This window comes from Cupressus sempervirens, chromosome 10 (assembly GCF_028749045.1).
Source record: "Cupressus sempervirens isolate cs-2001-9-10 chromosome 10, ASM2874904v1, whole genome shotgun sequence".
NCBI lineage: Eukaryota > Viridiplantae > Streptophyta > Pinopsida > Cupressales > Cupressaceae > Cupressus > Cupressus sempervirens.
This window is the reverse complement of record NC_143127.1, coordinates 491946603-492090781: the sequence shown is the minus strand read 5'-3', so window position 1 is coordinate 492090781 and position 144179 is coordinate 491946603. Positions and strand designations below refer to the sequence as shown.

Below are 144179 nucleotides of genomic sequence, written 5' to 3'. Positions count from 1 at the left end.
AATTTACCAATTAAAGCAGTTTGCCGAAGTAGCCCAATGGAGTTTTGTAGCATATGACTAGGAAGTATGATCATTAGCCTAATGCTAGCATGTGTGTCTTTTGAGATGGATTCGACCACATCTTGCTTCTTTCTCCATATTTTTTGTTTCTTGGCTAGTATAAAGGGAGCCCTGGGGGGATCCTGCATCTCTATATGAGGTAGATTAGTCAAAAATTCTTGATCTGAATCCTTATCCTAAATTGAATCAAGCCATGAGTGAAAAGTTGGTTCTAAAGGAAAACCTTGACAAATATCAAAGATTGGTTGTTTGTGATGAGATCCAATCTTTTGGTTTTTCTTTGAATGCTTCTTAGCCATGTTCTCATTTCGTGAGAGCTAAGTTTGTTTTGTACCTACTTCGACGGCTTGATCTTGGATCTGTTTGATGCTAGTTGAATTTGGATTCGTTTTAAAGCTTGCTTGTTCTTGGAACCATCTAGCACTAATTGTTGTTGTAGCCATTTTGAGGCCTCCATTGAAGTTTCTCCCTTTTAAAAGCTCAATCCATGACCAAAATGTAATTTTTCCCCTAAATCTTGCTGACAAGCATCATGAAATCGAGGGTTCATGAAAAAAGGTTTAGCTGGTTGAACCACTACTTTCCCTCAGAATATAATAGATGGGTTTCTTGGTAATGGAAACCTTAGAACTGTAGAGAATTGTGCTCCTTTATTGTTGGCTGCACAATAGGATTTGAAGAAAAAATGTTGTAAAGGGCATCAAGACATGAAACCCTAGGTTGGTTTTGACCTTTAAAACCTAATTGAGAACCTGGGCCTATTTGTATGCTCGAAACTTTGTCTATACAGGCTTTACCTATGCCTGGGATTTTCTCTCCTACACCTACACCTACATCTGTGCCTGCTCCTGCACTTGACCCTATAACTACACATGCCATCATTTTTATTTGGTGGATTTTATATTAAAAAAATTCTTATATATAATATTAAATATATATTATTAAATATAATATTATAATATATATTTTAGCATAGTATTTGAAATTATTACATATAATTATATAGTTTATTAAATTACAATATGTCCCAAGGTGTCCTATGACCCCCTTCAACCCTTAAGATTGATTACAATATGTCCCTGGGGATCCTAGGACCCCTAGAGACACATTCGGTGATGAAATGGGTTGAAGGGGGTTGTAGGTTAGCCTATGACCCCCCATTCGACCCATATGATTGATTACAATAATGTCCCTAGGGATCCTAGGACCATAGGGACACATGTCATGATGAAATGGGTCGAAGGGGGTTGTAGGTTAGCCTATGACTCTCTTTGACTCATATCATCAGCTACCATATGTCCCTAGGGGTCCAAGGACCCCTAAGGACACATGTTAGGATGAAATGGGTCGAAGGGGGTTATAGGTTAGCCTACCACCCCATCCAACCCATATGATCAGTTACAATATGTCCCTATGGGTTGTACAGGACATGTCGTGATGAAATATGTTGAAGGGGGTTGTAGGTTATCCTATGATCCCATTCCACCCATATGATCGATTACAATATGATCCTAGCAATCCTAGGACCCCTAGAGATACATATCATGATGAAATGGGTCAAAGGGAGCCGTAGGTTAGACTATGACCCCACTCAACCCATATGATTGATTAAAATATGTTCATAGAGGTTCTAGGACACCTAGGGACATAGGTCACAATGAAATGGGTCAAAGGGTGACGTAGGTTAGCTTACAACCCCTTTCAACCCTTAAGATTGATTACAATATGTCCTTAGGGCACCTAGGACCCTACAGACACATGTTGTGATGAAACATGTCAAAGGGGGTCGTAAGTTAGCCTATGACCCTATTTAACCCATATGATCGATTATGATATGTCAATAAGGGTCTTAGGACCCCTACAAACACATGTTGCAATGAAATGGGTCAAATAGCCTACGACCCATATCATCAATTACCATATGTCCCCAGGGACACATGTCATGATGTTTAAGGATGCCTACAAAAGGGTAGCCCAATGTGAAAAATGAAAATTGTTTGCTGGAAACCTCAATTGGTTTCCTTTCCTCTAAAACTAGTAGTCACAGAAGGCCCCTTTCAATAGTGGAGAATTAATTTTATTGGCCCAATTGATCCTTCCTCTTCTACTAGACATTTATATATTATTACTATTATAGACTACTTTAATAAGTGGGTGGAAGCAAAGCTTGCTAAGAGAACCACCTCCGAAGTTGTTTGCGAATCCATGAAATAAAATATCCTTGTACAATTTGGTTTCCCACTAAAGTTGGTAATGGAAAATGATACATATTTATCTTTAGAAAAAAATTTTGAGTTTTGCTATGATAACAATATCCACCTTAATCACTCTTCATATTATTTCCCTCAAGGAAATGGTCAAGCAGAATCAAGCAACAAGAATTTAGTCAATATCATGAGAATCTTGTCTCTGACAACTAGAATAATTGGCATAAGAAGCTACATGAAGCTCTTTGGGAAGATAGGGTAACACTTAAGAGGGAAATTGGTATTTCCCCATTTGAGCTATTATATGGAGTTGATGCTAGTATTCCCCTTCTATTGGGGCTATCAGTCTACAAGTTGCAACATACAATTAAGGACCTTGTATTTCATAGTGGTCTAGAAAAGTGAATAATGTACCTAACCAAGTTGGAAGAGGAGCATGAAGATTTGTTGACCATAGAAAAGAGCATCAGAAACATGTGAAGATCTTCTTTGACAAAAGAGCAAGGACAAGAAAATTTATAAAATATTATCTAGTATTACTATGGGATAAGAGACGTGAGCCCAAAGGTATGCACAATAAATTTAATTCTCTTTGGAAAGGTCCCTTCAAAATTGTGCAAGTGAATTAGAATAATTCTTTCATACTTTCCTATCCCACTAGTGAAGTTCTTCCATTTTCCTACAATGGCCAAGACATGAAATTGTATCAGTTATACAATTGAAAGTAGGTAACACTTGTAGTTAGAGTTATTTTGGGTAGTTTTCCTTCTTTCTAAGTGCTTTAGTTTAGCTTCCTATTTTCCTAGTTTTGTTTTTTTTTTTTTTTTTATTGTGTGTTTACTTTAGTTGTTGTCCTTTGAAGTTTGTTGTTCTAGCTATGTGAAACTAGAGATGCTAAGTCCCTTCTTAGGCATTTGCATGTCTAAGTCCCCAATCAAAGCCAATTGGTGCTAGACTTTTAGTCCATCCTAGAGAATTAGTTGAATTCTTGAGTTTCAACCATTTTTTTCCCCTATTTCTCTAAGGTAGGAAACATTTCACTAGATAAAACCCTAGTTTACTGTGTTATGACTTTTTTGTTTTCTCTAGTTAGGGTTTTATCCCCTTTTACACTTTTTAATTATTATGAAAAGCTACAAGTCCTTTAGTCAAAGCAACATAGTGACATTGTGACATGTGTCTAGTGGGACCCGAAAAGTACAATGGTGCTCAAAATCAATTTCAACCATAGATTAACCTCAAGATCAATGGTCATCATTATGCCATTATAGAAAGTTGCAAATATTTTAGTTATAGCAACATAAAAATAATGCACCACATGTCCCACTTAGTGTTGGAAGGTTTTAAATGATAGTTTATGCATAAGGATTTTCTACAGCTAGGATTCAACCTTGAAAAAATCATAGTCGCCCATCAACTCATTAGAAGATTAGAAGATCAATGACTCCAAATGAATTTGAGGCCAATTTTGGGCAACAATCATCTTGTATTGGCATATTCTCTAGAAAGAAGACATGTGGAATATTTGGCATAACATCTATTATAGCATCAACATCCTCAACAAGTATTACACATTGTTCGATCAACAAAGATTGAATGGGCCTAGTCATGTTTCTAGCCTAAATGTTGAAGGACAAAAAGTTTTGGAGAAAGTCTCAAGAATAATGACACTTTTCTACACTCAAATCCATTTCAGGCCAAAAAATTAAAAGGATCAAAATTGATTTGAAAAGTCATATAAGGATATGATCAAGGCTACACATGTCAAAATCTTGTGCAACCACGAGCCATAGTTGTCAAAGGTGAAAAGCAATGAGATGAGGCCATGTTGCAATGACATGACAAAGCACCTAGGTGTAATATGATAAAGTTGGCGATAAGGATTAGTCAACCAATCATAGAAAGCTACATGTCAAGAAGAGTCAACCAAGGTTGACTAAACTTAGAAAGGGCCTATTTTTTATTCAAATATATAAGTATTGTATGCCAATGGTAAAAATAAAGATGAGATTTCAAGTGGACACTTGTCATGTGTACAGATCAGATTCAAGATTCATCATTCTTCTGTATGTTTCACATATTTCTCATTGTATGGGGGTTGGTTCTAGTATATTGAGAAGTGCTGACAATATCCTCATTCTAAGTGTCATGGAGCTAAAAATTGTAATTGATGCAATGATGGCCTATACAGCTAAATTCGTAACTCCAAAGAAGAACTAATGCTCTATCAAAAGTGTTACATTCTCCCTGCATTATGTGACAAGTGTCACCCCTTCTTCCTCTATCTTTTTATGATATTTTGGCCATATTTGGCATTCTCCTCACAAGCTAAGGCTTTGTAATGAATGACTAATCAGCCAATCCTATTCTTAGAACATGTCTATATTGTATGGTGTAATCATGAAATGTAACTAGCTAGTTCTAAAGGTCCTATAAATTTGTAACATTTTGAGAAGTAAATAAGATTGACAAAATTTCTATGTGGGAAAACCTCTGTAGTTGGGACTACTGTGTGAGACTCTACATCTACATTTTGATTTTATCATTCATGTTAGGTTAGTTTTAGCTCTTGCATGGTCTTTGGAATGAAATGTTTTGTTAATAGAAACTATGGGATTCAAGACAAACTGGGTTTTCTTTCTTTCTTTTTAGTGGTTATATGACTTCTCACCATTATTCACAATATTTTCTTGTTTCCTTTGTTCCATGCAAGTTAGTTTCATGTGCACTTTCATGGATGTATAATTTTTTTTGGATTTGGTTAATATTAGGTATTGGGTAGAAAGAAAGTAGTTGTTGTGGAATCTCAATAAATTGGGCAATCTAGGTATTGTTTAGTTAATCACACTTTCTCTTCTTATGTAGTGTGCATCAGTAGCTAGTCTTGCATTTTGGTATCTCTCCTTCAACATATAGAATAGACTAAATTTTAGGTATTAGAAGAGCTTAGAATTGACTAATATTCATTCATATCTATGGAGGTTGTGAGTCATCATCGGAAATATGCCTGGATTGCTTGAACTGTTAGACAATCTGGTCATACCTCTTATGCTCTCTGGTCAAGAGCATACCCCTAGATATTGCTGATCTACTAAGACCAATATTCCTAGAAAATATTTGCATAGAAGGGAGCTATACCTTTCAATTCAAGGTCCCTTTATAGAACACCTACATTGACCCATTCTATTGCTAACTACTTTATATTTCACTACATTGGGCACATTAAGAGTCAAGGTATAAACCAAAATTCAAGGAAGACAAACTGTTAACCAACATAGCCTCATGCCAATACTTTTATATCCACAAAAATATGCTCAACGAAAGAGAAATTGATAATTTGAACTAGTTCATCAAGAAGCTAAGTATTGAAGATATATTTTTTGATACAAATAGAGAACATCATGATCAAGCAATACCGAGACATACAGACTAGTTATGTTTAGGTATCCTAATGGAAAATGGGATTAGTTCGTATGTTAATGTTTTAATGCCTTATGATTCAAGACTTACTGCATTGTTTAATTAGTTAAACATTTATTTGTACTAACAATGCTATGAGATGTTTCACCTTATGATGATGATGTTAATTATGGCACCTCTATGATTAGGTTATATGCATTCAAATAGTTTAGTAGGCTCTATTGATGATGTTTATGATGTTTTGGGTATACTTATGTAGTATGATGATTATTTTAGTATTTTAATTTGAATTGATGAATATGATATGGTATTTCAAGTATGCAATAAATTATGTGTTATCAGATATAGAATTGGAAAAGTTTATTAAAATGAGAATGTAGAATGTTCAGTCAATTGATTACATAATTTGATTATGTATACATATGATTTTATTGAGCTATTAATGTTCAAATTAAGTGTGCAAGAAATTAACATGGAATTTTTTGGAGAACCAATAACCAACCATATGTACAAATTGTAAAAAGCCAAGGTTGAATCTAGTGATCAGTGAGTAAGAATGGTATTAGTTACTACTAAGTTACTTTCCTCACCAAGTGAGGCCAGGTCACACACTCTATCAAGCGAGGTTAGGAGTAACGAAACTCTACATAGTTACTGAGTAAAGAAAGACGCTACCAAGTAATAAATGCAAGTGAAGTGGATGATAGTCTATCAACATGATGTCAACTAATCTACCTTCATACTAAGTATTAATGGCGACATTTTGTTAAAAAGAATGAAATTGAAGTTATTTTTATTGTGAAATTTTCAAGAGCTATTGTGAAGTGCGATCTTTAGAGCATTCAAGTGATTTGAGCCAATTTCCAGCAAAAGATTTCAAATTTTCTCAAATCCAACCGAGTGAAGATGGTAGCTAGCAATAGCAAGGTTCAGACATGCTAGTTCGTGGTGTTGAGTGGAAGGCATCGGATTTCAAGCTTACTCTTGCAATCGATGAAAATCTAGATCCAAGCAGACCATAGTCTCAAATCCCCCAAAGGTATTGTTGATCAATGACATTCGAACTCATTTAAAATGTGTTATTCAAGAGATTAGTACTTTAGAAATGGATGATACCTTAGATAAACTATGTGTTAATGGGGTTTTGAAACCCGAGCACAACATCTAGAAACCAAAGGGTTGACACACATCCCTCACATGCCCATGAATTTCAAGTGACATGGATTAGGTTTATCCTTATTCAAGTGCATAATGGGAAATTGTGGCTAGAGAAACTAGTTTTGATAAAAAATAAGATGATCCATTATATTACTGGTCTCCCCATGTTGGCCAAAGCAAAGACAACCAAAACCCTAGGTCGGGCAAAACTTGAAAAGAAAACCCTAGTAGAATGGGATGATAGAGGCATGAAAATTAGTAGTGTCTTTGATGTAGAATTAAAGTTTGGGATCCATATTATTGCTCATAATATTTAGAGCTCGGGTAGATTAAATAGCGTGTCATGCGAAGCAGTTGACCTTGTATACAAGGTAGCAAAGAACAACCTATCCTTTGACCTTGTCTAGCTACTGCTGAAACATTTCAACAAGAACATGGAGAGCATAAGGACATCAAAGAATAACCTATGTAAGTTTGGGTCATTTTTAACATGTCTATTTTTTTATGTGCAAAAATTCTTTCCTTCAAAAGGCATTGTTGTGTGGAGAAAAGATGTATCTGTGCTTTATCAGATCAATGAGTTTATTACTGAGATGGGTGAGAACTATAACAACATTATGGATAACTATTTTGATGCTTTCAAAGAGAAGATAATAACATATACCGAATTCCCAAGAAACTTGTTGAGGATTATAAGGATGATGTATGCTTCATGATGGACAGTGACAAGGTATACATTCAAGTAGTTAGGCCTAGAATTGCATGGGTAAAACCTCTTGGATATTAGGTTAATATTGATGAAACAAAAGATATCATTGAGGCACTTGTCAATGAACCAGTTGATCCCAAGGCTACATATTTTGGGACTTATGATGAAGCAAAAGCCAAGATAGAACTGGAGATAAAGCTCCCTCAGGCGGTTAACAAAGGCAAAAGAAGGATTGCCAAATTGAAAACTAGTTCCACCCTCTTGTTGACTAAGGGTAAAGGTGAGGATGTGGAAGAAGCAGAGAATGAAGAAGAATCTGAAAAAGAGGAGCCTCTGAAGAAAAAAGGGCAATGTGATCATCACCAAGCCAGAAAAGCCATCCACTATTGTGTTTAATAGGAGATCAAGGAAGAAGGTTAACAAGGAAGAAAAAGATATTATATTCAGCAGACATCAACCCACCTTTCAAGATAGGCTAAAAGAATTGGAAGTTAGAGTAGGGATAACAAACTTTAAGGCATTAAAATATGAAACTAGGACTAAGATTGAGCAGAAACAAATAGAAGATTTGGTCATGGATAAAATGGGTAAGTGGAAATACTCACCTAACCAACTTATATCTCAGATTCGTAATGTCTTAATGAAGAAAATCAAGCCAAGATGGGAATTTGCCATGCAAACTATCAAGGCCATCTATGGGAAAACCCTAAGGCAACTTATACTGAGCATATTAGATGCAGAGGTAAAAGAGTCACTAAAGAAGAATGAAGAAAAATTCACTCTTAAGTTCAATAATTGCCTAATTTTGATGAAGGATATTGAACATGTTGTAAGGAATGCAACAAACACTTCAAAGAATTTTTATCATCTTCATAAACCAAGTGATTTTCCCATTGATGTAAAAGATGATGATAATGATGATGATGAAGACAACGATGAAGAGGATGATGAAGGATCAACACATTTTATTATAGTTGATTATGAAGAGTACAAGGAGCAAGAGGCTACCAAGGAAACAACTCAAGATGATGAGGAGATTGACCCAGTCAAGATAGTTGTTGCAGTCATTGCCTCACTTCCTCACTCCCCAAGCAAACTAGTGACTACATCAAGCATGGAGATAGCCTTAGTAGGATTGACTGTGACTACCAATGATAATACAAACATCCAATCACTCTTTGCTCTGATTTAGCTCAACACATCATTGATTGAAGTGACTTCCACTTCATCTACCAAGATGTAGAATCCTACCTCTTCTACTGAGTTGGAAACATCAATTGTGGATACATTAGTTTTGAGCACTATAATTTTGGCTACATCAATTTTGAGTTCTTCAAGTATTTCTGTCAGTATTCCTTCAGTAAGTACAATATTAGTTTTTCAGCTAACCCTAGTATTTCAACTACTATTTCCATTCTAAGCACACAAGCAATAAGTGCAATGATAGTTGAGACCAAGCCTCAACCAAGCACAAATTTTTTGGGAAAAGGAAAGGAGATGGAGGAAGAAATAAATTTAGATGAGGAAATTGTAATCCCTAACTGGGACATTTCCAAGCTTAATCCAGACCACATGCAGACATTTGGTGAACTTCTCCAGAAGAAAGCCAAACAACACAGATTAAGAGAGGAAAGGGATAAAGAATTTAAGATCATTGAAGATGAAAATAATATTTTGGCAAATGCTATAGGTGTAGATATTGATTCTTCACAACCAATTTTGTATCAACTAGCAGAGGTAGTTCAAAGATTCAATGAAGATATTGATGGGCAAGATAAGCTAGTGCAGAAGGCAGAGAAGAAATTTGAAAATAAAGTGTTGGAGCACATTGCCCAACAAATTGTTATCTATCAAGTAGAATTTTCTACAATTTTGGGTTCTCTAGAAACATCTTGTACAAATGTAACATTACTTTTTGGAAAATTGTGTGATGTTTCTAGTTTTTCTAAGGAAATAAAGGACACGTTGTCCAAATTGGATGAAGACCTCAAGGCTAGTGCTCAGCAATTGCAGCTTGACCCTAGTTCAAGCTCTGCTCATTATAAGAAGATAAGGTTTTTGATAAATATGAAAGTATAATTACTTAGAGAAGAAGCAAGGATAAGATCTACACTAGTAGATATACAACATATGATTCTTCCCAACATGGATGCTATGCAGAAACACATTGCACACTCCAAAACTCTCATCCATGACAATAACTTCTCCATAGTAGACCATATGATAAAATTGTCTATAGAAGTACAAATTGTACTACACAAGAGTAAGGTCTTACAAGAGGACCAAGGCAAGACCTTGGCAATAATACTCAAGGTACATTCAGATTTTCTATCTCATTTTGGCATATAGAATAAATCTTTGGCATTAATGTCAAAAAGGGGGAGAAAAATATATGTATAGGGGGAGAGAGAGATATGTGGAGATAGATGTATAAAGATGTAAAAAAATTATGGGCGAGCACCTGTAATATGTTGTAAACTTAATGGGGGAGAAAGATATGTACAGTCAGCACATATTGTATATAGCAAGGAGATGTATAGTATACTTATAAAACCAATTTTGAAAAATCTCAAAAACAGTATACTCTACCAAGCTAGCATCACAAGGTGATGAGTAATGGTATTTAGGAAACCTTTTTGAACTCAATTTTTGCTGATAAATGTTTTTGTCACTAATGACAAAGGGGGAGATTGTTGACATATCAATCAAGTTTGTTATTAGTGACATATACTTATTCAGACTATAAACATCTGTTGAGCTCATTGTATAATTAATAGGGTTTACCAAGCATTTTAGTTTCCACTGAGTAATTTGGACAATTTCAAGTGCATGCCGAGCAATTTCAGTTTGTGTGAAGTTCAATAGCATAAACCAAGCATTCCAGTGTATGTTGAGTTTACAAGTGTAAACTGAGTAGTGCAGTACTTACCAAGTTCGTTGTAACACCCTGCCAAGGGATCCAAAAGAAATAACCTAAAGTTTTACTAAGTTTGCTAAACATTTTTTAAAAAAATAGGAAAGAATGATTGTATACACATAGAACATATAGTAGTAGAAGCAATAACATACAATCAACTATAAGTATACATAACATGTTACATTCCTTAAGGATCCCAAGACATTGAATCACATTTAAATTTATTTAATACTAAGCTCATCAAATACTACATCCATATGAAAGAATAATTATAAAGTCCAATGTCCAATTAAATAATATACATTTGCTCTGAATGCCTCTTGGCAAATAAAATTTGGAATGCTCAATCATCCATTGTATATGTCATAGGGTATGAAAGGCTAAAAGAATATACATATGTAGAAATAGAAATACATCCTCCTCGGATCCATGATACAATTTTTTTAAAAATAGATGAAACCATCCACCATACATGATATATCCATTCATCATAAAATATATAAACATCCATCATAATGATACATAGATAGAATGAAAGGAAATGTAGACAAGGAATGCTCCAGTCACAGTGACTACGGACAGATCTCAATGGTAAGAGTAAAAAGAACTACCAGCCGACCGAATGGAACCTAAATGGCCCACTCCCACAATGTTGAGGAGATAGTCTCAAGTCCCAAACAAGATATCAAACCACATATCAAAAGTACTCTCTAAGTCCAAGAAATCTTAAAAGTAATCTAACTCAAAGGTTCCAAGATAAATCAACATCTAATTTCTAGAGGCACACAAAGACATGTAAGAAACCTACTATGCAAGCAGGCAAGTGTCATTGCATGAATCACGCTAGAGTTACCCTGGTAGTCTCTCAGGACCCTGACCCCCTAATGATCCTTATGCGGCCACTAGTATCCTCTCATACTAACAAGGCATACAACAGATGCAAGCTCCCAACCAAGCATTCTCTCCACTCCCGTCCTAGTCTATACTAGCACTTGAGGCATGGGCGAGAACATACAAAGACTCTTATTAGGTTCATTTTATTCCCATTTAATGTAGTTTTTTCACTTATTAAACAACTTACAATGGGTTACCCTAGGAACCACTTAGGGCCCCAGCCCCCATTGCAAGCCACTTCCTGACATTACATGTAGATTCCTACCCTAAGCTCATGAAATCACAAACCAAAGAATCATAATAAAATCACCTCAGTCCTATACAAGTGACTGGAAAGCATCAAAATATAATTCACAATAATCACATCAGTTCTCTATGAGCAACTGGAAAGCATCCAAAAAATAATACTGATTGAAGACTCATAATGGTTAAGTCAAACATGTCACGACATGAAATCACCAAGACAATTCATACCAAACACCTCAATCCTATAAAAGTGACTGGAAAGCAATCCAAATATGACTGATCGAGGACTAAAAATGGTTAAGTCAAATAAGTCATATATTCACCTCAGTGTCACACAAGAACATTGGAAAGCAATAACAAATAGTAGATCAACACATATCATAAAGTATACTAGACACATTACCATGGTTGGGTAGAAATAATCAAGATCGAGTCAGCATGATACCACACTCACAAAACTCTCGACCCTCTTGTAGACGTCCTAGGACTGGTCAACAATCTAGTCAACCCCAAACCCCAAACACAGACAACATACAAATACAAAGTGTAAGTTTCATGTATTTGGTTTATTTTGAAAACACATGGTTGGGTTAAATGTAAGGTTTCAGTTTCCTATTTAATATATGTTCCAATTACATACAATTCATCATTTACCCCCTATCATTTAACCCATCTTAATATTTGAATAGGAAACAAAAAATACCCCTATTTGACTTTAAGGTTATTTCCAAAATATTCCAAGGATAAGCATTTATTTAAAATATTAAAATATACTTATTGATTTTAAATAGAATAACTTATAATTTATTAAAAATCAGAGTTATTAATAATAAATAAATAAACTTTGCAACTATATTACATAACCTCCATTATTAAATAGACTTAATTAAATTTAATTAAATTAATTAATAACTCTATAATACTAATTACATTGTCATTCATTAATAATCTATTCAAATTAATAATTATTAATAAATAAAAATTCATTGTTAAAGTTAACAATTACAATTAAAAAATCTTATATTAAAACTTATTAAATATTAATAAATTATATCATTAATAAACTTATTAATAAATAATAATTTAATTAAATATATTTTATTTTTAATAAAATTAAATTATATTAAAAAAATCATTAAAATTTTAACAAAAGACAAACATATTTTTATGGCTCGCTGGCCCTCACACAAGAAACGGCTATGGTCGTTAGAAACTACAGCAACCCTGTCGTAGTAGGCTGCTACAGCAGGTGCCCACCAAGACAGGTAAGGGGGGGGGGGGGGGGGGGGGGGGGGGGTACGAGTTTAATCCTGCCCTTCCCCAAATAAATATTATTATATATATTTTTTAAAATCTCTCCTTTTAAACAAACGTTTTAATATTAATTATTATTATTTTATTTATGTTTTAAATTTTATAAATATAAAATTAATTAAAACATCTTTCTTTTATATTTATTATTATTATTATTATTACAAAATTCCCAGCTTTGATCTAATAGAGGTAGCACGACCAATCGGTGGAATTTTTAAATGAAATCTTCAAATTTATTGCAAAACCCTACCCCGTTCTTATTTTTTCAAATTTAAAATCTATGGAGAGAAATATTATATTAATCATATAAAATGTCCCATGCACAGAAGGATTAACATGTACTAGAAAATCATAACATGATAAAATTTGTCACAAGAATTATCTAGACAACCATTTAACAGACACAATGAAGATAGGAAAGAAATGACCATATTAAAATATGTAAAAATCACAAGCATTTACCTAGACACTAATGCTAATCGCTACGCCCTAGAAAAACCGTAGACAAAATTCCTCCTCTCAGAACCTTCTCCTTTTTGAAAATTTCTCCAAAATTAGTCATCCCTCAAAAATGAACCCCCTAATTGTGATAAGGAGTTCTCTCCTAAAATCAAGGCACTAGTTGTGTGTTCACCCGAGAGAACTCCTTGCTCACTAGACTTCAACTCTAAATTAACTTTTCTTTCTCTTTCTTTTATCTTTTCCATGCACGTTAATTGCATTATAAATTAACATTATTTAATTTTCCACTTGACTTTGCTTTTCAATTAATTAATTAAATTTTAATCTCATGCACGCATCATGCAATCTAACAACTTTTAATAGATTAATTTCTCTTTACTTCTTAATTTATTTTTGAACCTTTAATTTGATAAACTATTTATTAACTTAAATAATAATATTATTTAGCATTTATTAAAAAATGAACTCTAAATATATTATTATTAAATTAAATAAATATTATCATGTTCTAAATTTATTCTTATAACTTTTATCTCCAAATTTAATTCTTTTTATTTAATTAATTTATCAATTAATTAAATATAAAATATCATAGTAATTTTCCATTAAATTAAATCATTAATATAATCTTTTAATTAGACTTAATTAATAGAAAATTCACCAAAGACTCATAAAACAAAATACGAAAACCCATCATAGCAAAACACATACAAAATCCAACTAAAGGGTTATAATCATGAATTAATGTCATTCAACACATTCAGAAGGTAGTCAACTCAGATACTTGTCCTAATTTTCTAGGACAAATGGCTTCAAGGTTTAGGATTTAGACTTAAGAATTTATCTCCCCTCTCTTACCATTGAGATAGGGTATGCTCATCTTGGCAATTCAAGGAAGTCAATACCCAGTACCTATAACCTACATGAAATCCACGCATGTACAAACACAAATATTCTAAGCTAAATAGGCAATGAAAGGAAGTGGTGCATCATGTAGATCTCGACTAAAAGGTGACTATGACTCCCTTCCTTAACCACATCAAAAATGCCATACATAAAGAAAACATACACATGCACCATACACATGCAGTATGGGGTAAGTATCCATAAGAAAACACATATAATAAACTATCTAACTAATCATCATCAATAACTGAAAACACTATAATAATCATCATGCATACATGTAGTATAGAGTACCAAGTAATCTCATCATAAATCATCTAATCCAAAATAATACTTATAATCTTAAAACAATGCTACTAATCATAAACATAAAACTAGCCTAAAAGAGTTTGGCAATAATAGCAAAAAATGTAAACTAGAGGTAGGCACTACATCCACACCCCCTAGAATTAAGCTTACTCCTAGAAGCCTATAAACAAGTAGTAAAACTAAGGAACTCACTGTGCACGTCCAATCGAACCCTTTCCCCCTGTAGGAGGATATGACTCTACTGAGAATATTACAGCAATAATATCTAAGATAACAAGGTTCTATAATAACCACACAACATACTACTTTCAATCACTTAGAGCAAGATGATTCTAGTTTAATAGTAAACCGAAAATCACATTGATCCAACATTCATTCTTTTAAAAAATACTGAAATAGATCCCCTAAACACTCTAAACAAGAATAACATAATGCTCACAAAGACAAACAAGGGCATACTACCTTAAAGCATATATAAAAGACACATGTTTTGCAAAAATAATAAGTTTCAATTTTTAGTTTTGCCTATATTTAGGTTTACGTAAAATTTCTATTTTGAAGTATATAATTAAAAGTTTAAGTTTTAAGTTTCAGTTCAACTAGTTCAAGTTTCAATTTTAAAAAGATGTACATAGCAATTTTCAATTTCGTTTTTATTCAACTAGTTAACACTAGTAGCATTCCAATATACCCAGAGCTCCCAATGTAGAAACTCAGGCTCTAATACCAGATGTAATGCCCCATCAAGTGATCCAAAAGAAATAATCTAAAGTTTTACTAAGTTTTCTAAACTTTTTTTTTTTTAACAAGAAAGAATGATTGCATACACATCAGACATATAGTAGTGGAAACAATAACATACAATCAACTATAAGTATACATAACAGGGTAAATTCCTTAAGGATCCCAAGATGTTGAATCACATTTAAATTTAATGAATACTAAGTTCATCAAATACCACATCCATATGAAAGAATAATTATAAAGTCCAATGCCCAATTAAATAATATACATTTTTTCTAAATGCCTCTTGGAAAATAAAATGTGGAATGCTCAATCATCCATTGTACATGTCAGAGGGCATGAAAGGCTAAAAGAATATATATATATATATATATATATATATATATATATATATATATATATATATATATATATATATATATATATATATGTAGAAATAGAAATACATCCTCCTCGGATCTGTGATACAAATTACAATAAAATAGATGAAACCATCCACCATACATGATATATCCATCCATCATAAAAGACATAAACATCCATCATAAAATATAACCATCCATCATAATGATGCATAGATAGAATGAAAGGAAATGCAAACAAGGAATGCTCCAACCACGATGACTACAGATGGATCTTAATGGTAAGAGTAAAAAGCACTACCACCCGACTACATGGAACCTAAATGGCCCACTCCTACCACGCTGAGGAGATAGTCTCAAGTCCCAAATAGTATATCAAACCACATACCAAAAATACTCTCTAAGTCCAAGAAATCCTGAAAGTAATCTAACTCAAAGGTTCCAAGATAAATCGAAATCTATTCCCAGAGGCACACAAAGACACATAGGAAACCTACTATGTAAGTAGGCAAGTGTCATCGCACAAATCACACTAGAGTTACTCTGGAAGTCTCTCAGAACCTTGGCCCCCTAGTGATCCCTATGTGGCCACTAGTATCCTCTTGTACTGACAAGGCATACTACGGATGCAAGGTCGCAACCAAGCATTCTCTCTACTCCCATGCTAGTATATACTAGCACTCAAGGCATGGGAAAGAACATACAAAGACTCTTATTAGGTTCATTTTATTCCCATTTAATGTAGTGTTTTCACTTATTAAACAACTCAAGTCCCAAATAGTATATCAAACCACATACCAAAAATACTCTCTAAGTCCAAGAAATCCTGAAAGTAATCTAACTCAAAGGTTCCAAGATAAATCGAAATCTATTCCCAGAGGCACACAAAGACACATAGGAAACCTACTATGTAAGTAGGCAAGTGTCATCGCACAAATCACACTAGAGTTACTCTGGAAGTCTCTCAGAACCTTGGCCCCCTAGTGATCCCTATGTGGCCACTAGTATCCTCTTGTACTGACAAGGCATACTACGGATGCAAGGTCGCAACCAAGCATTCTCTCTACTCCCATGCTAGTATATACTAGCACTCAAGGCATGGGAAAGAACATACAAAGACTCTTATTAGGTTCATTTTATTCCCATTTAATGTAGTGTTTTCACTTATTAAACAACTTACAATGGGTTACCTTGGGAATCACTTAGGACCCTGGCCCCCATTGCAAGCCACTTCCTGACATTACATGTAGATTCCTACCCTAAGCTCATGAAATAACAAACCAAAGAATCATAATAAAATCACCTCAGTCCTATACAAGTGACTAGACAGCATCAAAATATAATTCATAATAATCACATCAGTTCTCTACGAGCAACTAGAAAGCATCCCAAAAATAATATTGATCAAAGACTCATAATGGCTAAGTCAAACATGTCACAACATGACAACATCTAGACAATTCATACCAAACACCTTAGTCCTATAAAAGTGATTGGAAAGCAATCCAAATATGACTTATCAAGGACTAAAAATGGTTAAGTCAAATAAGTCATACATTCACCTCAGCATCACACAAGAACACTAGAAAGCAATAACAAACAATAGATCAACACATATCATAAAGCATACCAGATACATTACCATGGTTGGGTAGAAATAATCAAGATCGAGTCAGCATGATACCATACTCACAAAACTTCGAGCCTCTAGTAGACGTCCTAGGACTGGTCAACAATCTAGTCAACCCCAAACACAAACAACATACAGATACAAAGTGTAAGTTTCATGTATTTGGTTTATTTTGAAAATACATGGTTGGGTTAAATGTAAGGTTTTAGTTTCCTATTTAATATATGTTCCAATTACATACAATTCACCATTTATCCCTATCATTTAACCCATCTTAATATTCAAATAGAAAACAAAAGTTACCCCTATTTGATTTTAAGGTAATTTCCAAAATATTCCAAGGATAAACATTTAATTAAATTATTAAAATATACTTATTAATTTTAAATAGAATAACTTATAATTTATTAAAAATTGAAGTTATTAATAATAAATAAATAAATTTTACCATTATATTACATAACCTCCATTATTAAATAGACTTAATTTAATTTAATTTAATTAATTAATAACTATAACTAATTATATTGTCATTCATTAATAATCTATTAAAATTAATAAGTATTAAAAAATAAAAATTCATTATTAAAGTTAACAATTACAATTAAACAATCTTATATTAAAACTTATTAAATATTAATAAATTATATCATTAATAAACTTATTAATAAATAATAATTTAATTAAATATATTTTATTTTATTTTATATTTTATTTTTATCGATAAATGGCCTAAGCCTTATTATATTTTATTAATGAAAAAAATGTATTACAAGAGTTCCTCCGTTTTAACGGGCACTGGTAAGAAAGAATAGAGAAAGAAAACCTCCAGTCTTGCCCGAGACAATAGTCCTATATTATACATTTATAAAAGGGGCATACCCCAATCTCAATAAATCTTACATCTTCTCCCAATTTTGACATCAATATTACTTCAGACATCTCTATAATCAATTGGTTTTTTTGCGGCTAAGAACCTGTTAATGAAACACCACATAATAAAACAACAAGAAGTGTTAGGGGTTAGTGAAATAAAGTGTTTTATCTTAATCTTTTTTTTAAAAATTCGGAGGGAGCAAATTCCAACAAAAGGCAAATACATGTGATCTTTGAATGCACTTGTAAATGATGGTGATAATAGGGAAATCATAAAAAGGTACGTAGGCATAAATTAATTGATTGATTTCATAGATTTCCCACATTTTAATATGATTATTCAAAATACTATGTTGATTTCACAAATTGTGGAGAGACCGAAGAGACCAATCATTAAGCAACAAAAACCCAAGATTAATGACAGAGTGACTATCACATCCAAATACAGATACTCAAAACAAGATTGAACAACTGAACTGTATATTCATATTATCTTCATATATGCTAATTTAAGTATATACATTTCAAAATATACATGTTGCTATTCAATATGAGATAAGGGCTTCTTTGGAAATGTGCCCTTGTTATCAGCTAATCAAGATATAAACCTATTTAACTGATTGATAACCAAAATATGGTTCCTATACTTATTATAGATACTATTTCCTTTACTATATGATTCATTTTTAACTATCAAAATAGCCTAGATACTACATTTGTCAAATGTTTTTCTTAAATACCATGATTATCTTTGAAGCCTCCTACAAATTAGTGGCATTTGCACTAGGCAAAAATTTATAGGTTATCCTTCCTCTGCTTTACCAGTTGTAATTAGGTAAGTAGAACTCCTCATTTTCCAAATTGGTGAGGTTTGCATCTGGATGGATATATGCGTTGAAGGCCCTTAGGTAATTTAAGAGCCAGTTTGTACCAGGGTCTTCAATAATTCCTCTCCACCTGAGCAGGAAGTTTATACTTGCTTCCATTTTAGGCCACTCGTTAAAAAATTGTATGTTGTCCCTTATCACCAAACATGGTCGTCTCGGGCTTCTTGCAAGTTCTAGACTATCCAACTCAAGCTCCATGTAAGCCTCTAGGAGCAAAATTCAAAGCCTAGTGTCTATGTCGGCTACTACAATTTCCAACCCTACTAGCTAGCTAGGATCAAAGACATTATGGGTTAACCTAATGATATCCTATTTCTCCACCCTCGCCCTCGCTAAACATTCTACCTAGAGCCCTATGACATCGTTGTTGGTCCTCCATGAGTAGTCATAGTTAAATGCCCCTTCTCCCAATACTCGATTGATGACAACACGACTCATGTCATCAATAGGCTTGAACAGCCGATTCCACCTTTCTTGCTTTATCCGACCACAGAAAGCCATAGTTCAACTTTTGAAAGCATGAAAGAGACATATGTTGGTGTCCATGGAGTCAGAATAATAGACCTCTAATTGAAAACTAAGATGAGGAGAAATTACCTTAGTAGATATAAATAGATGTGAATCAGAAAGATCTAGATGTCTGAATTATGACAAGGACGCCTAGATGTGTGCGAATTTTCCTCTCAAAATCATAATAGCGAAAATATGTAACACAAGTGAATGGTATGCCTTAATACGGTGTAGAGCTAGTTAAAGTTTAATGATTACTAATAGGAGGGAATACTATGGGATACATATACTTTGATCATATATTAATGAATTTTCCCCATCTATTCCTTTATTAGCTAGTTTATCTGCTTCCTTGTTGCCTTCTCTGTATATGTGCGAGAATCTTACTTCTTCGAAATATTTTTAATAGATTGATAATTGTTTCAAGTTTATTATTCAGTATCCAATTTGGAGTTTCTCCTTTTCTCAGGGCATTAATTATAATCTAAGAGTCCCCTTCAATCATGATCATTTTGATGTTGAGGCTAGTACATAGCTTAATTCCTTCTTCTATTGCTTCGAGTTTTGCTACGTTGTTAGTTGATATTCCTAATGATTTTGATCTCTTAGCTACCCAATTTCTAGATTCATCCCTTATAATACATCCTATGCCTGCCTTGCCAAGATTTCCTCTTGAAGTCCCATTGAAATTCAATTTCTTCCATCCGGGCAGTGGGGGTTCCCACTTACAAGTTTGCCTAGCTAGATTGTTTTGCTTTTTATAATATGGAGTGGAATTAATTAGCAATGGCCATGATTTTTTTTATCTCTGCATCTCATTCTGAAAATGTTCCTTCTTCTCTGGGTCTCTTCCTCAGGTCACTATTCATAACTTCTAGGATGGCTACTTCTAATTTTGGAAAGAAAGCTTGCTCATCTAGACTTTGGTTTTGAAAGATAGGGCAATTTCTTTCTTTCCATATTTCTCATGCTAAAATTGTTGGGGAAATATTCCACAATCTTCCATATACATTATTTGATGTATCTTTAGGCCAACCCAATAGGTGGTCTAACCATTTGCCAGCCAAAGTGCAGGCCATTTCAGTTTGCATTGGATCCACTTCCAGCATTCTTGAGAAAATTTACATTCATACAAGAGATGCTCTACATTTTTTTCACTGTCTTTGCATAATATGCATCTTGTCAGTCCTTCAACTCCCATTTTCTTAATTCTATCTGTAGTTAGAATTCTCTTTTGCATGGTAGCCCATAGGAAGATCCCAGCTTTGGGGAGTCTTGCTGGGTCCCAACATAGTTTTAATGGAAGTGTGTTGACTTCCCATCTCTAGGAATTTGTAATCATTTTATAGCCTTCTTTGACTTTGTAAATTTTGTCTTTAGAGGTTGCCCAAATTAGTCTGTCTTCCCTATTTTTGACTGAGATTGGTCAGCTTTTTAAGATGTTTTCCAAATTTTCTTTATCCATTTTATTTAGCCCACAATTAGCAATTGTTTTCCATTTCCATATCTTACCTAATTCAGATTCAAATTCCTCTATGTAGTTTTCCACTTCAGTTTCCCATGTTTCCTTGAGGAGAGAAATTGCTTCAAGGTTTGTGTCAGAATTGATAAGTGGGGGATATTCATTCCAAGAGTCTTCCCAAAATAAAGCTTTATCACCTTCCCTATGTCCCATGAAGGGTATTTTGAGATCAAATTCCAGCTTTGGATTTGGAAGTTCCAACACCCAGAACCTTTGGGAGGTTCTTTTATTCTGAATAACGATGTGCTATCTGAGGGGTTGAGATATTTATTAAATATGATTCTGGCCCATTTCCTATCCCTTTCATGATACAATCTCCAGACTTGTTTGGCTCCTAATGCTTCATTCTGCCATTCTAGATTCTTGATTCCTAGACCCCCATTTTCTTTAGGTTTGCAAATGTTACTCCAGCTGATTAAGGTTGTTTTTTTCTTGTCCTCTAGTCCATTCTAGAAAAAATCATGAAGTTTCTTTTCTATTTTGAGGTTGATATTCTTGGGTAATTATGAGTAGGAGAGTTGATAGGTTGGAGTTGCTGATAAAACAGCCTTGATTTTTGTAGTTTTCCTGGCCTTGGTCAGCCATCTTCCTTTCCATGATTTTGTTTGATTATCTATTTTCCTGAGAGTTTTTTTCCATCCGAGATTAGTTTTGTTACTTTTATCCAAGTACATTCCTAGATACTTAAATGGTAGGGTCCCTTTTTTGAACCCAAACTTATTGCAGATTTGATCCTCTAGTTCTTTGGAAGTGTTTAAGAAAAAGATTTCTAATTTCTCAACATTAATGACTTGCCCTGAAGCCTTGGTATATGTTTCTAAGATATGCTTCATTTGATCTGCCTCATCCAAAGTACATGTTCTTGCTAGCATAGTATCATCAGCAAATTGTCTCTACATCTTTAGTTACTTTAACTCCCTTGATTTTGTTTTCTGCTTGCACTGCTTTGACTGCCCTTCCAAATGTTTCTGCCATAATGATGAATAAGAATGGTGAGATTGGATCACCTTGTTTGATGCATCTAGAGGTATTGAAGAACCCTTTCGGGGTACCATTGATAAGAAGTGAAAATTTAGGAGTAGATATACATTGAAAGATGATATTTATCCATTGTTTTGAGAAGCCAAATGCTTCCAAGGTTTTACATAAAAATCTCCAATCTACTTTATTATATGTTTTTTGAATATCAAGTTTAAGAAACATGCAGGCTTCGTTATTTTTAATTGCAGAGTGTATAGTTTCTTTGATAATAGATATTCCATCTAGTATAGATCTTCCTAGGACAAAGCTTATTTGTTCTTCTGATATGAGCTTTGGGAGAAATCTTTTAAGGTGATTTGCCAAGATTTTTGAGAAAAAATTATAAATAGTTTTGCATAGGGCAATTGGTCTGAAATCCCTAGGTGCTAAACTTTAATTTTTTTGGGAATAAGTGTTAAAAACATATGATTGATTTATATTAGTATTGACTCACCATTCCGAGTATATGATTGATTTCTATTAGTATTGACTCACCATTCCGAGTAGCTTCCAGAGCTTTCCATAATTCTTCTCCTATTATGTCCTAGCATTGTTGGAAGAAGAAAGCTTGGAAGTTGTCGGGTCTTGGTGATTTATCTGGATTAGTATTAAAGAGAAGAGTTTTAACTTCTTGGAGAGTGAAAAGTTTGTTTAAGATTTTATTATCCTCTTCTGTTATCAGCTTAGGAATATACTTCAACATGTCTTCTTGAGCACTTTTATTTGATGAGTCGTAATTGTTAAAAGTTTCCTTGTAATATTGGACAAAGATATCTGTTATCTTTTCTAGGTTTTCAATTTGCTCCCCCTCCAAATTCTTAAACTTGGATATATTAATATGGTTTCTATTTAAAATAGTAGTGTTATGAAAGAATTTTGTATTACAATCTCCTTCTTGTAACCATTTTTCCCTGGATTTTTGTCTCCAAAATATTTCTTCTTTAGCTAGTATTTATTCTTGTTTTAATAAGTATTCTTTTTCTAGTTGATAAGCTTCATTATTCATACCTTTCATAATGATTTCTTTGTTAAGGTTACTAATTTTTTCTTCAATGTGTAGTTTTTCTTTAAAAATATTTTTGAAATGAGTTTTGTTCCATTTTAAGATTTTTTCTTTCACACTTTTTAATTTAGATACAAAGCAATACATTTTGGATCCCTCAAACTGTTCCTCTTGGCATCATCCTTTTATCTGCTCCATAAAAGACTTATCCATGAACCACATTTTCTCACATTTGAAGGGGTTCCTACTTGGTTTTTGCTGCTCTTTGATTTCCAATTTTACTGGGAAATGGTCTGAACCTGCCACTGGAAGTATTTCTGCACTTACTGCACTGTCCATTGAACTGAACTCACCTTTTATAAGAAATCTATCCAAACATTCTGCTATAAAACAAAATCCTTTCCTTCTGTTATTCCATGTATATACTCTATTTTTGGTGGGGATATCCATGAGGGAGTCCTTCTGGATCCAATTTTTAAAATCTCTCGTGGCTTTGGATACTGTAGTACATCCTCTAAATTTTTCCTCCTTTTTTAATACTGTGTTGAAATCTCCCCCTAGGATGAAAATCTCTTGGGATTTAGAACTAATGAAAGTATTGATGTCATTCCAAACCGCTACTTTATCTAATAACTGGATAGGTCCATAGACATTTATTAGGATTGGCTATAAGTTTGTCTTATTACTGACAGCTCTACATCCCATCTAGTTAGTTTTGGTGGTTATTATATCAATATTTGTTTGTCATGGATTCCATATAACCCCAAGCCCTCCTGATGCACCCTGAGACTGATAGAATTATGACTTCCATTTCTCCAATTTCTGACTCATTTTTATTCCTTCTTCTTTATTTAATTTAGTTTTGTGAATTAGCATTATATCATAATCAAACAAGGTGAGATTGCACTTTAGTAAGTGCTTCTTGCTAGGAGCATTTAGGCCCCTAGCATTCCAAGTTGTGATTCTCATTATTCCTTGGGAAGGCTCTTCCCCTTCCCATTTTTTAGAATATCGAGAATCTTAGTTTGTTCCTTAACCTATCCTGCTGCCTCTCTAAGTTCTTTCAATGATTTCCTTCCTCATTTCTATTTTATTTTTCCACAATTTGGAGTCTTCATTCCTTCCTAATTCACTGAGATGCCTATTCTTTCCAAGTTTTGGTCATTTATTACTTTTTCTGATATCTCTGAATCCTCTCTTTCTTGTTTATCTTCTGTAACAATTTCTTTGATAATTAGTTTATTAATATGATATTCCTTACTTACCAGTTCTTGATCTTTTCTCATATCTCTATCCTCTGTGTTATTTTCTCCTCAATAGGGTTGTCCTATGATTCATTCCACATAGTTTTTTCTTCAGTTAATATATTTGTCCATTCTGTGGATGCTTCTCTTCTTTCTAATTTTGGTTCTAATCCTTGTTTATTTAGTGCAAACATATCCTTTCCATCTTTAGGAGTTTGCCAGAATTTGTAACTTTTCTTTTTTTCTTTTTTTCTAATGGTTATGTTGCTCCAATGTGTTGAATCTGCCAGTGGGATAATAGCCTCCTATACTGTGTTTTCTTTTTTATATTGTTTTCCTTCTAAACTTTAAGATATCTGCTCCCTTCCTTTAACTGTTCTTGGTTTTGTGTTTTCTTCTTACTTTCTAGCCTGATCTTTCCTGAGATCCTCTATCTGTTGATTTCCTTTATCTGATGGTTCCCCTATTTCTATAATTACTATTCTTTTCCCTTTATGTTCCTTGTGAGATTCTTCCGTCAATAAGCTTTGATCAATTAGATCATTTTGAATCAATAGGATTTTATGGGATAGCTTCCATTTCTTCTATTGTTTCTTTTTTTGATTGACAATCCCTCCATTTTTTGAATTTATTGAGAGAATGTTGGTAGCTTATATTGTACATTCCATCTTTCCCCATCAAACCATCTAAATCCATTTCCTCTTGTTTTCTTGCTTTACCATTTTCAAGATTTCCATCTTCATTGCTTTTGATCTCTTCTTCTCCTCTTTGACCCTCTCTGTTATTCCTCGATACTACATTAATCTCTTCTTCCTGTGTTTTCTTTTTCCCCTTTGTTCTTTCTTGAACTTATGTTGTCCTTAATGTTATTTTTGATATGTGATTTAGTTGAGTTTGGATTCTTAATTTTATCTATGATTCCTAAATATTCTTTAAATGATAAATTGTAAATTGATCTGTTAGTGATGATTTTTCTACTGACTACATTGCTCAGATCCGATTTTACCAATATTTTTATTATGTTTGTTTTATTTGTATTATCTTCAAAACCTATCAATGATCCTATTGATTCACCAATTTTCTTTATGATATTATTTTCCATTAATTCTGATGGAATTTTTTAACTTTCCATCCATTTGATTGATTTTATGTTTTTAATGTGGTTTTTATTAAAGTTTGGCTTCCAAGCTAAAAAATAAATATGATGTCCTTTGTAGAATAAGTTATTAGATTTTAGAATTTCTTCTTTATCTTTAGGGTTCTGACATAGAATAAAACAAATTTTATCTACAAAGAGGGTTAGGTTACTTACCTACTTGCTCCATTTTTTGGATATGATGCGTGACAACTTATTTCTTTTATTCGGCGGACTGTTCCAATACATGTATATTCCTTTTTCTTCACAATCCTTCCATCTTCCTTTGCTATGTGGATTGTTGATTATTATTTCTTTGCTATCTAGGTTCTTAATTGAAATTCTTTGTTTAGGGTTTCTAATTTTCTCTTGATTTGTTGTTACTTGTTAATTCTTTTGATGTGGCAGAATGCAAAGTTCTTTTGCTTGGTAGGGTAATTCCTTGTCGAGGTTTGAAACCATGGGTAATCTTCCATGAATTAGTGGACCGCTTTTTTTGGGGCATGCTCTCTGGTGTAGGCCCTAATTGAACACAATTAGCTTCTAAAGTTATTTTTGGCTTTTCTACTTGCTTGCTCTGCGTCAAAATTGTACCCTTCTTTGAACTATGGTTCCACTCTGGCAATAGAGCATACTTTGTTTTCTAGAAGAAATCCTTTTGGAATTGTAATTTATCTGAGCTTTCGTTTTGTAAAGGTTGAGTTCGTTTTTTTCTTTTTTGCACAATTTGCCACCCTTTTTCGTCTCCACAATTTTGCTTTTCAAGAATTTCCACCTGTTGTTGTTTGTGTTACCTAGCCATATTTTTGAATTTGTTGGTTCCTATATTTTCCTTTTTTACTTGCCCTCTGCTTGGAGATGACAAGGCTTTGAGTTGGTTACTTGTCTTCAAGAAAGTTTGTGATTTCTTTTGTTGGGTCACAAAGTGGTTTGCTTTGTGATGATTAGATGTTGCGTACATTTTTTATTTTTTCACCATATTCGCAGAGTAGAGCTAAAATTTTATACCTATTTTATTAAGATAGAGATGACTTAATAAATATACTTTGTTTTTAATAACATTAAATTATATTAAAAAAATTATACAAAATTTAAAAAAAGACAAGCATATTTTTATGGCTCACCGGGCCTCACACAAAAAATGGCTACGGCCGTTAGAAACAACGGCAACCTTGCCATAGTAAGCTGCTGCAGTAGTACCTATTGTGTTAGTGACAACAAAGACTGCCGAGACAGGTAAAGGGGGATACAGTTTTAATCCCGCCCTTCCCCAAATATATATATATATATATACATATATATATATATATGTATATATATATATATGTATATATATATATATATGTATATATATATATATATACATATATATATACATATATATATATATATATATATATATGTATATATATATATATACATATATATACATACATATATATACATATATATACATATATATACATACATATATATATATATATATATATATATATGTATATATATATATATATATATATACATACATATATACATATATATACATACATATATACATATATATATATACATATATATATATACATATATATATATATATTAAAAAAAATTCTCTACTTCTTTTAAACAAACGTTTTAATATTAATTATTATTATTTTATTTTATTTTATTTATGTTTTAAATTTTATAAATACAGAATTAATTAAAATGTCTCTCTTTTATATTTTTTATTATTATTTTTTTTTTACAAAATTCCCAACTTTGATCTGATAGAGATAGCACGACTAGTTGGTCAAATTTTCAAATGAAATCTTCAAATTTATTGCAAAACCCTACCCCGTTCTTTTTTTTTCAAATTTAAAATCTATGGAGGGAAATATTACATTAATCATTTAAAACTTCACGTGCACAGAAGGATTAACACATGTACCAAAAAATCATAACATGGTAAAATCTATCACAAAAATTATCCAGACAACCATTTAACAGACACGATGAAGACAGGAAAGAAATGAGCGTATTAAAATATGCGAAAATCACAAGCATCTACTTGGACATTGATGCTAATCGCTACGCCCCAGAAAAATTGTAGAGAAAATTCCTCCTCTCAGAACCTTCTCCTTTTTGAAAATTTCTCCAAAATTCACCATCCCTCCAAAATGAACCCCCAAATTGTGATAAGGAGTTCTCTCCTAAAATTGGGTACTAATTGTGAGTTCACCCGAGAGAACTCCTTGCTCACTAGACTTCAACTCTAAATTAACTTTTCTTTTTCTTTCTTTTATCGTTTCCATGCACGTTAATTGCATTATATATTAACTTTATTTAGTTTTCCACTTGACTTCTCTTTTCAATTAATTCGTTAAATTTTAATCTCATGCACGCATCATGCAATCTAAAAACTTTTAATAAATTAATTTCTCTTTACTTCTTAATCTATTTTCGAATGTTTAATTTGGTAAACTATTTATTAGCCTAAATAATATTATTATTTAGCATTTATTTAAAAATAAACTTTAAATATATTATTATTAAATTAAATAAATATTATCATGTTCTAAATTTATTCTTATAACTTTTATCTCCAAATTTAATTTTTTTATTTAATTAATTTCTCAATTAATTAATTATAATTAAATATTAAAATATCATAGTAATTTTTCATTAAATTAAATCATTAATATAATCTTTTAATTAGACTTAATTAATAGAAAATTCATGAAAGACTCATAAAACAAAATACGAAAACCCATCATAGCAAAAGACTTACAAAATCAAACTAAAGGGTTATAATCACGAATTAACATCATTCAACACATTTGGAAGGTAGTCAACTCAGATACTTGTCATAATTTTCTAGGACAAATGGCTTAAAGGTTTAGGATTTGGACTTGAGAATTTATCTTCCCTCTCTTACCATTGAGATAATGCGATAGGGTACGCTCATCTTAGTAATTCAGGGAGGTTGATACTCGGTACCTACAACCTACATAAAATCCACACATGTACAAACACAATATTCTAAGCTAAATAGGCAATGGCAGGAAGTGGTGCATCATGTAGATCCCACCTAGTAGGTGACTATGACTTCCTTCCTTAACCACATCAGAAATGCCATACATAAAGAAAACATACACACACACCATACACATGCAGTATGGGGTAAGTATCCATAAGAAAACACATAATAAACCATCTAACTAATCATCATCAATAACTAAAAACACTATAATAATCATCATGCATACATGCAATATAAAGTATCAAGTAATCTCATCATAAATCATCTGAATTTGAAATAATACTGATAATCACAAAACAATGCTACTAATCATAAACATAAAACTGGCCTAAAAGAGTTTGGCAATTATAGCAAAAAATGTAAAGTAGGGGCAGGCACTACATCCGCTCCCCCTAGAATTAGGCTTATTCTTGGAAGCCTATAAACAAGTAGTAAAACTAAGGAACTCATTGTGCAGGTCCGATTGAAGCCTTTCCCCTTGTAGGAAGATATGACTCTACTAAGAATACTACAACAATAATATCTGAGATAACAACGTACTATAATAACCACAAAACATACTACTTTCAATCACTTAGAGCAATATGATTCTGGTTTAATAGTAAACTGAAAATCACATTGATCCAACATTCATTCTTTTAACAAATACTGAAATAGATCCCCTAAACACTCTAAACAAGAACAACATAATGCTCACAAAGATAAACAAGGGCGTACTACCTTAAAGCATATATAAAAGACACATGTTATGCAAATAGAATAAGTTTCAATTTTCAGTTTTGCCCATATTTAGGTTTACGTAAAATTTCAGTTTTGAAGTCTAAGTGTTCAAGTTTGAAGTATACAACTAAAAGTTTAAGTTTTACGTTTCAGTTCAACTAGTTCAAGTTTCAGTTTAAAAAAAGATGTACATAATAGTTTTCAGTTTCATTTTTGTTCAACTAGTTAACACTAGTGATGTTCCAATATACCCAAAGCTCCCAATGTAGAAAATCAGGCTTTGATACTAGATGTAACGCCCCACCAAGGGATCCAAAAGAAATAACCTAAAGTTTTACTAATTTTGCTAAACATTTTTTTTTTAAACAAGAAAGAATGATTGCATACACATCAGACATATAGTAGCAGAAGCAATAACATACAATCAACTATAAGTATACATAATAGGTTACATTCCTTAAGGATCCCAAGACGTTGAATCACATTTAAATTTAATTAATACTAAGTTCATAAAATACCACATCCATATGAAAGAATAATTATAAAGTCCAATTTTCAATTAAATAATATACATTTGTTCTGAATGCCTCTTGACAAATAAAATTTGAAATGCTCAATCATCCACTGTACATGTCAGACGGTATGAAAGGTTAAAAGAATATACATATGTAGAAATATAAATACATCCTCCTTAGATCCATGATACAAATTACAATAAAATAGATGAAACCATCCACCATACATGATATATTCATCCATCATAAAAGATATAAACATCATTCATAAAATATAACCATCCATCATAATGATACATAGATAGAATGAAAGGAAATGCAAACAAGGAAAGCTCCAGCCACGGTGACTATGGACGAATCTCAATGGTAAGAGTAAAAAGCACTACCACCCAACCACGTGGAACCTAAATGTCCCACTCCCATTGCGCTAAGGAGGTAGTCTCAAGTCCCAAATAAGATATCAAACCACATATCAAAAGTACTCTCTAAGTCCAGGAAATCCTAAAAGTAATCTAGCTCAAAAGTTCTAAGATAAATCGAAATATATTCCTAGAGGCACAGAAAGACACGTAAGAAACCTACTATGTAAGCGAGCAAGTGTCATTGCACGAATCATGTTAGAGTTACCCTAGCAGTCTCTTAGGACCCCAACCCCCTAGTGATCCCTATGCTGCCACTAGTGTCCTCTCGTACTGACAAGGCATACTACGGATGCAAGGTCATAACCAAGCATTCTCTCTACTCTCATCCTAGTTTGTACTAGCACTCGAGGCATGGGTGACAACATACAAAGACTCTTATTAGGTTCATTTTACTCCCATTTAGTCTAGTGTTTTCACTTATTAAACAACTTACAATGTGTTACCTTAGGAACCACTTAGGGCCATAGCCCCCATTGCAAGCCACTTCCTGACATTACATGTAGATTCCTACCCTAAGCTCATGAAATCACAAACCAAAGAATCATAATAAAATCACCTCAGTCCTATACAAGTGACTGGAAAGCATCAAAATATAATTCATAATAATCACATCAGTTCTCTATGAGCAACTGGAAAGCATCCCAAAAAAATATTGATCGAAGACTCATAATGATTAAGTCAAACATGTCACAACATGACATCACCAAGACAATTCATACCAAACACCTCAGTCCTATAAAAGCGACTAGAAAGCAATCCAAATATGATTGATCGAGGACTAAAAATGGTTAAGTCAAATAAGCCATACATTCACCTTAGTCTCACACAAGAACACTGGAAAGCAATAACAAATAGTAGATCAACACATCATAAATCATACCAGACACATTACCATGGTTGGGTAGAAATAATCAAGATCGAGTCAACATGATACCACACTCACAAAACTCTTGAGCCTTTGGTAACGTCCTAGGACTGGTCAACAATCTAATCAACCCCAAACATAGACAACATACATATACAAAGTGTAAGTTTCATGTTTTTGGTTTATTTTGAAAATACATGGTTGGGTTAAATGTAAGGTTTTAGTTTCCTATTTAATATATGTTCCAATTAGATACAATTCACTATTTACCCCTATCATTTAACCCATCTTAATATTTGAATAGAAAACAAAAATTACCCCAATTTGATTTTAAGGTAATTTCCAAAATATTCCAAGGATAAACATTTATTTAAATTATTAAAATATACTTATTGATCTTAAATAGAATAACTTATAATTTATTAAAAATTGAAGTTATTAATAATAATTAAATAAATTTCACAACTATATTACATAACCTCCATTATCAAGTAGACTTAATTAAATTTAATTAAATCAATTAATAACTATACAAAACTAATTATATTGCCATTCATTAATAATCTATTAAAATTAATAATTATTAGTAAATAAAATTGTATTATTTAAGTTAACAATTACAATTAAACAATCTTATATTAAAACTTATTAAATATTAATAAATTATATCATTAATAAACTTATTAATAAATAATAATATAATTAAATATATTTTATTTTTAATAAAATTATATTATATTAAAAAAATTATGCAATTTTTTTTAAAAAAAGACAAGCGTATTTTTAGGCCTGCTTGCCCTCACACAAGAAACGACTATAGCCGTTAGAAACTATGGCAACCCTGCCATAGTAGGTTGCTGCAGCAACGGCAACAAAGGTCGTCGAGATAGGTAAGGGGTCATACGGGTTTAATCCCACCCTTCCCCAAAAAAAATATTATTATATTTTAAAAAAATCTCTCATTTTAAACAAACGTTTTAATATTAATTATTATAATTTTATTTATTTAATTTATGTTTTAAATTTTATAAATACATAATTAATTAAAACGTCTCTCTTTTATATTTATTATTATTATTATTTTTTACAAAATTCCCAGCTTTGATCTGATAGAGGTAGCATGACCAATCGGTCGAATTTTCAAATGAAATGTTCAAATTTATTGCAAAACCCTACCCTATTTTTTTTTTCTTTCAATTTTAAAATCTATGGAGAGAAATATGATATTAATAATTTAAAACTTCCCATGCATAGAAGGATTAACCCACATACCAAAAAATCATAACATAATAAAATTTGTCACAAGAATTATCTAGACAACCATTTAACAGACACGATAAAGATAAGAAAGAAATGAGCATATTAAAATATGTGAAAATCACAAGCGTCTACCTAGACACTGATGCTAATCGCTACACCCCAAAAAATTGAAGAGAAAATTCCTCCTCTTAGAACCTTCTCCTTTCCAAAAATTTCTCCAAAATTCACCGTCCCTCGAAAATGAACCCCTAAATTATGATAATGAGTTCTCTCCTAAAATCGGGGCACTAATTGTGCGTTCCCCCGAGAGAACTCCTTGCTCACTAGACTTCAACCCTAAATCAACTTTTCTTTTTCTTTCTTTTATCTTTTCCATGCATGTTAATTGCATTATAAATTAACTTTATTTAATTTTTCACTTGACTTCACTTTTCAATTAATTAATTAAATTTTAATCTCATGCACGCATCATTCAATCTAACAACTTTTAATAAATTAATTTCTCTTTACTTCTTAATTTATTTCAAACGTTTAATTTGACAAACTATTTATTAACCTAAACAATAATATTATTTAGTATTTTTTTAAAAATGAACTCTAAATATATTATTATTAAATTAAATAAATATTATCACGTTCTAAATTTATTCTTATAAATTTTATCTCCAAATTTAATTCTTTTTATTTAATTAATTAAATATTAAAATATCACAGTAATTTTTTATTAAATTAAATCATTAATATAATCTTTTAATTAGACTTAATTAATAGAAAATTCACCAAAGACTCATAAAACAAAATACAAAAACACATCATAGAAAAACACATACAAAATCAAACTAAAGGATTATAATCACGAATTAATGTCATTCGACGCATTCAAAAGGTAGTCAACTCAGATACTTGTCCTAATTTTCTAGGACAAATGGCTTAAAGGTTTAGGATTTGAACTTAAAAATTTATCTCCCCTCTCTTACCATTGAGATAATGCAATAGGGTACGCTCATCTTGGTAATTTAGGGAAGTTGATACCCTGTACTTACAACCTACATAAAATCCACACATGTACAAACACAATATTCTAAGCTAAACAGGTAATGGCAGGAAGTGGTGCATCGTGTAGATCTCAACTAGCAGGTGATTATGACTCCCTTCCTTAACCACATCAGAAACACCATACATAAAGAAAAAATACACACGCACCATACACATGCAGTATGGGGTAAGTATCCATAAGAAAACACATATAATAAACCATCTAACTAATCATCATCAATAACTGAAAACACTGTAATAATCATCATGCATACACACAGTATAGAGTACCAAGTAATCTCATCATAAATTATCTAAATCAGAAATAATACTGATAATCTCAAGACAATGCTACTAATCATAAACATAAAACTGGCCTAAAAGAGTTCAACAATGATAGCAAAAAATGTAAACTAGGGGTAGGCACTACATTCACAGTTTATATGATGCAAGTCCAATGTTAACCAAGCTACTCTATGTTAACCAAATGATTTAGTTTATTCTGAGCTCATAGAGAAAGAGTTGACTGAGTAACTCAGTATGAATCAAGCGATTCAGTTTATATGTTGAGTTGCACAATATCTGTCGAGTCACTAGTGCAGACCAAGTTCAAGACTACTTTGAAGTGATCAGTATGGACCAGTCTTCTACATCTACTGAGTGTATGACAATGTTGAGCAATGACAATGGATGTCGAGTATCAAAAGCTCACCGAGTCAGTCTTCAGAACTTGAGTGTCTTCATTTTAGCCAACTTTGTAATATTTGTGTAAACTTGTATTCTGGCCGACTTTGTAATTATGTAATTGGATTGGTATATATGTAACGTATTATATCACATCCAAAGATGAATGAATATGTGTGAAAAGTGCAATGTAACCGAATGCAATTAAAGAAGAGTAGAAAAGAGAAAATTACAAAGGCTATAACAATATAAGGAGCAACAAAGACACATCTATCACAACAAGGTGATTTGTACACAAATTAATCTCATTCAGCGAACCAAGTTGCAGATCAGAGATCAACTATTGCTTCATCCTAATAGGTGGATCAGTCAAATACTTTAACAAGGTAGACTTGACAGTCTTTTGCAAATCTCTTTACCTAGTGCATACTTCATTATATGTTTGTAAATCCTTTAACAAGGTGGACCTAGCAATCCTTATTGCTCCTAACAGGGCAGATCATCAGAAGTGATCAATGTAAGCCTTAACAGGCCAACTTTATGCTGTAGTACTAAAGTTTGTGGGTATCATCCCCACTCTAATTTTACTTTCTATTTGGAAGGTTGCTGGGTAACCAAAATTATGTGTCAAGTGTTATGAATGCTTTCATGTTTTTAGTTTCTTATGCATGCTTCTAGATCAAATTAAGTGGGACAGATTTAATTGGATATCTCATGTCAAAAGTTTTATAAGGTTACTGATTCACACCTCCCCTCTCAATAACCTAGCCTTCTGAATATTTCCAACACCATGATCCTCTTTATATTGTCACACAGGTTAATGGACTTCATTCTTGTGGCATCCTTATTGGTCATGCATACATTGTGGATGTGATAACTGAAGAACATTATTTTATTAGCCAATTATAATGTGATAGTTGTGGTAAATGTGATGATTGATCCAAACTTGTAACAATTTCTTTTATCCTTCCCATAATCCTATTTTATTTCCTATTGAAGGGACAAAGGTTTATATGTTACCTTCACTATCACTCTAGATTTTGGTCAATTTTAGTCAAACTTAGTCTTCCTTTTTTTAATCCATAAATGTCTTAAATTTCCTCATAATAAAGAAATAACAACCATTAACCATACTCTTTATCAATCTTCAATGCCTTGAGAGTATGTTGACCTTGATTGGTTTAACCTTCTATGCCTCAACCAACCCAAACATGCATTATCTTCTAATCCTATCAAGCCTATAATATCCAAAAGATTTGTGATCTTAATAAACCCATGGATGTTCCTTCTCCTTGTCGTGAACCTAGAATTGTTCCTATACCACCTAAAACTCCTCTATATACTTATGTTCTACAACCTATATCTTATACACATTCTCCTAATGTCATATTTCAACCTAGTGTAGTTCCTTTGTTCTTTCTCCTAAAGAAGAAAATGATATGATGGTGATTGATCCCAATCCCAACATAATTACAAGAAAAAATAAATGTGACCATCATGCTTTTATTCACTATTGCAAATATTGTTCTAGAGCTCATTAACACGCTTCCAAAGATATTGCTTCACCTAAAAAGACCATTTCATTCTCTCTATAATTCCATTTGACCAACCTATGATTGAACTAAAGGCATAGGCTAACTTTAAAAATAAAAAATTGCACAAACATGATAATTATATTTGTAACTTAAATTATATTACAATCAATTTGGGTAAAGAAGATAATATTGATGCTAACAATTATATACATGCTAGTAATTTTGATGACATATATAAGCATATTGATGTTAATGATGATTTTTTTATTATGTTTCCAAAATATTATCTATCATTTCTAGTGACAAACAAAGTGCACCATATTCTTATTACTGTCCTTCTTTGGATATGCTTATTTTTCCATCTATTTTACTTGATGTTATTCCTATGGCAAGTTTCTCACCTTCACTAAACACTATAAAGCAAGGTAAGTGTGGGGTGGGGGTGGGTAGATGACACACATGACTATCTCCTCTTGTATGATAGATTTTATTTGTTTGCCTTTTGTAACATGTTTCCCCCGTAATGTCTTGCATGTTATATAATTTTCTAGGTTTCACTGAATAACCCCTTTTACCTATTGGTGCAAGGTGATAAAAGAATTATTTTTTTGGAAATATTCCTCTATTTGTATCTCAGATAGTTTCAAGTACTCCTTCTCCATGTTGGATCACAATGATTCAAGACTCAACAAGACCCTCTACTTATACCCAACTAAACCACAAGTTAGCCTAGAAAATTACAAATTAAATAAAGCCTTACATTAAATACATACTTAAGCTACAAGTCCACTTGTAACATAAATTAAATACAAAATTCCTTAGTCAGCTTACAACACCCATTAAATGTATCTAGGAAAAATAAACAAGACCCAAATAGACCCACACAAACTCACACAATCACTACATGACACAATCACACTCCTTACACATCAAATACATCAAGTTGATTGATCAAATCCACAAGAACTATGTTTGGCAAGCCCAAACTACCGAGCGTCAACAAAAACCACAAGCATGACTGAACTCCCACAAGCTTTACCGAGCAATATAGTATATGCCAAGCAACAATATATGTTGAGCTCCTTCAACAATTGAGCACCTTGGCCAACACTAAACCCACTGACTAGCGAGCACCACTCTTTCTATGATCAAGTTCTCCAACTCCAAGGTCCAACAACTTCACCATGCAAGGTTGTGAACTACCCTAGGATGCTTCTACATCAAACACCCCAGGTGTAAAAAGATGTTCTTAGTAGCTCGAAGAACATATTCTGGGATTCAATATATAAATCCCAAACTGGTTCTTCACATACATATCCTCCAAGTTTTCAACTTGTATGCTCTTTCCCTTGTTCCACTTCTACCAATCCTTTCTGGAAACATAGAATTATTTCCTCTACTTCTTCACATCCATCCTTGATGTTCCATAGGTTTTCTTTCCATAATGATCTCGAATGCTCTTAGAATCCTTCAAGTCAACTTGGCTACCAATACTTAGGTTCCCCCTACTAAGTTCTTCATTTTACAAATAAATCAGGGAATGCTTCCTACCATCTTTCTCCATAGTAATCACATTCTTGACATAATCATGCATAGCCCTACAATCATATTTCCAAGGTCTACCAAGTAATATGTGACAACTATTCATGCCCACAATATCACACAACACTTGATCCTTATACCGTTGAAACTAAAAATCGACAAAACATTGCTCCCTCACTTCCAAAGCATGTTCATCTTGCAGCCAACCAATCCTATAAGGACAAGGATGTTCCATTCTCTTCAAACCAAGTTTCTAAACCATCTCCTCATCAACAAGGTTATCCATACTACCACTATCATAATCACATTCCAGATTTTACCACCAGACTTACAATGAGTCCTGAACAAATTATGCCTTTGACAAGGTTCCAATATCTTCTTACCAATTAGTATTCACCAAGCCAACACATTCTCCCCTTCCTTCTCAGGTTCATTTATATAGCCTTTAACTTTATTTACCAGAGCAACTCTCCTATCACCAACCTCTTGTGAACATTCAAAAGCTCCATGTCATTATCCCCCACAACAAAAACAATTTCCTTTTAATTCACCTTTACTTGTCTTCGTCCTTTGATTAACAGGATTTGGGTCACCTTCTACACTCGATTTATCCTTTACCGAGTGATCCTAGTTTTGTTTCCCATGAGAATTACCTTGATTTATTCTCTTCAACTTCTCTTGTGCCCATAGAGAATATTGATAAGCATCCTCAACATAAGCAATATTCAACATACCAATCTCAACCTGAATATAAAATCTCAAGTCATTAATGTACCGAGCCACCTTCTCCTTATAAAGCTCTCCATGCCCAGACTAAATAGTAAACTTGTAGAACTCCTTGGTATAATCTTTCACAGATAAATATTTCTATGTTAGATTTTGTAACCTCTTAAATAATTCAATTTCATAATCAACAGGAATGAACTTAGCCTTCAACTTTGTCACCATCAATCTCCAATGAGTGATCTTCATTTCACTTTCCTCTTCTCTATCTCTTTGTAATTATTTCCACCAAAGAGAAACATGTCCTTTCAACTTAGTTTGTGCCAACATCACTTTGAGAGGATCGCCAATATGCTCTAACTCAAACTAGTTTTCCATCTCACCAATCTAATAAATTAGGTCTTTAGGATTCAAAGTACCCGATAAATTAGAAACATCCATCTTATGCTTCAGCTTCAATCAAGTGTCACATCTATCTGGCCAACTAACTCTATCTTCCATAGATCCCTCCGCACGATTGGTTCTATCTTCACCGCTTGATCCAACAACCTTGAAGTCTTCAACAACTTCCTCATAATCATCTTTAGTATCCACATATCGAGGTACACTATCTATAGCCCTCACGATCCCATTCTTCATCAAATCCATCTTAGATATGAAATTTGATCTAATCTTCTTTGAAATCCTTACTTCCACAACATCATATATATCTTCAATTTCCCTAGGGTCCAATATTATCATAAGCATCTTCCAAGATCTTTGCAAACCCTCTGCAAAAAATCCACAAGATTAACCAAATCCAATCTTTTCTCTGATAATCTTCACCCCAGGTCCTTGTGCAAACTGCCTCAACTTCTACAATCTATCTACACGATTATGAAAATTGACTCTAATACCACCTGATGCAGTATAGGGTAGAACCACACAATGAAATACAAACACTAACATAGAGATAAAGATCCACAACAATGCTAATTCTCATAATAGAATCATAAGATTTTCATCCAACATGCCCGACTGTAAAGCCTTCTGAGTTACAACCAAATACAAAGAAGTTTCAATAGTAATTCTACAAGACCTAGCAAGATCCAATCTCCTAGCTAGTCCAGATCCATGCTCTGGTAGAAAGTCCCCAAAGAATCTAAACTTGTTCTTGTAGGCCACTGAGCAATCTCCTTATTTCCCAAGCCAAAGCTACTAGCTCTGCTCAAACTTTGCTCCTCTCAGTTACTCCTTCTTCTCCATTTTGGATCATAATGACTCATGACTCCACAAGATCGTCAACTTATACCCAAATAAGCCACAAGTTGGCCTAGAAAGTTACAAATTAAATAAACCCTTACATTAAATACATATTTAAGCCATAAGTTGACCTGTAATAGAAATTAAATACAAAATGCCTTTATCAGCTTACAATGCCCATTAAATGCACCTAGGACAAATAAATAAGACCCAAATAGGCCCACACAAACTCCCATGATTGCTCCACAACACAATCACACTCCTCATGCATTAAATGCAACAAGTTGATTGATCAAATCCAAAGAACTCTGTTCGGCTAGCCCAGACTATCGAGCGTAAAAAAAAAACCACAAGAATGACCAAGCTCCCACAAACATTACCAAGCAACATAGTATACATCAAGAAACAATATACGCTAAGCTCCCTCAACAACTGAGCACCTCGGCCAACACTACACTTAGTAACGAATGAGCACTACTCCTTCTATGATCGAGTTCTCCAACTCCAAGGTCCAACCACTTCACCATGCAAGATTGACAACTATCCTAGGATGCTCTTGCATAATTTTGTCACATGTCTATTTATCTTGATTTGTCCTTTCTTGGGGACATCTAATAGTTGAAAATTTCATGTGGGTACATGTATGTATGCTTCATTAAAACCATTGCTCTTGTTAAGATGTCTGCAACCACTTTAATGCGGTGGCATACACCTCGCTATGTGATTAATATTTTGCACACACATAATAATTTGAAGCAATATTTCCTGTGGATGACCAAGGAGAAAATGCTTTCCTTGTGTTTATCCATTTCATTGGATCCATTAATGGAGGCAAGGCTTTCCTTAAGGATTGATCCTTTTTATTTTTAATCCCTAAGGAGACAATGCTTTGCTTAGCCCTTGTCCCTTTTCTGGATCCCTAAGGAGGTGATTCTTTCCCTTGGCTTGACTGATCCTTTGCTAGATACAAATAATGAAGATAATGATTTCCTTAATGTTTGACCCTTTCTGATGAATTGACTAACATAACATAGTTTACCAGATATTTTATTTTGATGCCATCTTTTGTTATACTTTCCTTTTGTGTGGTCCATAACAATATCTTGCCAGGCTAGTGGCCACGCTCTCTCCTCCTCTCATTCTCTTATCTTGGTTTCATATTTGATGAAGACTTGAGTCACTTAGGGGTTTGATGTTTCTTTATCTCCTTTCCTCTTATGCATTGATCTACTTTACTATGAGTAGGAGTACATATCATATTCCCACTAAAGAGAGGGTTAAATGTACTGTCTTATAAAGTTATCACCCATAATTCAATACTCTATGACCTATTAGGCCTCATTTTGGCATTTTCAAGGTTTGAATGTTTGTTGTTCTTGATTACAATAGCCTGTATTTACCCCTGCCTCCCCTGCTTCTTTTCACATCCACTAACATCCCATGAAAGTTGAGCTTATTTTTCCCTAAAGTTTTGGGCTCAAATTTTGCATAGGGCTTGATGGTAGGGTTTTCCTCTGAGATTTAGATTTTTTGTCAGCTTTGATCAAATTTGAATCATGAAATGAATGAATTTAATTATAAAAGAACATAATCTCCCCTTATTTGGAATCATCCATCCATGTACAAGTAATAAAACGAAATCATAATCAAGTGCAAGCTATCCAACAAGCAATCAATCAATTAAGTTGTGCAATTGAGGTTTTGGATTCAAGAAATGAAGGCAAGCATCCAACTCAAGATCTTCCAACACCTATTTTTGTTAAGATTAATTAAATCAAAGTTAATGTTTTCCAATCAAGCAATTTCTCTCCCATGATGACCAAGTAGAGGAATTCTTGATCAAGCAAGATGATTCATCCACCTATTTTTCTCTCTTCTTCTTCACATGTGGTTATCAAGCATATCTACATTGAAGATCCTGGAATATCAATAATAGATCTATGAATTTATGAAGGCACTCTTGATTCTACATCTCGTTTAAAGGTCAAATCTTTGGTTTCCAAGAATATTCAAGCATCTTCGTGGATTTGAGTGATTACTACACCTGTTCATGAAGTTCTCATAGAAGGTGAATCAATAATTTACCTATTTATATTAAATTTCCTTTATGAAATTTATATCATATTTCAAGGTTGATTCTTAAATAGGGCCTAACCAAGGAAAATCACTTCTCCCATTTTTTTTCCCATTTTAAAGTGTGTAGAAATTGGTTTCAAAGTTGAAATTTTGGGTTTGGGAAGTATATGTGCATTTGCAAGATCCATAAAATTTTTAGTAGAATTTATGCGGGACAAGTTGCCATTGGCTTCTTGTCCCTAGAAAGTTGACTTGTTCCCCAAAAGTTGACTTATTCCTAAATATTTTCAGTGATCATTTTAGAGAAGAATGATACATGTCCCTGATTCCCAGATCTACAATTACATCTCATTTAGAGAACTTAACAATGAGGAAATTTAATTTGAAAGTATCATTTTCTCCATCTCATTTCTACTCTCTCTCTCTCTCTCTCTCTCTCACCCTCTCACCAACACCCCTCCCCAACCTAGAGAGAGAGAGAGAGAGAGAGAGAGAGAGAGAGAGAGAGAGAGAGAGAGAGAGATCATTTACTTCATTACATCATAATCTATTAGAAATCACACAAAAAACCCTACAAGGCCTATACCTTGCATTGACACTCTTACTTGGTTGCACTAGTTAGATTTTCTTTCTAGGGGGTTTTGTATTCTAATTTATGCTGGATGCTGCAAGTAAGACCATAATAACATTGCTTACTATTTTCCCCCATTGCATACACAGACAATCAAAATCACATAAAATGGTCTAGCTTAGATCAAAATCAACAAAGATTAAATACCACCAAGAGAGACGCTAAGTTGTAATTATAAATAAACACACACATAATAATAGTTACACACACACACATCATTTATATAAATATAGTTTATTAACATTATTAATAACTATAATATATTAATTAAGAATAATTTTGGTCTATTTTTTCTTTCACTGTTAGTACATAAGGTTGAAATTGGTAGGTCATTTATCATATGATGATGTTTCATTTCCATCTCCATCTCTATTTTTCTCTTGCTCTCTATCCCTCTCCCATACCCATATCTCTATCTCCATAACTCTCTTTGCATCTCTTACTCATCGCACTCTATCTTTCACATTATATCTCTAAATCTCTCCCTCATTCTATCCGTATATTCCCATCCCTCCATCTCTCATATTGCTCCATCTATATATCTCTCTCTACCTCACCTCTATCTCTTTCTACTTAAGCTCCACACTTTCTACATGTCTCCTCAACTCACATACATACTCTTCTTATTTCTCCCTCCTTATTTATATCTTTATATCTCTATCATTCATACCAATACACACTCCTATTTTTCCCTCCCTATCACTATCCATATCTCTATCACCTCCTTTATCTCCTCTCATCTCTTTAACTATTTCTCTCCCTCCCTCACTATCTATTTGTACATATTTATGTAACATACCCCTACCTTATTTATATCTCTATATCTTCTCCCCTTTAACTCTCTTTCTATTATTCATATTTGACACCTTTTTTTTTCTCATTATTTCCACCATTGTCTTCTCCTCTCCCCCTCAATCTCTAGACATGTCTCTTTATCCCTGTCTTTCCATCCATTACTCCCTCTTTACCCACCATACACCATAGTGCCCTACCCGTTCCATTACAAACATAACATGAATATGATTGTCTTCCAACTTAAAAGTTATATTTCAATCGGATGTAGAGCTTGTATTACACAAACAATTGACTTCATATGCTGCTCAAATGTTTAAATATAAATAGGCTAAATTTCCCGTAATAAAACTTCCGCAACGTTTCCATTCTGCAGCAAGGTGCGATTCGTACGGCTAATACAGTGGGTCGAAAATGCAAAATTTACAAATACGCCCCGAATATCACTGAATTCTACGTAACTGTTTCAAGTAAAATGGAGGAAGAAGGGAATCAGGAGGACAAGCGAGAGACATGGGTATGGAGTTGGGGAGCAGGCACAGATGGGCAGCTGGGCACAGGAAGGGAGCAGGATGAGTGGATTCCTCAATTTGTGCCCTCCTTGGCCAACCTTGCCATTTCGTCCATTTCGTGTGGGGGTGCTCATGCTCTCGCCCTTCTCAGTATGTTTTCTTCCTTCCTAACCTGTTATGCTTTTCTCTTTTCCTGTACTCACTATGGAGAGTTAGTCTCAGATTTTAGTCCCGTCTATAGATAATCATCGGAGTTTTATAATGAATTGCGGTCAAACTTCACGAAGGATTTCCAATCCGTTTTATCGAGCCAGAAAGTTTTTAACACTTGCCACATATTTTCAATTAGAACTTATTTAACTCTCACATAGCGTTACCAATAAACTTACAGATATGGTGAACACTCACTTTGCACAATAAAACTGGTATATGTTTAGGGTCGATGCTTAGCTTTAAGCTCGCTCAGCAGTTCAAGTAAGTTTATAGGAAAAGGAAGGGATTTCTAGACCACGATGGCTAGCACTATGTACGCTGCCTGTGCGTAAACTCCAAGACAACTTGAACCGTATGAAACCAACTGGGGCCTCTGATTGAGCAGACTGCATACCCTGCCCCTCTTAATATTTGGATTTTTGCCTCCTTAATTGAACCAAAAAGGTTCTCACCATTGGGCTTATTCCAGGGCATAGCAGTAGGAGTCCATGAAGTTTCCAATGTGTTGCGATCTCACAATTTAAGATTTGCCCCATTTATATTTTGAATTTGCGTGCTTAAAAGACCCCACTTTGAGTCTGTCGACCATTTGTTTTCTGAGTACATATTTAACGTTTTGTCTTTTGTTGGAAAACACATGAATCAGGCATCATATTTCTATATATAGCAAAAAAAATTATGGCATATTGAGATGCTATGTTCATTGAAATTGTGTCCGGCAGATCTGCATGGACCAAAATATCAGAGTAAGTAATACATTCAGGATAAAACAATAATATTGCTCAATCAAATTTTTATAGGAAAATATACATGTGCCAATATTAAAGATATCAAAGAAGTCACAGTTTATCGTTTTAATAATAAAAAGATGCTGAAGTTTGTGATACCACAATTGTCATGACAAAATCTCATGCAGCTGTATCTGCATCTGATGATCAGTCGTTATTGCCGTCGACTGTCTTGAGCTCCTTCTTGGGTTTGTAAGGTAGTAGAATAATATCAACATATCTTGTATGCATTGTTAGCATCACAGAAGCAAAAACAAAACAGCAGGGACTACATTAGTTGAAATGTAAAAAATGTTAAACGATGAATTTAGACTGTAGAAGTTTTATATAAAACATCGAGCTATAAAATGTCTGGTAGAGGAAAGTGTAATAGCTTCATTATTCTATCACACAAAAACAAAAAATTAAAATAATAAATTAAACATAAAAATTGGAGTCAAACACGCTGTGACAGAACCAAGTTCAATCAAAATGTGTTGTTCATTCAACTTGTACCAATTGTTTACAAATATTTGAACATCTCAGAGTAAACAAAAACAAAAATGAATAAATAAAAACTAAATGAGCTTGTTACATACTTACAACTGAAATATAACTAAGTAATGAAAATTTTATTGATTTCACGTTTACATGCCTCTCTCTTTTTTCAGTTTTACATTTTGCTTTCAAACATATATTGTAACAATAAAAATGTCAAATGATGAGAATAGAAAATTGAATGTATGTTCAGAGGGTTGTGTTGTTGGGGGGAGTGTGCTTTAGTTTTATTCTTGTTTTAATTTTGATGTGGATACATCTTGATGTTCTTAAGAGATCAAAGTCTCATAGGGATATTACCTGTCTTTACAGGGTTCATAACAAAAAGGAACTTCCCAAGAAATACCCCCCACTTATGGAGATGTCTCTGATTTTTTTGTTATTAGGAAGGCATGCACATCCTTCTAGGGGAGGTCTTGGAGAGCTCTACCCATATCTAACATCTCATGTGGATCCTTCTAGTGAGTCCAAATCTTTGTAGCAGTCTTGCTAGTTGATACTTATGGATGCATCTCATATATGACAGATGAGCTGAGCAATTCAACCGATTTATGATTATGCTCGTCAAACTTGTCCTGGTCTTTACTTGTGGATGTGGGACTAGTAGATTTGTCAAGAACAAGCTGATCAAGACACCGATACTTGAAAACAGCGACCATCCATTGTTTCCAGTTATTATGATTATTGCCATTGTTCGATTGCCTTCCAACATGATGTTGGGTAACAGACCATCCCTCCCATTATCAAGAGACATGGAAAACAAGTTACAATATCTGCTTCTCAAACTAGCAAAGACCTGCTAATGTCAAACTCTAGGTCTGAAACCCTAAGTGATCTTGAAGAACCTACAACCCTAGTTGCAAAAAGCACAATTTAATTCGTTATACCCACGACTTTGCTAAACAAGTTGTAAAAACACTTGCTGAAGCAAAACCCAGGTCTGAAAAAAATCATAAAATTGGTGAAACCTTTGTTTACCCTAGAAATTCTAGGCGTATGAAGCAGCAGGAGAAAAAAAAATTGCTGGTTGAAAACAAAACCCTTCACATGAACAAAGAAGCTGAGCTGTTGCAAAAAGCCCTAGAAACCTAGGCGTGAGCTTGAAGAAACCACAATAAAAATAGATAATGTCAAAAATAGCATGAAAGCAGGTTATATAAATGAAACATTGTGTGGGCTCAGGAAACTCTTGTTGTTGCAGAAAACGCCATGCAAACGAACACACAAATCATGGCACAGAGAGCCCTTGAATTTCTAAATGTGTGGGCTTAAAAAATGTATGAACCCTAGCTGTGAATAAAAGCTCATGCAAGCAGTCTGAGAATGACATGATTTGATGAAAAACAGAGCCTCCCAAACCTTCCCGTGGTCTATAAATGAATCACAAGCCAGAAGAATCCACGAACTAGTTTGAGAAAATGATACAAAAACCCTTTGAAATTCTTTAGAACAAAACCCTTGATGGCGTCGAAATCCTTCACATGATTTGTCTAGATTAAAAAATACCTTGATTTTGTCAAAACAACTGATTAAAAAATCTAAGATTTTCTGAAAATGAAAACCCATGATTTTTCTTATCAAAAACAATTCTGTCAAAAAATGTTTGAATTTTTTCTGTAATGTCTAGGTAAAGACTACGAATTTTAGTACTAATTTTTTTTGGCAAAATATGAACCTATGCTTTGATATCATGAAATGAATCAATTGTATTAAGCAAAGGAGAAGAATACTCTTTGTATAGACAAATACGGAGAATCTTTTCGTAATGGAAACGATTGAGAATTAAAGACATTATATAAAGTTACCAAAAATTGACTAAATGAATTATAAGACCATTATATGCTAAATATAACAATATTGTTTTAATAGTTTATAGCATTCCCTTGATTTACAATACGAATTAGCCTTGGCCCATAAAAATGGTAACATGGTTCATAAAATTCACAAAGACATCTATTTACTCTAGATGGCTTGTCATTTTGTTATTTGCACAACAATTGAATAAAGCTGATCTAAAATAATGTGCCATTACATAGCATCTGCCGAGTAGGAGTGCCTTTGCAAGACTTGCTTGTGTCTGAGTATTATGTTTTGAGATTGAAATACCATTTGTAGTTCTCAACAAAAATGTGGGATTGATAATGAAGTAATGTACTCAAGCATGATTTTACTTGGTTCAACGAGCTTGATTGAGTGCCTTTTCTTTTGAGTCTCACACACACACAAACAAGATTTACAAAACATGGGGATGAGAAAGACAAAAACCCCATGGATTCAACAAATGTATTTTAAGACCAAAGTAGCCCTTAACTATCACCGACCCTGCTAGATCTGGGGTCAAATTAGAGGCTTCATGATAGAAGAAAGAGACCCCCTTAACAACAATACACATAACTGCTCTGTTAGACAAGGACTAAATCTTTACAAACATCTTCATACAGTTAGCAAAAACTACCAGCTTTCTCATAGTCATTGCCAAGAGAAGATTAAGTGAACCTGCATATACCTGCTTTAGCAGCTTCTAAATGGGAAGAAGAACTGCCACCAGAGTCTCCCAAATTCGCACAAGTTTTTTGGCATCAATAAATAAAGGTGCCATTTCCTTGTTCTTATCCTTTGCCCCTGCCATATATTTTGGGAGTGGCTAGAACAAATCACTAACTGGCACAAAGTCTTTGTTCAGAAGAGAATTCCTTCTTACAGTCTTCAAAACATATTTGATACTGTGAATATCATTGAACTTCTCATCAACCCTGATACACTGAAGCAGAGTTCTTAGAGATGTAAGATTAAAATTCTTTATGAAATTTTCGATTCCAAATGCTAGAAACAGATGAATCCTCTGCGACAACCGATAATTGAAACTAGTATTGTTAAATCCTATAATTCCTTGTATAGCATGCATGCATGGTGAGGTAAATCCTATAATTCTCATTTGAGTTATTTAAGACTCCTAAGGCATTATTTGGTTTTTGTTGCAATTTGCAACCAAATAAAAAGACTATCAATAATTATAGTAACACGAGGATTTCCCTTTTGTTTTTCTTACTTTAGGTTGCACAAGGTGAAGAAACCAGGGATTCCTAGAATCAAAATCCTATTCAACTTAATTTAATTGTCAATATGTTTATGGAAATAAACAACAACTTGATGAGATTTTTTTTATTAAGTTTGCACTTTGATTAAGAATTTTGAAAATAAGATGAATGATCAACTAGCATTAGGAATATACCTCAAGGAGTTGGCGTTGGTCTTCTTCCCTATTTTTGTTCCTCTTTTGCTTTGGAAATTGGGAAAGGGCATGGTAGGGCATCCTTGGATGTACCCTTCGAAGGGGAACATCCCCTTGTTGGGACTCAAATGCTGAAGATGGCGGGGGATGTTTGGTCCTCATCTATTGCCCCACATGAATCATCCTGAAGTGGAATAGAATATATCTTTTTTGAGCATTGTAGTTCTATTGCCTATCTTTCTTTCCTTTTGTCTAGGTATGCATGTAGTACATAATATCATTGCTATTTGCAATGTTTACAGACTTGATGAGTATTTGCCGAGTTTGTGAGTGCTTGGAGTTTTTTGACCTAGCCAGTAACTCTCTCCTCTTACCACCAAAAAGCTTGCCCTTAAAACTCACAATAAACCCTGCAAGAAATCACTGCAAACCTGCCTTAACTCACAAAAATCCTTGGAAAGAAAGTGCCTGTAAGTCATACTGGCCTATTTGTGCGCAAAACACACTGTTAATGCAGCTTTAGGGCATTTTCAATGTAGGTTTTCCTTAAAAACTCTAGATGTAGTGTGGCAAGCCTAACATACTTGAAACAAAAATATGAATTTTGACAGTGTAGCAACATGTTAGAAATTTATAGAAGATTATTGAATCAATAGGTTTATTATGCCTGTATATGTATATGTTAATTATTTGTAATTTCGTTATGATTTTCAATTTACTATTAATTTGTCAGATTTGTATTTTGTTTGGATAGATAATAGGTCGTGGCCTTAAGAAATTTTAAATAACTGTTAAATCTTTACAGCTTGGTCATGTGTAGGCACTGGGGGAAAGAGAACAGGGAAAGAAAACCCCAGTACAACCCATGACTTATATAGTCTGGAAACAATGTATACATATCAATTTGACCACCCTGTACCAACAGCAATATGGAAGACCTTTTCAGCTTTCATTTACATGTCAAATTGTGAGATAGCTATTGCTTTGATGCGAGCAAAAAATATACTAATTATAAGGATATATTAAAGCTTAGAAATTTTAGTGCTTTTAAAGTTGCAGAGTGCTTTCTGAGTCTGGTTATGTGATCTATGGCTATTTGTGAATGTATTTGCTCTCTAGAATCCTTTAGTTTTGCATGTGAACAATATTTATACTTGAGCAACATTGTCCACATCATTTTTGAATCTTACTGTGCTTAAGATTTGCTTGTTATTCATGTTGTCCATTATGCACCATCCAATTCTTATGTCAATTGTTGTCGGCAAAAGTGTGTTATGCGATCGGGAATAGTAAAACATGTGTTAAGGGTGTGTGTTAGTAACCAAATGGCATTTTGTTATGATGCAACGGTTGGGTTGCACCCCTTCTAGATTTTTATGTACACTCTTCGTTGGGAGATAGGATTCATTCGGTGTTAGTAATTGCTATCTATCTTGTGTATTGCCATATGCTGTACTTGAAGCATTAATGAAATATATATATCTGGTTCCTGAAGTATTACATGTATTTCCATGTTATGTCTTATATCTTGTTGCTGTCGTATGCATTAACCTAGTTTACCTTAGGCGGTAAACATTTGGCGTTGTTGCCAACTGAATCTGAGAAGGGCAACATAGCGAATGGCATATGTAGAATAAATGGGAATATTGGTATTGGAGAATGTTAGAACTAATGTAGACAGAGTGGTCGAGATGTTCGAAGGCAAGCATACTCTCATGGAAAACTTCAAAATACTATTTCAAGCAATGATTGAAACATTCGTACAAAGAGAAGCCATACATGCAGAAGTTCTTGAGGACACCGTTTGTGATGCCTTGAATGCAAGTCTCGTCGCAAACAGACTCTTGCACTAATTCCCTCGACTGGTTGTGCAAGCATTCCTTGCATAGGCAAGGCGAAGGGAGGAAATTAAGAGGAAGCAATGCCGACAACAAACCCTAAGAATATTTGCCAAACGCAACTGTCGGGAAGAAGAGGAACGAGATGAGATCTGACAGAGGTTTAACCCACGAGCCTTGGGCCTTGGGAGTGTTGAAGGACAAGAGCACTTGTAACTTTGTAATGGTCGCAGAGACGATCTGTGATGTATGCAGATTATAGATAATAAAAGTGTTCTTTGTTAATTATGATGTTTTCTTGGAATTGATGCCAAACCAATTAAATAAGGATAGAAATGGAGAAGTGCAAAATGGTGTTGTACATGCCACACATTAGGCTTTAATCCTCACACAACAAGCCGAACAAAGGCAAAGGCTCAAGCAACTCGTCGAAGGGGACCACAGTGGTGTCAGAGTGTGCCCATGGTGCCATGGGAGGTGCAGTGACCGATGGGGAACACAGTTCACCTAATTGTTGGCAGGTGAGAAGTAGTGAGGACTTGATAGAAGAAATATGACAATGATTAAATTGGATTGAGGAAATGATGGAGGAGTTCATAAATTTGTCTTGCACACCATGGGTGGAGAATCAGTGCAAGAGTGAAGAGGGAACTAACTCGGCTAGAGGTGCCAAAGCAGCATGATTGCAGGTTAACTGAGACATTCAGTTTGTTCCGCACACACCGAATTAGCGAGTATAGTTTCGTAACCGAACACTATTAATAGAACCTACGACATCACAGTGCAACACAGGTGTGCAGGTGCGAGCGCAAATACAGACCCTGCATGGGGTACACCAAACACAACCGATACTGCCAACACAACCAATTGTAAGGATGCAGCAAGCACTAGCCATGGAAAGATAGAAGGAAATTTTGCCTAAATTCATGGTTGATGGTGCAAAAGACCTTGTGTGACATTGTAAAACATGTGAGACTATATGGATGACCAACGACATAACAAACCAAGATGATTGGGTGCGATGATTCTCGACCACTAAGGGGAGTAGCGATTGATTGGTTCTTTGATATCAATGGGGCGAAGGTAGCCACATGGCTGAACCTGAAGAAAGAGTTTTAGGAAGAGTTTTGGCTACTAAGAGATAATAATGAAATCGTAGCAGAAATCTATAACACCAAACACGCATAGGATGAGACCATCTATGGCTATGAGTAGAAACTGAAGGAAGTTGGGGAAGATGGAAAGCCTACTAGTTGACAACTTGAAGAAATGCTGGTTCATCAAAGGATTAAAGTCCGCACTTCGGAGAAAAATGAAAATAGTATGACCAACGTCAGCTTATAACAGAGTAAACAATTTGATTAGGAAGATGATTCTTGCGAAGAGAGCAATGATGGAGAATCAAACAAGAATATCTAGGCACTACAAAAAGACATATTGTGTATGATGAAGGAATTTAAGAACATGAAGACTAACCCTGGCCAAAGCACTGAAGGGGACTTATAGTGTATTGATTGTAAAGAGGAAGGCCACATGAAGGGCTCTTGCCTCAAAAATCAGTTCTGCGACATCTAGTAGTTGGCCGAGCATTCCACTAAAGAATGTCCATTCAACATGAAAACAAGAGGCCACTAACAAGTTCTAATGATACAAGAAGTATATGCCTCAGGAGCTGCGGGAACTGGGAATGCAAACACTAGCACAACATTGTTGGGGGGATATAGGAACAACCGACGAGGAAGAGGTGCAAACAAAAACAACAATAACAATAAAGGTCATAGTTGTATACAGTATGCCCCAAGTGGGAGGCCGATGATATGATGCCGTGCCTGTAATCAATGGGGCCACTTTGCCAGAGACTGTACGAAGAGTGAAGCACAACAATTTTTGTGCAAATAGTGTGGTCCTGGAGACCATGACAAGTAAAAATGCTCGAAGCTAGGGGTGAACCTACTAAACTTCTAAGGGAATGGTAAAAAAGTGTTAGTGGTCACCCGAGCACAAGGGAAGAAAGCCATTGTACCCAAATCCTAAAGAGGAAAAAAAGATGAGGGAAGCAAAAGTCAAAATAGAGAAGGAAATGATGGCAGACAGAAGGGAAATGAATGATATAGTGAATACCTCAATGAAGACTCAGGTGGACCAAAACATCATAAGGCAGGTGATGCAAGCTGAAAACTCCATAAAACTAAATTACCTTCTTGCAATGCCACAATTGAGAACAATGATATTAAACATAACACCATCCCCGAAGGCATCGGATGGGCCAGCGAAGAGTACTTACGATGAAAGGGAAAACTCCATCGGGAAGAACATCCCTCTCGGGACAAAGAAGGATCCGATGTTACTTGCGGTGAATACGGGAAGGCACTTCGTAGTGGTGGAGATGTGCATTCGTGGGACCATCCTCACAGACATCATTGTAGATGGAGGTTTTGGTGTTAACGTATTGCCAGAGGAAACATGGAGGAAATTAGGGCAACCAACGCTGTGCCCACTGACATTTCAACTGGTAGGCGGCGACCAACACGGTATTTAACCTATTGGGACTCTAATGGCATAGAGAGATGATTGGAATGCAACCCTTCGTCCTGGACTTTGTAGTTGATCCCATAGAAGAGGAAAGGATATGACGTGATCTCGAGAAGGGGTTGGTTGGTGTAAGCAAAAGTGAATCATGATTTGAAGAGGAATACTCTTTCGATGGAGAGAGGGGGTCCCAAGTTCACAATTGACCTATGAACGCAGATGGTGAGTGAAGATTTGGCGTCCCTGTCTGATTCCGAAGTCGAAGTAGAAGATGATGAAGGGAAGAGAAGCATGGAACGTGAATAAAGAGGGAATCCTGGAACTGGAGGGATGTTTTGATGATGACTTGGATTCATTAAATCGACTCTTCCATTGGCAAATGGAAGACTATGAGCTGTTTCCAAGTTGCAACATGCGAGGGGTGGATGAAGGGGATGAAAAGAACTTGTTTCCAATGGAATATGGGGAATATAAAAAAGGGAAGGCACAGATGGACAAAACACCAACACATGCATTTGACAAGGAAAAACCCTTCAAATACGAAGAATCTTCGATGAAGGCAATGAAGCTAGGGGATGATGCTAATCCAAAGAAATTTTTTGTTAGTGATGACTAGAATCCCGTGTTGAAAGCAGGGACATTCAAGATATTTATGGAATACAAGGATGTATTCGCCTAGACTTATAAGGATCTAAAAGGGGTCCCACCTGAATTGTGCGTTTATTGGATTCCACTTATGCAAGAGACTGTACCTATGTGGAAGCAACTGTACCGAATGGACAAAAATAATGCGGCATGGGTCAATGACGAGTTGCAAGAATGTTTGATGCGAGCATCATATTTTGTGTACACACAAGTGAACGAGTGTCTTAGATAGTAATTTAGTTGAAGGAGGCCAACCAAATAAGGATATGTGTGGACTTCTATTGTCTGAGCGCAGTAACCATTAAGGATCCATTCCCAAAACCGTTCACAGATAGTATTCTAGAGGAAGTTGCTGGACATGAGATCTATTCATTCATGGATGATTTTTTTGGTTACAACCATCTATCCATCACAGAAGAAGACAAGTTAAAAATGAATTTTGTGGTAGAAGACTGGAGTCTATGTGTGTAATTGGACGCCCTTCGAACCATACAACGCTCCAAAGAATCATTTTGCACATCTTGGATAGATGTTGGTTGGGAACTTTCGGGCTTTCCTTGATGATTGGTCAATATTTAACACGGAGGACACACACCAAGTAGCCCTTGGGGAGTGTATGGAGATATGTCGACGGGTAAGGTTAGCACTGAACCCTAAAAAGTGTAGATTAATGGTGCCTTAGTGTAAACTACTGGGACACATTTTGTGCAAAATGGGCTTGAAGATGGACCCAGATAAGGTTCGAGTAATTGTGGAGATGCACCCTCCTACAGATGTGATCGGAGTGAAGTCATTTTTGGGACACATTAGGTAATCTAGAAGATTTATTATTAAAAAATTCGCTCTAGTGTCCCACTCACTGGACAGGCTAACTCGAAAGGGGCAACCCTACACGCGGAGAACGAAGCAAGATAAGGCATTTGGAGAACTGAAGATGAGATTGGTAGGAGCACCTATCCTTGCATACCCGAACTAGGACAAGGAGTTTCATGTGCACATGAATGCATCAAACTTTGCAAACAGGGCAACACTAGCATAGATGGGTGACCATAAATTAGATCACCTTGTTTATTTTGCAAGTAGACTATCAAAAGTTGAAAAGAACTATAGTACAACGAAGAGGGAAATGCTTAGAATGGTGTATGCTGTACAAAAGTTTTGGCATTACTTACGGGCGACTTTGTTTGTGTTCTATGTGGATCACCAGGCTTTGATGTACCTAGTGAATAATTTGATTATTCAAGGGTGAGTGAGTATATGGTTGCTCCTACAAGAGTTTACATTTAGTATTGTTGTACGTCTCAGAAAGAGTCACGTGAGTGCAAACCACCTGTCAAGGATCAAGTTAGGGGAACCACTTGAAGCAGCAAATAACTACTTACCAGATGCACACTTGTTTTGGATTGCCGTATTCCCATCCTGGTATACAATTATTGGAGAATACCTTTCAATAGAGCAGTTCCTGAAGGAAATGCAACCGAATGAAAGGAGGAAACTCGTGCTGAGTAGCCGAACATTTCAGTTGATTAACGGGTTGTTGTATAAGATGGGACCTGACCAAGTCCTTTGATGATGTGTCATGGAAGAGGAAGTATCGAGTGTATTGAGAGAAGCACATAAAGGTCTCGTAGGCGGACACAACAACATAGAAGATACTTCTAGCAGGGCTGTGGTGGCCTACCTTGTATAATGATGCTAGGGAATAGGTCGTGAGCTACAATACTTGCTAGAGGGTGGGAAAGCCACTAAAGAGAGACTTTATGCAGCTTAACGCTTCACACACGGAAGAAATCTTTGAATGATGAGGGCTAGACTTTGTTGGACCCCTAAAGGTAAGCAAAGCTCGAAGGTGTCATCGTGTCGTTGTAGCGTCAACATATCTCACGAAGTGGGTAGAGGCACGTGCTCTAGAATACAACTCAACAATAAGTACAACAAGGTTTATCTATGAATAAATCATTACTAGGTATGGCATTCTGATCTAGTAAACCAGTGACCGGGGAGGACACTTTGTAAATAATATCATCCGATTGCTTACAAGGAAGTTCAAAATCTGTCATTCCTTTTTGAACCTGTACTACTCGAGAGTGAATGGGTAGGTTGAATCAATGAATAAGATATCAGTGGTCTATAAGTCTTGTAGAGTCGAAGGAGAGGATTGGGAGGAAAAACTATGGGGATGCTGCACCACTTATAAGGTTACGATGGGACAAACTACATTCCAATTGATGTACGATTAGGAGGCTGTGCTACCGGTCGAGTTCATGGTGCCGAGCTTGAGGATAGCAATCAAGAATAGGTTGGGTGACCTGGAGAGTCTTAGAGAGGCTGTACAATCTGAACAAGCTTGACAAATGAAGATTAATGGCAAAGTGGGCCACCGAAGCATTTCAACTCAGGCATAAGGCATGGCATGATAAACAACTGAAGCTAACTAAATTCACACCAGGTCAACTCGTGCTGAAGTATAATCAGTGTAATGAGATTAAACCAGGCAAGTTCTAGGTAAAGTGGGTTGGATAGTACAAGGTACGCAAAGTCAGCGATAATGTAGCAATCAATTTGTGGACCTTGGATGCAAAAGAGATAGCCGACTCAGTCAGTGGTTTGAAGTTGGAGATCTACCATTAGAGGAATGAAGACCAAAGAAATATTGTTGTCGGCCCAGAAGGGTAGAGGGAAAAAAATTTAGAATATAGTAATAATAATACAGAGATAAAACAAAATAATAAATTTGCAAGTAAACGAAGGCTGTACATAAGAACACCGTATGACAATGGCAAAATGGGAGACATAAACAAAGACCGCATGATACTATGGGAAAGTGCATGCAAAGTACTTAGCCCATATGACATTCACGAACACGAAAGCAAAGGCATCACACGTAGCACAACAACATTGGAGGCACATTGCGGGCACCGTACGACAATCTCTTGGTGTGAGTGGGATGATATTATACGATATCTATGAGATTGAAGTATAAGTCACCATACTGAGGCACTAAGAAGGTAATCTAAGTTGCTATATGACCATTGCAGGAAAGAAGAGCTGTGATCAATGAAGCAAAATTGTGCAACAAGACTAAAATACTCCAAGGGGATCACACAACATAAAGACACCACTATTTGGCAATCAAAAGACACTAGTACCGTACGACGTCCGAGCGAGCAAGACATCCAAGGAAATACAACTGTACATCATTGAAGGAGGCAAGTACAAACACTAAGGGAAATGTCATATTGCGCACGACATCCACAAGGCTACTGTATGACCCTATGCAATTGAAAGAACTCCTAGAAGCATCGTACAATGCCATGAGGTTGTGTAATCTGTGTACGGGCTCTCAAGGTTACCAAAGGCAATCAATGACTTTTGACAAAAGCTGGAGTCTTGAGTATGATTACTGTACGGTTCCCACAAAGCGACATGATGCACCAATAAAGCCATTGTACAACAAGGAGCTCAATATTGGCCGTATGACACACAAGGATACCATATTACGTCGAGGACCAATTGCTATTCGCAAGTGTAACATCGTATGGCATAGGGGATTGAGTACAAAACATAGGGGGCTATTCATGTCAAACGACAAGTATTGCTTACATTGTGTGAACACTCTGGAAGGGCAATGAAGGGCGATTGCCTAACATGACAAAGTAGTTGCACTCCAAGTCACACCATACGGGGCATGATGGAAGCAAACTGGACACATTGTAGGACACGACGATAAGGGATGACACCCAATTTTTTTTAAATGGCTATCTCACATACCAAGAATGGTAGATGGGGTTCTAATAGCTACTTTCTTTAGTGGCGAGTAAGAGGAACAACACAAGGTTTCAAGGCAGACAAGCCATAGAGGAGACTTGTACTACCGTAGGCATAGCTAAGAGTTGCAATCATACAAGGTAAACCCTAATCGTTTCTCTTTTGAGTGCAAAAGACAAATCAGGAAATCATTATGGACAAGCGACCGTTGAAAGCAAAACTGTAGACACAGGCCAGCGGTTCAAGTTCGAGCAACATGTCCAAGAATGCCCAAGTACTACCTTTAGGAGTGAAAGTTGCAGGACAGATAGACACATGGAAAAAGAAAGTACAACCAAAAGTACACATGCTTGCAAGGGTTGAATGGCTTAGAGTGCCGCCGGAAGTGGTGGTAGGAATCCCTAGATGATGATTTGGTGAAGGGTAGCATAAGGAAAGTACAAGTCAAGTGGGCAATACAAATGCCAGTTTTTTGCATTAAAGATTTTGAGGGTTCCTTGAGGATAATGATAGATACCTATGACAGGCTCTCGAAAGTGAGTACCCTTTCTTATCCAGACCATGATGTAGAAATCTCCTTCAAGGCAGAAGATTTTACCAGAGTATTCGGCATACTTGGATATGCGAAGGAGGGAAAAAGATTGATTTAAAAGCAAAGAAAATGAAACAAGTGGTAAAGGAGATACTCGTAAACATGGTGTGCAGAGATCTATCTGACATAGATAAATGAGCTTTGACGAGGACTTGTAGAGGAAGAGGGCTAAAGAAATTGGACATTAGAGAGGGACCGTGGCACTGCATTATGGACTTGGTAAAGAGTAGACTTACAGGGTCCAACCATGCTTCAGACATCTCTTTCATGCATGTGGCATTGATGAATGGGATTATGACGGGAAGGGTATATGATTGGGCAATGTTGCTTTCAGAACATATGTATGAATTTATGACGTTGCAACATAAAACATTTTATATGCCACACTATGCTATTGGATGGTTTCTTGATGCGACAACAAGGTTGATCCTAGCTGATAGGCTTGAGATCAAGCCAAGACCCTTAGCTTTAGGAGAACCTCCCATTATGCATTGGCGCCATTTGGACACATAAGGCAGACAAGAGACCATGTCAGGGCACAAACGACACAGACAAGAGGTGTACTTAGGATCTGAGGGCGGGAACACAGAAAGTGGCAGACATGACACCTCATCCGAAAGTGCCAGTGATACAAATGAGGGGGACAACATATAGATGGAGGAGGGGGAGGTCAAGATAATCACGGTGACACCACTGTTGTTCCCACGACCTCCTCTCTAGGACAACTCATTTTACCATTGTGAGTACACACATTCTTGCTTTCAGACAGATTAGGAGACCTATCAACATGACTACGACTGTAGTAGTGGCAGAGAGGGCACCCACGATGATTCTTGAGCCAAGAACCGATCTTGAGGCAGTAACTATACCTGAGACCATTCTTGTACCAGAGACAGAGTCCCACACCTCACCAGCTAGGGCTTTGTCAGAAGTGGTGATGGAGGTACTTGAGTAGGAGCTAACAGATGATAGCCAGGAGGAGCTACATGTTCGATTAGATGTGATTGGTTCAAATGCCATTGTCACAGTAGACACTGCATTGCTAGTCAACCCAGTCAAAGAGGATACAGGTCAGACGGATGTAACACAAGATTTAAGTGCTTATTGGGCTAGAGATTCAAGAAAAGACCAATGACATGAACATCTAGCATTCTCTCACCTATGAGGGAGCTACCTGAGGTTGAGGCTTGGGAACTTATTGTATCTCTTACAGTTCTTCAAAATGGAGAGAGCCACCCCACCCTTGTGGATGAGCAACCACCTCCAGTATATAGTACTCAGATGATGTTGGAAGCAGTAGACATGGCGATGGGCACGTAAGAGTAGCTGACGTCATGGTCGTTTGGGGACATGGGAGAGTACGTTGAGGCCTACTTAGCAGATGTAGTGACTCGGGGTCGCCAGATGGTGATCTCAAAGGGGTAGTTTAGGAGTTGAGCATGTTCTCTCGCTTATGAGAGTAGGTTGTTCGACTGCATTCGCCGCATGCTTCAAGGCACGAGGATGGCTTGATATAGAGACTCCCAAGATGAGACAAGATTGGATTGCTCAAGAAACGGTAGTGGAAAGCCAAGTGGAGACCCTTACTTGTGAGATAGTGCAGGTGTACCGAGACACCTACTAGTGAGGCATATCAGGTAGCAGTAGAGAGGGCTCGAGAGGAGATGACTACTTGATTAGTTGCAATAGAAGGGAACTTGACTACACAACAGTCAACTTGGGAGTCGGAATGAGCAACACTCGTCACTCAACTCGAGGCAGTCAAATAGAAGAAAGAATCAGAGAGGACAACGTTCATAGCCCAGCTCGAGATAGTGAAGCACAAGAAAAGTCTGCTAGAGGAGGCAGAACTTGGGAACATTGCAGAGATGGTGAAGACAACATTAGAGATCCAAATGCAGGTTGAGGAGGATTTAAAGAAGAAGATCCAACAGGTGCATGAGTTGCGGGCACACTTGCAGCCTTAGACATCAACACCTCTAGAGATGCACCCTTATTCCTCCCAGCTTATGTTTTGATGTATTGTATATATTAATATCATTACCATTTTCTGTATGTCATTTGGAGACAACTTTCTTTTTAGGGGTAATGACGTTGTCAACAAAAGTGTGTTATGCCATGGGGAATAGTAAAACATTTGTTAAGGGCGTTAGTAACCGAAGGGCATTTTGTTATGACATGACGGTTGGGTTGCACCCCTTCAGGATCTTTATGTACACTCTCCATTGGGAGATAGGATTCATTCAATGTTAGTCATTGCTATCTATCTTGTGTATTAATATATGATGTACTTGAAGCATTGAAGCATTAATGAAATATATATCTGGTTCTTGAAGCATTACATGTATTTCCATGTTATGTCTTATATCTTGTTACTGTAGTATTCACTAACCCGATTAACATAGGCGGTAAACACCAATTATGTTAGTGTTTGGATGGTAATCATAACTAATAAAGATTCTAAGCTTTGCAGTTTTAAATCTGTAGAGGGAGTTGTCTGATTAAGGGGATACGAGCTGTTTATCTGATTTTGTTTGTTGTGACAACTTTAGAGCTCCTTCAATTGTGATATCAGCTTATATGAATTCAAACTAAATTTTTTCAGATGAAAAAGATCTATGATCTCAATAACATCAAATATTATAGCCTGAAAATACTTTGTGGAGAGATACCTTAGTTACCGGATTTGTGCTCGGGAGGCCAGATTTGGGTCCAGGTCCAATCCGGATTTGGATTTGTGCCCATATTTGTGCCGATTTGGGGGGATCCATCTGCATCCGTGGGCCTTCAAATTTGGATAGATCCACATTGCAAAACATGGACCATGTTCGGATCAACATGAATCCCCAAGGATCCAACCCGAATCCATGGGAAGGCTATGTTTTAAAGTGGGTCCACTCTAATTAAATATGACTTTTAATTATTATTTTTTGCTTCCTAACCCTGAAATGACCCTTCTATTCAACATCCAAATACATTTCACCTCACATTTGCTCTCTATTTTGCTCTCATTGATGCAAGTTTTAAGTGAAGTGATTGGATTTGGAGGAGATCGATTGTGGAGCTGTGAATACCCTGCATGAAGTGATTAAGGTTATGCATTTCAACCATTTTCTTTAGTTCTTTCATAGTTTATTCATTTATTTCAAGTTTTTCAAAAATTATAAATTTTTTTCAAGTTTTTGTGTTAGTGTTGAAGCATGGTTTTCTTTCATTGTTTTCTAGTTTGCAACAATCATATAATGAGTAGTCAAGGTTGAGTGGGTGGGGAGGGATCAAAAAAATTCAAAATTGATAAGGGGTCTCCTTTATGGAGATATATGACAAATAATTGCACAATGTCTTGGGGGTGGGGTATACATATGGAAGTGTAATTATTGCCATGTACAATATAGAAGCTCCTATTCCTAAGTGAAACTACATTTTTTGGGTCCTTGGGGTCAAGGATTAAACACGTGTGAGGGTAGTGGGGAAGATAAGAAGGGATTGCCAGCTGCACAAATAGCAGCTTTAGCAAAAGAGTAAGAAGATGCAGATAGAGCACTTGGAAAAGTAAAACATAGTGCTTATAGCAAACAACAAAAAAAAACCAACACCACCCAATCAACCAAACACTAGAACACATTCTTTCTTGCCTATGCCATCTTCGGATGATGAAGTTGTAGAACAAACTCCACTCACTCGCAAGAGTGGCCCATTAGATAGAGCATTCCCAAATGAATTGAGAGATATTGCTGCTCATATAGTTGGACATTATCTATTTACAAATGGTGTTCCATTCAATCTAGTGAGATCACCTTATTGGAGGGAGCTGGTGCAAGCAATAAAGGCAACACCTTTTGGTTACCGAGCACTTAGCTATGAAATGTTGCACAACACCATATTACTTGATGAGAGAAAAAATGTAGAGGCCCAACTTAAACCATTAAGAGATTCTTGAGTTCAAACGGGTGTGTAATGTCCCCTTTTTGGGACATCATATATAATGTTAAAATTGACTAGGAGAGAGTAGACTCAAATTATAAAAAGGTCAATTTAATGTTTTAAAGAGGGCAAAAGGTCAAGGAGGAATAAGACGAAAAGCCAGAGCGAAGTTGAAGAGTCACAAGGGAATAGGATGAAAGCCAGAGGGGAGTCGAAGGGTCTTAGTTTGTGTATTAAAAAGGGAAAGAGGTTCATTCCTGGGTATGCTTGTTTTATTATTTCAGATTTCCATTCTCTCTTGTGAGAGTATTTGGAAAGCTTAAGCTTTTAGCTAGTATGAGGACGTAGCCCCTCGTGCGGGCAGACAATGGATGTAAACCCATTGTCCAGGGAGACATCAGTTTAGGTGTTTCATATGCGCTTACAGGTTCTTATTCTAGTATTCCAATCTGACTGTTAATCTGTATTTAAGATTGGGTTTGTTAGTGCTGGTTATTGTATTGATGTTGTATAATGCAATATTTTAAAGAGTTATAAGTGTTTGCTGGTTTTTATCTTACCGGTTTGTAACGCATTGTTATATGTGATGGAGCCCAAAATTCTGGCCTCCATTTATGAAATAATAATCATAGATGTCAAAGGCAAAGATGTAAAATACATACACAGTTAACAACCCAAACAGCAGGGGCATTGAAAACCCTCTCTTTTTATGTTTGCTCAAGTGAGCATAGACCTTTTGGCATTACCTATGGTACACTAAGAGCAGGATAAACAAAAAAATCAGATAAGAACACTGTGCTCATATAGATCAAAGGCAGCTTTTAAACAGTGATAGTCACATCTGCAAGTGTTCAAATTCAAAATCCAAAACAGTAACATAGATTCAAGCAAATGTTTGCAAGGGTGGCAAGATAGATAGGTCTGCTGCTATGATAGCGTGTTTTCAAGCCTTGCTTCTAATAGGAAAAATCAGAATGAAGTAGCAGAAGCTGGAGATTTTTCAGAGCAAAAATCAGTCAGAGGCCATACACCTGATCTCGTCACCTACAGCATCCTCATTAACGGATTTTGCAGAGGACAGCTAGTGAAGGCTTTTGACTGCCAAATGGAATGCCGATTAGTGATTATGGTCCAAATGTATTAACATTTAAATACAGCGATATATTGCTTTTGCAAGGTAAGCAGAAGGTATATCACCATTAAACTTGAAACAAATGATTGAAAGAGGCTTCTTCTAAATAACAGATGCAAAATCAAGCTCTTGCAAGCAAGCATGAACAATATGTGATGGGAAACGATGCACTACTCTGATAGTTATGATTGTATAGCCAATACTTGAAGATTAACGGCAGTGATGCATAGTAATTTGAACCCAAAGGACATACAGCTGCGTCAAACTCTAACCAGTAAATAGAATAAATATTAATCAGCTTTCATGACAAAATCCCGCTAAATATACAGAAGGCTGTAAAAATGTTTTGATGGTCTGTGGAAAATGATTGCAATGAACAGTGATTCTTGACAAAGTATATGAGCATGCAGGAAAAGTCTAAGCAATAACAGCAACTCCAATAAAGAAAGTATGGAGAGTCACAGTGAAGTAGAAACCCCATAACAATAACAATTAAAGTGCCGTTATTTTATAGCAACTAGTACTCTGGAATTTGTGACAAAAGTGTTCTGTATAAGTATGTGAGGATATGGCATAAAGACCAAAGAAAGTGGAGACATGGACGGAAATCATCTATAGGTGCACACGCGAATTACCATCACAAAGAAGAGTTGTAGCATATGATCACCTGTTTTAATTTGCACGATGAAGATATAAGGAGCGGAATTATATATCAATGGTAACTTGGTAGATGTTGAGCGGTAATCCTTCCTATATGTTGTCATCGGGAGCTTGGAAATTGAATAACTCGCAACAAACAAATAAGTATCAACTGCAAGGAAGGCATCAGTACAAGCATGTGAGTTGTTTCTAGAGTTGGATGGTGGAATCCAAAACTGGAGCCTCACAAGCAAGGATTTTGAATTACGTATTACTAATCGGTATTTGATAATTAGCATCTAATGTTATTGCATATTTATTGCAGGTGGAAGGATTCCACACGGATCTGGAATCTAGAGATTACAAGCGCAATGCAACAACTATCATAAGGTGCAGAGAGGAAGGAATCTATGTGTATGAAAATCCCAATATGCTCGTTAATGGAAACCTTTGTACCTGTATCTCATAAGAGTGAGGAATGATTAAAATCAATTCATTCATGGATTCTGATGGCAGATGCGTCCATGAACAATGAATAGTTCGTGATGATGTTTGAAGGCCCGCAGGACAGAGACTTATAAACGATAAAAACTCCTTCCGCATGTTAGAAGAAATATATCAGGGAATGTGGTGGATTGTTCTAGAACGATTTAAGTCACCCGATAATCCCAGGAGCTATTGTTTTAGAACAAATGCAAAATTTAAATAAGGATAACTAGTGCAGTTATAGTTATTACGCTAGGATTAGTTTTTTATAATGAAAAGGTGTGGTGCTTGAGAAGCAACCGACACTCTTCTGCCCTCTATAAATATATGACATGTAAAATCAAACAGCTCATCGTTCTTATCTCTTAAAAATGCTCTGCAACTCCCGAAACTTATATGATATTTAAATTCCTTGAAAAGATTAAAGTTGAATTAAGCTCTTGGATAGTGAACGATTGGGCATATATTTCGATATTGTATGAGATAAAATTGTGTTGAGTGGAGCATCAACATTTCAGTGTCTTCAATACGAATTTCTCTACAATATAATCAGTAAGATTTTTTATTTGCTTTAGAGTTAGATCATTCTATAGTGCTTCCTTTGTGATCATTTTTATTTTCTATTAATAATTTGTTATTAGGATAAGCGGATCAAATTGTTCATTGTTATTTAAACCTGACAAATACAAATATTGTGAAATATTGTAAGTGTTTCCTTATTTGTATCTATTTTGTCTCTATAAGGGTTAAAACATTATAGACTAGTTCAAACATGCATAAATATGAAGTGATTTGACGCATCCTGATAATTGAATTGTTAATAGATTTAATATAAATAATATCATAGAGTTGATGTGAAAACATATAGTTTTGACTCTATCACCCTTTTAAATCTTAGCACTGATCAGTAACTCGCTCATATTTCTCAATTTGTATGCCGGCAATATTCTAATCTTTTTCTTTTAAGGGTATGATATCTATTTGTTTTAATAATTCACTTTTAATCTTATTTCAGCATTCATGAATTTATTGAAGTAATCATATTTTCAGAGATTAATACTTACTATTAGCAATCCAGAAGTTTCCTTAACCCCTTGCTATTTTGGGAAACTGATTTTTGTATTGAATCTATCTGCTATAAACGTCTTGGATCCAAGTTTGTTATCGAGGATTAGGTGCATCGGCCTTGGTTTCGCAGAGCCAAAAGCGCAGAGGATCTAGATCGAATTGATTGATCCTATCAAGTTGGTCACAACCGATTAGATATCCCAGCATCGAGTAGGCAAGGCTTGTAGGATTATAATCTACGGTTTTGGGAACCAACAGATTGGCAACTCTACTAGGGAGAGTTGCTCACAATAGATCATTGTGAAGTTACCTAGAGTATCAAATTTTGGAGACCAGAATCAGAAAACAGTTGTAATAGTTTGATTGGAAGCGTACTCTGCTGGAAGTGAGAACTCAAAAGATCAACGCATTCCTCGAAAGAGGTGGCAACTCTATTAAATGAAGTTTCAGTTGGTAACTCTGCTGAGGGAAAGGATTGAGAAGGAAGTGATTTGATCGTGTACTATGGAGAATACATACTATGATCAGGAAGCGGGTCTATGTTACACAATGGAGGAAGTAGACATACACCCCCTGGATACCTTTTTCAATCTAGAAAGATACGAAGGCGAGACATCGACACATTTGTTTATAAGGATGTTGAATATTTTTCAAGAGGTACTTTCAGACATTATGCCTTCATGCAAGGAACTCATAAGGAAATTTCGTCAATTGGGAATCTCACCAGATGATCCTAATTTGAAGCTTCTCGTCCAAATATTGGATGAAAGTTCAAGTTATATATCTCCTTTGGATGCATTTTGGAACTTAGAAAAGCAAAAAGATGAATTTGCAACATAATTCTTTATGAGGATGTTTAATGCTTATAAAGAAATACCTTCGGAACATAGACCTCCATCATTTGATCTTCTCAACAGGATGCGGGAACTAGGCCTCTTATATGATCATCAGTTTCTTAACTTTCTCAAACTTACGGATAATGAACTAGTTACAGAGGAAAATGAATGCGAGACTAAAGTAACATGAATCAATTGAAGTTTCAGATTTAAACGGAGATGAAAATTTTGAATATTCTGAAGGAGAATCAGCCCATAATGATACTTATATTGTTATAGATGATGGTGAATGTGAAAATGAGGAAGAGGATTCTCTTAACGTGGAGGAGATTTCAGCCTTGTTAGATCTAGAATATCAGAAACATATTGAAGAAATGGTCCAATTTTTTTTCTCAATTCACCGTGGTGAGCAAGTTGATGGATCAGTGCATTCTCAAGAGGTATTGGTGATCATTCACCAAAATCAAATTATGAAGATGAAATAGAACAACATATGGTGTATAAACAAGAGGAAATTTCAAAAGATAACGTTGATGAGGATATTAGTCTTGTTGATGACACATTTGATAATCCAAATGAAAGCTCTCATGAAGATGTGTCTGAATTCTCCATGTTTGTAAATCCATTGTTTGAAGAGGAAATAAAAGAAGATATGGCTGAGTACGCTATGTTTTTGAATCCACTATTTGAAGAAGATTTCGTATGCAATAAAGTTCGTCAACGTCATAATGAAGGTAGTAGGCCTAATGCTAAATTTGAAGGTAATGAAACTCATATGCATTCAGAAGATGAGATGTCTTTTAATTCATCCTATGAGCAGGAAGCACAACAAATATGTAAGGACGAGATGGAATCAGCCATGCATAATGGGGAGAATGTGTTGAAGAATAGCTCTTAAAATTGTTCAGATATCCTTAAATGTGAGTTGTCTTCGAAGAATTGTTGTGAAGAGAAACAATATTTGAAGTATGGGGCAGATTGTGTAGAGAAGGGCGTTCAAGAAGATGTTTGTGCAATTGATCAAATACATAACTATGGGGATCTTCTATTCAGCAAAGACCACATTGCACCTCATAATCTCTCAAAGGCAAGTAAGATGGATACCAAAGATTTCATTGTTGAAATGGAGCCAATGAATATTCTTCATGAGGATGGCGCACCTACTACAAGTTTGATGTTTGGGCAGAAAATTGAAATGATCAAATGAAAGCATATCATGATCAGAGGAAAGAAGGTGTTACATGATTAGAATCGGGTGTTCGATAGAGGAAAGACACAGTGTTCACTTTTGGGGGGCCCTGGGGCCACCCAATCGCACCTTACATCATGTAAAGCATGGATGCTCGGTTTGCTCCTCCAAAGATAGCTGGAATCTCATTGTGCTCACAAGGGGCATATGTCCCCAACAACCCAATTTTTTTTTGAAAAATTTGGGGGTTCCATTTATATTGGAGATGATGATGAAACCTCACAACATTAAGGATTTGGAGTATAAGAGATCTCAAGTAAACACTATCATTAAAGAAAGAAATCATAAGGGAGAGCATGAACCTTTTGTTGAATCATGTAGCAGCAATACAGATCCTCATTCATTTAGTTTCTGTGCCTATATATCTGATGATAGTTGTTTTCATGTTTCATGGATCCATTAAGGCAGAATTTATGGCAATCACTGAGGTGATTCGTTCTCTATGATTATAGATGAAAATGCAAAAGGTCTATCACAAAGTATTGCTGTCCAGATTGTGATCGTTAGATGAGTCCAAAAAGTATTACAAGATACCCAGCTCTCAGACAAGCAAGCGGACATGTGTGAAGTGAAAATTATCGGGATGACTACAAGATTGAAAAATATGCATGTTGACCATCTTCTCATTCTCATGAAACACAATCAATCATAGGAGATTTGTAAATAAAGACTTTCCTAATATCACCCGAAATCATGGATAGACCTACTACAGGAATACAAAGATTTTTCTCAGTATCTTTGCTCCACTAACATCCAAGGGTAATAATGGCCCTATTTGATTGCTATTAAAGTCGCATGCATTCGAAGGCCACAAAGGAAGTAATTTCGGCTGTAGAATAACTAGCAAAAGTAAGCTTTATTGTCTCAGGTCTTGGGAATACTCTAAGGAATCTACAGCGGTGACAAAAAAGACATTATGTGTGTGTAAGTTCGGTAATTCTAACAGTTGCATCAGGTGTTCAGGATGATTAGGGAAAGTATCGTGACTTCCAAAAGATCACCGTAACATTCAGACATGGGCATCCTATGCAATTGCAGTGCTAAGTAGTTTGCATGTTGGTTTAGAAACATACACAAATATGAAGATTTGCATTCGATGCCTAAAGAGGAAGGTAATAGACAAACGACAAAACCTTTATTAAAAGATCAAATTAAAATCAGTAAAAGTCATTAACTACGATTATGTTGGAGGAGGATTATTTAAATGAAATGGTGCGAGCATGATTAAAAGTGCATTTAACATTAAAATAATATGTTGAATAGGCATGAGACATCTCTTTTTCAAGAGATGTGACTCTTTGGTTATATATATAAATATGAAATAGCAAAAAAGAAAAATTAAATATTCAAAAAAAAATTCATATTCTGAAGAAGTATTTGCTTTCTACTTGTATGGAGGAATAAGGGCTATAATATGACTTTGTAATATATATTCAATTTTTTTAGTTATATAATAAAATAAAATGTCTTTTGTTTATTATTTAAATGGCATGGAGATTCAAACTGCAGATGAATTGTCCTTTGTAATTATTTAATGAAATTCAGTAGACAATTTTAATGTTGGATAAGTGGATATGGTCATTTGGCATTTTAAACTCGATCATCATAGATATTGTGAGATATCAAATTGTTTCCGTATCTATGTCGAGTTTGTCTCCCTACCAGAGGAGTTAAAGTTCAATCTGGGCTAATTTAAGATTGCATAAATATTTGATCTGCCGCATCTTGATTATTTAATTGTTGGTAGTATAAGTGCATAGAACATTATAAAGTTGTACGTAAAAATTCACTGAAGTTGACTCTATTGCTTGGATGAGCAAAGGCACTGGTCTTTCTATTATTGAAGTCAAAAAATCTATATATTCCTTCCTATAAGCATCAAATTCATTATTAGCAAACCTTATACAAATCATTCAACTATTTCAAACAATAAACATTCAGTTTCAATTTCACCGAGTTTAAGGACCTTGCTAGCCAAAGAACTCCAAAGCTTGATTTCGCTTTAGAAAAACTTTGAACCAAATGATTAGATTCGAAGAGAAGGTCTACCCGCCTAGGTGTAGCAGAGCCTGAAGTGCAGGGGAATCAAGGTGATTCTCGTTCGCTGGCCAGAACTGATCGCGGAATCCTATTGGAGAAGTGGTAGGCTCTTGGATTTCCAGTCTGCAGTTTTGGGAACCAACAATATGCTCGAATCTTGAATGTTATTTTGGAAATAATGGGTTGTTATCTTGTGGAGAATCTTCTAGTTTTATTGTTGTATCGTATTACATTTGCCTATATTTGAGTTTGAATGTTACATTCAAAATGCTAGTCAAATATCTGTGGGGATTTCTACTGGTTTCGATTGTGTTTGTAATACATCTGAAATGTTCAGTCTTGAATAAACTGTTAAAAAGAAAACGAGTAAATATCTGATTTGGGATATTTTAGTGGTATTAGAGCTAAAGGTCTTGCTAGCCTGTGAGGTTTAATAACACTAGAGTGTATAGCTGCTTGGGTAGAATTTTGGAAAAATCGGTGGACAACACTTTTGTTTCAAGGCAAGATTCTTATGCTAGCCGTGAGGCATTCTAGAGGAAGTAGCTGCACATTAACAGGGGAGAACTCGCAGGACTAGGGGTCACGTGATGTACAAGAAAGTGGAGAATGAGGTATTAGTCATGACCCAATAACCCTGATTTGCATATGTGTTTTGCAGTATAGTGAGAAGGGAGGTTCAGCTACAGGAAAATGACACTTACATTTCTAGAGCAGTCTTACCCCAGGAAGTAAAGGTGAAGTTGAAGTTTGGTAGAGGTGTCTGCTTGAACTGTAGATATTGTGAGCAGGAATAGATATAGTCTCGTGAATAGGAAGCACGTGCAACTCCAGCTAGCAGAAGTGATCCTGTCGGGTGTTCAGTCTTCCATCACTCATGCCAAGCTTGTTTCGGATGCTAATTCATCACCGCTTGCAAGCAAAGTAATGAACTGGAGATTGCATAGGCCGTAGAGCTATTGGCAGTGATATTCATTAGTTACTCATCCCTAGAGGAAAGACAAGTCTGCAAATGATAATAGGGTGGATGAGACAAGAGCACCATTAAGGACAGTCTGCATATAGCGAGATCATTCATCATGACATCCACCATTGTTGAAAACGATAAGTAATACTGGTTGGTGCATGTCTCAAAATTTGCCATCCTGCAAATTAACAAGAGCCTTGTGGAGTCAATATGGCATTACGAGAACGATATTACCTTTGCGATTAAATTATTTGAATTCATTGTTCTTTTAACAAGAGAATCCAGTGAAAACACAGATAGGTGTAGAGGCAGAACTCGATAGTGAAACCGACTATCTATATGGAAAATTTGGGAATTTGCGTATGAAAGTTGTCGAAATTATTAAAAGTGTCATTCGAAACTAGGCTTTTGTGTAGTCGCTATAGTTGCATAGAATGTGAGCCTTTGAGATTAATGTCCCTGACCAATATCTTTGCAAGACACTTATTTCAGGCACGGTTTCTACATCTGTTGTGTACACCACTTCTATAACGGTAGGGCAAATGTTACCAGATTTTTCATGTGTTAGTAATGACAGTCTCTTAAGTATTTTTGTTGGATCTTGGATACCTTGTCGGGAACCAGGAAATACGTGGCAGTATCAACATTCATGACTCTTCAACATGGAATTGTTAACTCTACCAATACACCACCTGTGCAATACCACATATTGCCGGTGTGTTACTTTTAACATGGAAGTCACGGAGTTAGGATAGTTTTGGTAATCCAGGTGCCTTTAACCTCTAAGTGTAACGCTTGAGGGAATTGATATATATCAAGTTCAATAGAAGATGGTTAAGACTTATGTTTTATGACCGATATTATCCTAATCAATGGCACAGATGCTTATGAGGTCTGTTTAGATGAGGAATTATAGCATGATGCACCCTTTGATATATGTAGCTGCTAGTTTTCTTTGCACTACACTTGGTCAATAGAGGAACATGCACAGTGAGCATTGTTAAATGTGTCTACATTGCTTCATCCTGGAGGCACTTTGTTGGTGTTATGCCAGATGCAAATATGATTGTTAGAAAGCTACGTAAAGCTGATGGACTAAAGTTTGGGATAGCATTTATTGGATATCTTTTGAGGAGACATATGCTCAGAAGAAGTTCAAGTCATCAAATCCTTACGGTATTTAGTATACATTTCACCTTGAGGATGGAGTTGATTGCCCAGAATGCCTTGTACCCTTTCATAACTTCAAAGAACTAGTAGAAGAGTATGATCTGGAGCTTGTTTTCAGGAAGACTTCACATGAATTTGTGCATGAATACTTTTAAGAAAACTAGAGTTTGCAGAACTGATGCAAAGTTATTGTAATTCTAGATTGGTGGAATGAGAAGTCTATTATAAAAGATGCTTGCTCATAAGCAATGGCTTGCCACATCCATTTATTGACGAGAAATGTCTGAAGGAACCCCAACCTTCGACATGTTTTGATTTTGACCACATGTCGTGTCTCTTAGAAGGGAGATTCAGATTTTATTAGTGTTGAATGTACGACAGGTAGGGCCTTGTGGATTTTGCTAGTTGTAGAATATTTCCTAAGGAAATATTCAAAGCACATGTGAAGATCTTCAAATATTCATCTGATTAATGAGCCGTGAGTTGTTGTTTGAAGATAATATTGTAATTGGTGCTGAAAATACTTCCAGATGATTTCCAGGTAGACAGTATTCCATTTGGCAATGTATGCAAATCATGAATTCTTGATATCAAAAAAATATGTAACAGTGGTAAACTTTTAGTAAAGGCAGTAACACCGTATTCAAAGCAGTGAACACATTTTAAAAAGGTAGATCATGTTTTTGAATAGTGGCAAGCATCTTCAAATGGTCTCAACGTATAGAAACATCTACTTCCAAGTATGGATCATGAAACTTATGACAATGCATTCATAACTGTTAATATATGTAGTGGATCAACATAGATCACAAACTTATTAAGGATCCAATCTACAACAACAAATGTACATCTGATTAAGAACACGATGCGTCAGATCTTATACAACATGCATATTTCAAGGTAGGATGTAGTTGTTTGTCAGGCTTATAGTAACATGATAAGGAGTTCAGCAATGGGAAAAGATTGGGATAAAATCAGGAAGGGTAATATGCAGCCAAAGAGGAGTTAGCCCAGAGTTTCGAATCCAATATAAGAGAAGAAATACTCGACATTTATGGGGAGTATAGAGAACTTCCTACCCGAATTCAGAATGACTTACTGTTCAGCGATTACTTGCACCTTAATCTAGAGCAGCAAAATAAGACAGAAATGGCAAAAAGAAAGTACTTTGAATTGGTTCAGGATGTCCTTGAAAAAGGCCAGTGCAAAAATTTGTATGAAAAATTTCCATCAGGCCAAAATCATTTAATGAAGGATCTTGAAAAAGAAGAATAGTCAACCACCATTGATTTGCAGCCTTTTCATGATCATGCAAAAGTTGTTACACAGTGTGTAAGTTTCTTCATTGGTGAATTGGAGGTTAGCTTTGACAGACAGATTGATGAGATAGGTTACACTCAAGGTAATAATAGGTTGGGGTCCTTATATGATGAGCCCTTATATGCAAATGATAACATGGAAACACTTTGGCCTTTGCATACAAATCAAGAGAACAAGGGGAAGAATACCTTTGATTTTGAGAGAGGTGATGAACCATATTTCTTATATTGATGACGTGAATTTAGAGGAACAATCTAAGATGTCACTACAAGACGATGAACTACTTCAATAGGACAGCAATGAAATGCATACCTTAAAGAATTAGTTGAAGGTTAGTATTGACATGGTTGTGGCATCGTTGGTACATTATGACAACACTCACAAGATGGTGGAAGATCTCTATAGAAAGGTTCAAAAGGGAGTGGAAGCAGATTGACTTGTCTCTGATTTGCAAGTGATCAAAACAGCTCTTGAAACTGTGAAATTAGATTATTTGTATTTTCTTTTCGACAGGGATAACATTCTTAAGGTTGCTGAAACACATTTTGATCAGCTGAATAAAAAAAGAATGAGATAAAGGAGCTCAATAGAGAGCTTAAGGAAACCTAGGAGGCACTAAATGATGCTCGGATTTCCCTTTAGGAAGCATAAAATTAGATTAGGATCACGAATCACTCTCAGGAACAAGAGGATAAAGAGAGGCAAGAATTTTTCCTAGAGGTAATTGATGAACTTGATAGTTTTCGACAGACGTATGCTTTGGATAGTTGCCCCAAGTGATCAAGTTCCAAAACCTAATAACACATTCAGCCTATAGACAACCCTCTGTGTGAGGTAGATGCTGTTTGGATTTCCGATAACCCACTTTTTAAGGTAGAAGAGAGAGTTCCTCTTGGATTCCAGGTAGAGGATGATCTTGATTTAAGAGATTTGGATCAAGCTACAATTCTTAATAGCAAAACCAGGTCACAGGATGAGAGTGGTTGGTTGTGTATCATTGGATCGGTCCACATAAGGTTCTTGATTTCACACTATATAGGAGTTGGTTGGATTATATACATCAGCCTTTGGATAGTTTTTGGTGTAGTATTAAGGAGATTTATGTGTCGATCATAGGGAATGCTCTTTTAGCTTCATTTTTATTCATAGTACCGATGTACTCAGAGATTCTCTAGATTGAAGATGACAGTTTGGTATTTGTTGCACCTAGGGTGTTACACTCAGTTTTTGAGTGGCTTGTTTATTATATCATCTATTTAGGTCGGGTTGTCATCATCTATTGGGTTATACATAGTTCACTGATACATTTCTATCTAATCATATTGACTGGTTATGACAACAGGGTTTGGGATCCAGGTGTTGATCATATGTATTTATGGCTTGTTGAGGACCTTCTTGTAATTCTATTCAGTTTGAGGTTGGATACAGTGATGATCAGAGTTGTACAGCTTACAGGTGCAACATTATTTCATAGAGTTATATGGGATCCAGGGATCCGATTGTCGGATGGATTGCAGAGTGACACATTACTTCGCATGATGGCTAGATTTGTTTTCCGATTGGGCTACAGGGCTACACGCAAACTCATATGGGATCTTAGTACTGATTGCTTGAGGACAAGCAATTTTAAGGAGGGGAGATTCGTAATGTCCCCTTTTTGGGACATTAGAAATATTGAAGTCTTATTATATATAATGTTAAAATTGACTAGGAGAGAGTAGACTCAAATTATAAAAAGGTCAATTTAATCTTATAAAGAGGGCAAAAGGTCAAGGAGGAATAAGATGAAAGCCAGAGGGAAGTTGAAGAGTTACAAGGGAATATGATGAAAGCCAAAGGGGAGTCGAAGAGTCTTAGTTTGTGTATTAAAAAGAGAGAGGTTCATTACTGGGTATGCTTGTTTTATTATTTCAGATTTTCGTTCTCTCTTGCGAGAGTATTTGGAAAGCTTCAGCTTTCAACTAGTATGAGGATGTAGCCGACAGACAGTGAACGCAAACCCATTGTCTAGGGAGACATCAGTTCAGATGTTTCATATGTGCTTATAGGTTCTTATTCTAGTATTCCAATCTGATTGTTAATCTGTATTTAAGATTGGATTTGTTAGTGCTGGTTATTATATTGCTGTTGTATAATGCATTAACATATTTTAAAGAGTTATAAGAGTTTTCTGGTTTATATTACTGGTTTGTAATGCATTGTTATATGCTCGAATCTTTAATGTTATTTTGGAAATAACGAGTTATTATCTTGTGGAGAATCTTCTAGTTTTATTGTTGTATCGTATTACATTTGCCTATATCTGAGTTTGAATGTTATATTCAAGAAGAAGCTAGTCATATATTTGTGGGGATTTCTACTGGTTTCAATTGTGTTCGTAATACACCTGAAATGTTCAATCCTGAATATACTGTTAAAAAGAAAATGAGTAAATATCCGGTTTGGGATATTTTAGTGTCTCTATAATTTCTAATAAATGAAAAAGATTGTAAAAACCATCCATTAATCAATCTTATTGTTGTATGCCCCAAGGGGGCAATGTTCTTGAAGGTGGTTGATTGTGAAGGGAAAGTAAAAAATGCATAATTTATTTCCCACATTCTCATTGATGCCATAGAGTCAGTGGGTGTTGATAATGTTGTCCAAGTGGTCGGGAACAATGCAAAAGTATGCAGGGTTATTGGTAGAGTTTAGATATGATCATATCTTTTGGACGTCGTGCACCATCTACTCTCTCAATTTGGTGATGAAAGCAATTGGATATGAGGAGGCAAAAGAGATTCAAATGTTTGTGACAAATCATCACGTCACAAACAATTTTTAGGATTTTCTCGAACATCGAAGTATTGAAGGTAACTTTGTAATTTTAAAATTGAACTTATATATTATTGAATTACATAATATTATTTTTTGTATTGTTTACGTTAACATATTTTAAATGTGTTACTAACTTAAGTTTTAACATGTTCTTAAGTGGTTGAAACCCGCTTTGCCTTGTACACAATTGTCTTGAGAGGACTTGTGAGGGTAAAGGATGCATTGGCACAAATGGTCATTAGCCTTCAATGGGGCATTTGGAAGAATTCCTATACAACAAGGGCTGAAAAAGTGAAAGCAATGATACTAGATGATGATTGGTGGGGTTGTGTGGATTATTTGTTGGAATTCATTGATCCAATCATGGCAATGCTTCTCTTTGTGGACACTGATGAGCTACGCCTTGGTGATATTTATGATTCGATGGGCACTATGTTGGAAAAGATTAAAATGGTAAGTTCTACTTTCCTCTACCATTGTTTATTTGAGAGATATCCAAATTCTAAAATTTAAATTGACATAATCACTAATGATATTTATTATTCATATCTCATATCCTAGGTGATATAGAAGAGAGAATGATCCTCAAGACACCTTTTACAAAAAAGGTGGAAGTAATTGTGTTCTTTTAATTTCTCTCTAAGTTGCGAGCTCTTCTGTGGCTGAGCGGAATTGGAGTACTTACTCCCTTATCCACTTAGTCAAACGCAACCGGTTGGCTGCAAAAAAAGCAGAAGACCTTGTGTTCACTCTCAACAATTTGCGCCTGTTGTCACAAAGGGATCCCAAGTACAAGAAGGGGCACGAGAAGCTTTCGGATGTACAGCTTGGAACTCTTGATTTACATATGACCATCGGGGATCTTGCTAGAGCCACTTTGGCAGATGTGGATGATGATGAGGAGGATTATGAGTTCACAATCCCCTCTACCACTAGTGAAACTGGTTTGGGTTTCTCTAATGATGTAGATATGGCACTTGCAGCTCATCAGTATCCGTCCAATGCAAATTTTGTTGAAAATTCATTTGATGATTGAAATTAAAAACTTTTAGTCTTGGCTCTTTTATGAGTTAATCATGTTACAAACTTTAAAGCCTAATGATCAATATTTTGAATTTTCACAATTAAATTTTGTAATTTAGTAATTCAATATGAATGTGTTTATTTTTTTATAATTGTGAAAATAGATCAATGATCAAGTATACTAGATTCATAGATCCATACTAGAATCAAAGATACATACTGTGAAATGATTTAGTTTTAGAATTGTATATATATTTGCATACACACACACACACATCACAAATCATGATGGGAATTTTTTTTCCATGAATCCACAGATCCTATTCGCGTCACAACTAAGAGAGATACTTATATCACACCTGGTTCACTTTCAACTAGTTATGTTGCTTAGTACATAAGAGAAACAACCACAGAAACCTTTGGATATGCATCTCTGTATTATTATTTGCCTTGTACCATAATATGCCTGTTAGTATGCAATCTAGAGCATTTCATTACTGTAATAGTGGCATAGAAGGAGATGAGCAGTTTCTTACACACCTATAAAATGTATGTCTATATACAATGGCCTGAATTAGAATTGAAGCAAAACTGTAAATCTTTCCCACTTGAATTTTTTCATTATGAGAGCTTGTTGTTACAAGGAGAACTTTTAAACCTTTTCTTGTTAATAGATAATCTCTTCTGGTATGTTATGCTGCAGGAGGTGGGAGAGTAGTGTCTTGGGGTCGTGGAAAATCAGGCCAACTTGGTCATGGAGAATCTGAGAGCATAAGTAAACCAAAGCTGATTAAGTCGTTGGAAGACACTGTTATTTGCAACGTGTCTGCTGGATGGAGTCATTCAGCTTTTGTTTCAGGTCGGATTTTTCTAAATCCTATCTTGGTCATACAATTCTTATCACTATATATTTGTATTGAACTGATAGTGTGTTCAAAATATTGTCTTAAAATTCACTTTTGTTATGGTAGTCTTTGAGAAAGCTGTACGGATTTAATTAAATGTAGTCAAGTAAGCTTGATAGCTTTATTGAATGTTTTTAAAATTTAAATTTTTGATCATTGAAATTTACACCCCAGAGACAGCTTCTTTCATTGGAGAATCAGTTTCTCATTGCATTGGAACATAGGTTTGAAACTAAATAACTGAATACTTTTCTTGCAATGCAAGTCCATTAGTGTCAATACAATGCATAAGAATGGAGGTTTCTTGGTTGTTTATTTACTAATAAATGCAAGGAACTGGATATTAGAATTTTAATCTCGAGTTAAGTTATATGAAGAATGTACAACTTTTATACCGTCATGAAGAAGGATAATACATCTGTGCTTTGGGAGAGTTCAGAATCAACACAGTAAATGGAGGAAACTCCGTAGTTAAGCGCGCTCAGGCTGGAGTAGTACTGGGATGGGTGACCTCTCGGGAAGTCCCCGTGCTTCACCCCTGTGAGCATCACCTAGATCCAATGAGTGCTAAGTGTTCCATTTATTCTCATGAGAGATGGATTCATGTTGAATCACTACTCATGAAATATGGGTCAATGAGTTTGACTCAAAAATCACACAGTTAAATCCTAATAGCAATATCACAATTTGACTTGCTGTGGAAATTATCTCCTACTTATCAATTGATGAGCTTAAGGGGCTTTCTAATGAATGGTTCATAAGGCACAACACTTGGTGAAGGTTTTGCAAATGGGGTTGCAAGCTTTGAGTTTAACCATGGAGGAAACTCCATAGTTAAGCGCGCTCAGGCTGGAGTAGTACTGGGATGGGTGACCTCCCGGGAAGTCCCCGTGCTTCACCCTTGTGAGCATCACCTAGATCCAATGAGTGCTAAGTGTTCCATTTATTCTCATGAGAGATGAATTCATGTTGAATCACTACTCATGAAATATGGGTCAATGAGTTTGACTCAAAAATCACACAGTTAAATCCTGATAGCAATATCACAGAAGTAATATATCTTACAGTCTCAGAAACCTTGCTTGTGACAGCCAAAAACATATCATGTTGTTTACTGAGATCTATCCAATGAAGCTTAGTGAACATGAGAAACTAGCTGGAAATGGGGCTCTGTACAATACAAAATGCTTTTCAAACTGAGCTGAACTAGCTCTAACCAGCTGCAGCTTTCTCAGGTGCACAAAGGTGGAGTGGGAATGACATTAGAAAAAGGTTAAACTATTGCTTTGTTGTAGGAAGCATGGCCTATAAAATGGTTTAGTCTCAATGAGTTTTGTGACCCTTTAGGATAAACAATTGTGAGAAATATGATGCATTCACGTTAGAAATGGCAGATCTAAGCCTTTTGAGATCTTTTGCTCTTTCCAGTCTGCTGGATTGATTATGGAGCACATGGTGTACATGGAAATAGATGAGGAAGTCAAAGGATGTCTTTGAAAGATGCCCTGCATTTTATTGTGATTTTTAAGGCTCAAACACAAGCTTACCCACTTATGTGATTGCTGGCCATCTTTCTCTGTTACAGTCAATTAGAACATTAGTTTTTTTTTTTTCCTTTCTAGCCTTAAGATAAGCCTAACCACTGATCACTTGAGTCCTTGGTTGATTCTTTAAAGCCTCACATGTTTGTACTATAATAAACTTTCTTACCCAAGCCCAACAAGAAGCCATTGCATTTCATGTTTATATATTTTATGAAGTTTCTTGCAAGAGATGATGACATCAGCGTATAAAATATGATCCTAAAAATAATTCATGGTGATAGATGAAGCAGGAGGAAAGACTTAGTCAAGAGGTATTGCCTGATAAAATCATATTATTGTCATTAAAGTTGAGCTCCTTGATAAAGGGTCAGTGAAATCTGAAGTGGCACTACTGGCAAGTAAAGTTCTTATCAAGAAAGGATATTGTTTCAATGAAACCTTCAGCTGTGGCAAGCTCTAAAAGGCTATCATTGGCAGGACATGTTTCATTGAAGGAATGACATCGATGAAAAGTCTGTGATTGACAAAGTAAAAAATAATCTCATCGAAACAACGACATGTTATCGAATGCACAAAACCATCTTGATAAAAGTGACAAGGCTTGATGAAAGAAAAAATGGTGTGCTCGGTAGGTTATGTTTTATCGAGGTGAGAGCATTACGATTGGGACCCACTGAATACGTTGATGAAAGGTATACCATTGATGAAAGCATATTTGAGCTTATAGGCACCTCATGTATTATTGGAAAGCCCCTTTTCGATGAAACAATTGAAATCAATGAGACTGAAAGTGGGGTTATGCAAGTATAAAGGTTACAACGAGGATCTTTGAGCCTCGATGAAATGCACATCATTGATGATCCATAAAATTGTTTCATCGAAGGCGGAAGTTTTATCGAAGTAAAGGGCTTTGAGTAAAGAATGTGTATCGACAAAGAGGAAATAGGGACATGCAAAACTTCTTTTGATGAAACAAAGGCTATCGATAAAGAGTTTTTTCATCTGTCATCGAAGGGCATACTTTCATCGACAAAGCTCATCAACAAGAATATGAGGTTTTGATAAAGGGAAATGTACTCTTGGCAAAGGACATATTTTTTGAGAAAAGCAGAGAATGGATTAATGATATTGGCATTATCAATAACTACAAAGCATGATTACTAAAATATTTAATTCATCAATGACATGATGGGAAGGCCCTAATTAGAGCAAAATTTGAACTAAATGACATGAAATGCAATGGCTTCTTCTAAAACTGATGACTTGTTCGAGTTATGCAAAGGAATGTCTTGCTAGGACTAAAAGGAAAGCCATTGTAGAACAAAGTTGTAAAAGATTGAGGATTGAATTGTAGAAGTTTTAGCGGGAGTCATCAGTTTTTGCCATCCAGAGATCCCAAATGGAATCTTTCGCTTAAGCCAACCAAGAGTAGAAAAATGAAGAACCCTTTGCCTGTTGATACTAATGAAGCCACCAAAAGAAAGAGGCAGAAAAGGAAGGGAGGGCTCTTAACCAAGATTTTTAGACCAACTTCTTGCTTCCAGTATAAAATCCAAATGAGTGAAGTCAAAAGAAGAGGACCATCATGAACGTCTAGGAGATATTTGGAAAAACGCAAGGGATATGACCTATTCATGTTCCATTCAAAGAAGACAACAACTCTAGAGCTTGTGTGCAATCCATGGAAGATGAACATTGAAAGATAACAGTACCCAACGTGTTTTTCGGCATAGATTTGATGAAATCCTCGGCAGATACTTATGATACAAAAACTAGAACAATTAATGATAGACCGTAATCCCCTATTGCCAATTAGAATAGACTTTATTGAGATTGTCTTCAATTTGGATTTCGGAGGAGAACACAAATTAATTTCTAGAAGCTAGAGAAGGAATATGCTACTTTCAGGAGCATATATAGAAAATGGAGATTACCATACCACAGGAAAAGGGCGATAGGAGAAAACTTAGTAGAGTTTGGGGATAAGGAGTTAACCTCTTATGATGTAGAATTGTTTAGAACCCGTGTCACATGCACATTATACTTTGGGGCAAGTGTTAGGAGTTGTGGCACCTACATTGATGAACATATCTCTGATAGTTTTGGTGATAGGTATCCAGTCTAAAGACCCTAGAGAGTTTGATTATACCTCCTACATTGCAGATCGAATGAACTATAATTTAGAAAAGATCAAAGGAGATTCTAGATAGGTACTTTTTCCTTTATACTCTTTATTGATGCATATGGTATTATTTATGGGAGATATGAACAGGATGTGGGGTAAGGAGTTGCTTGTGAATGTGTATGATAAAAATGGAGAGAAGAAGCCAATATAGTTATGGCTATCTATTTGGGGCTCTAGGTATGTTAAAATGCCAATACATCTTCTTTGAAGACTATTTTGTTCAACCATTGATGTGTTTATTGGGTTATAATAAGGATATCTCATTATCTCTTGAGATTAAGAAGGTCCTTAACTAGTGATAGATCACAATTGGGGAGATTGGTTTGCTATGGAAACTATACCTTCATTAGAGTATACGGGTTTGAGGGGGTCCCAAGATACTTCCCATGACTGTCCCTGATAGGCTAGCATATGTGGAAATAGTAAGACATATAAGGGGGTCAGCCTAGGTACATTTTGAGGAAGTAGTCCTTTTTGCCAGGTTGTTTGTCTTTTGGAGATTCTCTAGTTAAGAGCACTGCTAGTTACACTCTTTTAGATACAAAGATAGGATATGACAAATTATCTCTTGGTACATCTAGAGCACAATTTGATCCGAAGGGATACATTCAAAAGCATAGGTGTTCTTAGGGACATGTTACTTTGGTAGAAGAGGATATAATCAGGAATATGGATAGGACGTATTAGTTAGAAGGAAGGAATTATACCTCAAGGTTTCCAATGCTTACACATGGAAGATGCAACACCAATAGATAAACTTACCAAATGTAAAAAGCATCACTAGTCTTGTTGGCAAAGCTTTGGCTTTATTACACCATTTAGAGGAGATTCTAACTGACGTCCGATGGAGATAGTGGAAGCAAAATCTGAAGCCCCGACGAAATACTTACCTTTGGATCGTGAATCCCCTGGTTCCTGAGCCCGTGAAGGGTAGGACAAAGTACCAACGAAGGTCACAAAAGGTGAAGATGAAAATATTGTAATAGAAATCCTCGAGGAACAAGTACTAATGGATGAACAATTAAAGTCTGAAAATTTCATTTCGGAAAATGATTTTATTCATTCTTTGAATTTCATTCATTCTAATACGAGCTTCGGGGTAGAGAATCAAGAGAAAAGAAAAAGGATACGGATAAAGATGCGCTTGTAGGAGAATTGAAGGTAATCATTAACAAATAGATGAATGAAATGGCTCCAGCTAAGAGCAAACAAATGTTGAAAGATGCAAGAGTGATTATATATGAAGACTGTAATAGGGGGCCCTCATTTTTGACACATATGCTAAAGCAATATGGAGAGAAGGATTGAGACTTCTTGCAGATATAGATATAGTATATTCAGGATCATGCTATGATCTAGGATAAAAGGCATTGTTGCAGTGGCTATATATCCAAGAGATAAAAGGCCTATAATCATTGATCCTGATGAAACATATGCTACCCTTACCATACAAGTTGGCAAAAGTGGTCCAATGGAACCTACTGCAATGGACATGTATGCATCCAAATTAACCTATGATCAAATGGAGTTTGCAACACGATTGATGGAAAGTTACAAACAAATTTATCACAGGGAGAAGCTTACCTGTGAAAGGTGGGAAGAAATAGTCTTATAGCTCCAACATAAACAAAGGATCCTTGAGAGGCCCGTGGGCCTTGATGAGGAGCAAAGAATCATGCTTGCTTCCCAAGATGCTTTCTGCTAGAGATACAAAGCTTAAAAGTATGAAAAACAATTAAAAAAAAGAAAAGGAGTAGAAGGAGATAACAATGAATTGCTTAATGTGAGGAATAATTAAACACAAAATTGATGAAATAGAGAGAAGTAGTTCCTTTCTAGTCAACCTAAAGCAAACTTTCACTAGCATTGACCATTATATGTCTCTTAAAGAGAAACCATTGGCCAGAAAAAGTGTGAAACAAAGCATCCTGAACAAGCACAATTAATTCTATAGGCTGTTGAAAAATGATACCGATCAACTAGAAGAAGCAAATGAACTCCCAAACTTAATGAGCGAGGGCATGATATTGACATTTGGGCAATTCAAAAAGCGATTGGGCTGCAACCTAGAGCATATGATCTCAATGATCAAGGAAGATGAAGACATTGTACCACAGGTTTCAAGGATTATGGATATACTCTTCAACTAGGAGTTTTCTATGAAGAAAATGATCGCTGAGTGTTGCACACACAAGGAACCTGCCTAAATCGAGCATATTTGAAAAATTAATCTCGTTTTAAGAAATGTATAGTTTAGTTTGAATGATATCCTTTTGTAAGAATCATAACTACTCGAAGCATTGCGACTGTTCGAGATCTCATCTATAAAAGGGAGATCATTTAGTTAGAGAACTATACAATATTAAGTTTTTATTTTTGCTAAAGTTACAATGCATATGTACGTAATGGACACTTTTTGATATTTAATACAAAATAATTCTTTGCGTTCTTTCAAGGTGTGAAATTCTATTTTTGTTAATCAGTTTCTTTGTGATTATATTTATTCTGAGGTAATAAATATTTTTCGAGTCATTGGGAAATAAAGTTGTTTTATTATATTTCTATTTGAATATCAGAGTTAATTGTGCAATACCTTTTGACTCTGTTTTATTGGTCTATCTATGGGATAGTTAAATACCATAAAACTAATAAGAATATAAGATTACGATTGAAGTCATAAAGCATCAAGAAAGCGACAGATCCATTCAATGGGTGGATATAAAGATTGTCTCATATAGTATACAAAAGATTAAAAAATAGTTGACTATTACCCAAGTGAGCAAGACATTCGTCTTTTGATATCATTAATGTTTTATAATCTATTGCATATATCTACACACACACACACACACACAACATCATTACAAAACATTTATAAAGTTTTCCTATCAAACACTTTTAATGAAAGCATTTTTAAAACATCTAAGTATTCAAGTAAACAATTTTGATATCCACAATTCGATTTATCTCAATAATTCACTTGCCATCTTAAGAGATTACCCAAGTTCTCGAACGATTTCTATTTGATATAAAATGCCTTGAACCAGTAGATTAGGTCAAGGTTTAGGTTCACCCACTTTGGTTTTGTAGAGCCAAAAGTGCGGGGGAAGAGGATTGTAATGGATCAATTATGTTCATTGGCCAAGTTAGTTGGAAAATCCAAGAATTGAGTTGGCAAACTCATAGGATTTCTAATCTGTTGATTTGGGAACCAACACGGCCTACTGTCATGAGTCCAAATAATAGATAATAGCTATAGTAATCTATATATTTAATAATAGATATTATTGATTCATGGTATTAACTATTCTTCTTCCTCAATATTGATATCTAAGTCAAAAAAATATTAATATAAAATACGTCCAATAATATTCTATACGATAATATAAAATATGTTTAATACTCAATATATTCATTCAATACATAACATATATTCATCCGATAACATCTACATCATAATACTATTAATATTAAGTCTAATCCAAATGAGCAAAAACTGCTCACATGTAAATGGTCTCATCGATGGGACGCGACTCTTGTAGTAGTCACATCACCTCACCCTATTAAAGGGGACACAACCCATGTCACGTTAGACATCGTGGGGAAAGAGATTAGATGGACAAAAAGCATTACCATTAATAATCATCGAGAATACAATACAAAGGACAGGGTTAGAGATTGTAGAAAGTACTAAACCCTCTAAAAGCGAACTAATCACAGATTAAAGAAAGAGGGATTGCAGCCCATGTGTCAACACCATGATCTTTTCAACCGATACCCATGCCACATAAGAAAAGGACATTGAAAAAAGAAATGTAAAATGTAAAAAGAAAGGACATTTAAATAAAGAGGAAGGCAACAATAAAATGGATTAAGCTCAGGCATGAGCAGTTAAGTATAATGAAAATAGCGAACACAACGGGAAGTACGAAAAAAGGGTTAGAACACATGTTCATGCCATTAAACTTGAGATAGGCGAAGTAAGAAAGAAAGGACCTTGATTTGACTAAATCGTGATAGACGGATTAGAGTCAAGTGGAGCGAACATAGTCAACCGCCAACGTGTACATTGTGACAAGTTTGTAATCACATACCATGTTGGGTAAGGAACTCATACATATATTGTATTAAATGCATTTCTAAGGTTATACATATGTTCATGTTATTTATTTGAATGCCTTAGACTTTTCAAATATACACACACACACACACACACACATATAAATATATATTTATATATTTTAAAATTTATTTGAATGTAGTGAACTTATCAATATTTATATAAATGATATTGTGTAAAATGTCTACAATAATGTAATGAAAATAATGCTACTAGTAGTTCCAATTAAAACCCAAATACGAGTTGAGTCTAAACATATATTAATAAGATGGGTGTCTAACATAATAATAAATACTATTAGTAAATAATGGATAACTCTGTGAGAACCATTGTATTAGTTACATAGTGGATAGGGAGTGTGCACAGGGAGAGGAGTAAATCTTTCATGTTGGGTGAAGAGATCCACATAGAGCGTGTTCGATCTCGAGTAGCTGTAAACCTACCATCCATTACGTGATCTGATATATGGGAAATTAAGATATTATCTAGAATTACCAGTAGATTTTAGTGATGACAAATGAAAGTTGGTTTAAACTATTAAGGTTCAACTTCTAGAGAATTTCACATTCTATAATTGTCATTCTAAGCCAACCTGTTAGAAGGGGTCATTATAAGTGGCATTAGAGCATGATGTTGCCATCCTATAGGGTAAGAGGCTAAATAATGTTCTCAATGAAAAGGAATCTAATAATATGTGTATTATGTGTATTCTTCGTGTCTTCATGCCTTGATGTATTTTCTTTTTGTGTCTTCACATACTCATGCATATGTTTCTTTTGGACCTTCCTATATGATGTTGCATATCATGTCTAATTCACTATATAAAAGGATTTATGTTTACAAACTTTATATGAATATAACCCTTAATAAAGGAGTCAAGATGTTTATAACCAATTTTCTTATTCTCTTACTATACTCCTGGGAGTGGATGGATGGTGTTGTGTAGGGAGAGGCGGAGTGAAACCCAATGTTATATTGGTGTCAAGTGCCCTATGACGAGTAAATCCATGCTCTCTCTAGATAGGTAGAGGAGGGAAGTATGGAATGAGGCTTTAATCATTTTAATTGTTAAAAGCACTATAAGGTGAATATATTGTCTACCTGAAGTTAATTGAGTTTCTAATGTAGTAATTGATATAATTAGCCTCCGAGTAGAGGACATTTCAAGTTTAATCGAATTCTCTTATTTTAGTTACTATGCGAGCCTATGAGTTGATAGATAGTGTTATGTAGGGAGGGTTGGAGTAAAATCAGAGAATATACTAGTATCATGCGCCTTATGATAATTAAATCCATGCTCTTCTAAGGATGAGTATAGGAGCGAAGTAAGGAATCAAGGATAAAAATACTAAGAGGCATTGTACGATAATGTTTAAAATAATCAGAGTTATTGCCTTTAAGGGATAAGGTCTAATGTAGTGTAAGAGATAGGAATTGCTTAAGGGCAAGCAATTTGAGGAAGGGTGGACTTGTCATGAGCCCAAATAATAGATAATGGCTATATATATATATATAAAATAATAGATATTATTGATTCATGCTATTAACTATTCTTCTTCCTCAATATTGATTTTAAGTCAATAAAATATTAATATAAAATACATCCAATAATATTCTAAATGATAATATAAAATACATTTAATACTCAATACATTCATTCAAGAGACAATATATATACTCATTTGATAGCGTCTACATCATAATACTATTAATATTAAGTCTAATCTAAATGAGCAAAGACCGCTCATTGGTAGATGGTCTCGTCAATGGGACACGACTCCTGTAGTAGTCACATCACGTCACCCTATTAAAGGGGACAAAACCAATGTCACGTTGGACATTGTGGGGAAGGACATTAGATGGACAAAAAAACATTACCATTAATAATCATCGAGAATACAATGCAAAGGATGAGGTTAGAATACAATACAAAGGATGGGGTCAGAGATTGCAAAAAGTACTAAATCCTCTAAACACGAACCAATCACAAATTAAAGAAAGAGGGATTGCAGCCCACATGTCAACACCACGATCTTCTCAACCAATACTCGTCAACACCACAATCTTCTCAACCGATGCCCATTCCACATAAGAAAAGGACATTCAAAAAAGAAATGTAAAATGCATAAAAGAAAGGACATTTAAATAAAGAGGAAGCAATGATAAAATGGATTAAGCTCGGGCAAGAGCAATTAAATACAATGAAAATAGTGAACGCAATGGGAAGTACGGACAAAGGGTTAGAGCACATGTTAGTGCCATTAAACCTGAGATAGGTGGAATAAGAAGGAAAGGACCCTAGTTTGACTAAAATGTGATAGACGAATTAGAGTCAATTGGAGGGAACATAGTCGACCGCTAGCATGTACATCGTAACAGGTTTGGAATCACATACTACATTGTGTAAGGGACTCATACATATATTCTATTAAACTCATTAAATGTATTTCTAAGATTAAACATATGTTCATGTTATTTATTTGAATGCCTTAAGACTTATTATATATATATTATTTGAATATAGTGAACTTATCAATATTTATCTAAATGATATTTTGTGAAATATGTCTAAACTAATGTTATGAAAATAATGCTACTAGCAATTTCAATTAAAACCCAAATACGAATTGAGGCTAAACATATATTGATAAGATGAGTGTCTAACATAATAATAAATACTATTAGTAAATAGTGGACATGTCTATAAGAACCATTATATCAGTTACATAGTGGATAGGGAGTGTGCACATGATGAGGAGTAAATCGTTCATGTTGGGGGAAGAGAACTCCACATAGAGTGTGTCCGATCTCAAGCAGCTGTAAATCTACCATCCATTCTGTGATCTGATTTATGGGGAATATAGATATTATTTAGAGTTACTAGTAGATTTTAGTGATGACAATTGCAAGTTGATTTAAAATATTAAGGTTCGACTTCTAGAGAATTTCACATTCTATCTATGGTCATTCTAAGCCCACCTAGTAGAGGGGTCCATCACATCTACATTGCTCCAACATGCCTTGTCCAATATCGTGAGAGCTCAATCTCTTAGTATATTTGTTTGAACTTTTTTTAGGTGTATACTACACGGAGGGTGATGGTGTTTTAATTTAGTTTGCTTTCGGGGTCCATGACTTGGACGTTAGAACCACAAAAATAACTGGAGTTTGTAATATGTATATATGTGAGTTGTGTGCTAAAATGTTGACACACTTCTATGAGTCATTATATCCAAAATTACTCAAGAATAAGGTCTCAAATGGCGACTCATAGCTCTCTATTCATGGAGTGCAAGGGTTTGTAATGGAGGTCCTCAGTTTGACCTAGTTTGCGCCCATGCAAGTACATCATAAAACAAGAGATTCAAAGAGGAAAAGCAAGAGTGCTAGTCTCCATGACCATCAAATATGCATGCAAATGAAGATGCAAGCTAATCTAAATGATAACAATGCAAGAAAAAAAATCTAATCTATAAAAAGAAATAATAATGCAAGATTAATCTATGAAAGCAAATATGACTCTAAGCTAATATGAAAATGCAAGGATGAAACATGATGATGGAAGCCATGGATGCATGAGAGAAGAAGACAAGAAGAGAGAAGTTGCAATGAAGCTCCAATGTCCAAATCTTAAGGCTCAAACCCTAATGCTCAAACTCCTCCAAAATCGCTCTCCAAACCTGCAATATAACAATAAAATCTTGATCTCTATCCAAATGAGAAGGAGAGGGCTCCTTATATAGTCAAGTGTGGAGGTGAGAGGCTTCTCACAATTAATATGAGATAATAGGGTTTGATCCATGTGAGGCAAAATTCCACCAATGAGAAAAGGAGTGTTTGACAAGAAAGTGGAAAGAGGAAAAAAAGAATCCCACTTAGAAATATGTGCATCTAAGTGTAGAGAAAATGGTTTTTTATTTGTTTTATTTCCTTTTTTCATCACAAAGAGATATTTAAGTGAGGATTTTATTTATTTAATTAAAAGAGGGATTTTCATTTAATTAAAAGGAGATTTATTTATTTATTTATTTTTGATCGGTAAACGGCCAAGGCCATAATAATTGATTAGAATAAATTAAATATAGTAGCGTTCCTCCGTTCAAACGGGCACTGGTAGGAAAGAACGGGGAAATAAAACCTCCAATCTAGCTCGGGACCATAGTCCTTTATTTTCACAAAATAAAAGGGGCATACCCCAGTCCAAATATCCATAATACAAGTATTAAAAACTTAGATGTTGATGAGCAAAATGGTAAAATTAAATTCCTAGAGTTCCCTGCCACCTCTTGACGAGGATACAAAACTTCTCTTACATAAACAGAATCTGAATATATTTATCCCTGTCTGATCACTTCCAATCAATCCAGTTAATAAAATAACATGATATTAAGCCAAAATCTCTTTATCTCTGATTAAAAATAGGAAGAATCCTTTATAAGAAGTCTAATGGAGAATCCAAAAAAAGAGTTAACCTAACTTCCATGAATAAAGAAAGATAGACCTGACCCTAGATGGGAAATTAGGCATCTACCCGATTATTCTCATATGGAAATTAAAAGAATTGCCCAAAATTCTAATTAAATCATTCATCTTATTATCATAGTAGGCCAATGTTAGACAATATAAAAAGATAGACCTCCCAAACCGAGGGAGTGACCAGAAGTGAACATATATACTCATCAGAATATACCATTACAACTCCAAATACTAACCTACGCATTGAATAATGACCCTACAAACCAGTTTACCATAAACCAACTATATATCATATCCATTAATGTTAAGGCTTAGTGAGAGAAGACATATATTATTGTGAAAACCATGTTACAGAGTAAGTGCTATCTAGAGATGACCAAAAAAATGAGAGGGGCTAGAGCTTTCAGAACTCTCAGCAATCATTATCCAAGTACTAACAATCATAACCCGAATGAGAGAGAATCACCCAATCATTTGATTATCCATCTAATCCTACCACCTACACCTAATAAAACAAACGGGATACTTCGCCAAACCAAAATACTGTCTTAACTGTAACCTACCTCAGAATATCAATTATCATACTGAAACAGAGCACCCTAAAACTAACTAGACATCAATCTCATTATCCGACTAATTTGGGACTAGCAGATTACCAAAAATCTGATCCTTTAACCAGTATTCCATTAATACCAAATGCTGCATCATAAAAGGGCAAACCACAAACTGAATTCTTCATACAAAATTCAAAAACCAGCTTCAAGATTTGAGAGACATAAACCATAGGAATTTATAGAAGCAACTACATGATAGAAAGTATAATTGATATATTATCATTATAATTCGCTAATGCCAGATATATTTTAAAGGAGTTGCAAAAATTCTCCTTACGATCGTTTTAAAAGTATCACATATAACATAGTATGGTATTGCTGCTATACATAACAAAATATACAGAACAGTCCAGGGTAAACTAAAGTAGATACTATAATCACTAAACCAGAGAGCAAATCTATTACATACAGCGTAGCCCTTCCCATCCACATTACATACTATCCGACTTGGCACCCTAGATCCCTTATTTTCGATATACCCCAGAGGCTTCATTGGGGTTTTCCACTTGAAAATTTGGGGGAAATTCAAAATCAAACTTAGCCCTACTTGTCTTCTCCGTATTTGGCGTATAGAAATTTAGGGCATCCAAATTCTCAAAGATAACCCTAGGTTCGATGTATACATTGAAGGCGTTGAGATAATTGGTTAGCGAAGATTTATTCTCATCTTCCACAATGCCCATCCATCTGAGCAGGAAATGGATACTGGCCTCCATCTTCGACCATTCCTTATAGAATGCTTAATTTTTGCGAATAGCCAGAGAGGGATGGCGAAAAGCGACCTCCAGATCTAGAGACCCTGTGGAAGTTCCATGTATTTTTCTGGCAACGGGATACGTAACTTGTCGTCGATGCTTCTAACCACCTATTCAAGCCCCTTCCTCCATGTAGGATTAAAGATGCTGCAACAAAGTTGGATGATTGCTCTCGGTTCTACCCTCGCTCTAGCCATGCATCCAATGAAGGAACCAATTATATCACTATTTGTTCTCCAAGTAAAGCTATAGTCAAAGACACCTTCTCCAATGGCTCTGCTCATAGTTATCCTGGCCATGTCATCCACAGGGTTCAGAATTCTACTCCATCGCTCCGGCTTAACATTACCACAGATTGCCATGGTGCGGGCCTCCGTTGTGTGGAAGACATAAATGTTGGAATCCATTGCATAAAGGACAGAGATAACCGTGGGCTTCGACAACGACATGGTAGAATAAATAACCCAAATCGAAGGATCTAGAAGCCTACTAGCATGACCTCATGTTATGGTGATGCCAACAGGCCGAGGCACAAGCTAAACACATAGAGGTGAGTTAGGTAAGCTGGATCCAAAAATGATGATCGAGCCACATAGACATCCGAAAGAATAGGTTCCCACCTTTCACAATGATATGCAGAGGTGGTAGACTATTAAAAACACTATAAGAATCTATAGATACTACCAACGTCTTATAACATATAAAGGGCCGCTCCCCAAAGTAATATAGATCCCCAATACTATAACCTGAGCAAAACTGACCTATAAATAACATAGAGTAACAAATTAAAGAGAGGGTTTATCTTAAAACCTAGGGCCATGAAAAAATCAGAGAGTGTATATGCTATGATCTTTTAATAACCTGGAAATTTACACCATCCGCTCCTTTATTTGCTAACACATCCGCCTTCTGGTTTCCTTCTCGGAATATATGGCATATCCTAGAGTTAGCGAGCTGGTCGATAAGAGTAAGAACATCTCTAAGTTTAGAATTTAGTACCCAATTTGGGGTAGCCCGTTTCCTAATTGCATTGAGGATGATTTGAGAATCACCTTTTATAATGACTTTTGTCAATCCTAACTCGAGGCATAGAAGAAGACCTTTTTCCAGAGCTTCTAGTTCTACCAAATTGTTGGTTGTAGGCCAAATCGACAAGGCTTTTTTAGCAATCCAATTGCCTAAACTATCATTTATGATACATCCAATACCTGCCGTTCCCGGATTACCTCTAGCTGCTTTGTCAAAATTGAGTTTATACCATCCATATAGGGGAGGGGACCATTTATAGTCTTTCCTAGCCTTCTTGCTGCTCTTGGTGTATACTAGAGGTGGGTTAATTAGATTGTTCCAATTCTTCTTCATGAGTCCATCCCAAGAAGAAAAGGAACCTTCCTCTTTCCTAACCTTCCTGAGATGTGAGTTAGTTACTTCCACAATGCTAGCTTCTATTTTTAGTAATAATCCTTCCAGTTCCATTTCGGCATCTCGAAAAATACGTTTGTTTCTCTCCTTCCAAATTTCCCAGGCCACAATAGACGGGCATATGTTCCAAAGCTTGTTGTAAATACCCTTTACCATATTAGTAGGCCATCCTTTCAGGAGATCAGAAAATGATCTCAGCAAAGGGGATGACCATCCTAACCTTAGTCTAAGCCATTCCCAATAGGATTGGGAAAATGGGCATCTATATAATTGACAAAGGATCATCTACATTAATATATAAAAATCGACAAAGGATCATCCGCATTAAGATATTTACTGTATAATATCTTAGTCCATTTTTGGTCTCTTTCTTTAAACAAACGCCATATTAGTTTGGCACTTAATGCTTCGTTTTGCCATTATAAATTCTTAATCCCAAGACCACCCAACTCCTTAGGTTTGCATATATTTTCCCATTTAATAAGAGCTAGTTTTTAATCTTCTTCAAAATCCTTCCAATGGAAATTTCTAAGCTTCAATTCCAATTTGCTCAATGAACTCTTAGAAAGGGGGAGATAGGGGAGAGGAAAATTAGGAATGGCTGATAAAATGGATTTAATTTTTGTACTTTTTCTAGCTTTAGTGAGCCATTTATCTTTCCAACTCCCAACCCTAGCATCGACTTTTTCAATGGTATTCTGCCAGATCTTGCTGGATTTAGAACCCTTCTCCAAAGCAATGCCCAAATATTTACAAGGAAACTAACCTTTCTTGAAACCCATCACCTTGCAGATTTGGTCTTCTACTTCTTTATTAGTGTTTAAGAAGTAGATCTCAGATTTGTCCTCATTTACTTTCTGACCAGATGCTGTCATATAGAATTTAATAATAGATTTTAAATTCAAGGCTTCTTTGATTGTACTTTTGCCTGACAATATAGTATCATCAGCGTATTGTTGATGTGTGATGTTGGGCAAATTGCTAGCCACAGTAATATCGGTGATTTTTTGATTATTGTAGGCATCTGCCACCACTCTCCCAAAGGGCCTCCGCCATAATGATGAAGAGGGAGGGGGATAAAGGATCTCCTTGTCTGATACCCCTTGATATTTCAAAAAAGCCTTCAAGCGTCCCATTAATTAGGACTGAAATTTTGGGAGTGGAGATGAATTTGAAAATAAGATTGATCCATTGATGCGAGAAACTAAATGTTTCAAGCACCTCACAGAGGAATCTCCAATCAACCATGTCATAGGCTTTTTGAATATCACGTTTCATGAACATGCTGGGCTTTTTGCTTTTAGAGGCAGAATGAATAGTTTCTTGAATAGTGAGGATGCCATCGAGAATAGATCTACTTGGAACAAAACCTGTTTGTTCCTCCGAGATTATTTTTGGGAGCAAAACCTTGAGGGGATTTATTTTATTTAATTAAAAGGGAGATTTTCTAAATTAAATGAGATTATTTTATTTAATTAAAAGAGAATTTTTCTTTTAATTAAATAAGACTTAGGATAAAATGATCAAACCTAAGGAAATATTGAAATGATTAAATTAATTAGGATTAGATCAAGGAAAATGATTTGAATTGATTTTATAAAAATATTGCAAGGCATTGATTTAGGCAATTGATAAATGGGGGCATATAGTCTAGGCGACCATTTTAGGGTGCATACATTTGCCCCTCTTTGACTAATGTATGGTCAATTTGGGAACACATGTAGTCAAAGAATGTAATTAAAGTCTGTGGTCGACTTGGGATCACAAAACAACCCGGATGTGTGGTCGATTTGGGAACACATCAGGACAAAGAATACAATTTTGATTTGAAAAAGACAAGGTCAACACCCTTGGAAATAGGTAATTGACATGTCTGAGTTAAGACTCTCAAGCGAGGTTGCCCCAAGCGAAGCAAAGATTGATAAAGCTGAATCAAGGATTGAAGTTTGATAGGTACTGCCCCCTTGTGATTGAAATCAAAATGAGATAGAGGAGAAACAAAAAATTCATAAATTTGATCAAATCGAACTAAAGATAAGGTTCTTGATGTAAGATGAAATATATAAGGATGACAAAACCAAGGTAGATCCATCAAGCATGAAAGATTACACTCCAAAGTTGAATTAGAAGAAAATAAGTGGGTTGAAAGTGAATGGATGATAGAAGTTTGGAAGAGGTGGAAAGAAATGGCAAGAATAAAGAGAATTTTCCTTAAGAAAGAGAATGCCCCTAAATCAATCAACTGTTTAAGATAGAAAACTTCAATTGAGATCACGAAAGAAGATAAGTAAATGAAAACATGACCACAGTTGATTAAAAGTCCACAAGAAAGATGAAGGAAAACCCTCTCAAACTCATAATGCTACCTAAAAATGCCTAAAAATGTCAATTAGCATGAAGCCTAAGAATGAAAGCTACATGAAAATGCAAAGGTGTACATGCAATAGAGCAACTATAACATAGGATTCTGTGTTGATCATTCATTAGAGAATGTTAAGGAACTTATTTTCATCATTGGGTCATTATTAACGGACATCGGAAAATCACACAATCATCACTGGTCATAAGTGCAGCTATGAAGATACGAATGTGATATATATCAGATTGGAATGTGGAAAGATTCTATCATAAGCATCAAAGACACAAAGGTCAAGATGACTTTGATGTTAGCTTACCCAATTTAATGTAGCAAAACCATGCTCGCATCAAGGCATAGATGTCGAGATGACCATAAGACCGGTTGTGCAAAAACAGTCAAGGATGATGCCTCAAATCTCCTAAGTGTTTCAAGGGGACAACAAGAGACACTCTAGAGTTTCAAGATCACACCCACAAGCAGAAAGAAAATAAAAACATGCCCCATGCCCCAAGTCCTCTAGCTATGCATACCAGAGAGACTTGTTAAACAAAGACACTCAACGAAAATCAATAACAATCAACACACAAAGAAAAGATTATGACATAGCTCAAGCATTAAGTGTTGTGTTTAAAAATTTAAGTGTGTCATCTGATACTGAGCTTCGAGGATAAGGATTGAATGCTTGCATGTAGGTAAGTTCACATGACAAAACTGGGTAAGGCCAAACTAATAAGTGTTGAAAAATACTCGATGTCAGGGTTTGTATTGAAAAATACAGTTGGGGTGGTGTTCAAAAAAACCGTTCGTAAGGTGTCTTGAACACTAACGCAACCAAGAGACCAAAGCTAACAGAGTTATGCCCCCTAGACAAAGACAAAGACCAATTCTAAACCATGGCAGCAAGGACAAGGCATGATGGAGAAAGGCTAAGTGTCAAGGAAATGTGCTAAAATAGGGGTGCAAAGGCTTGAAGTAGCTCCGGTTTCCAGGTTTACACCACTTGGATTTTATTGCAATATTTTCATTTTTCTTTTTTTTTCAGGACTTTTTGTAAATTTTTTTGAACTTTGTATTTTTGTTTTTGGAATATATAAATTTTTTTTGAGACACATCAAAACTCCTATTGCCAGGTTTTTACTAAGATCATTTTTTTCAGGACATTTGATTTTTAGAATTTTTGACAATATATCATTTTTGTTTTTTTTGGATTTTTTTGGGATCAATAAGTATGCACAAAAGATGCTCCAAGACAGAATGGGCATCATGGATAGAACTTCTTTAGGTGCAACATGTTGATCGGATTAGTGAGTTGCGCTCCCTCTGTTGTAGACAGTAAATAAGCACCTGACCGAAAAGTTGTTGTAATGATGTACGGTCCAAGCCAATTAGGTTCAAATTTTCCATTTTGATCTCCATGTTGTTGATTCTTAGGATTTTCACTAGGACAAGATCTCCCACTTGGAATTCTCTAGGGCAAACCTTTTTGTTGAAGGCTTTTGACATGCGCTTTTAATAACCCTCATATGGTCAAATGATGCTTGAGGTTTCTCATCTAGAAGTTCTAACTCTTGAAGTCTCATGGCCAATAGTCTTCATCTATAACTAGAAGGAATCTCAACCTCTAAAGATAACCTTGCTTCAACACCATATGTAAGGGCAAAAAGAGTAGCCCCAATAGGAGTATGAATACTTTCTTTATAGGCCCACAAAGCCGGATTTATCTGTAAGTGCCAATCTTACGAATGTAGGATCTTAAGAATAGCTTTGTTTGATGTTTCTGCTTGACCATTTCCTTGCGGAAAGTAAATGGAGGACCAATGTTGTTTAATCTTGAATTTCTTACAAAGTTGTTTAAGGTCCTTATTTTTGAACTGGCCTCTGTTGTCATTGATAATTTTGGAAGGCACTCCATATTGACAAATGATACGGTTCAAAATGAATAGAGAGACTGTCTTGCCCGAGGCAATAGAAAGTGGGACAACTTCTACCCATTTAGTGAAATAATCAGTAGCAGTGATAATAAACTTGTGTCCATTTGATGAGTTGGGATGAATTTGCCCAACAAGGTCAAAGGCCCAACGCTGAAATGACCAATGAGATATAGGAATGAGCTCCCTGCCTGGAGCATGTATCAAGTTACCATGTTTTTGACATTTTTCACATGACTTTGCAAAAGCTATTGCATCAATTTGAATCGTAGGCCAATAGTACCCCGCCCTAAGCAATCTTCGGGCCATGGCAAGACCATTGGAATGTCCCCCACAAATGCCCTCGTGGATGTCAACTAACGCTTGGTCGGATTCTTCCTTTTCTAAGCATCTAAGAAGCTGTTCCATCTAGACCCCTCCTATACAAATCACCAGAGATAAGGGAATGCCGAGAGACGTTTTGGATAAGGTTTCTACATTCAGATCGGTTAAAGGTTTCAGGTATAATGCCATCACGAAGGTATGCGTAAATGACACCATAACAGGATGACTCACGATCAACAAGGGTGCCAACTCGAGTGGTTTTGTCATGTTTGGAAACTGGTACAATGTTTGATATCCATTCAGCTTATTCAATAGCTCTTATGAATTTTGCACCAAGGAGTTTCTCTAATTGTGCTTTGACTAGGAGAGCTATGTGAGGATGAATCTTTCTCAATTTTTGTTTAACTGGTTTGACACTTGGAGCTACGGACAAGTGATGCATGATAAGATTAGCGTCCAACTCTGGCATATCTGAATAAGTCCATGCAAAGTTGATCTTTTTTTGTAAGAACTTAGTGTAAGCTTCTTTTTCTTGTGGTGACAAGGACTGAGCCAAGTGTACCATCTGTGGAGCCTCATCTATACCCAAATTGACTGCTTGTGTTGGTTTAATAAGCATTGAAGATCTATCTTGAAAGTAGCTAGGGAGACGATCAAGTACCTCATCCTTAGGCACCTCAGAAAGGTTTTCACCCTTGAATACGTCCTCTCTTTTTACTTTTTTAGGTTCTAACACTGCCACACAGTGGTTTTCGCCATCATAACTCTTATTTTTTTTATTTTGCGACTAAGGTACTTGATGTCTGGCTCTGTCATGTTGGTAGCCGGTTCACTAGTGGAAGAGACTATAGGTTCAATGACACTTAAGTAACATGCTATCTCATAATCATTTTGAAACGTTAAGAGCTTAGGTTCTTGATAGCGTTGGGACCAATCAATGAGGTTGGGATGAACAAGAGGTAAGTCAATGACTAGTTCAAGGTTGTAAATGTGAATGGTATTATCTCTAGTGATCGAAGAGTTGAAATCCATCAAGTATCTTCCCAAGATACCCAAATCGGGATTCGTCCTAACAATGTGTGTTTAAATCCTCTAATCTTACATGTGACTTGTCGGCTATCTCAGGTCAAGAACTATAATTGTGGATGACATCAACATCCATGTCAACTGTGAAAGGCTTTGAGAAGAAGTTCCATTCATACTCATGTGAACTTGTTTATGAACTTCAACTAGGGTATTTACACCATGAAGGTTTGGGACATTTTGATGTGGAAGCTTGAATGTCATCAAGAGTGACACCTCTTTCCATCAAACTATCAAGACTCTTTTGTTGACTTTCCCTGATAGGATCTTCTACATCTGATTTATCTTGTTCCACAGTTGCAATCATCTCATGAGTAACTGGACTATTTGAATCCCCCCAAAGGAGATTAGTGGAAGGAACCCAATCTTCACACATGTCTTGCTGATTTTCCAAATTAGGTATGTATCCTGGTTCCTCTTCACTATCCGACTGATCAAGGATAAGATTAGTGTTCTTGTTGCAGTTCGCAAATCCTAGGCCAACCATCTCCTTAGACTTGCATCCAAAAAGAGCATGATCAATGGGTTCGGCTCTACTATCCAATTTGTTACTTAGAGGGCTATGTCTAGGATAGCCCATTTGTTTGACAAAAGTATACCCTCTTCCATAAGCCTTAGGAGAGGGAGAGAACTTCTCATTGTGCATGTACTTCTCTTCTCTATAAATCCAGTCTCTAACAGCCACGTCTTCTTTCTCATTTTGAATAGGCATTGAGGAGCTTACGAACATGCCAAATAAAGTTGTGCTCCACGGGGAGGTGTTTCTTGGGGTTTTACCCACGTACTCGTACCGGGTACAAAATGGGGACGCAGGTACCCCTTTTGGCCGTCCCTTGTACCATGCCAAATGGGCAATTCAGGTACCGTCCCCGATACATTGATACATTGGAGCCTTTGGACATTTTTGCTAATTGTATGCAATATTCATATATATCATTATATCATATTCTCATTTTGATTTTAATCTTGATAGTTTTCAATTTTCATGTACTATGGTGAATGGTTTATCAATGTTATGATATGCATATTTGAAATATATCTCTAAAGTCTAATACTCCATATATAAAAATTTAAAAATCCCCTATATTTAATAGCCGTCCCCTGAGGTCCCATCCCCTAAATTTTGGCTTTGACTTGTACTCGTACTGGAAACACGTTCCTGTCCCCTAAAATGTCCCCGTCCCAGAGACTCTGTGGAGTATAGAAATAAATCAGAGCCGAAGAGGAAGGTCTCATTTCTTGTGAAGGCTTGCCATAGGACCTAGGTGAAATTGGTAGTGCCGCGAGGGAGTTGAGTTGATATCCCCCCATGCCAAGGTCTATTGACTTGAACTTGTCTTCACATGCAGCTAAGGCTGCATCAAAGTCATCTGCTTCTCTATTGAGGGGAACATGAGTGCTCACTGAAATTAAGTGAATAGGTAAAGCTTTATCCCCAAGTATACAAATATCCATTCCATTGTAAGGGAACTTAACACATTGATGATAGGTAGATGTCACTGCTTTCATATCATGAATCCACGGTGTACTGAGCAAGATGTTGTACGCAAGGGGGCCAACGTCAACTATTTGGATTAAAATATCCTTTTCAATAAGGCCAATCCTAATAGGAAGGACGACCGACCCCTTGGAACTTCTTTCCGCCTCATCATAGGATTTCATAGTGATCTTTCTTCTGGTATCTATGACTGGTTCAGAATAACCCAATGTCTTCAAAAGACTCAAGGAACAAATATTAAGCCCAACACCCACATCTATCAACATGTGCCTAACACGGGTCTTGTGGATCATGACCTCAATATGAAGAGCGGGATTATGTGGTTGGCTCAAAGATTTATCATCATCCTCTGAAAAGGTAAGGTAATGAGGGCTAGCAATATGGTTAACCATGTTCTGGAATTGGTCAACGTCTAAGTTGTTGGTGATGTTCGCTACATGCAAAGCATCCTCAAGGACTTGCTTGTGCCTCAGAGACAACTCGAAGAGCTCAAAGATTGAAATTTGAGTTGGGAATAAGATTATAACTTGACTTAGGATTGACAGCTAGTTTTGAGGTGACATTCTTGGATGCCACTTGCTTTGGTTTACTTGGTTGACTTGAACTGGGTCCTAGATCATACTCTAGAGCGAGGACCCCTTAGCACCAAGACGGGTTGTTCATCAAAGATAGGAGGAGAGTCATAAGGATCTTTATCTCTTATCATGTTAACATTTTCTTCTACCACTTTAAACACATTGACAACATTCTCTGCATTTGCGTAAGTTTAATTGATCTCAACCTTGCCATTCTTAGGTTTAGAAGTTTTCCCCCTTCTCATGCTCGGGCAGAGTTTCTTTTAAGGCCGTGTGATCAGCGTTTGTGTTCAATCCATCCACTTTAAGTTTTCCATTCTCAGTAAGATCTTGAATGATATGTTTGAGTCTCCTACAATGTTCAATATCATTTCCAATGCCATTGTGAAACTTGCAATAGGTTTTCTCATCCCACCAATATGGCTTAACCTTAGGTATACAATACTTTGCAGGATCTAGAGGATGCACAAGGTTGTTAGCAATGAGTTTTGTCAATATATCCTCATATGAATCACCAAGTTTTGAAAACTCTTGTTTCTCTCCCTTAGGCCTAATTGGTATTTTGGCTTGTTCCTTTGTTGACTAGCGTTAGCCAAGTGAAGAACAACTTGATCGTTGGGTTTGGAGGAGTCCACAACTCCACCATTGACCACCTGTTTGTTCCTATTCAATATATGAATTATTTCCTTTATCTTTGTTGTTATTTTGACCATTGTTGCTATTGTTTCCATGTTTGGTCAAAATTCCTTGTTCTTTCAAAACATCCTCAATCCTAAATGCAGTTTCAACCATGATGTCAAAGGACTCAAAAACTATCTTCTTAACTTCATACCGCATTTTAGGAACCAAGTTGCTAATAAGGATTTTAATCTTCTCATTTTCAAGGATAGTCCTAGAGTAGCGAGAGCATTTTCATCTCCATCTTTGTAAGAAAGTGACAAATGATTCTCCTTGATTTTGCTTCGTGTTGCACAAGTCCAACAAGGTGACAGATCTTGAAAGGTTGTATGCAAAGTGTTGAACAAATCTCTGAACGAGCTCTTTGAAAGTCTTAACAAGGGGAGTTATGTTGGTGAACCATTCTATCATTGTTTTTCGATGTTTTTCAAATATGTCATCAAGGCGTTCATTCATTTCTTCCCTCTCTCATCGAGTCATCATGTAACTCATCCATATCCGAGCGACAAGATGCTAAGGGTGTACTCAACTCACTAAGGTTACTCTTGGGATCAAACCAAACTTCTAAGTTATTCTTAGGTGATTGATCAAATACGGATTCTTTTCCCTTATGTCTTTGGCAAGTTTGAACTAAGGGTAGTTGGTTAAAGACTTCTTGAGGTCGCTTTCCTCGATCTACTTGATATCTCGTTGTAACCGGCATGAAAGTAAAGGTACTAGGTGATAGGATGACCCTAACAAATGTTGGTACCAAACTAGGATAGAAAAAACACTCACTTGGCCGAAAGAGAGGTGATAAGATAAAATTTTGCTATAGGTGTAAACCAACAGTGCCACAGAGGTGCCAACTAATATGGGTGAATACCCTAACACATATGGACTAGGAGGATGATTTACCCAAATTATAATGGATTGAGTTTGAATTTGTATGGAAGTGAATGGACAAGAGATTACTAAGACTTTCCAAGTGTGTTATCAAAGAATCCAAAGGTTTATCTTCTCAACAAGGACGGTTTCTATATCACCGACTCCAAGCAAGGTCACTTGCAAAATCAAAGATTATTAGTTCAAGAGGTCAAAACGCAATAATTCAAGGTGCAAACAAGCTCCTAACAACGGGGTAAGTGACCTAATTTGATGCAGATCGACCGAAGATGATTGAAAATGACAGGATAGCAAATCGAGCAAGTTGGCAGTTTCAGGTGGTAATGAATCAACAAGGTTTCAACTCGGGAACTTAGCATTTTTGTTCGTTTTAATTGACCAACTAGATGCATCAACAGACTTTTATTATTAATTAGGCACACAAGACAACAATTGGGGAGTTCAAGCAAACAATGTTTTCAAACAATGGGCAAGGGACAAAGTAACCTGCACATGAACAAAAATAATGATTTAGTACTCTACTTTCTAAAGACTCTACTTGCTTATGTCCTCAAAGTGTTTTGCAATCACACAGAGTCTTAGAAAAGAAAAACTGGGCTGCATTATGGTTTGTAGTAATGGTCAACTTTGCAACTCTTGCAATCTCAAGTGGGCGAAATCCATTTCCAAGAATTTAATCAATCGGAGATGCTGAAGAAATTTGACAGCCCAAGAAGAGACCACACTTGTGGAGATTTCTTCCACAAGGACATTTATATAGCGATTGTTGCTCCATGACAGAAGTAGCTAATACCACTCGAGGTTTCATCCACGTGGTTTTACCCAATAAAGGGAGTGTCCACTACAGTTAGCCCTCTCGAACAAGAAAGACTCACAATCTGGACCACATGGGGACTTTGTTCAAATTCAAGGGTTCCAAGTTTTTGATGTGCCCAAAAGGGAACAAAGAATACTCTTCTAGCCTCTTTACCTCACCCACACATAACAAACAGATTATTAACACACTAATTCGAAATCACCTCACTAAACCAAACAAGACAATGTGATGATATCAAATCCTTCCCTACCTACAAGGGGATCTATCGTCAAGAAGAGCTTCGCATGAAAGGTAAGCGAATAAAGCTCACTCTCTCAAGAACGCTACAAATAGTGTTAATAGGGCCTAATTACTATGTGAAGCATATATGTGAGAAAACAAATCTATATTTATTCGTGAAGCCCAAATTGAAATGTGGACTATGAAACATGCAACACGAAAGTCAAACACATGAGAAGTTCATTTTTTACTTCCAAAATCCAAATGTTAAAGAGATGCAACAAAATACTTGGTAATCATCGCAACACGTGTATCACTCCACTGATCTAACGAACCAAGCAAGCACTCCAAGCAAGCAACAAGCAAACCAATACAAGATAGATATGTTTTATGCAACCCTAGGGTTAGATTTGGAAATCTTATTGTTAGGAATAACAATAACAAGAAAATAACCCAAATGAAAACTCACATCATGCATTGAACCATGTGAAAATTATATGCAAGTTAATCACTAAATGCCATTTTTCTTTTATTTTTGATTTTTTGACCTAGTCAACAAGATTGGACCTATATGACATGAATTTGGACCCAAAACTCTAAATAGAGAAAGGGACCCCTATTATAAAACATAGACCTCTCCAAAAAGTTAGAATTTCAGAAAAATATTTTCATTTGTGCCCTAGGGACCCATTTTGTCAAAACAGACTAGTTTTTTTAAATAGAGTATTTGAGCCCTCATCTGATCTCTAAACTAAAAACATAAAGCAACAACCCCATTTAGAATTTAGAGACCTTTCCAAAAATGTAGACTTTTCCAAAAAATTCACTAATTTGTGCCCAAAAACGACTTTTTATGAAAAATAAAGAAAAAATTACAAAAAATACGAATTACCTTGCAAAAATTTGAATTTTTTATTGAATCTTCTCTAATATGCCACAAACCTACAAACAAAATTTCAGACCAAAAAACCAAGCTGTTTGAGAGATATGATAAAATCTTTAAAATCTAAGGTTTTTCGTTTCCAAACAAATCCACACAAGGGGGTTAGCTTGAAAAATAGCCAAAACCAACATGTAAAGGTGGAATGTCCCACAACTGTTCTTATGGTCATTCGGACATCTATGCCTTGATGGGAGCATGGTTTTGCTACATTAAATTGGGTAAGCTAACATCGAAGTCATCTTTACCTTTATGTCTTTGATGCTTATGTTAGAATCTTTCCACATTCCAAACTGATATATCACATTCATATCTTCATAGTTGCGCTCGTGACTAATGATGATTGTGTGATTTTCCGATGTCCATTAATAATGACCCAATGATGAAATAAGTTACTTAACATTCTCTAATGAATGATGAACACAAAATCCTATGTTACAGTTGCTCTACTGCAAGTACATTTTGCATTTTTATGTAACTTGCATTGTTAGACTTCATGTTAATTTACATTTTTAGGTTGCATTATGAGTTTGAGAGGGTTTTCCTTCATCTTTCTTGTGTTAATGATTGAGAAGGTTTTCCTTCACGTTTAGCATATTTGAGCCCATAGTTCCACAATTGAGCCAAAAATGTGTGCTAAAATGTTGACACACTTCTATGAATCATTATATCCAAGATTGCTCAAGAATGAGATCTCAAATGACGACTCATAAATCTCTATTCATAGAGTGCAAGGGTTTGTAATGGTGGCCCTCAGTTTGATCTAGTTTGTGCCCATGCAAGTACACCATATAATGAGAGATTCAAAGATGAAAATATGCATGCAAATGAAGATGCAAGCTAATCTAAATGATAACAATGCAAAAAAGCAAATCTAATCTATAAAAGGAAATAACAATGCAAGATTAATCTATGAAAGCAAATATGACTCTAAGCTAATATGAAAATGCAAGGATGAAACATGATGATGGAAGCCATGGATGCAAGAGAGAAGAAGACAAGAAGAGAGAAGTTGCAATGAAGCTCCAATGTCCAAACCCTAATGCTCAAACTCCTCCATTCGGGAACACATGTAGTCAAAGAATGCAGCTGAAGTGTGAGGTCGATTTGGAATCCCAAAACAACACAGATGTGTGGTCAACTTAGGAACACATTAGGACAAAGAATACAAATTTTGATAACAATTTTGTCTTGACAAAGACGAGGCTGTCCCAAGCGCAACAGAGATTGATAAAGCTGAATCAAGGATTGAAGTTTGATAGGTATTTCCCCCTCGTGATCGAAATCAAAATGAAATAGAGGAGAAACAACAAATTGATAAATTTGATCAAATCGAACTAAAGATAAGGTTCTTGATATAATCATAGAACCAAGGTAGGTCATCATGCATGAAAGATTATGCCCCAAAGTTGAATTAGAAGAAAAGAGGTGGGGTGAAAGCAAATGAAAGAACTTTGGAAGAGGTGGAAAGAAATGAAAAGAAGAAAGAGAATCTGCCTGAGGAAAGAGAATGCCTCAAAATCAATCAACTATTTAAGATAGAAAATTTTGATTGAGATCACGAAAGAAGATAAGGAAATGAAAATCAAGACATGACTACAGTTAATTAAGAGTCCAAAAGAAAGATGAAGGAAAACCCTCTCAAACTCATAATACAGCCTAAAAAATGCAAAGTAACATGAAGTCTAACAATGCAAGCTACATGAAAATGCGAAGGTGTACTTGCAATAAAGCAATTGTAATATAGAATTTTGCATTCATCATTCATTAGAGAATGTTAAGGAACTTATGTTCATCATTGGGCCATTATTAATGAACATCGGAAAGTCACACAATTATCACTAGTCATAAGTGCAACTATGAAGATATAAATGTGATATATATTGGATTGGAATGTGGAAAGATTGATTCTAACATAAGCATCAAAGACATAAAGGTCAAGATGGCTTTGATGTTAGCTTACCCAATTTAATGTAGCAAAACTGTACTCCCATCAAGGCATAGATGTTAGGATGACCATAAGAACGGTTTTGCAAAAACAGTCAAGGATGATGCCTCAAATCTCCTAAGTGTTTCAAGGGGACAATGAGAGACACTCTAGAGTTTTAAGACCACACCCACAAGCAGAAGGCAAAGAAAAATATGCCCCATGCCCCAAGTGCTCCAACCATGCATACCAGAGAGACTTATTAGACAAAGACACTCAACGAAAATCAATATTAGTCAGCACACAAAGAAAAGATCATGACATAGCGCAAGCATTAAGTGTTGTGTTTAAAAATTTAAGTGTGTTAACTGATATTGAGCTCTAAGGATAAGGATCGAATGCTTGCAAGTAGGTAAGATCACATGACAAAATTGGGTAAGACCAAACCAATAAGTGTTAAAAAAAACAGTTGATGCTAGGGGTTGTATTGAAAAATATAGTTGGGGTGGTGTTAAAAAAAAACACCATTTGTGAGGTGTCCTAAAGACTAACTCTAAGAGACCAAAGCTAATACAGTTATGCCCCCTAGACAAAGACAAAGACCAAGACCAATTCCAAACTAAGGAAACAAGGACAAGAAATGATAGAGAAAAAGGCTAACTATCGAGGCTAAGTGTCCCACAAAAGAAAAATTGGGCTGCACTATGGTTCCTAGAATGGTCAACTTTGCAACTCTTGCAATCGCAAGTGGGCAAAATCCAATCTTGGTGCACTAGAGTTTTGACACATTCCGATAATTTAATCAATCGAAGATGCTGAGGAAATTTAACAGCCCAACAAAAGACTACACCCATGAAGATTTCTTCCACAAGGACATTTATATAGCGGGTGTTGTTACCACGACAAAAGTGGCTACTACCTTTTGAGGTTCTGTCCACGTGGTTTACACAATAAAGGGAGTGTCCAGTATGGTTAATCCTCTCTAATCAATGAAGACTCACAAAATTGGATCATATGGGGACTTAGTTCGGATTCAATTGTTCCAAGTTTCTAATGTGCCCAAAAGGGAACGAAGCATACTCCTCTAGCCTCTTCACCTCACCCAAACATAGCAAATAGATTCATTGACACATTAATTTGAAATAACTTCACTGAGGTTTGGAAAGTCAACAACAATAACCACCAATCTCAAGAGAGAAAGTACTAGCAAATGTCGAAGACAAACCAAGTGAGACAATGAAATAATATTAAATCCTTCCCTACTTACAAGGAGATTTATCCTCAAGAAGAGCTTCACATGTAAGGTAAGCGAATGAAACCCACTCTCTCAAGATCACCACAAATAGTGTTCATAGGGCTTAATTACTATTTGAAATATGTATGCAAGAAAGCAAATCTAGGTCCAATTTTAGAGCACGAATTGTAATGTGAATTATGAAAGCATATAAAATACTCAAGCCAAACATACAAGAAGTTCACTTTTAATTCCAAAGTCCAAATGTTATAGAGATGTATAAGAATATTTTAGATCCAAAGCAATGCTCACGTATCTCTCCGTTGATCTAAAGAACCGAGCAAGCGCCCCAAACAAACAACAAGCAAACCAATACAAGATAGATATGTCCTATGCAAATCTTAGGGTTAGATCACAAAATTTGATTGTTAGGAGTAATAATAACCAGCAAATAACCCAAATGGAAACTCATATTGTGCATTGAACCATGTGAAAATTAAATGCAAATTAATCATTAAATGCTCTTTTTTTAATTTTGATTTTTTTACCTAGTCAACAAGATTGGACTTATATGCCATGAATTCGGACCCAAAACCCTAAATATAGAAAAGAGACCCCTGTTAAAAAACATAAACCTTTGTAAAAATGTCAGAATTTTAGAAAAATATTTTCATTTGTACCCTAGGGATCCATTTTGCTAAAACAGACCAATTTTTTAAAATTGAGTGTTTGAACCCTCATTTGAGCTTTGAACTTAAAATACAAAGAAACAACTCTATTTAGAATTTAGAGACCTTTCCAAAAATGTAAATTTTTCTGAAAAAATTGCTAATTTGTGTCCAAAAACTATTTTTCATGAAAATAAAGAAAAAATAATAAAAAATATTAATTACCTCGAAAAAATCTGAATTTTTAATTGAAGCTTCTCTAATATGTCGCCAATGCGTAAAAATAATTTCAGATCAAAACACCAAGCAGTTTGGGAGATATGATCAAATCTTTAAGATCTAGGATTTCTCATCTCCAAACAAATCCGCACAAGGGGGTTAGCTCCAAAAATAGCCAAAACCAACATTTAAAGGTGGGTTCTCCCACGGTGGGCACCAAAATAGCCAAAAAGGTGGGTTACATTTTTTGGCGCCCACCGTGGGGCAACCCACCTTTACATGTTGTATTTGGCTATTTTTGGAGCTAATCCCCTTGTACGGATTTGTTTGGAGAGGAAAAACCCTAGATCTTAAATATTTGATCATATCTCTCATACGGCTTGGCTTTTGGGTCTGAATTTTTTTTTGCAGGTTCGTGGCATATAAGAGAAAATTTAATAAAAAGTTCAGATTTTTCTAAGGTAATTTGTGTTCGTTACAATTTTTTCTTTATTTTTCATAAAAAATCATTTTGGGTGCAAATTAGTGATATTTTTGGAAAAGTCTACATTTTTGGAAAGGTCTTTGAATTCTAAATAAGGTTGTTGCTCTGTGTTTTGAGTTTAGAGATCAGATGAGGGCTCAAACACTAGATTTAAAAAAGCTAGTTTGTTTTGACAAAATGGGTTCTTAGGGCACAAATGAAAATATTTTTCTGAAATTTTGACATTTTTAAAAAGGTCTTTGTTTTTTAATAGGGGTCTCTTTTTTGTATTTAGGGTTTTGGGTCCAAATTCATGTCATATAGGTCCAATCTTGTTCACTAGGTAAAAAATCAAAATTAAAAAAAGGGCATTTAATGATTAATTTGCATTTAATTTTCACATGGTTCAATGCATGATGTGAGTTTTTGTGTTATTTGCTGGTTATAATTACTTCTAACAATAATATTTGCAAATCTAACCCTAGGGTTTGCACAAGACATATCTATTTTGTATTGGTTTGCTTGTTGCTTGCTTGGAGCACTTGCTTGGTTTGTTAGAGCAGTGGAGTGATATGTGCGTTGCGAAGATTATCAGGTATTTTGTTGCATCTCTATAACATTTGGATTTTGGAAGTAAAAAATGAACCTCTCATGTGTTTGACTTGAGTGTTACATGCTTTCATAGTTCACATTTCGATTTTGGCTTTAAGAATGAATCTAGATTTGCTTTTTCGCATATATGTTTTACATAGTAATTAGGCCCTATGAACATTATTTGTGGTGATCTTGAGAGAGTGGGCTTCATTCGTTTGCCTTACATTCGAAGCGCTTCTTGACGATAGATCCCTTTGTAGGTAGGGAAGAATTTGATATTATTTCATTATCTCGCTTGGTTTGTCTTCGACATTTGTTTGTACTTTCTCTCTTGAGATTGGTGGTGATTATTGTTGGCTTTCCAAACATCAGTGAAGTGATTTCAAATTAGCATGTCAATGAATTTGTTTGCTATGTTTGGGTGAAGTGAAGAGGCTAGAAGAGTATGCTCTGTTCTCTTTTGGGCACATCGGAAACTTGGAACTCTTGAATTCGAACTAAAACTCCATGTGGTCCAATTTTGTGAGTCTTCCTTGATTAGAGAGGGTTAATTGTAGTGGACACTCCCTTATTGAGTAAACCACGTGGACGAAACCTCAATCAGTAGTAGTTACTTTTGTTGTAGTAGCAACACCCGTTATATAAATGTCCTTGTGGAAGAAATCTCCATGGGTGTAGTATTTTGTTGGGCTATCATATTTGTTGAGTATCTCCGATTGATTAAATTTTAGGAATGTGTCAAAACCCTAGTGCGTTGGGATTGGATTTCGCCCATTGGAGATTGCAAGAGTTGACCATTATTAAAAACTATAGTGCAACCCAAATTTTCTTTTTTAAGACTATGTACGGCATTAGAAAACATTTTGAGAACATGCACAATAGTGGTTCTAGGGATTAGAATCATACTAAGACACTATTCTTGTTTATGTGCAAGGTTGCTTTGTTCCTTGCCCAATTCTTGTAGACGTTTGCTTGAACTCCTTGATTGCTATCTCACGTGCTTGATTTATGATAAAAATCTATTGATGCATCTAATTGGTTAATTAAAACAAACAAGAAAACTGAGTTCCTGAGTTGAAACCTTTCTCGATTTGGTATCTTGTCATTTTCAGTACTCCTTGGTTGATTCGGGTCAGATTAGGTCACTTACCCCATTGTTGGAAGCTTCTTTGCACCTTGGATTGTTGTGTTTTGACCTATTTAATTAGTAATCTTTGATTTTATGAGTGACCTTGCTTAGAGTCAGTGAGATAAAAACCGTCCTTGTTGAGAAGATAAACCTTTGGATTCTTTGATAACACGCTTGGAAAGTCTTAGTAATCTCTTGTCCATTCACTTCCATTCAAATTCAAATTCAATTAATTATAATTTAGGTAAATCATCCTCTTGGTCCATATGTGTTAGGGTATTCACTCGTATTAGTCGGCACCTCTGTGGCAGCTTTGGTTTATGCGTATTGCAAAAATTCTATCTTATCACCTCTCTTTGACAAGTGAGTTTTTTTTCTATCGTAGTTTGGTACCAACCTTTCATAGGGTCATCCTATCATCTAGTACCTTTTCTTTCATGCCGGTTACAACAAGATATCAAGTAGATCGAGGAAAGCGACGTCAAATAGTTTTTAACCAATTACCCTTAGTTCAAACTCGCTAAAGACGTAAGCAAAAAGAATCCACCTAAGAATAACTTAGAAGTTTGGTTTGATCCCAAGAGTAACCTTAGTGAGTTGAGTACACCCTTAGCATCTTGTCGCTCGGGTATGGATGAGTTAGACGATGACTTGACGAGAGAGGGAAGAAATTAATGAACGCTTTGATGACATATTTGAAAAATATCGAAATACCATTTTGTTTGGCAGTTCCTCTTGTGAAAGTCGACCGGTCTCACCCCTTATGTCAAGTAGATATCTAGATGCACACCAAAGGGCTAAGAGATAAGAGGCAAGCATATCAAGAAGAGTAATCACAACATGAAAACCAAGATGATGAACTTCATGGCACTTGTCTGAATGCAACATACACCAATAACTTATTTACACATTCAAGACCAAGTTCACTGCTCAAGACACCTTTAAGATACATGAGTGAAAGACTTAAGAAATCAAACGTGAAAAGAAAGCCTTCCTAGATGAGCAGGCTGCAAAGGAAGAACAATTTAGACTTCTAGAGTTGGAGAGGCAAGCCTTGTTGGAGATAGAAGAGACAAATGATCCTACTTACCTTCATCTCACAAGTGCATAATGAGGATGCAATCTGAATTTGAAAAATTATTAGAGGAGAAGATTACATCATTACATGAATCATCTTCTTTAAGGTCCACATCTTCTACTCCAAGACGTTAATTGTCTTCATCTTGTAGATCCAAAGACCTCTTGAGAGAGAAATCGAGTAATAACTCCTTTGAGCATATGCCAATATTTCATGATGGACCTATCTTTGACCAAAATTAGAATGACAAAAATTAGACATACTTTTGAGAGAACTTTTACTCCTTTGGGATTTTTCATATGACATGGTGCTTGAGACCTGAGTTGCAAACAAGATAATTACTTTACCATACAAATCTAGAGCTTATGAACCAGAGGTAAAGCCTCCATGGTGGAGAGATGATCACTATTGTGGTTACCATAGAAATAAAGGTCATAAAACTGAAGATTGTATAATGTTGAAACGTAAAATTCAAAATCTTATTAATGATGGAATCATTTATTTTGAAATTCCTAATGACTTATGTAATGAAGATGCTTCTCTTGAGCAAGATCATGTTGATGAACCTATGTCTAGTGATAGTCTCATTGCCACTTCCACTTCTTCTAACACTCATGAACTTCCTAAAACTTCAAAGCTATCCAACATACCTCCATTAAACAAAGAGCCTAATGCGTTATGCACTGGTTATGTGTTTCCTCAAGGGCTACCTCTAAAAGAAACTCAAACTAATCTACACTTGGCTGCAAACCTTTTTCATGCTACTAAGATTAAAGATGCTCAACCTTCATATGATGCTATGCCTACTATGCTCACTTCAACTAGTCATTCACTATCTCCTCAAGATACTATCATGCAAACCTCATATTATCCCTTGTCCTTAAAAGTGGCCCCATGTCAAGAGGACTCTCAAAATGCTAAAGATAAAAATGCCAAGAAAGATCAAGATCAAGAACCCTCCATGTCATCCAGTCCTTTTCATGATGTCTCTTATCTGTTTCATGGTTCTTTTGATCCTACACGCCCTTTCTCATTCATTCCACTAGGTCTTAAGTCTTCTCCAAAGCAAGATCAAGCTACTACTTACACTATTGAGCTTATTGATAATCAAAATAACCTTACTACACTTGCATTTCCCAAATATGATACTTCCATTAAGGTTATTAGAAATGGTGTTGTTACTTCCAATGTTGAGCCTATTGAAAATCAAGAGAAAGATTCTACGCTTATGCTATCCAAAGATCCTTGTCTAGATCAAAGTATTCCATCTTCTTGTTCTACCACTCTATGTTTGCTTTTACATAACCTTACTACACTTGCGCTTCCCAAATATGATACTTCCATTAAGGTTATTAGAAATGGTGTTGTTACTTCCAATGTTGAGCCTATTGAAAATCAAGAGAAAGATTCTACGCTTATGTTATCCAAGATGCTTGTCTAGATCAAAGTATTCCATCTTCTTGTTCTACCACTCCATGTTTGCTTCCACTTTCTACTCTTCCTAAGTCTTTTCAAGCTCCAGACAATCCTATCAAAGAAGTTGCTCCTATTCAAGATGATCATGATCCTATTGAAAATCCTAATGCTCACTCTAAAGATGTTGATGTCCTTGGTTGTCATATAGATGTTGATGGACTTATTGATTGTCCTTTCTCATCTTCCACGTCCATCCTTGGACTTCCTCCACCAATACCAAGGGCTTCATGTCTTCCTTCCATCTTGGGTCCTTATGTCCCTTCATTTTCCCCTCCTAACTCTCCTAATTCGTCATCCATCTTCGGTCCTTATGTCCCTCCATCTCCTATCTTTCCTCACGATCAACGTAGATGCACATCTTTGAATCCTTTTCATCCACCCACCCATCTAATCCAGTCATATCCTCCTTCTTCCACAAGTCCCAAGTCTTTTGGAAGTAACTTGAATGTTCAATATAAGAAAAAGAAGAAATACAAGAATCCATCTAAAAAAGATCATGTCTTCTCTAATCGACATAGGGGCAAAAAGTCAAAAGGAGATATCTAAGAAGAGAACTTCAAAACAAGTATGGGTTCCAAAATGCATCATTGAAGATATTCTCCCTAAATCATCAAAAAGAAATGAAAAGCCTACAGCTATGTGGATTCCAAAGTCTCTCTTGAAAGAGTCTAATGTTGAGCAACAAGTGAAGTTGACATTTAAGCTTCCAAAGACTTCACTTCATCTTCCAAAAGCATTCTTCCATTCCATGCGCCTAAACCGCAACCTCTTCTATCTATTCACCATATTCCTTCACATATTCTTTCATTCACGTTTCCTCCATCCTCTTGCCACCTTTCAAGGTGTGTGTTGACGTTGATCTTGCCTTCCTTTCCGTCTACCCTTTCACAATCCTTCCATTCACTATCCTTCTACCTTCTATCCTTTTTTCTCATTTTCCTATTCCTCCTATCTTCCAACCTCACTCGCTTTGCATAAGACCTTATCCTCCATTTTTTTGTCTTCCATCTTCTTTTCCCTATCAACATCTTTGAGTGTATATTTTGAATCCTTGGCATATCATGGTTTATCCTTTCAAGGAGCATTATCTAAAAAGCTTGCCTTCTTCCAAAAAATTCAAAAAAATAGAAAAACAAAAACAAAAGGAGAAAAAAATTAAAATAATTGAAAGTGTGCCTTGGTGAAAACTTGAAACAGGCACCTTGGTACCAAAATTAAAGAGAAATAAATTCGTCCTATGGTGAAAATCACTCCCTTGTGGTGCGTGGGATAAGTACCATGATGAAAACTTGGCAATCAGGTATCATGCGTAGTTCTTCTACATCTTTCATCCATTCTGTCATCTCGCTTTGATCTTGATAATGTTGACCTATACATGAACATTTGGCTATCTTGTGAGCTATCTTATGATGATCTTGCTTTCATTCCTTTCATGTTTAGCCTTCATATTTATTTTCCTCTATTCATTTTAGCCTTTTGCTATCCTTTTCTCATTTTGTCTTTATCTAATAAAAAAGAGTAAAACACGATGCTATGAAGTCCCTTGACATTTCTATTCCTTTGGACTACATCCCTTCCTGCTTTTGCATTACGCTTTCGTGACTTATGTTGGCCTTTCATTGCTTGTCCAAATGTGCTTTACATGACTATTTTTCCCTAGCTTAGGTACTCTTGAGGAGTTTTCCCTTGAGAATTTCTTCTCTTCATTCTCCTTCATTCTCTTGTCTTCCATCTCTTCCACTAACTTGCTAATCCCTCTTGTCCTCCACCTTCCTAGGCATTGGGATTACATGATGTGATCTTGCTTGGGAGTTTGATGCCCAATATGTCTGGGGGCATCCTTTGTATATATTTATTGATTCTGAAAAAATCCAATTATTTTTTGATATATTTCAAAAATCCAAAAAAATGATATATTTCAAAAAATCCAAAAAACGATATATTGTCAAAATTTTAAAAAATTGGAAAATATCTTGAAAAAATGACCATCTTAGTGAAAACCTAGCAATAGGCGCTTTGATGTATCTTTAAAAAAAAATTTAATTCCAAAAATACAAAAAAATAAAATAAAATAAAATTGCAATAAGATTCAAGTGGTGAAAACTTGGAAACGGGTGCTACTTGAGGCCTTTGCACCCCTATTTCTTTAGCGCGTGTCCTCGATACTTAGCGTTTCTCTATCATTCCTTGTCCTTTTTTCCTTGGTTTGAAATTGGTCTTTGTCTTTGTCTAGGGGGCATAACTGTGTTAGCTTGGGTCTTTTGGATGCGTTAGTCTTTAGGACACCTTGCAAATGATGTTTTTCAACACTACCCCAACTTATTTTTCAATACAACCCTTGACATCGAGTGTCTTTTTTGAACACTTATTGGTTTGGTCTTACCCAATTTTGTCATGTGATCTTACCTACTTGCAAGCATTCGATCCTTATCCTTGAAACTCAGTATTAGTTAATACACTACATTTTTTAAAACACAAACACTTAATGCTTGAGCTATGTCATGATTTTTTCTTTGTGTGCTGACTGTTATTAATTTTTGTTGAGTGTCCTTGCCTAATAAGTCTCTCCAGTATGCATAGCTAGAGGACTTGGGGCATGAGGCATATTTTTCTTTGCTTTCTGCTTGTGGGTGTGGTCTTAAAACTCTAGAGTGTCTCTTGTTGTCCCCTTGAAACACTTAGGAGATTTGAGACATCATCCTTGACTGTTTTGAGGCATACTATGATGCAAAAGGAAACAAATGCATAGCAGGGATATAGAAAGAACTTACTAAAAGTAACTGGTGAGTCTTTAAATAGTTGTGCAAACCTCGACTTTTGGATAAGAGGAGAAGCATTGACTTAGGCTTAACCTCCCTACCGCGGACCATATCCATCCCCACACAATCTTTTGAAAAGAAAGGGCCTTCCTACCCCAGGCCTAGGCTTGGTATACTACTAGTCCAACCATCTGAGCAATACCAGTGTTTAGAATGTCCGCACAATTATGAACGAACATGTCTAAATAATTGACACTACCGACATCATGTGATCTTTAGAAGGCAAGCACACCTTTAACGACCTTGGCCAAGGTCTTTGGATGGATTTAAAATGCCTAATCACCATCTTTCGATTTGACAACAGGAAACAATATAAATGGACATGCATGAGCTATTAAAAATGATTTAAAATGTAATAAGTTTATGGATCGCTTCTGATTTTGATTTCATGTTCTTGCAGATTTCCTCTCACCTCTTCACCTCTTTTTCTTGGCTATTCTGCCAGGTGACATCAATTAAGCAATTTGATTTACAGTCAATAATGAGACTTGAATAACTTGTGCAATTTCAAATGCATGAATAAAGCAATATTAAAGGAAAGTGCGGATCACGTAACCTGATCACATAGGTATGAAATTTGGATTGATTTTGTAGAACCAGCTTCTCTGAATTACGCATCCAACACAAAGCTTATAGCAGATAAGTCTCCAACCAAACCAAATGCAACCAATAAGAACAATCGGAAAAAAGGGAAAATGGAAGTAATGATATAAAAGGCGGGTTTTCTCTGCTCTTCCAGCTGGTATATTAAATATGACATACAGAATATGAAAGACTTCCAAGAAGCCGTGACCCTTGAGCAGTTTAAAGAATTGTCTTCTTGTAACACTGATAACATATGCTAAGTGTACATTTCAGCCTCTTATAAGGAAAAATAAATAAATATGGAAGGAAACTCGAAGGTTGTAAATCAAAAGATAATTTATAAACATATATATTTACTTGCACATAAATATAATTTATTAAGATGGCAACATATTTAATGTTTATCCAAGGTACAACGGCAACCATTGAGGATTTGATATACAAAGTTATGAGTGGAATGAATTCCAATTGCAGCAGCAACATACCTTCAGAAAAGGAAGAATATATCTATAGTAAAGAACAAACTTACATCATCACGAGTCTGATAGTGCGAAGACCATGTGCCAAATATTCCTAAACTCTTTGTGATGATGGCAGTGATAAAAAATGTAACTATCATCCTCGATAATAAACAAGGCCTTCGGCGAAATCCGATTATAAACGGTTGAGTATGCTAGAAGTGCACATATGAACTGTGGAATCAAGATTGGAATGCTAGGCAAACAAAAACAGTGAATAAAAAGGAATGGTCTGCAATCAAACAATGATAGTATGAGTGTTAATAGGGAGTGATCATGATTAAGAAAAGTTTATCAAAATAAAAATAATAAATTGTATCTTAAAAGGAGACATGTCATTTCATTTCAAAAGACATGTTGTAAGGGATAAAAGATGTATGTATGTGTGTATGTACATATATATCTATATATGTGTGTGTGTGTACATATATATCTATATGTACACACACACACATATGTACATACATACATATATATAAAATTCATTTTTGAAAAATAAGAAAGACAATAACAGGAGCAGTAAATAAAAAAGATATTGAGATTTTGTAACAAGGAAGACTATGGATAAGAAGTCATGACTTTAAATATAAACTGATATATTATATTTTAGTGATAAATAAAAGTTTTCCTATTCATGTTCATTCAAGGCAAAGAGAATAAAATTACAATATGGATTTGTCCTTTGTGATTGATGAAGCGATTATTGGATTATTTCCAACACTGCTCATGTGTTAGATTTGTTATAGCATTCTTTGTTTGATAATCAAGGATAGAGTGCAATATATGCGTATTTCCTCATCTCTGTCTAATTGGGCTTCCCACTAGAGAAGTTAGAATCCTTTTGGAATAGCATTGAATTGCATAAGGTGATTTGTCATCTAGGGCACATGAATAATTGATGATATGTTAAATTATATTGTCTCATAAAGTTGTACATAAGAATCTTCATTGTGTTAACTCTACTGCCCAAATAAACAACACACTAGTCTTTGGAATCATTGAAATACAATTATTGGATTTATAGTTGAAGTTAGCATTTTTTTTTAATCTCCTTAGAAGCATCAACTCAATTATTATATAAATATTCAATCATATCAAAGAATTTAAATAATTTAATATTGAACAAGTTCTAAAGATTTTGCCAATCTAAAAACTCACAAAGTTTAAACTCGCTGTAGGAAATCTTTGAACCAAGCAACTAGAGTTCATGGATGGTTTACCCGCCTACGTTTAGCGAAGCCTAAAGTGCAAGGGAATTGAAGTTATTCTTGCTTGTTGGCCAAAACTAATTGAGTAATCTTATTGGAGAATTGGCAAAGCTCTTGGCTTTCCAATTTGTGGTTTTGGGAACCAACATAACTTACACGCAATCTTTCTTGGCCATTATGAAATAGGTGTCTCCAATAGAGAAACGACAAAACAATGAAGCACATACATTTGATAAGAGAAGAATAGTTTTGATAGCCAACATCGAAGGAGAACCAACACAAACATACAAACCAATATAGTGAACTATAGTCAATGCTTGAGAAGCTTAAGTGGGATATGCTCAACAAGAATAGATAAAAAAAAAACTCTTGAGAGAACCTAAAAATAAATGAAAGATGCTAGAAAATTTATTTGTCCATTGCACTAATTGCAGTTGCACGTGAATTTCATTTTCATTTAGCAGTATGGGATCCAACCTCTCTGATCATCACTCATTGCAGAGCATTAGCTCCTGACGCTAGTGACACTGGGTAAACAAACGAGAAGAAAAGGGAAATCAAGAAAAGAGCGCATGTTTCGGCTCCAGTATTTGGTATTCCAAACATCAGTAAATCCCTTAGCAGAGGGACCCATGCAAACTAAACCAGGGAGAATACCATTCGAATGTAATGCCACTACAAACTGAGAAAAGCAGTACATTGTTATGAAGAGGTGTAGAGGAAGTTGACATGACATCCGATGATCCAACGTGCAAATATTTGATTGATTGATTCTAAATTTCTAATTTGAAAACACGGTCACAAACTTTTTAAATGAAGATGACGTGCTTCTAAATTGATTTATTTTCAAGAATGGATCCTCCAGATGCAATGCCATCTCAAAAATGATGCTCAACGCCATTGAACAATAATCACATTTAAAATTATTGATAGATTTCCTGAAATCCATGAGCCATCTTGTAGCGCACCTTATTTATTTATCTGACATCGATGATCATGATATAGAGACAAAAGCATAAGCAACTTGAAACTATATCATCTTTGCATAGAAAAAACTATATATCTTTCAACCACAATATCAAAATGGTGAAAGGCCAAAAGAATACTTATCTAATATCAATGTCAAGTAAGAACAAAAAATGCTTGATACAAGGTAGAATACTCCATCAATGCCGTGCTCCAAATGCAAATGATTTTCCTCTATAGTGGGATCAAATTCTGTGGAAGTATATCATCTTGATCGGTTTATCTCTTCTATAGCGGATGTCCTGACCGACATTTTCTTGAAACCCTTCCTCTGTCATTTTACCTCGCTCTTCTTGTTCGTTGTACTCAAATGCGAGAACATTTGTGCTCTATAATAAAAGAACAAGATAGACTACTACTTTGTTGCTGTTATAGAACTAGGCTTTGATACTATGCTAATGTTTTAGCCCAGAAATAGAGATAAACAAAAAAAAAAAGAGCATAAACAATATACAAAACACTATACATTTACCTTGGGAAAACCCTTCTGTGGAAGGGAAAAACCCAGTCACACCAGCAAAAATGTCTTTTATCGATTATAAAAAAATTAATATACAATATATCAAGCAATCACATCAATAGATTGTATAAACCTCTTCATCTTTCATACAAACGTCTCTTTGAGTCCCCAAAATAAAACCCTTCATATTTCCACATATACAACACTTCACATTTCCATACACATGCCTCTTCACATGCCATATGACACGTCTTTTTGCATGGTATGACTTGAATATAATCACAAATATCTCTTTCAGCTGAAGATGACCATAACGGTCATAACAAACATATTTCTATCTCATAAAATCAAAGATAAAGATCTCTATTGCAGCTACAAACTTCATCAGGCTCCAGAGTTGAACTTCAAGGATGACACAACTTAAACAGTGGGGCTCAATGGAAACATTCATTGCAGATTTTCAGAAACTTTTAGTGATAGTGACTAATAAATAAAAAAGAAGACGTGTAGTTGTCTTTGTGGATGGTTTAACAAAGCCTTGGAAAACCCATCTACTTTGCAGGAAGCAATCAAAAGAGCAATATACTCGGATACTTTTAACTTCACCAATACATATTTGAATTTTGAAATTCAAATATTCAATAAGATTATAGACCTTATCATATACGACCGTGTTCATGATTCCAATGCAAATCAGCAAATCATCACAATTACAAAATCCTGACCTGTATTTTTTGATTGAGATGAGGAACAATGCACCGTGGGTATTTGCAAAAGAGGGCATCAACATATGAAACCAAGAAGTTATATATGGATTATTATACACCAAATTGGTTACTAAGTTGCAATGTGTTTTAAGTCCAAATGGGCTCTAGGCCTCGACATTATAGATGTTGCCTTACCTTCACAATACTTGAACCATATACTACTTGTTTACCATCAAATACTGAAGACACTTGTATTGTTTAGAACATCTATCTAAATCCTGTAGTTTCTCAACGTTCAAGGGTTTTTGATATCTGTGTGCATATTTGGCCAATAAGTTTGACAGGCGGTCTCTTTGTATTTGGTCTTCTAGTATTTGACTGTTTGTTCTTTATGAGTTTATAGTTTCCGACTGAGAGTGCAAGATCTTATTCTTACCTATAAGTTGTGCTTGCTTTTTATCAAGTGATTGTTAGACATTTGAAACTAGCTGGAAGCCACTCCCAGCCAGCTTCCACCCGCATCCGCTCCAGCATCCGCATCCATCCACTTCCGTTTCTGCCTCTGTAGCCAGGAAGCCCACATTGTCTTCTGAGGCCCTCAGAGAGAGAAGTAGACCACGCAGAGGAGGTGGTTGTAGGTTTCAAAATCAAGAGTTGCAAAAGAAAGCTGGCAAGGTATCTATTCCATATTTTGATGACCTAGGGGAAGTCACTGCTAGATCTTGGGTTTGAAAAGTAGTTACTTATTTTCAGCTTAAGCCCATGGGTGAACATGAAGCCATTGAATATACAACACTGCATTTGGAAGGTAGTGCTCATGCATGCTGGTACCATGGGCTGAGTACTCTTGGTTACAGTCAGATTGTGTCATATGCAGAGTTTACAGAAAGACTGATAGACAAATTTGATTAAAGAATCTAGAGTCGAACTTCAAGGATGACATGACTTAAATAGTGGGGCTCAATGGAAACATTCATTGCAGATTTTCAGAAACTTTTAATGGCAGTGACTAATAAATTAAAAAGACGATGTGTAGTCGTCTTTGTCGATGACTTAACAAAGCCTTGAAAAACCTATCTACTTTGCAGGAAGCAATCAAAAAAGCTAGGGAAATAGAAACTGACAACCTCAAGAAGTAAATTTCAGTCATGAAGTTTTCACCACAAAAAGGTAAAAAAGACCAAAAAAAAACTAATAGAGATTCAGATCAGAACAAGCTGCATTTGAGGTGTGATGATGACCAACTCAATCAGCTTAGAAATAAAAAAAATGTGCTTCCAGTGTAGAGAACCATGGGACTCAACTCACAAGTGTGTAATTAAGGCTAGGGCAAAACAACTTGAATAATTCACAGCCTCTAAAACAAGCTCGGAAAATTCAGAACAACAAACTGATTTAAGAGACAAGTGAGGAGGATAGGGTTAGAAAAGGGACAAGGAAAGGGAATGTGTCATGGCATAGTTGATTAGTTTGCAAAAAATAGGATCTTTCAGAGTTAGAGGAGTGTTGTGTGGGCGGCAAATAGTCACTTTTATTGATACAGCTACAACACAATTTTATCGATGAAGGTATTCTGGCGATTTTGAAACCTTAAGTGTGAACACTTTAATGTAATTGTTGTAGGTTCATTGTCACTTGTACAAGGAAGATTCCAAATTTACATATTCTGCCAGGCGAGCATGAGTTGAAAGATGACTTATATGTTGTGAGCATTGGTGATACATATGTAGTGCTTGGGATTTTGTGGTTGCGTTCACTTGGTAATTTTATGGTGAATTTAGAAACTACGGAAATGAAATTTGAAGTGAATGGACTCAAAAACTACACAGTTAAATCCTGATAGCAATATCACAATTTGACTTGCTGTGGAAATTATCTCCTACTTATCAATTGATGAGCTTAAGGGGTTTTCTATTGAATGGTTCATAAGGCACAACGCTTGGTGAAGGTTTTGCAAATGGGGTTGCAAGCAGAGTGGGTTTAACCATGGAGGGAACTCTGTGGTTAAGCGCGCTCAAGCTGGAGTAGTACTAGGATGGGTGATCTCCTTGGAAGTCCCAGTGCTTCACCTCTGTTAGCATCACCTAGATCCAATGAGTGCTAAGTGTTACATTTATTCTCATGAGAGATGGATTCATGTTGAATCACTACTCATGAAACATGGGTCAATGAGTTTGACTCAAAGACTACACAGTTAAATCCTGACAGCAATATCACAGTTTGACTTGCTGTGGAAATTATCTCCTACTTATCAATTGATGAGCTTAAGGTGTTTTCTAATGAATGGTTCATAAGGCACAACACTTGGTGAAGGTTTTGTAAATGGGGTTGCAAGTAGAGTGGGTTTAATCATGGAGGGAACTCCGTAGTTGAGTGTGCTCAAGCTGGAGTAGTACTAGGATGGGTGACCTCTCGGGGGGTCCCGGTGCTTCACCTCTATGAGCATCACCTAGATCCAATGAGTGCTAAGTGTTCCATTTATTCTCATGAGAGATCAATTCATGCCGAATCACTACTCATGAAACATGGGTCAATGAGTTTGACTCAACAACTACACAGTTAAATCCTGATAGCAATATCACAATTTGACTTGCTGTGGAAATTATCTCCTAAACATCCTATTGCTTGTGAAAGTAGGAAATTGAGAGGGGAAGAGAGTAGTTATTAAGTTTATGGCAAGGAAATGTTGGCAATAATGCATGCATTAACCAAATTTAGAACATACATTGTGGGATGTAAGTTCACAGTTAAAACGGATCATAATAGTCTCAATATTTTCTAAATCAATAGGAATTGAGTGAAAGACAACAAAAATGGGTAAACAAGCTCCAAGCTTATGATTTTGACATAAGGGGAAAAAAATGTAGTGGCTGATGCATTGTTTAGGAGACCTCATTTATGTTCTCTAGTTGAAAATACAACAGATTGGAAGGAATCAATAACAGGGTGACACACATGATTACAGGTACACAGTTCAGAATGGCTCATTTTCTATAAAGGTTGAATGTTTTTGGTGCCTATATCTAAGTTCGAGTTGATAGTTGTAAAATCTTTTTATCCTTTTCCCAGGGCTGGCCATCCTAGTTTTTTAAAACATACGAGCAAGTCAGGGAGTGGTTTAGTTGGAAAGGTGTTAAAAATAAAGTTTAGAAGTTTGTTTAGGAGTGTCCTACATGCCAACAGAATAAACATAGATGCTTCTTGATTATTGCAACCCTTGCGAATTTCCAATAAGAAATGGGAAAGTATTGCGATAGATTTTATTACCAGGCTTCCCAATGTCTAAGGAAAGAACTGCATTTTTGTTGTAGTTGACAAGTTAACTAAATTTTCCCATTTTTTGTAATTTTAGCAATATTTAGAGCAGCACAGGTGGCAGATTTATACTTTAGGGAAGTTTTTCAAATTACATGGGTTGCCTTAGAATATAATTAGTGAGATGAACAAAAGTTTTTGAGCTCGTTTTGGCAGGATTGTTCAGGTGAGTGGGACAAAGTTCACTCCTAGCAATAGCTACGATCCACAAATTGATGGTCAAATGGAAATTGTTAATAAATGGTTGGAAGGATATTTGAGGAAGTACATTCCAGGGCAGCAAAAAGCGTGGGTGAAGTGGTTACATTTGAGCAAGTATATTGTAGTGCTATAACTCCACTTATTATGTGTCAATTAAAATGTCTACATTTTAGGCTCTTTATGGATATGAACCCTCTAGCTTCATGGATTTATTGTTTGGAGATAATAGGGTATCTAAAGAAAAGAATTTGTTGCAACAAAACCAAGATATCATGAAATCCCTTAAAGAAAATCTGAATCTCCAACAAGCCTAGAACCAAAAAAAACATGTAGACCAGCAAAGAGCTGAAAGGCATTTTGAAGTTGGTGATTTAGATTACTTGAGACTGCAGCCCTACCGGTCTTGCATGAGGTAGTTTTTGATTAAAATAAGGAATTTAAGAAATCTATGGGTTACAAAATAAAAAAGACAGATTAAGGGAGTGTAATCAGGCAAGAAGGCTCAGATTGGAGAAAAAAGGAAATTTCAGACTGGCTTTTTTGCAGAATGCAGAGAATCCATTAGCTTCTAAAGGACATCCATTTTTTTCAGAAGAGCATTGTCTTTGAGTTTGACAGATAAACTCTAAATTAGAGTTAGAATCTGGAACCAAGTTTTGGAGGGATGACACCATGGAATGAGCTCGAGATGCAGAACAAGTTGAAAATATGCAGAGATGGTGATATAGTTTGTTATTGGAACCAACTCGCAGAAATTAGAGTTTTTATGGGGCAATTTTTGGTGGTATTTCAGGGTGATTCAACAAATCTTTGGTTAAATTAATAGCTTCTGGAGAAGACAAGAATATGAAACAGGAGTACAAGGTTTCTTTGATGGGGGTCATTAAAAATTAGAAACTAACGAATCAGAAGGCTTGCACAGTTGGTAAGCTCTTAGTAGACTGAAGGAAAGACAAGTTTTTTAACCGAGTTTGTATTGTTATGTTTGCAAAGTAAGAACCAATGCAGTCTCAGGCAATATGCATTGACAAGCATGGAGGTTGTAAGAGGAGATGAACGATTTTGAATAAATCACAGGAAATAGAATAAAAACTCAAGTGGAATCAAATAGACAGTCACAAAATGTTTGTTAAGGTGATGACCATAGACCAGGAAGGCACCGTCTGAGTTTTCAAGTGGGTTGATAAAGATTTTGTGGATTGTAGACTGAACATTGTTGCTATTGAAAAACATGTCTAAATTGCTGTGACTTATCTCATATTTACGGGTGTAACTTTGGCATTACCTTTGGCACACATTGATAATAAGGGTGGTCAGGAGACATTCTGGAAATCAACTGGAATATGTTAGTGTCAAAGTATCAATTAGAATTTAATTATGCATTCAAGATTTCCTCCTTTGAGAATTCGGGCCGGGAACTTGACATTTAAGGGAAGTAAACAGGGAATTGAAGCTAAATAGCATTCAGAGCTAGTTTAGCCCACATGCTGATATTATGAAGAAGTTATGGTTGTTGCTGCAGTATAGGAATGGCTGAAGAGTTGGAACTTAGCAAACATTCTTTGAAGAGTTTTTTACAAGAACAATTGGCCTCTTAATCATTCTGCGCATTCAAGGTGCAGTTTGACAATTCCCCGTGAATAACTGCTGCCAAATGTTGGAGGATTGAAATCAGAAAACTAAAGGAAATGTCTTAGACGTCCATTCTACGTTAAAAGAAAATGTCAGGAAGCTAGTTTTGAATTTCCTGTAATTTGATATCAAGAATAAATGTGAAAATACAATTTCTGTTTTAAAATTAAATTCATGCTCCGTTAGATTTTGGTTTTATGGAAAAAATCACATCTATATTAACTTGTTCGAACAAGTACCAAACCCCATCACAGAAAACCAAAAAACAAAAAACAAAAACTTAAGAGGTAGTTAGTCACATATTTGAGAATTAAACACAAAAAAATCACAATTAGATAAGGGTAGTGTTGTGTGGTTGTCACACCATTACCTCATTACAAATGGAAACCCCCTCTTTTCACTTTAGCAAGTTGGAGTTGTTGTCTTAGGTGGTTTTAGTTGGCAATGTTTTCTATCCTCCCGGTCTGACGGCGAGTTTGAGCAATTTTGGCTTGCTGGGAAGTAGTTTTTGTTTTTTGACTAGGGTTTTTCCGGGGTTTTGGTTTCCTTTCTGGGATTTTCGTAGCACAAGTTCTTGTGGGAGGATGGAATTTTAGTCCAAGCAATAAAGGTTTGCATGTTTGAAAAGTGGGAGAAGGGTCCTGAGCAAACACCATACTTGGCCAATGAAAATCCTTATTGCTTAGGATTCCCCTTGCCTATCTTTTCCCTGCAAAATCTCAAGACTTCCCCTTTGGGAAAGGTGGTGTTCAAGCATGGTGAGAGATCTTTATCATGATGGCAAACTAATCAATGCAATGGTAAAAGTTAAAACGATGAAGAGAAGAAGAAAATGGTAATTTTTCTTAAGGATAACGGTCGACACCATACTTGGTGGAAATCCTTAGCTCTAAGGATTCCCCCTCCTCATCAACCCAAAAGAGATGCAAGGTCATGCTAAGGCTAAAGAATTTAAAAAAATAGTGAAAGAATTGGCATAAGGGGTGAAATGGCAAGTTTTGGGAGTCTAAGTGACAAAAGTGAATTTGGTACTAATCCTTAGCACTAAAGATTTCCCTTGGTTGGAAATCCTTAACACTAAGGATTTCCCCCACATCAATCCTCCCAAATTCTACCACCCTCTAAGGTATTTAAATCTGATTTATGGCATGAGGGCAACATCATGAGCAAATGTAGAACAAAGAATCACCAAGAAATATTGAAATGAGGTAAATCTTGAGAAAATCCCACATGGAAACCATTAGCTTCCCTTGGTGGAAATCCTTAACACTAAGAATTTCCCTTGGTGGAAATCCTTAGCACTAAGAATTTTCACCACTTTTTTGCAAAGGTTTTAGGACATAGGAATGCTACACCGTATTTGGTGGAAATCCTTAGCACTAAGGATTTCCACCAGCCAACACTTATCCTCTATAATCGCCAAAACCACTCTACCTCTCCAAAAAAAAAAAAAAAAAAAAAATATTGAGAAAGTGACAAAAATTATAAAAATAAAAATAAATAATAATAAAAAAGAAAAGAAAAGAAGACATAAGTCTATATATATTAATAATAAAGTATAGTGTAGCTACAATAATAGAAATGCATAGATAAAAAAATATAATAAATTGTTTTGGATTGAGATGAGATTATAATTTGCCTCAGCTTTGCAAAATGATTGGTTTAAAATTGGGATGATTTTTTTATTATTGATGTGATTTTTATTTCCATATTTTCTTCACAAACTTAATGTTTTTCTCCTTTGTTTTGCAAGGTGAATTCAAGAAGGGCTGAATTGAAATTTATTCTTGGAACATCTTAGAAAATTAGAGCATTGTTGGTGTACATACTCTCCATCGCCACAACAACAGAAGGAGGAGCTAGAGGGCAATGTGATGGTCAAGGCCTCAAAACTTTAGGTGGATACTACAAGAAGATGGCTCAAGCTCGAGGACTCAGGTGAGAAGGAAGGGTTTATGTTCAAGCTATCAACCCACAAATTCAGATTGGAATCAAGAAGAAAATCTGGAAAGCACAGAAGACCCAGCTACATGAAGACATATTCAAGGAGAATCAAGAAAGATCCAGTTCATAGGTTCACGAAGATGCAATTGATTCAAGTCAATTTCATGAGGAAATTTCAAACGATGGAGAAAATCTCAAATACTGAGATAATTTTTCAATTTTAACAAACATCTTCTATAGGCCAAGACTCCAAGCATAAGATAAGGATGATGGGGTGGTGATTGTTTGCCTCCAATTAGAAAATTTCAGTTTCAAGCACAATCAACTGAATCGTGCCAAGTGTCCCATATTCTCATTGGTTGGGAAAATCATTGTAATTTTCTTATTGGCCCATGAATTGGTCCCTTCATGTAATTGGTTGTAAATTTGGCAACCCTAATTAGGGTTTTCAGGAAGCAATCTCGATCCTTAATCTTGAATTGATCTTGGTCCTTTGTAATGGAACTACTATAAAAGGCCAAGGCCTTATTAGTTGTAATTCATTAGATTAGCTTAGAGATTGGAAGTAGTAGAGAGCTAGGAGATCAGAGTAGGCTAGCTAAGGGAGAGACTTGATGAAGTTGTTGCTATAATGCTTGTCAAAGTAATTGATAATTCATTGTCGTGGTGGATTACTTAATGTTTGCATTACTAGGTTTGGACCATGCAACCTAAATTCGGGTTTGGGTCCGCGCAGGTCCGGAGTTGTGTCTAGGTTTGCTTTGGGTGCGGGCAGGGTTCGGATTTCGGATTGTGGGTTCACTCGAGTCGGCCTGGTGTTAGGATTAACCACAGAGAAAAATAACAAGTACATGCAAATATAACCAATATCAGGAAATGATAATTCGCACTGAAGAGAACACAAGACACCAAGATTTAACATGATTCAACCAATCCTTGGGCTACGTCCACCAAACAATGAGTCCAATATTATTACTTTCCAGTGATTACAACTTGATTACAATCTGTAATCTCTTACAGCTCAATACCGCCACAAGAAGCAATTATTGCATCACACACTATAAATCCCTAACCCAAAGCCATTTTATACGAGAAAACCCTAAGGATGTTTATTTGTTTGATTCGATTCAAATCCAGGCCACTAGCCTCTTGCTGATGGTAAGGGTGCCTTGTGTGTTAAACCGATGATTGAATACACTTAACTTCAATTGGTTTTCAATCTTTGGTTTGCATCTATTTGATGGGATTAGAGAGGAGATATTGATTTGAAAACCATTCAAGTGTTCCTTAGAAGCTTGCACTGGTGGGTGGAGCCGCTGGTGAGATCACACCTTGTAGAGTCCAAGTCATCCATGATTCCTTGTATTCACAGTTAGAAGTAGAAGTAGAAATATAAGCACCAACAAGTTTAAGTTAGAGTTCAAGTGGAAAAGTCGAGCTATATTTTCATTGCACATGGTGAAGCAAAATATTTAGAAGTGCAACAATTGATATCCATTGAATGAATAGTGTAAGTCCCTTTGTGACAGCCAATATGTCACATCACAAAACGGAGTGAAGTCAACGATTAGGAAGGAACCTTGAAGTCATTTCGTGATCTTACTTTGCAAGCTTAGCATGAGAGATGACCTTATATCAAGAGAGGATTGAGTGTATGGTGTTTTAGCTTGAAACATTATATATTTGATTTTGCTTGTTGTAGTGGAACAAAACTCACATCAATAGGTGCCTTTTTACATTGAGGATGGGAGAGAAGAAATTCAACGAAGAGAAAACCATTCAAGTGTTCCTTAGAAGCTTGCAGTAGGTGGGTGGAGCCGCTGGTGAGATCACACCTAGTAAAGTCCAAGTCATCCATGATTCCTTGTATTCACAATTAGAAGTAGTAGAAATATAAGTAGCAGCAAGTTTAAGTTAGAGTTCAAGTGGAAAAGTCGAGCTATATTTTCATTGCACATGGTGAAGCAAAATATTTAGAAGTGCAAGAGTTGATATCCATTGAATGAATAGCGTAAGTCCCTTTGTGACAACCAACATATCACATCACAAAACGGAGTTAAGTCAACGATTAGGAAGGAACCTTGAAGTCATTTCGTGATCTTACTTTGCAAGCTTAGCATGAGAGATGACCTTATATCAAGAGAGGATTGAGTGTGTGGTGTTTTACCTTGAAACATTATATAGCTTGTTGTAGTGGAACAAAACTCACATTAATAGGTGGCTCTTTACATTGAGAATGGGAGAGAAGAAATTCAACGAAGAGAAAATCATAGAACCTGGGTAGCTGAAGAAAATTACGAAGTGGTACCATGCTGTGCTATTCAAGAGATTAGTAGTGAAAGATATTTAGGATTTCATTGAGCATAGAAAATGTCTCTCATTATTAGGAGAAGCATGATACATATCTCAAGCCTATGGTTGGGGATAGAGTATGAAGAATGAAAAAGATAGAAGATGAGTATGGGAACATATTGCCACACCAGGACCTGACATGCTAGTTTTAAAACAGATGTGGAAATTGGCATCCTCCAGATATGCAATTATTGCAAGCACAATGTGAACAAAGAGACATGGGAGAAGATGTTGGACAAAATCCTGGACAATTACTGATTCAGTCTTCAGCTCATTCTTAACATTTTAGAAGCTGATTGGGGACAGATAGTGACAAGATTCAATAAGTACATCGATAAGGAGAGCGAAGCTGGAAGAGACAAGTGACCTACTATCGCGTTCAAGGATAATTGAATTATATTTATTTAAAATGTATTTCTGACAAATAAGATAAGAGTATCATACTGTCAAAAGTAGTAGTTAATCCTTTTTAATGTGACACCTTGTGAAGCATATAAATATTGTTTTGTAGTGGGAGTAGGCGAAGATATATTTTGTCTTCTAGTGGGCATTGGTATAAAATAATATGTTTTATTCCTTGGAAATTTCTAGAGGTCAAATCTTGGCCCATGAGAGGATTTAATCCTGGCCACTGATTTAAATTGTAAAAATTATTAAAGCGCATCTCTTCATTTTGTAAGAGGGATTTCATGAATTGTTGCTTGAAGGCTGGTGAAATGAATGCAGATTTCTCATTGACTTGGTGAAATAATGTGTATATTTGTAAGTGTGCATGGTTCTAGTCATGTTTACCAGTTTCAAATGAATATTTTGTAATTTGTACTATCATGGAATTGTTTAATGCATACATCCATGAGTGTGGTATAACCAACAATGGATGGACAACATTATTATTTTTTAATGCTGCTTTTTTGATTAAGAGCACAGTAGGTAAACCATATTGTTCTATGTTTGGTTTTGAACTGTTTATGGTTTTAATATGAATACTATAGAATGGAGAAGTTCATAAGTGAACAGAGTTTTTTTTGTACTTGCTAGCAAAAGATACTAGAGAATGGAGAAGTTCATAAGTGAACAGAGCTTTTTTTTTGTACTTGCTAGCAAAAGCTGCACAAGGTGAAGCTCATGATTATCATTGAGACACCAATGAAATTTTGATTTGATACAATCTAACAGAAAATAGATCTTACACATAGTTCATATGGAAATGGATTAATATGAATGATTTCAATTTTTAAGAAAGGAAATTTTTAATCCCAAATGCATATCAGTAATTTAGTATGAAATAAAATAACAACTAAATAGATTGGAAAGCAGATGCAATTGGTGATAAACTAGAACAAAATGATGTGACAAGTAAGACATTGGCAAAGAAAAGAAGTTCATAATTTGTTAATTTTGTTGTCAATATCAATAGCGGGAATCAATGATGACCTCAATATTTTTGGTTCATGTCTAGCAGAATGCGGACAACTTTTCACTAGTGGAGATGGTACGTTTGGACAGCTTGGGCTGGGTCATTTTGATTCTCAGCATTTGCCATGTAAAGTATTAGCTTTTGAATCCAAGCATGTTTCCATGGTGTCTTGTGGTATGCGACACACTCTAGTCTTGTTGAAAGGTATGCATCAGTATTGATAATAGTATCTCACTTCGTTTGATGATAATGTTACTAAGCCATTTGCAAATTCTGTAAGCTGATCAGTTTTGGTAGTCTATATGTCAAGAAAAATTGCATTGCTTTGGGGTATTGAACAACAGGGATATCAGACTCTTCTGTTTTTTCTTTTGGTTCGGCTAGGCATGGACAATTAGGTGCTGTAGCTAGCTGTCAAAATCTTGATGGTCCTTATTCTTCAAGGAAACAAGACAGATATTTCAACAGCCCCGTGCATGTGGACATACAGAATGTTGCATTTATTTGTACAAACGGTGACCACAGTTCAGCCTTGACAGGTTACTCACTCCCTTCTTACTTTATGAACACTTTTGTCTTAGTGAAAATTTCAAGTTCAATTCACCTATTAGTTTTCTTTTTCTAAAATATTAGTTTTTTTGTAGAAAATGGCCATCTCTATGTTTGGGGAAAAGGATTCGATGGGAATTCAGATATATTTGTCCCTATGTTAGCAACAACAACATTAAAAATCTGCCAAGTCGCTCTTGGTTGGAACCATGGCATGGTGCTCACAGGTAATTTTATTTCTTGGAAATGTGGAAGAGTACTTGCTTTTACAAGTTCCACCTAAGCAAGTCTTTGAATATCATTTTCTGATTGAAATTTCAAAAAGCATAATCTACAGTGTGTGCATGTGTGTGAGCACTAGGTTTTACAAGTGCCTACCTAAAGCAAGTCTTTTGCACATCATTTTATAATTGTATGCTGTCTGATTTTTTGCTGCCCTGATTTTCCTTGTTAAATTGTTTATAATCAATATAATTTTATTGATTGAAATAACAGATGACGGTAAATCTTACATGTGGGGAGGGTCTCATCATGGCAAGCTTAGCACCAAGAAAGAAAATATGATGCAAGCGGACTCAAATGTTTTAGCTTGTCTGTCTACTCGTGACATCTTAAAAAATGAGTTGCAGTTGATGAAAACAAATGGTTGGTTTACATTCCCTATAACAAGGATATCTTGCATATAAGAACAAAATTGTACATCTGTGGATATCAATGAAACATAATATAGAAAGTATCTAAGGTGTTATTGTTTTCGTTTACAGTTAAGATAGGATGGAACTCAAGCTATATCCAATTGAAAAAAGTTGGAGAAATAGTGTTAAAGATTAAATATTTGCTGCCTGTGAAATAGGTCAAGTTGGAGATAGCCTTACACTTCAAAGAATCAGTTTATTGGAAGAAACAAAAATCAAACAAATCTCAGCTGGGGCAGAACATTCTGCCATAATATTAGGTATGCTGATCAGATGGGACATTTTGAAGGCACCTTCTTTTCATGCATTTAAATCTATGATGCTATTGGTTTAACTTAAAAGTGAAGGAAAACTGAAAAATGGGATTGATGTCATATTTTGTGTAGACGCTAAAAAGTCTATGACTATTTTGGTTCATTATGGATGCAGAGAATGAGGTTGTTATGACATGGGGTTGGGGTGAGCATGGTCAGCTTGGATTAGGGAACACGTGTGATCATCAATGTCCACAAATTGTTCCCATTTCCATTACACCACGTGATGAGCAAAAGAAGTATGCAGTCTATTGTGGAAGTGGATTTACTTTTGCATTAAGATACTAACCTTGATATCTATATATATTTTGTTTTTGTATATTTTTACGGTATCTTCTTGATACCTGTATATTAAAATTATTACAGTACAACAATTTTGTAGCTTTCAAACATATTTGTACTTTAGTTTATTCTGACTAAAATGGAGTCTAGGATGAAAATAGCAGAGAGTCGTTGTAAAACTGGGGAGTTTTCAGTTAAGGATTCTTAAGCACTATTATCCACCAAATTCCAGCTCAATAACTGGAGTATTTACCCAAATGGCAGGATAAGCATATCTAATGTAGTTATATTGTCAGTTTGCTCTTGCAACACAGAAGCCTTATCCTTTTCATTACATCTTTGTCATGCATTAATGTCGGGCAGTTCTTTGCTCACTATCCTGCTAATCAGCTCCTAAACTAACAATTAGCACACTTTGTTTGTTAGGCTTGCATGCTTTGAAAATACACATAATAATAAATGGAATACAACACATGTAAGTAATGACAAGTTTTGCAAAGCAAATGGTGATTGGATTCTTTTACTATACTTGACATCTTTCCCATCGGATTATTTACATTAAAGCAATAGCTGCCTGTTTACCTATTTCTTTCAAATTAATCTGGCAACAACGGTCAGGCCACTATAAAAGATGATAGTTTTGATTTTATACATAAAATCAATTGCAATTTTCAGATTAGGTCCTGCCCCCACTTGCCCCGGTGACAGCAGGTGGCTATATGTCCCCTCAAGAAATTAAGCAAAAAAGAACATCCAACGAGCATTAATTTTACATCATTTTATTCCTATACGATGATGATGTATGCACTGAATGAAATGATTCCTATATGATTGCATTTCTGTGCTATTGTAGTCTTTAATGCAGATTTATGAATGTAATGATATATCTCAGTTTTGCTAGGACTGAAATAATTAATTAGAAGGATGCAAGAGTTAGAAGAAATAACGAGTAAGAAATAATACATGAGTTAGATGAATGAATTAGTTAGAAGAATTTGGACTTAATGCTATCCATGGTGATGTGTGAGTCGCTGCCAGTTTTCATCATTTTCATTGTTGTTCTTTATTGGAAAGAAAGAGATATAAATGCACCAAGATACTGATCACCTGGGCACCACTACTTATTAATGAATTAGTTAGAAGAATTTGGACTTAATGCTATCCATGGTGATGTGCGAGTTGCTGTTAGTTTTCATCATTTTCATCATTGTTCTTTATTGGAAAGAAAGTGATATAAATGCACCAAGATACTGATCACAGGGACACCACTACTGCCTCTGATTAACAAGCAGAAAACAATCAGGAAATGCTTCATTATCACTCCATGGTTGCCTTAAATCATGGGTGTCTGCGATTGTTAGATGCATGACAGTTCTTATCATATTCACCCTACATCATCTTTGCCCCACAATTTTATTGAAATGCTCCACAGAAAACAAACAAATAAAACAAGATTATGAACCATCATAGCCTCTCTCACCACACAATTGTATCATTGAGGAGCATAGGAACATAATAATGATAGATAAATCAATAATGGACTGATATGACTGACTTTGTCAACAATCTTACTGATTGCTGATTGAGTTGATTTGATTGATGGCAGGCATGTCTAGTTTCGGGAATGGATTACTCCTATAAGACCGATTTGGTCTTGTTTCAAGTGTATCTGTTTTTGTATAAGAAAATTGATTGATTGATTGGTGACATATCTATTTGTTGATTAAGACGTGTCTCATGAGTCCATTGCTGATTTATGAAGCTCATTGTTTTATCTGATTTTGATGTTTGATCATCACTTTTGCATGTCGCGAGAAAGATGTTATTTTGGAAGGATTTTGATATGTTTGATGCTTTTGACACATCTTAGGATTTATATTCTTGGAGTCGAGGTATGTGTGATTGCAAAATGACAATGCTTATCATAGACACCCCAAACATTGTTTTTTTTAGATGAATTATTTATTTATTTATTTAGAGATTATTTAAAGATCATCTATGACATTTTTATAAACACCCCAAACATTCTTTTTTTAGATGAATTTTTGATATATATATTTTTATTTTGAGATTATTTCAAACTCATATATGATGTTTTTACTTTTTAGGATATATTTTTTTTTTAGGGATTTCTTTAAGGCATATTATTGAATGTTTTTGTAGAATTTTCTAGGACAAGTATTTGAATGTTTTTGAAGAATTTTTTGCAAGGCAATTATTAGAATGTTTTTGAAGAAAAAAGGTCATTTTTTGATGTTTTTTGAAAATTTTACGACTTTAAGCAATATTACCCACAATCTAGTGAAGTAGTACAAGTAATGGATAAGCATAAAGGCTCAACAAAGTTATGCTCATTACTTTGGGATTTGGCATGTGTAGCATCATTTGCTAGTGAGTATAAATCAATCATTTAGATTCATCGATGGTGATTAGGACTTCAACAATTGGTGTTTGTTTACTAGGTTTTCAACAAGATACCTACCCAATAACACTTGTTTACCATGTTTTCACTAAAGAGAGATTTTGTATTCACTTAACTTTTTTCTATTTTTCTCATTGTTGCCAAGACACTTGTTTGTCAAGTTTTCACCAAGGTATCTTTTTTTTTTCTTTCTAGTTTTTGATTTTTCTCTAGATCTTCTAAGCTATGTACGCTTGACCTTGGAATATCAAGTATAAAATTTCTTCACGTACGATTTTTTTATGTATCCTGGGAGTTGATCTCCCTCTTAGGAATTGGTTGATATGCCTTATTGTCAATAGAGCCAATAATGACATAAGGTCTTAACCAGTTGGCTTCTCTCGATTTGCAAGATTTCTATTATTTTCTTTTAGTGAATTTTGACGCTTGTCATCTAGTAATCAAGTTTAGATAATCTGGCTACCCTATAGTCTTTGTCTGAAGTAAAGCTCTTTAATGATATCCTGAGTTGAGGAAATCTCAACTTCAAGAGGTAGAACTACTACTATTCCATATAAATGGGTAAAAGGTGTTCTTGTAGGAGTCCTTATGTTAGTTCTACATGTCCATAGTGGAGGAATAAGCTACAAATGGAAATCTTGACTAGTGTGATGTACAACTTTGTTTAAGATTTTCAAGATTCCTTGAGAGTAGCAGAATGACACAAAGTTTTGTGTAATTTGAAACTTCTCACAAAGGTCATCAATATATTTGTTTTAGAATGGTGGTCCATGGTCAGTTAGTATGTTTTGTGTACTTCCATATTGATAGATAATGTAATTGAGAGTAAACATGGATATTTGCTTGCCAATGATGTATGTCATGAGAATGGCCTCCACACACTATGTAAAATATTTTAGTGTTGTGATTATATACTTATGACCATTAGATGAAAGTGGCACAAACTTGCTTAGTAGGTCAAATCCCCATCTTGAAAAAGGCCATCGTACATTGAGGGGTTGAAGGTCTTGAGCTGGTGCATAGATGAGATCTCCATGTCTTTAACATTGTTAATGCCTTTGTACACACTCTCATGCATTTGTCTTTAGAGTTGGCCAATAATGTCTCCTCCACATGATTTTCTTCTCTAGGCTATTACCATGTGAGAGAGCCCCACAAAGATCTTCATGTACCTCATACAAGGCTTTCTTAGATTTTGTGGAAGTAAGACATTGGAGGAGTGTAATATTTAGATATTTCTATAGAGTATTAGCAAGAAGGGTATACCTATAGGCTTGTTGGATAGTAGACTTATTTTGATTTCTTGATTAGTCAGGAGGCAGGTGTTTGCCTTAGAGGTAAGCATACATGTCTATGTACCAGGGGGACTCGGGACCAACAAGAACACCCACTAGTTTTGTTATGGATAATTCTTGTGTTGTTGCTCTACAAAAAATTAGAATTTTGTTTTGCCTAGCATGTCAATTGAGGATGCTATGGTATCCATCACATCTGCAACTTTGCTTTGAACCCTTGATATTTGTTCAAAAACAATATTATGAAATGAAGCATACAATTGCTCCATCAGTTCCTTGTATGGGGATCAAATTTTCATCTATTGTCATGTAGACATTATGGACTTGACTAATGACTAGTTACAAGTTACCATAGACTTTCAAATTCTTTATCCTTCATTGTATAGCCATTTTTAGTCTTATGATCAAAGGTTCATGCTTGACTATATTGTTGGTGTATAGGAAATTTAGCCATAAATGCTTAGGGATTACATCTCCTTGGAAACTCATAAAGACAAATTCATGTGCTTCCACCATGGTTTGTATATGATCCATCAAAATGTAGTGTTGGTATTGATGCCTCTATATTGAAAATCGACTCATTAGGAAAGTTAGACACAATGTGTTGATGATATGGTAAATGAGCTTTTTCTAGTTGGTCTGCAGTAACTTGTCACTTTATTGCTTTACAATCCACATAGTCAATATCAAACTCTCTTCAAATAATGACCCACTTTGTGAGTATTCTAGTTAATGTTGCTTTTCTCAATAAGTACTTTAATGATCTATATGTGCAGTAGGTTTTGTTTTATGACAACACGTAATGTCAACTTTTGAGAGGCAGAAAAAACTACTAGACATGACCTTTCAACGGACCAGTAGTTTAGTTCATATCCAACCAAGGTTTGGCTAATGTAATATATGGCTCTTTCTTTTCCTTGATCATCATGTTGAGCCAATAGAGCTCCTAAAGTTGACTCTGTTGTTGAATTGTACAACAAAATTGTTTTTTCAAGAGTTGGTGGAACAAGTACTAGGGAACTCAACAAATAGTCTTTGAAAATCTAAAAAGATTGCTCATATTGCTCTATCTAGACAAATATGACTCCTCTATGCAATAAGTCCTGGAATGGGTAATACTTAACAAGTTGAGCAATATACCTCTGTATTGGTCATAATATTCCTTGGAGTCCTTTGAGTTGTTTTAGATTGGAGGGATGAGGCATGCCTAGTATTGCTTTAACTTTCTAAGGATCAACTTGAATTCCTCTATGTGAAAGAATGAACCTTATGAGCTTTCTTGATGTGACACCATTTTTATTTTTATTTTTTTTGGTCAGTCAAACCTTATATTCTTCTAATCTTTCAAAAATGGGTCCCAACACTTGTAGATGTTTATCTTTGAGTTTAGGCTTTTTTTTTCTTTAGTATATCATCTACATACTCTTCCATTGTCTTATGGATAACGTCATGGAAGATTGTGTTCATTACTTGTTGATAAGTTGCACTTGCATTTTTAAAGACAAAAGGCATCACATTCTAACAATATGTGCTCCAAGCATAAGTAAAGATCGTATTGTGTTGGTCTTCAAACGCTCTCTTAATTTGGTTATATCGTGAGAACACATCCATTAAGGATGGATTTCATGTCGACCCTCATATCTACTATTATGTTAGGCAATGGGAAGTCATCCTTGGACAAGCCTTATTTATATCCTTATTTATGTGAGATATAGATGTCACTTGAGGGTTTTGTAAAAAAGCACCAAGTTTAGGAGCAAATCCTAGCATGTCAACTTATGAGTACACAATGTTTACTTCTTCTTTAAACAATTCAATAAGTTACTATCTTTCCTTAGGTGAGAGAGATTTATCCAAATAGAGAGAGTGTTTATTAGTGTAGCAAAAAGGACATGTTTAAATATGTCAACACTGTTCGGAACCGATGATTGATATTGTAAGGTAGGAGCTTGCAAAAGGTGATGGTAAACCCTTAAGGCTAAAACTTCCCTTGTGTCAAGAGGACAAAAATATGGAATTGGAAGAAGGTGGTGTAAAGGAGGTCTGGGTGGAGGAGAAGAAGAAAGATTGACAAAAGAAGAAGTATGACCAAGACCTTGCTTATAATGTTGTGTAGGAAGGTCAATAGGGTTCTTAATACCATGTTCATTAATACCAAGACCTAAACCCTTATAACCTTGTCGAGTAGCAATGTTATATCCTATAGTATAAGTATGACTAAGGGTAAAAGGAAATAATGTGGTGGTAGAAGAGTTATGAGCAAATGTGGTGTAGGGAGGAATTATAGGAAAATAAATGTGAATAGAAGGTTGAGAAGTAGAGGGAGGTGATAGAGGAAATGTTTCATTTAAGAACTAAGAAATATCAAGATCATGAACGATACCTTGAAGTTGCTAAAATGTAGAGAGAATTTGATTATTAAGAAGAGGAGGCATAGGATTATGATTAGGATTAGGAGTATCACTAACAAAATTTCTAATGCCATCTAAAATATAATTGAGAAAGCCACATAAAAGTCTAATGATAGTCTTGAAATATGCCCCATAAGAAAACCTTGTGTTAGTTAACCGTAAAAGAACATACCCAAGAAATGCATGTAAAGACGTGAATAACATAAAGTGAGAGAAACTTGCATAAACAACATAAGCATGATAAATAAATGCAAGAAGAATAGTAACCATGAAAAGCATGATAGACCAACATAATTCCATGTTCAACTCCCAAAAAGAAATATAGTTCTCCCAAAAGAAGGCGAACACCTTATTTAAAAGAGAAGATCAAAGGGATAATAACTAAAATATAAAAGTCTAATTCCAAAAATAAAATGGGCATGTGTTGGGTTCACCAAAATATTTAGGCGAAGCCAATGCAAAATAAGAGAGATCACAAAAAAGAAATATCTAACTCCAAGAGAGGGTTAGAAGGTTGGGTTCACCAAAAGAAGGTAAAAACCTAAAATGAAACAATCTAACTCCAAAAAGAAGGGGAGATTCGTTAGGTTCACCAAAATGTTCAGGGGAAAAAGGGAGACACTTTAATAAGATGTAGATTTCCACTTTTTTGGTCCACTAATCCATTGAAATATGTTTGTGAGGAAAAGAGGGGAAATCTCCTGACATGATTCCTTTTTGTAACCCAAATTAGATTTGCTAGGACCTAAAGGGTAAAGGGAAATAATTCTGAATCTAAATTATAAAGATAATGCAATACAAGGAAATACAGTCTTAGGCCCTTATAGGATAATGTATATAATAAATTGAACCAATTTGTTAAATAATGTAAATCTAGATGCTAAGAAAACACAATTAGCCCAATCAAAGTATAGATCTAAGATAAAGATATAAAAGAAAATAAAGTATGAAAGATCCACCTTTAAATACGTAGTAGAAGATGTATTTAAGCTCCAAAAGTCATGGATCCAAGTCTATTTTTAAATATCCAACAATGGATTCTTGAATGAAATGTCGAAAGGAACAAAACCCAACAACTGTTTGTCCAGAAGAGTAGCAAGGTCTAGGTCAACCCAGAGGGTTGGATTCCTACGAGTTTGACATGTACGAGGGGAACTATAGAAAAGACAAACCAACTTCTCCAAGAAGCTCTTAAGCAATTATTTCCAAATCCACATGCAAAATTATGCTATCCTTCTCCTACACACATAAAATGAAGGGTTTTGTTGTTTGTTGGAAGAGAGCTTGCCTTGGTCAAGCCCTAGATTGAGGAATCGACCTTAAGTTGAAATGTAATTGATAAGGTGAATTCTCACATGTAGTAGATCTAAATAATATCAAATGAGAGATACAATTACCTTTGAAGATGCAATTTCCTATGATATGTGATCAAGTATGTAGATGTAATTGTTAATCTCATTTTGGTTTTGACAAGGCAGTGACACAACACTTAGTCATTATTTAGTAGAGATCAGTGCATGCCGAGTGAACAAAGAGAGCCGAGTGATCAGTGCAAGCTGAATGAATAGAGCGTGCTAAGCATAAGTCCCTAGACAATACATGTTGAGTAATATGACAGTGTCGAGGACTAGTATGTGCCGAGTAGACAGTGTGTGCTGAGTCACTTAGGAGCCGAGCAAACAAAGTGTGCCGAGTGATTTAGGTGCCGAGCAAGAGTGAGTACCAAGCCATTCAGAAGCTAAGTATCAATATATAGAGCACAATGAAGGATGAGCACTAGAGCTTATTATTGATGACAAGTGAACAATCTATGTCATAAGTGTTTGTAATGGCACAAACTTCTATGTAAACAATTTTTGGTGACATGAACATGGATTTTCAATTATAAGAAATAAGGAGAGAGTCATGTTATGCATGCCTATGCTATGCATGCAACCAATCAGATTGAGGGAAGCACTAGGTGGCAATATAGATCAACCACAACCATTGGTACTAACCTAATTTCATCTCCATGATGTTTATAAAAGAAGTAAACCCTAAGGGCAACATTTATTGTGAAGTAGGATACTAAGGAGAGTATGTGGTGCAAAGGAACCATGGAGAAGATAGCTAAGACATAGTTTTGAAATGAAGAATTAGTTTGAGAAGAATAGAGACAAGCAGTGAAAGGTTAGAGAAGATAGATTTGATTAGAAGGATCAAGAGATAACTAGTGTAGAGGAGATCCAACCAACATAAATCTCTTAGGTGATGTAGAGTAAATCTCTTAACAAAGTAGTCTTAACAAGATTTTGTAAATCTCTTACCCGAGTGCTTACTTCATTGTGAGTTAAATACTTTAGCAAGGTGAGACCTAGAGTCTTTGTAAGCCTTTAACAAGGCATACCTTTGATAGGGTAGATCATAGTTTATGGTCAAAACTTTGTAGCCATAATAGGCCACACTTTACAACTACAATAGTGAAGATTTGTGGATGTCATCCCTACCCGAGTTTTACCTTCTCCTTGGAGGGTTTCTGGGTAACCAAAATCTTGTCTGTTGTGTGTTCATTTATTTCATGCTTTGGATGTGGTGAATGGTTACATATTTCAGTTTACATTTTAAGTTATGAGATGGATGTATGGTGAAATGTTTTAGAGGTAAAAGTTTTAAGTGCTGATTCACCCTCATTTGAGAACTTACTTTCCCATTGTTAATTCCAACAATTGGTATCAGAGCTTTGTTCTCTAGAAAAGAAAGTTTGATAATTTTGGAGGTAAGATCTTGAAGATGGAAGTCTACAAATTGGGAATGACTATTGAGAAACAAAAGATTGAAATACAACTTTCCCTACATCAATTCAAGGAGGCAAGAGATGAACTGCAACATTCAAAAGAAAATTGAAACATAATAAAAGGGAATTTGACAAATCATATAAGAAACGCGATTGGTCCAAATTAAGATGTTTCAAATGTGATAAAATTGGTCACTCTCATAACTTCAGCTTTGAACGAAAGAGAATTCAAGCAGCCTTAGCAGAAATCACAGAAGAGAAAGTAGAGAAAGAGGAAAAAGTAAACTATGCATTTTATTTGGCTCTTTCAAGTGAATTAAACTCAAATAAAAATACTTGGATTATAGACAGTGGAGCATCTCGGCATATAATAGGTTTTAGAGACAAATTTGAAAGTTTCTCAGAATACTCCTTAGAAGAAGTCACAATTGGAGATACTTCTACTCATCCTATCAAAGGTATTGGCTCCTACTCAATTCACCTAAATTTAGGAATTACTCTCCAACTCAAAAATGTGTTATATGTACTTGGTATAAAAAGAAAATTGGTCTCTATTTTTGGTCTTGTTGATGAAGGATTCAGAGTCACTTTTCAAGAGGACAAAGTTCTCTCTTGGCTAAAGAACTCTAATATCAAGTAAACTATTTTTATTGGATTTAGAGATGGAAGTAGATTGAAATACAACTTTCCCTACATCAATTCAAGGAGGCAAGAGATGAACTGCAACATTCATTGAAAATAAGAAAAGAACTGGGCAATTAACAAAATGACACTCAATATTAAGAAGAAGACACTATTGGATTGTTTGAGGACAAAAAATCGAATGAATTTGATGTAGCTATTATAGATCTGATGGAAAAGAATAATGTCCTAAATGAAGAATTTAGGAATCTAAAGAGGGAACAAGAAACTCAATCAATATTGTTACGTGAGACAACTGAACTGAAAAAGAAAGATGAAGAAGATAGAGTCATGATTAAAGAAGACAAAATACTACTAGCTAATAGAATTGAGGAGAAGTCATCAGATGTGTCAAAAGTTATCAAGCATTCAATTGGATCTGATGAATTAGTTGATGATTAACAATCAAGAACTGAATAGGAAAGACATTGAGATTACAAATTTGGAAACATAGAATACCCTACTGCAGAATGAATTGAAGATAGAAAAGGAAAAAGCTTAACAAGCCTAGTGAAGCCGTAAAGTACTTTGAAAAATTGATGGAAGCACTAAGGTCAAACAATGACAGTAAGGTCAAAAAATTGGATCTGATGAATTAGTTGATGATTAACAATCAAGAACTGAATAGGAAAGACATTGAGATTACAAATTTGGAAACATAGAATACCCTACTGCAGAATGAATTGAAGATAGAAAAGGAAAAAGCTTAACAAGCCTAGTGAAGTCGTAAAGTACTTTGAAAAATTGATGGAAGCACTAAGGTCAAACTATTGAGAAAGGAGAATTATCTAGAAGTGGTGAAAAAAGGAACTATAAGGGAAAGATCAACAAGCCCACTTGTCATCACTAAGGAAAATTGGGTCACACAAAAAATGTTTGTAGAAGCAACACTGGAGGTCAAAACCATAAGAAGAAATTCAAGGGACATTTTCATAAATGCAAAAAGAAAGGACATCAAGTACATGAATGCAGGACCAAGACCATCAACACTTAGAAATTTGAAGAATACTGTTACCACTGTCAGAAGTATGGACACAAGTGATATGAATGTAAATCTAAACAAAAGTGGACATCAAACAAGAAAACCAAGGTACGTCATCATGGACATACTTATGATTGGGACATACAAGGTACAATTGTCATTATTGTGGTGAGTATGGTCATGTTGTAAATTGCATTAGGACACATTTCAGAGGTAATTACAACAGATGGTTGAATGAGGTTGTATGCTTTGATTGTCTTAAGACAGGTCATGTGAGCAAAAATTGTCCAACTTAGTCACTTGCACCAAGCAATGAATTCAACAAAGGAAAAGAAAAGGTAGACATGTTGAAAAGACAAAGATGCAAATAAACAAGACATGGAAAAAGAAAGAAGATTGTAGCACATCAAGCCAAGATGAGGTCACTTCATCCAACAGATCAGGTGATCACATCAACCCCAACTAGGCAATTGAAGGTATGTGTGGAAATGTCATATTTTGCATCAGTTCCAAGTATTTAAGCAATGGAAAGGTTCTATCAGCATGTATTAAGATGCAATAAAGTGATTAGAACAAATAGTTAATATATTGTTATGCTACTTTTTTTGTTCTTGTCGAGCATTGAAAGTTTTGTAGTTACTGCCGAGTAATGAAGGTATGGTAGTGATAGTCGAGCTTGCTATGATAGTCAAGCATACTAAAAAACCCTACAACAACAGAATAAACAATTGTATATGCACTAAACATTAAATGAAAGGTCTTGAAGGTTATATACTTAAATTTTTGGGTCTATTACACTTAACAAAGTTTGAAGAGAATGATGGCAATTTGTGAAAGGAGATTCAAGCATTTGCAAACCAGATTCTACTATAATTTGGCATCATAAAACAAATTTGAAAGGTATTTAACTTGTGCTGAGTTACACTATTTCATGTTTTGCAAACCCTAGTGAGTCAAGATGGCAACAAGTTCTTAATAAACACCTAGGAAAGAGGGGAAGGAAGTTTTTAATGTTCAATTAATTAGCAATGATGTGAGACCTCCATTTTGTGCCATTCTTGAAATCATGTATAAAGGAGATCCATCTGGTGCACTATCAACGATACCGCCAAAAGTTTTAATGATCTAGAATGTACGATGTTGTTATACCTACAAGGTAGGTGAGGTTTGAGATTTAGAAATCAGAGAAACTTATGAGAAGTTGTGCGAGAATGGTGTGTTGAGGGAAGAAAACAAGATTGTACAAAGTAAAGGGTTAATGTGTGCCCTAGATTTCCTGCAAATTTTCAAGACTGAATGGATAAAGATTGTGCTGATCTGGATTCATGATAATCAGATATGGTTAGAAGGTGAACCGGTCAGAATATCTAAGAGGATAATTCATAAATTCACATGGTATCCAATCCTAGACAAGTGAAAAATGTTAAAGAGCAATGCAAAAGAGATTATTGAGAACATTGGAGCCATGTGGAACAAACGTGGAATGTCAATTGAGACCATCACATACCCTATTATAGCATTCACAGTAAGCGTGATTGCACACAAATTCTAC

At 35.4% G+C, this 144179-nt stretch overlaps 1 protein-coding gene across 2 annotated transcripts; it reads left to right on the top strand.

Moving 5' to 3' along the window:
* Positions 1–42932: 42932 nt before the first annotated feature.
* LOC149534818 (Regulator of chromosome condensation (RCC1) family protein) lies at positions 42933–132397 on the top strand. 2 transcript variants are annotated; one of them, XM_089804538.1, is made up of 8 exons: positions 42933–43261; positions 76628–76783; positions 130269–130427; positions 130568–130762; positions 130868–130999; positions 131268–131417; positions 131626–131727; positions 131897–132397. In XM_089804538.1, exons 1-8 carry the CDS (start codon positions 43075–43077, stop codon positions 132067–132069), a joined length of 1254 nt encoding a protein of 417 aa, XP_089660664.1. In that variant the 5' UTR covers positions 42933–43074; the 3' UTR covers positions 132070–132397. The 2 variants fall into 2 exon arrangements, with proteins under 2 accessions (XP_089660664.1, XP_089660665.1); XM_089804539.1 differs by lacking the exon at positions 76628–76783.
* Positions 132398–144179: the final 11782 nt, after the last annotated feature.

Excerpts from the sequence above, each read along its gene's own strand:
- LOC149534818 (XM_089804538.1), top strand. The coding sequence starts at position 43,075 with ATGGAGGAAGAAGGGAATCAGGAGGACAAGCGAGAGACATGGGTATGG. Across the intron at positions 76,784-130,268 it reads TCATTCAGCTTTTGTTTCAG|AATGCGGACAACTTTTCACT; the intron begins GTCGGATTTTTC and ends CATGTCTAGCAG. Across the intron at positions 131,000-131,267 it reads CCATGGCATGGTGCTCACAG|ATGACGGTAAATCTTACATG; the intron begins GTAATTTTATTT and ends TTGAAATAACAG.